The sequence below is a fragment of the Oreochromis niloticus genome, linkage group LG5 (genome assembly GCF_001858045.2).
Source record: "Oreochromis niloticus isolate F11D_XX linkage group LG5, O_niloticus_UMD_NMBU, whole genome shotgun sequence".
Classification (NCBI taxonomy): domain Eukaryota; kingdom Metazoa; phylum Chordata; class Actinopteri; order Cichliformes; family Cichlidae; genus Oreochromis; species Oreochromis niloticus.
In genome coordinates, this window is record NC_031970.2 from 29,499,778 (window position 1) to 29,643,956 (window position 144,179).

Genomic DNA, 144,179 nt, shown 5'->3' on the forward strand with positions numbered 1-144,179 from the left:
TTCCAGGCTGACGTGCACTAAACTGTCACGAGTTTACCTTTTTACAGAAAGCAATTCACTCACAACCCTGAACACAAACAAACCTTCAAGCATATTTCCCTACACAAATGCCTCATCAAATCTTCCCACAGTGAATAAACACACACACACACACACACACACACACACACACGGGCGCAAATATGCACCGATTTGATGTTCCTGTGGATTTTGACACATCCACAGAGCAAACATAAGAATAAACACAATCACACCTATTCATCTAGCACACTTACTAAACCTCATCACCTTATTTACCGTTTCTCTTCATAGCTGGATTTGTGAGAGCGGCCTTCATTTTGCTGGTACTGCTCTGCTTTATATCGTTGCCAAAATCACAGGTGACGGGCCACTTTTCTTTGGTGCCCTCCCTTCAGCGCGCGTTGTGGGCAGAATCATTTGATGGTGATAACGCTCGACACACACGCACACACACACGCACACACATTTCATATATTCAGCCTGAGCATGAGACGGCAAAGCTAACGTTATACCAATTAACCGCCAAAGTCACCTTCGCCCTGAGGGGTGCGTGCACACACACTGCAACCAGTATGATGAACGGAGACAGATCACGTCACTGGGTGAGTACTCAGTGTTCATCAGCATACACACCTTCAGCCATCTGAAGAAAGATAAGGAAAAATGCAAGGAATGCAGTAAAGAACGGCCTCAAAGCATGGCATTGTGGGAAAACGGAGCGCCTGAGAGTGTCAGGTGAGCACCTGCTGAGCGCTCCACCAGGATAACTTGGGAGCAATCTGAAACTGTATTCTGTTGCCTCTGTTTTAATTAAGCGGTGGAAGCTTTTTCAGAGGTCAACCAAATGAGCTTTTAACTACACTCACTGCAGGAGTGGATTTCTTTTCCACACTGACACACACTTATCTGATGCTGGCTTGTTGATGACAGCATCGTAGGACGTTTACCAAAAAATAAGGATGCGTTGAGGGGAAGGTTTATAAGGCAGAACAGAGATAAGAAAAAGAAAGCAAGTTTATGTAGCACCGATCCCCTGCCCCCCTTTGTCTGTTCCTCCTGTTTGGATTGCACTCTGTAATTACAGAAGCTTTGAGGATAATAGAAAGTTAGTAATGACACAGTTTTCCCTTCAAATGACCTTGTTGAGCCATCAGTCAGCACGCAGGTATGATGGTGATGTGGATTTCCTTCTAGCTTTGCCTGTGTACACATGTCACCTCAAAGTGCTACAAAATAATGTATCTGGACATCTGTTAACCCACCGTTGTTCTCCATGCTGTCCTTCATGGTACTCTGTGCGTAGCAGCATGGATTCTGCTCAGCACTATTGATTTGATCTGCTGCTCCCCTACATCAGAACTTAGGGTTCAACCACAAGCAGAATGATCACCTACAGCCAAAATCTCTTATTAACCTAACCTCAAGTATGTCTTTGGATTGGAGGGAAGCCTGGATGTTGAACCCAGGACTTTCTTACTTTCTGTGTGGGAACAGTGCCAACCACGGCCCCGCTTTGCTACCTGCAAATAATAAGGTTGATTAAAAATGGAGAAAAAGAAAAGGGAACCAAAGGAGAAAGTCAACAAAGACAGGAGCAGTAGGTTTTAAGCTAAAACTATTATAAATCAGGTTAGAGGGTCAGATGACAAAAAACTGAGGGAGCAAATTGGTGTTTGATGGATGGAAAGGAAGTTTAAAATGCTTTGGTCCAAATCAACAGGAAACGTCTCCCCAAAAATTCTCTCGCGTGTTCAAACTTTGGAAACTGAAAGAGATGCTGAAATTGTATTGATTGTGGAAGCAGCTGGGAGACAGGCTGAAAACAAGAGATTGTCATGGAAAGAGGAGTGTTGCTTATTGCAACTTTTTAAATCTGCCTCCTCTTCGCTCAATTTCTCGAGACAGCCAAGGTAATTTAAATCGATTCTAAGTCCTTACATTACAGACACACTGACAACAGTTTGGAGAGAGGGGAAATGGATTTTTCTGCTCATCTGTGAGCCAAGGCCAAATCTGAGGACTTCTACAGCGGCGCTGTAACAAAGCACGCTGCTGCCAGCCAAGGCTCCTCCTTCACTTGACGTTTTTACCTCACTGTATTGCTTTTGCTCCATAAAATCCGTCGACAGCTATTTTTTTTATGATTTCAGGGTTGTGGTAAGACAATAATGGCCGTGGAGAGGGCGAGGCCCGACCTTCCATCTCACTTGGCATTTCCGTGACCGAGAAAAGGAAAACAATGTTTGTGTGTTTGTATGATCCCACAGAGCAGAGCTACCTTTGTGGTTTTTAGAGCTTATGCATAAACATGTGTTCACGGCGCTTACAGGAACTGATATAACAATCAATTGACACACACACACACACACAGGCTCATAGTCCTCATCTGTCCACCGCTTGGTCGACAGATTCACAAGCAGAAAATTGTAAATATTGAGCAACCCCCTTGTCCCTGAAAAATGAAGTACAATAGCCGGAGGCAATTCATCCCACTATTGCTTTTTTATGAACTAATATGTTCATAGTTGCCGCTTCCAAATTACTCAATAAATATCCAATACTTCCTCAGAGACGGCCTTGACCCTGTTGTCTGAAAGAACGCTTTTCAGGAGTGGACGCTTTTTCCCCAACACGCTTAAACACTGAAAGCAGCTTCGGTAAAGTGGCAATTACCGTCCTGACATCAATTCAGAAAGCACATAACAAACCTGCCCTGTTTCGAGAAAGCAAACTGGACAATTACAGAGGCAAATAAAGCCAGTCACCGAGAGCGGGAAAATAAAACTCCCGCGGCATAATAATTCAGCTTAATTAAAGGAGCAGCCCATCCAAAGGGTCATTTACAACAACACCCCCGTGTCTCCCACCTCCGGAGGTATTAGCAGAGTTAAAAGCAGCGGGCTACACGGTAGAAGTCGTCAGACTGACCTCCAAAGCTTCTTTCCCCCCTCATCTATATTTATATGAAGGAGCGGCACTAATTTTGCCCAGTAAATCAGTGTGCACATTCCGTTGTGACCTCCAGCTTGACACTGAATTAAACAATATCAGGGCTCAAGAAGCCCGCTTTAACAAGCCTTAAATTCCTCCGTCCAATCCATCAGCGGGGATATTTCTGACACACGGAGGGAAGAGCATGAAATAAGGCAATTATTGAACCCTTCAGCCCATTTTTACGGCTTGGCTGGCTGGCACGATGCAGCACAGAGCCTCAGAGCTCTGAGTTTGTGCCGTGAGATGACTCTCAGCGATAGGGATGCTAAAAATTAATACAGTGAAAAGAAATTTCAGTAGTTAGGCAACATCTTTTTTGTTGCTAAATATAGCCTGTCAATAAACAGGATGTCACAAAGACGTGTAGCTATGGCGGCAGTTTCCAAGAGGCCCTTCTGGAGTCCTCCTGACTTTGCCCATGAAAAAAAAACAAAGTGTTGAAGAGAAAAGCTTCAGTTTGAGTCACACTTGGTGTTCTTCTCCGGTGCAGGCAGGACGAGAAAAGTGCTCTGTGCGTGCGTCTTTCGTGGAGGTGGCAGTCGATCCTGTGAGCCCTCTCAGATTGCCTGACAGATAATCCATCACACAGTCAGTGTGTCTGACAGGAAGAGGTCTCAGTCAACTTTCTGTAGCGCTCACACGGGCCCTATGAAGGACAATCACTCTTTTCAAGTCTCTCCTGGGACGACGTACACTTGAGTTTCATTAGAAGACTGCAGGTGGATGATTTGAGGAGTTTAAGTGTACGTGTACACTGATGTGCAGACGAAAAGCAAGAAAGAAGGCAGGGTTGTTCAAAAAAAACAAAAAAAGATTTAAATGAGATCATGTAGACTATATTTTTGGATACACGAGGGCGTTTTTAGTGACTTTTTAGTTTTACAGTTACCATGGAATCAACATCGTTTCTGAGCTCTGTCAAAATCCTGATTTATTGGACTACTGAAGAATGGAAAAATAATAAACATAACATTTATACATTCTAAACGTAAAATTCTAAACATTTAAGAAAGAAGACCTGAAAATTTATGGTAGAAATCTTAAGAAACTAAATATCTTTAGACAACTGACACTTCAACACAAAGATGAGCTGTGGCCTCTGGATAGCTTAACCCCTTAATCCCTACTGTGTCATATTTGATGCATGAGTTTTTGAGATGTCTACATCTGTGTCATCCTCCTGAAAAGAAAAAGGGAGATCTATTACATGAATGAAAAAAAAAAACTGCTTATATTAAAACCTTTCACTATAAATTACATCTAATTCTCTTTTTTTCCCCTGTTGGAAAAAAAAGACTTGCCCAATGAGGAAGCAGCTTGATTTACTTGGAAAAACATTTGCACATGTACTTGCAAAATATGTGCTCATGCAGTCAGTAGTGTTAAGAAAACTGTACGAACTGCTAAGGATCTGCTCTCCCCACTGACATCACATTCATTCTGCGAGTGTTTTTCCTTCAGAAATGCCTGGGAAATTCAGCAGAATTTCTGCTTCCGCCTTACTTTGCTTTACTCCGATATGGGGCGGACAAATTCAACACACTAAAGTGTAGTTTTTAAAACATTTTTTGTTTAATGTCACAAATTACACAGTTTTCTCATTGTATTTCAGACATCCTGTCAACATCCATTCATGATTATAAAAAAGTGCAATTCTTTGTTTTTAATCATTCATTTTCTCGACACCTGTGTAAGAGAGTTCCTCATTAGCCTTCATTGGACAGGCACAGATTAGAGCAGATAATGGACTGTCTCATAGTAGCACTTTATAAATAAGACATGATGCACAAATTCAGAGTGAGTACACCATCTACTTCATTTGAAACACAGACGAGGCTTGGTAACCAACGTGGACGAAGTAAAGTGTTTACTGCTTCCATTCATCTCTGTTTCAGCAAGTACCACTGAATGATATTACAGCTTATGAATGGTGTGCGATAACATGGCAACAACTCAGTGCATGCCAAGGCTGGATGTGAAGATGGAAAATGTTTCCCACTTCATATTTTGCTGAAAAAGAAAGACAAGAAAGCTAATGGAATGGACAAAGTGTTGGGTGTCCTTTCAATATGTTAGCCTGAATGTGTTAGTGGTTTTTCCTAACTAATGCACATTTTAATGATTAAAGAAACTACAGCTGATCTGATCTGCAGAGAGGAAACCGGTGCAATGGCAGAATCCTGTAAGTGCTTGTGATATGGATCTCAGTTGGCAATCAAAGTGAGAAATGCACACCAGTGTTAAATAAAAACAGAAAGGCCGACATTATGAAAGCAAAGGCTCGAGGTTTTGGAGGTCTGCATGTGGAAGAAAAGGCTGATGCTGCTGCGCTGAGGCTGGAATGAGACGTCCTGCAGGATTCTCTATTTCTTGATGGCTGCCACCGCTTTCTTGGCGGCATCATCCAGGTCATCTGCTGCCAAGATGGGCAGGCCGCTCTCGGTCAGAATCCTTTTAGCCTCGTGGACGTTGGTCCCTGAAAAAGGGCAAAAAAGGGAACAACCCCCCCCCCAAAAAACAGCGTTACAACAGGTGACAACCAACATTACAAAAATGGCTAAACAAGGATGAACCTGATCTGCCAGCTGCACCGATGTTAAAAACCACACTGTGTGAAAGGCGAAGAGCTCCTCTGGAGGAATCAATCCACACAGACAGATGGAGTCATGGGTCAATGGTGGCACATGCAACTGCTGATCCGAACGCCGCAGAGTGTGAACAACGGGCAAAAGGGCAATTTGTGTGTGTGTGTGTGTGTGTGTGTGTGTGTGTGTGTGTGTGTGTGTGTGTGTGTGTGTGCGCCTGCTCCCCTGGCTGCAGCGAGGTCAGGGGTAGCAGGTGCTGGGTGATACGGTGCTGCCCGTGCCCCCAGTAGGCCCGCAACCAACCAGAGAGAGAGAAAGAGAAAGACACCCGAAGATACTCTGTGCAACCCCGAGGCTCTACGCACTGAGCTGGCTGCCTCCCAGCACTGCACACCGCTCGGCCAAATGCAAGCCTGACAAGCCTGTCACAACACAGGGCAGGGGGCGCCTCAGCGGACGGAGGGACGCAGGAAGGGGAGTGGATGAGAGGAAGAGAGAGGGAGTGAATGAGGTGGTGGTGCTGGTGGGGCAGCAGAGCAAAAGGTCAAATGAAGCAAAATTGGCCCCTCGCAGCTAAAAACAACAAAAGCCAGCTGTTTATGTGGCATTTACTGATTCGACACATGAAGAAAAAAACTGAATCTGTCTGATGTGCCATCAAACACTCAGCACACTGGTGGAACATTTAATTATCTTTTTTTTTTTTTTTTCGAACTACTTACATTTGTTTGTTTTTCTTAATCAGATTTCAGATCTCATTTATTACATTTTGAGTGGACGCACCTCTCTGTGTCTGTGCTGAACACTTCAACTGATGATCACTCCCGTCTGATCTTTTCTTACTTCAAATTCAAACCAATGAAAAACTCAAGTTATGCTGTGTTATTTAGAGAAACACCACATTTGAAAAAGTCTCTTAAAAAGGTTCTGGAAAAACACTTTATAGTGACTTTACACGTAACGCTCTGATTTACTGTATATGGACAAAGGGTGTGTTGAGATTCTCTGTATATTAGCGTCTCCCTGTATTCGCTCGGGTGTTAAACGAGTCGATGTGCGAGTGTTTGTGCATGCTCAGACGCTTACAGGTTGACCTTCGCTCTCGTGGCTGCCGTGTAATTAAGACTGCATGATATGTGAATTCTCCGGAGGCCCGGCCACCCTGATCAATAGACCTTTCATGAGGAATTCTATTACCAGTGCCACTTAACGCCTAATATTTCATCTCTTTTGTCCAGCCGTATAATAAGTCATTCCAAACACATTTCTGCAGGCTCGCACTCCAAACAATCAATTCGGCAATGCAATTAATTAGAATAAGAGCAGGAAGAGCCCTTGCTCTGCTGCATAAACAAGGGATCGGATGTCTCAAGTCGTTTTCACATCAAACAGCAGATATTCTCCGTGCGACTGTGTGCGTCTCGATTCGGACACGCAGCGAGGAGAGTGGTGCAGTACTGTATGCTTTACATTCAACAGGCTAATCCGCAAACTTCACTGAGATTGATGGATCTATGCTTCTATACTGACAGGTTTATCTGTCACAAGATTAAAACAAAGCTGCAGCACAACAAAGTTCAAACGACACAAGATAAAACTGACAAAAGTGGAAGCAGCCATATGGGCCCACAGCAAATACATAATGCAGCAGGTATTCTGAAAAGACAAATATGCCTATGGAAAGTGTATACAGGAACAAAAAGTAAACATGCATTTTTTTCTCCCCCATACATATTCATGACCAGCAGGAGTATTCAGTATTCAGACTGTGCAGCATCTGTGTGTTACTCAGGTCATGTGTGGTGGAAGAATCACACGTCGTGTTGGAGTTGTGCATTTGTGGGAGTCTTTTTCTGCACAAGTATGGGTGAGAGCTGACTGCAGTTCCACTGTGAGCAGTAGGGAGCACTGATAGCTCACACCAGCAGCATCAGCAAGGGCTGAGCTCAGCTGGATACAGAATTACTAAGGCATGTGTGGAGTATATGTGTGTGAGTGCAGGGTATAACTGGAGAATGGGGAAATGTGTGTGTTCACCTGCAGCCACTAGGTGCTGCCAGAGACCTACTCACAGTCTGGAGAGGGCGTCAACGCACACAGTCAGCATGCACAAATAACCAAAGCAAGATGATTGTTTTAAATGAATTTCTATATGATTAAATATAATAAATGACCATCAGAGAAGGCAAAAATATAGATTTCTGCAGAAATTCATCACAACATACAGTATTCTCCAGACCTACATCATCAGTCCGACTGACCTGTTAATTTCTGAGAAATGTCACAGAACACTAACTTGCTAGTCTGAACTTTTTTCTTTATTAACAATCAACTCCTGAAAATTCAATCAAACTTTAATTCACTTTTCAAAATGCTCAATCCAATCAAACACCGACAAAACCCCCCAAATTTAATTCAGTTCAATTCAACTTCATTTATATAGCGCCAAATCATAACCACAGTGGCCTCCAGGCGCTTTATAATGTAATTTAAAGACCCTAGAGTAATACAGAGAAAACCTCAACAACCAGACAACCCCTTAGAGGAAGAAGTTTGTGACAGTGGGAAGGAAAAACTCCCTTTTAACAGGAAGAAACCTGGCAGAACGAGGCTCAGGAAGGGGCGGCCATCTGCCGTGACCAGGTGGGGGTAAGGGGAGCGGAGGAGAGCCTGAGATTAATAATAACTAATGAATAAATACAGAGTAGCTTATGAACACACGTAGTGAAAGGAGGCGAGTGAAGAAAACAAACCCACACTCATCATGGGAATCCCCCAGCAGCCTAGGCCTATTGCAGAGTAACATAAGGAGGATTCAGGGTCACCTGATCCAGCCCTCACTATATGTTTGATCAAAAGAGAAAGTTTTAAGCCCAATCTTAACACTAGAGAGGCGGTCTGTCTCCAGAATCCAAACTGGGAGCTGATTCCACAGAAGAGAGGCCTGAAAACTCTGCCTCCCATTCTGCTTGTAAATATCCTAGAAACTGCAAATAAACCTGCAGTCTGAGAGCAAAGTGCTCTAATGGGGCGAAATGGTACTATGAGGTCTATTCAAGACCTTGTATGTGAAGAGAAGGATTTTAGATTAGATTCAGCATTTAACAAAGAAAACAGCATAAGAGCATTCAGCAGGTGGCAAGCATCACCACACAATTTTTTCACATCTATGTGGCAATTAGCTAGCGTACCTGTGACTACTGTGAAAAATGTCGCTTTAACGTGTGACTTACAGGCCACTAGGCTTCAGCGGGATAATAAGGGTTGGGGCTGTGCCAAAGATTTGTGCTGGAGGAGCTTTCTTGATGCTGCAAATCCTACATTTGTGAGCAGCTTTGTCCTAACAAGCTGTGCTTAGCGTTGCTGTCATCTGAGAGAAGGACACGTTGCTGTAGAGTCAGACATACAAAGAAAGTCTGAAGCTGTAATGGTTCCTTATATGTCAAGGACACGATAAAGACCGTTTCCTTAGCAGGAGAAGATAAGGGAAACAAAAAGATGTAGCGCTTGATAAATGAACTCTTTCGCCTGCTGTTGGTAAAATCTTTGCCACAACAAAAACTGGAAACCCCTTCACCTTCTCTCACAGTCAAACCAACCGGTTAATTAATCATGTGCTGACTGAGTGATTGTCAGTGTAAAGCTGTGTGTGTCTGGATATTTCTTTTCCCTTTTAAATATCACAATTGTCATTAATACATGGCAATTAGACAGGCAGCTTCTGCAAGACTGTCCACTGACAGTTTTTCTTCACGTTTCCTGAGCTGGTGGCTTGTCTGCACTGCTGGTGAGGTATGGTTTGCTTCACACTAGAAAGTGATTAGTTCCCCACGTAATAATCTCCTGGCTGTCAATGAGGGCTTTTGATGTGTCACACTAACATAATTCCCACCATCTGTCTGCTGTCTGAAGGTACTGGGGTACGCTGTGAAAGAAGTTCTTAGAGGACTTATTTATTTGTTTATTTTTTTAAATTAGACACAAGCTCAGCACTAATAAGGCAAATAATTATGTATGTAAACTGTATGTATGTAATTGCAGTTGTCAGGAAATCTCATGGTAAACCAAAAGTTAACATTTTAGTTTCGTGCCAGTGTCCTAACGTACATTATAATCTGTATCATTATCTTTTTGTGTTGGGAATCTGCATAAATGTCACAATGCTGCAGCCCAGTAACTCACTTAGTAAAAGCAGTTTAAAACAAAGAAGGGCGCTCTGTCTCAAGACCAGCCGGATGAACCACAGGCAGCTGATATTTACAACCCCCCCCCAAAAGAAACCTATTTAACTGACTGCATGTTGTCATACTCACTCGACTCTTAACCCAACCCCAACCAGACGGTCTACATGATTTTTATATTATCTGTTATTTAAGAGCAGCTTACTGCAGCATCAGATTTCATGTTTTCATCAGTGCTAACTCTAACAGAGAGCATTACGGTATTAGTATCTTAACACTGTGTTCCCTATCTGCATACTTGTATAACGTGCATGACATTCATTCTCATGATTTAATCAATTCTTGTCAGATTCTTTGTGAGAGGCAAACAGCGAGATTTACACTATGTGAGAGTAAGTTAATCGCTATTTTTAAAAGGCACTACAAGAATGAAAAAATGTGTAATATATGTGAAATCAAAGACAGAAACCCCCCCAAATCAACCAGTGTGTGAATTTATATATCTATATTTATGTATGTGGATATGCATAAAGCTGCAGCAGCTATTTAAGCTATAATGATGCTGTCAGGACTGATGTTGAAATCTCATCCATTGATACAGGGCCTCAAATCTTGTTTCAATTATATTTGAGGAAAAGCTCAAGCAGAACATGCTCCACTCTTTGATAGACAGTTGGGGGACACCTCAGAACAGAGTTAAATGAATGTAGTCAACTTTTTCCTGGATGCCAAAGACTATTTAAGAGGCAGACGACACTACAGAGAAACACAGGATGACCATGTGCACACTGTAGCCAGAGAGGGCAGTACAGCACCTCATTAGGTATCGCTTCCTTTCTATACCTTCGATAACGACAGTGTGTCTGCGTGTTCTCTGCTCAGTTTTCACCAGATGAGTCTAAGTGCTAGTGATGATAATTACAGACTGTTCTAGATCAACTCAATCAGCCCACATCAAACACTTCATGCATACTCTATCAACTAACACAACTCTATCAGCAACTAGACCACATGGCCTCTCTTCCCCACATATGGGAGCACATAATTCTCCGCCAATGCAATCAACCCTGGCTCTTTAGGGCCTTTCCAATTAAAAGTGTGCCTGTTAATCCATTCTGATCCTGTTGAAGAACGCTGGGCCGTTTTCACTGCCCGGCAGTCAGCCTAGCAAGCTGAGCTGATTGATTCAGAGCCAATCCTCTCCACAAGACTGCAGCCCAGGATGTAATGACCCACAACTAAGGCTTGGATTAGGCCTCGGTCAGGGTGACGTGTTTGGACCATCCGGCATCCACCAGAAGTGACTTTCTGGACTGTCTGAGAGTCATGTTGAATAATGGCTACTATCAGAAATGTGTGGTGGATAATTAAGGATCCGTGCTGATTGCCAGTCTAGTTCGTTCTGTAGTTGTGTATTCTAAATAGACAAATGTGCATCTTGAACTTGGAGTGTTTGAACTCCAGTCAACAATATTATTTTTGGTTCAGATCCAAAGTTATTTCAGCCATGGGGTAGATTTACATACCTGCATGACATTTTTATTCGACTTTAGGGGAAAGTAGTGGAAATGACAGTTAAGAGTAAAATTCTCACACTACGTCGTGCTCTGAACAACCATGCCCTCACAACTGCACAGCACCTCGACACACAGTTGGCTTCTAGAAACAGCTTACACGCCCTGACCTACAAATAGCAGATTGTGTGCAGACATACAGCATGAAATGCTAAGCGCTAACACACACACACTCTCCCCTGCTCTGTGCTCTGGACACACCACTCAGCAGGATCTTGACAATTAAGCTAACCACCAACTGCTGGCCCTATGCCTCTGTGAGTCACCACTGCCATCCCCATCCCCCCCCCACACACACACACTCGGGCACACGCACACACACAGCTGAGCAGGTTTTATTAGCATATACAGGTGAAAGGTGAGCCAATCAGTGCCGTCTCTACAGTTATTCTGGCTGCTGCTAATGACAGGTGCAGCAGAATGTGACATCTAAGAGAAATGCACTGCTGTTCTTTCTGGGACACTGGGCCACAATGAAGATGGATATGCACCTGAGAGTACAGCAGCAATAATACAATGGCTCCAAAGTTTAAAACTAGGTGGGAAAAGAGTTTCTTTGTACCTTTGAAATTGAAAATATTCATAAAATGATACGGCAAGCTCTATTCTCGGTCCATATAAACTCGAACCAGCTGTACCCTGAGCAAAGGAGACTTTAGGTACAGTTCAAGAAAAATAAAACTTACTGACACATATATGTAAAAGCAAGACAAAAAGAACTTATGTTTACATGACGATGATGTTACTCATGGTCAAGGTGAACAACTCCTCAAGATACGTGACAAGGGACAGAGCTGTGAACCTAGTTTCATGTTATAGCGTATTAACCCCAATCATTAAATGCTCATTAACATGAAATTCTTTCGCTGGAGGCTAGATGTGCCTAAGAGAAATGATGCAGTCTGGTTTAACTGGGAGTGCCAACTGCCGATGGCTCACTAACAGTGTCAGAGAGGCAAAACAAAAACTTTTGTGCATGTGTTCCACTGTGGGTGAGTGTGAAGTGCTGTTTTACCTTCCAGCCTGACCACCAGTGGCACTTTGAGCTCCAGCTCTCGGCAAGCTTTGGTGATGCCATTGGCAATGATGGCACAATTAACAATGCCCCCAAAGATGTTGACCAGGATGGCTTCAACCTGTGAAACAAGACAATAAAGAAAGAAAAAAGGATTAACCTAACAATAAACAGCAAGTGAAATGAAATGATAAGATAAAGACAAGTTTCAGCTGTACCATCTTTGTGCAATAGCAAGCAACAACATTTAAACAAACAGCAGAGCATGTCTTGTTGGGAATCCTAGCTGGTAACACTAACGGCTTCATTCTGACATGTACTAAATAAGATATTCAACTGATTACGTCATATAAAGAAAATACACCCTCATTAAATTATAATGTCTTACTTATAAAGACAAAATAGAAATAATCTGGTCCTTAGCTGGTCTTAAAATTAGGTAACTCCAACCTCAGATAACAAAACATGACAAATTACTGCGTGTATTTCTTTATCAAAAACAGCCAAAATGCAAAAGCAGTACACGAAAAACCAAGAATTCCTTTATTGCTTCTATAGGAATAAAGAGAGTAAGTAGCTGCCAGGTCCTGCTAATTAAATGCACCTGATTAACTGATAATTAGTGAGTATGAGCGCCTCTGAACAAGCAGAAGCTTCGGCAGTTTGCTGGTCCAGAGCAGCAAAGGTGTGTACAATGCCGAGGACAAAAAGATGTCAGCTGTGATCTTACAGACCACTGTTGCTGTCCATCAATGGGTTATAAAGGGTTATACAGCCATTTGCGAACAATTTTTAGTCCATCATTCCACACTGAGAAAGATTATTCACAAGTGGAAAACGATCAAGACAGCAGCCAGTCTTCCCAGGAGTGGATGTCCCAGCAAATTCACTGCAAGGTCAGGCTGTGCAGCGATCAGAGAAAGTGCAACAAAACCCAAGAGCGCCATCTCAGACTCTACAAGCTGTTAAATGTTAAAGTTCACGACAGTACAATTAGAAAAAGCCTCTTCTCACAAACCACAAATTTTGGAACAATGAACCTCATTGAAACAATGTGTATGCACAAGTTTATGCACGAACTGTGCATACATACATTTCAATGATGAAGGTCTGGCTGTCTTTGAAACTCTAAACAAGCTTTTTTTAAAGCTAAATACTAATACTGCTAGTGCTGCGATTACTACTTTTACTACTACTAATTTTTATAATTTCCTTTTCTTTTTTTCTTTTTTAAAAAAACCCCACAGTAGAAACACTTTGGAAAGCTGAACCTTTGCTGACGTGTTTCAGCTTCTTTAGTGTGACTTTCTCCAGTGTCCTAGAGTTAGTGTTGCAGAACTCTCTCTTACATTGTTGTCGCAGCTTTTTCCACTTCACCTGGAGGTTAACATGTTTCCTTATATAGAGAAACGGCACGTGACAGTATGCAGATTGCATGCAGACTGCAGAAGCCTGTTGGTTTAAAAAGACTGTGATTCACTAACAGATGCACGGTGTAAAGAACACACAAGCTGGTGTGCACAATCTGAGAATAATTTAGCATATGGACTTTTTTGTGCAGGGTAAGAATGTCCATGCAAACATTATTGAAAGAGGCTGTAATGTCCTTTGGATAGATTGTTTGATGAAACCCAAACATGGCGTATAAGCACAAACACCTCATACCGACTGTCATAACAACGGTGATGCTTTGGGTTTGTTTCACAGCCACAGGGCCTGGGAACCTTGCAGCCTTTGAGTCAACCATGAACTCCTCTGTATACCAAAGTACTCGAGAGTCAAACATGAGGACAGTCTGTCTGACAACCATCATTGATCCCAACCACAGCAACGAATCTACAACAGAATAACTAAAAAAGGAAAGAATTAAGGTGGTGCACCGACTCAAAGTTCAGACCTCAACCTGACTGAAACACTGCAGTGGGACCTTAAGAGAGCTGTGCATAAACAAACACTCTGAACTGAAGCAATGTTGTAAAGAAGAGGGGATGAAATTCCTCAACAATGATGTGACAAACTGGTAAAGTCTTGCTTTTTGATTAATAAAAATGTCCTACGTGGAGTACACGGTATCGTATGCAACATGGCCAATCCTCTCAGTGTCTCAGGGATAATTTATCATGATTATTTTTCTTGCTGCTAAGTTTTCATTGGGGTGAAGACTTTACTGTAAAGTTGTAGGGCAAAGTGAAAAAGGCAAACTCACACAGAGACATACAAAGTGCATCTTTGCACTCTGCTGGCAGTGAAAGGTGGAAGAAGTGTGAAGTTCACACTTTGTCAGGTGTGCATAAAAACACATTTTGTTCCATAAAGGAGCAGCTTGGAGTCGTCTGTTCTGTCAGCACGGGCAGGCTAAGACTGCGAGACAGTGTCAAAAGTGTGTCTCATGACAAAAGGCTGTTATGTTTGGCTCTTTAGGGCACGATACAGCAGTGTGTGTTACTGAACTAGGATGCTGGAGATAATCTTGTTTGAGCCTCTGTGGAAAGTGTTATGTAAATGATATATGGATATATATGTTGTACCTTTATGGAAAAGTGTCCAGTTTGTGCATTACAACACAACAGTGACCTGTTCAGATGCTGTCAGGTTATTGGAAAGTGGCTTAACATCCCATCATCTTTACCAGAGCACAGCTGCCCTAAAATATCGATGAAGACACGCTCAACTTTCTTACAAAACAAGCACAAAAGTGATATCACCAAATAGAGAAGCATTGCAGCTTGTGTGTGTTTGCATGTGTGCGTGATTACACACTGACAATCTAGCACTTGGTAATTACCCTAGCTAGCTCAGTGGAAAAGTAGACTGAGAGCACACAGGATTAATCCTCCATGTTTGTTTATAATCACTGCTAATCTGTTAGCGGCGATTTGGATGAGCAGCTTGTGGGTGTGTGTTTGTGTGCTTGTGTGTGCATGCCTGTTGTGCATGTGTATGTTGTCAGTGTGTGGTAATGATGTTTACAGGGAGAGAAGATCAAGGACTTGGATAGCTATCAGAGTGTCGCCATGGCATTGTCCTCTATATGCTATCCAACTGAGCATCTCCGTACGAACAGCGGAGAATGACACAAGACCAGGAGAGTGCTCCCGAACAAACACAAACATAGGCAGGGCTATAAAAACTCATTCACCACGCAAAGACACAGAGTAAGAGGTTCGATTCACACCGAGAGCCATTTTGTGCTGATTAAGTGTATCACACAGGGGATTCACCCAGAAATGCAAAAACAAACAAACAGGAGGAAGATGCAGGGAATCGATCGTCTCAAACTTAAAAATGAACAGTTTGGCGTTTCAATAAAACGCAAAGGTGATCAAATGAAACATGGCCTCCTGATTACAGAGTAATGCTGTATGATGAGGAGCTGTATTTATGGAAAATTATAGACGCATGGAGGCATGGTAAATGCTAATGTCTTTATACTATAGTATGAATTATGTGTGCTGTAGTTTTTGACTTCAATGAAGTCACAATCCCAGTCTATGAGAAAGCTGACGATGCACTCAAAACAGTGATAATTGTGCCACTCAGCAGCTTTAGGTACTTCTAGTACTTCATTCATTTACTTCATCTCTCCCTGTTATAATATTCCCATCATTTAAACAGTAACAAACTATATGTGTTTTGTTAAGATAATATTTACAAGCACACAACTTGCTCATCCTTTCCCAGAATTACAACCTGCTCAAAAATGGAAAGCACATTTTCACTTTTATAGTGATTTTTTTTTCCTCTTTTACTTCTATGAGTCTAATTTCATTATTGTAAATTAATCTTACAATTCTTTTATGTTACCCATATCTGAAAAAAGGGAAAAAACTCCACTTGCGACTACCACTAACCTCTAAATGCTAAAAAAGAAAAGATTGCTGCAACAAAGGCTGCGTTTCTGCTTTAAGGTACGGCTTTGAAAGGAAAGAAATTCTGTAAAAATTAAAGCTATTATATATGATTACATATACATATCCATATTTTCCTCCTGTGAAGTTGAAAAGGAAAAGGAAGGAGAGGAGGGCATTTATTTCCGCTTTTTTCTTTTTATTTATTTTATGTTCACTTTGTACTTTGCACCATGAATAGTTTGAAAAGTCAATATAATGTTAAAAAAAATTCTACCTATTGTAAAGCATCTAAATGATGATTTGAATTATCCCTGCTGTTCATTACTGTCTATGTTTATGACTGACATCACTGCACAAGTATGAATCTGCTCTACCACACACTGTATGACCTGTGTGTTTGCAGTAATGGGTCTACAGGGGAAGGACCACATATAGGTGAACGTGGAGGTGAAATACAGGTAAATTTACATACATTTTAAAGGAAACATATGCAATATATTAGCAATAACATTTACTCACTCGTTACCATCAAAGACAAAGACTCACTGGCAGCTGATGTGATGCAGAGTTCATGAAGTCCATGCTTGTCTATATTTTTTCCTCTTTTTTGCCATATACACTGTATCCTGCCTTAGAGCACAAGTATGAAAGTGTGTATTTCTACATTACCCCGTGCAGGTGCGGGACACAACAGGCAACAACAACAACTGTATATTATCCACAGATAAAACATAATCAACCAAATTATAATGCTCGAGTCTATGCACGCACCCAATTTTTATCCTGACCGCCAGCAACTTACAATAGATGAAAAATAAATAAATAAAATGCAGAGCATAAACAGAGCTTTAAAGAAAGATCAAATGTGGAGAAAAAAAAGGAGCCGCTGAGGGAAGATAATCATTGGAGTTGTTTGTATTACCAGTGAACAAACAATGCTCGTATCATCGGCCAAGGCTTCGCGTGCACAGTGCAGTGCGTTAACAATGTATCGTATTTAATGTGACAGTTTTGTTGGAGTGCTCCTCGCGTTACACAGCTGACACTGAGCAACAGCAATATGGGGCACCGATTTACGATAACAGTGTGTTTCTTTATTTCTGGTGGCTGAAGCTGCACATATTGTATCACAGTTGTTTAGTGTCGCAAACATACACACACACACACCCTCCGTTATATGGAGTCCCACTTGGGGGCAGCAGAGATTTAGACGCCTTTTGCAGCTTCACTAGAGAAGCCTCTATTCTCACCCCATCCACAGCCCATTTTTCAACTCTGTCTCTGTGGGGATGAACCATATTTCTTCCATTCATGCATCTCCTATTGACACCCATGTATATTAATGATATATAAGGCATGATTTATGTTGCTGGCCACAGAAGTAAATGCAGTTTATAGAAATATGGATGTGGCGAGGAATAAGTTGCACTTTGCTGAAAGTTTGTTTTATTTTTTTCCCTTCTTCTCCCGTTTCGTTTTACGACAATGGGTACATCCCAAAGGAGCACCTCGTACAAAGAGACAAATAAGCAGACATTTGATATAAATGTTCTTCAGCTGCTATATGTTCCAAGCAGAGATCGCAGATATACGTTGACAGGAAACAGCATTTTTGGAGAGTTTAAATACAGAACCGTGTGCCAGGAGGGAACAAGGCAGCGACGGCGGTTCTTACTATTCATTTTTCTAAAGATATTCTGCCCTGGAATGAGTCACTCGGTTCCAAAATGTATAATATGGTGAGGTCCTTTGTGGTGGAATGAAAACGGCACATTAGGTATGAATTACTTTGCTTCTCCGCAGGTTAGTGAGCTGTGGGGTTAAAATGCAACAACAGGGGGAAGCAAAAAAAAGAATGGGAGCCAAATTTAGTGCCACACCCCTTTGTTTGATGCCCTGTGCAATCAAACGACTAACTCCCCTGTACCACGCATCCTCTCAGCATCTCAGAAATCCAGATTTCAAGGTGTGAAATAGCACTGCGCCCCTGAATCCACCCCAAACCTTCAACATCACATTTCTGTACTTCTGCAACAGACGGTAAAACGCTACAGTCTCTTTCCTTAAAGGCATTCATTTCAGGTGAGCAAAGTTGGCAGCGGGGTGGATTTCTTTCATCAGAGCTCAGCATAAAGGCATCAGGTATAATGTGCCAGCTCACTCTTTTAGAGGATCTTTGTGTGTTCTTTCAGGCAGAGTTACAGCATGAGCTGTTGCCTTCTACCTGGGTGCCGGTGAAATGATTCAAATTTTAGAAAATAGGATCATTGCTGCCGGCATTCAGATACTCTGCCAAGGTTTTTTTTGCGTCAAAGTCAAAAAAAGGGGGCCTTCACAGGAGAAACAGGCTTTTCTGCCTGCTATTATACACCCCACTAACTGCATTTAGGACAAGAAAGAACTATAACTCAGACGATTCACCATGCTCATGTGGACCTTCATTGTAGTCTTGCTGTCTGAGTTTTTTATGAAACATATGCTGAATACATGTCTGGGAAAAAACCCCACTGTGTGTAATTATTACGGGCACAGATCTCGATCAGTATATACTGAAACAGTCATCTGTATTGACTGAAAAATGAGGACAACTTTAGAAAGCACCATTCCATGTTGGGGACGTCTTGGTGCTCATTTCCATACACTGTTAAGTAGCAAACAAACATGATGTACTTTTCTCCTCCAAATTTTAGCCCAGAAGGGAATAAAGGCATTGTATTCCTTCTCATTCTGCGAGGCTCCTTGTCATGAGTTGTGCGTGCGTTGCTGAATTATCACTCAAATACACATTTTTATGCCCATACTGCTGTTAAGCACCGCTAATCTCTCAGCAGGATAGAAGAGGGAAAGAATCTTGTTCCCTTTGTTACCAGCAAGCAAGACAGGAGTATAAAAAAAAGGCAGGGATGGAGATGGGTGTGTGTCTCTCTGTGGCCTATTAAGGGCTATTGTTCTGTCTTATCTACTGAAGACAGCCTGTACTGTCACCGCCTGCTCTGGCAGGTCTTGTTTATTTGTTTTCGATCCACTGGGGGCCCAGTTCTTGGTCCTGGGGCCACAGGTTAACATGTACGGCTTCCAAATCAAGGCAGGCCTGCTGGCTCTAGTAAAACATCTTGGACTGAAAGGAAGAGGAGTTGGCGAGAAACGATTATTCTGTTTCTGCCTGTGTTTGAAGTGGAAAGCAGTAAATTGTCTTACATGGGCACTGAGTTGTTTTGGATTTCTTGGTATATCTTTAGTTTCTATACTCAAATAGCTTAAACTTTGTAAAAGAACAACTGAAAGGGAGCTGAAAACTAGATAATTTGATAGAATTATTGAAAAAAAAAAAAAAAAAAACTTACCTAACTCAGTGACACCAAGTTAAAAAAATACCAAATAAAATATTCAATTCTAATTTTGTCACAAAATGTGAATTAATTTTTACCCATATGGTCCATTTGTGCTCACTGGATTTTAGCTTCAACATGATCTGCACATTTTATTTTGCTTATTTTTTCAGTTTTGCAAAGGATTTGCCATTATGCAGTAAGACACATTGACATTTGAGCCGTTAATGAACAGTCTTCACTTCTCTGCACTGTACTCACAACCATTGCACCCAAAAGACCTTTACAGCACAATCAACAAAGTCATCATCCATTTCAAAGAATGGAATAAGATGCTTTTCACCATGCCTATAAAAAATGAAAACTTGGTTCCTGGAGCCTGGAGGTTTTCCTCACTGACCGTAAACCCAAGCAACTTCTTTGTAAAAAATTTGGATCAGCCAACTCTGGCCACGTGTATAACCGCGGGGGCAGATGAGCAGAGCATCATCAGACTCTGCTTCTCATCAGCTAAACAAGTAAAAATGGGGGCCTTATGTCATCTGAATATGGTACAAGTCTCATCACTGATGGCAGGGTGTTGTAGTTTTCACACTTGCAGTGAAATTTTAAGTCTGACTAATGCCAAGGTCTTCATTTCAACCATAATCTCTCTATGCATCTGGATTACTTTGCTCTCCCCCAAATATGCTTGCAATTGGCATTGATTGAGCCACACTGTATCAGCAAGTTCAGTTGGGAAAAACTTTAAAAGCCTGGAAAACTACTGCAGAAGAGCACTTTAAAAATGGAAAGAAAGACCGGCTACTTGGATGCAAAATATAAAGAAATGAGAAGTGACTTGAGCCTGTTCACATTATTGTAGCATGCTTTCTTTTCCTTCTTTTTAGCCTTGTTTGAGATACTGAGATGGGCAAATTGCTTATAAATTCCATATTAAAGGCTCATCTCACGAATGGCAGCAGGGTCATTTACTTTATTTTGACGTTTAAAGAAAAACATCTGAAAAGTCTAAGTTCAGCAGCTGGGTTCCAAGATGCTGATAAAAAGGTCCAAAAACTAGGAATTAATTCATTCAATACATCCGAATACTGCTATGTATTTCCCTCTTGATGCTATCAGACTGTTTCATTCATTCAGTGAGTGGTTCAGTGAACAACGCCAAGAGGAGTAATGAGCATCCAAACTCCTGACACCACCTACTGAATTAAATTCACCATTTTTAAAAATCAAGAAGTTCCATCATGTAATACTGTCATCTGTGGGAAACCCAACTCTTCTCCAAGCTTTGCATTAAATGACCACTTCACAGAATCAAACACCCCACACGGCAATTTTATGGAACATTTGCTACTATGACCACTGATTCTGTCAAACGGAGTATCTATTTTGCCATGCAAATCTATTCTTAGAGACGATACAGAACAGGAAAGAGAGAATGACATAAAGACAGACTGAGGAAAAAAGAAGGTCTTAAAGTCAGAGAGTGAGGTGAAGTGAAACAGATGGAAGAAGGGAGATGGAGAAGAAAAGAGACAGAAAGAACTGATGGGAAGTGGTGCAGGCCCTGACTTCTATTGAAGGCTAGGATTGGCCCTGGCAAGGAGGGATAAGAGGGAAATAATTATCCGGCCTGCTGAAGCATGACAGCCCCTTCTTGGGACTGCAGAGAGACAGACTGAGCATTATGTCAAAGATTGGCCATGTCACTGGCAGAGACACCTTTTGACAGACAGTGGCGTCTGAAGTTTCAGCTGATGGTAAAAGCCTACCGCAACAGGCAGCTGGATACCTGTCTGATTGATGGGGTTACATCTGGAGGACATAAGGACGTAATTACTGAACTAAGTTTACTAACTACACATACTCCTTTATGTTCCTGTTTTTGTGCCAATTTAAAAACTGTGCAATGATTACATGCTGTCAGAGTGACTGTATTTAACCCAACTTTAACCATCTACTGAACAGCAGTTCAATAGATAGTCATACAGTTTTTATTATTGGCACCAATTCTCTTTTCTGAAAACAAATCATCCTGAGAGCAACGCGACAGAGCACTATTTCAGAGCCTTAACTCGAGTATGCATCGAAATGTCTTGCACGCATTCATCCACATCTTTGAGTCTTCTCACATATGCCCTGGCCAAGAGTCTTTTATGAGCACTCAGCCACCTCCAACCTAGAGCCCCCTGGGATTCCATTTTTTTTTTCCTGCAGGCGAAAGAATAGAAACCAATCAAGGAAAAGATGGCTTTGCTTCCAGCCAAAATCAGTTTGTGTGAAGGTGTGGGTAGGTACAGAAAGGGAGAGGGAAATGAGGAAAAACCCAAACTGAGGTCTGGCGTAACCTGCGTGACCACAGAATGGATCCTGAAAACGGCCTTTAACATATCTTGTGAGTAAGCAGTGAGGTCGGTCACAGGCTGTGACAGTTTTCTCATTGCTCTTCTGATCTTATTCTCACAAACTTTTTCACTGCTTTGGAATCAGTCATTGCACTCTGTGGTTTTGTTGAAGTAATGCAATGCTTACATACACAAAAATCTCTGACTGAATAAAGAGAAAAAAAAGCAATAGGAGGTGAATATACATTACAATTTCTGGGCCACTAATAGTTATGATTTGGATGTAATGACTGATTGGACCAAGTGGGATCAAATCTGTTCCAGTGAAGGCCAGTTGGTGTCGACAGTCGGGAGATAAAATCATACAGCATGTGGAGTTTAATGATTGTAATCATTTGCCTTCTGATCCAGTCACTGCCAGGCATTCCCATTAAGATTAGTTTAAACATGTTCGACAGGTGTGAGAGGCACAAATAATGCTAATTAACCAAAACTGTCTAATATGCCAAGCAAACACAAAAACTGTGCAATGTGTCGTGACTGAGAGGATTATTTTAGAGGGGCTCCACCGCCCCACAATTAAAGATTTTCTTTGATTTTTCTTCAGCAAAGTAGAAAAAAAAAGTAAAGCATTTTTTCATTAAACTCATTTTGTGATTTGCTAACATTTTGTGACAAGTTTCTCTTCTTGTGGGACTTTTGGGGATCCCTAGTGACACGTCTTTACCACTTTTTCTACTCTGTCATTCAGCATGTGATTCTTTCCAAATGTGGAGCCTAAACAAATCTCTCTCTGCTGTTAAATATAAGAATCAAACACATTTAACTGTAGACAGACCAATGTGAACACCACAGCAGATCTTACTATTAACCATCTCATTTCTTGGGGTTAAATGTCTGGATCAATGTACAGTACTGCGCAAAGCTCTTGAGCGACACTTAATTTCTTTATATTTTCCTTCCAAGGAACCAGACGGTCTTAAACTTTTTAACAGTTCTCAAGGCTTTATGGAGGTCTCCAAAGTTTTTCTTTGGACATTGTACCTGACCATTTTCAGAGGGATATTTTTTGTTTTTCACCAATCTGTGAACCATTCAAGCATAAAAAAATGAATCTAAATCAAGGGAACCGGTGTTTTGTCTACACATACCAGACGATTTAGCAAAGAACCAATCTGAAATTGTATCTTTGGACACTTTGTTACTAAAAGGCTGTTGCAAGAACACGTAATTTGTTCCCATCTTTTTAGATGAATCTATGACAGATAGCAAAAATAACAGGCATAAAATAGTATTTTTGTACCAATAACATGCTAGCGATTAGACCTGAGAGATGCATCTGGCCCTTTTCCATGAAGCCTCATCAGAAAAGGTCTGAGTTGAACGGTGACTGTCAAGAAGCCAGGAAGAAAAGGCTGAGGTATGAGAGGTACAACAGTGAGTGTGAGGGAGTTAGCTGTAAAACACTGGTTCATGGCTGCATTTCAACCAGTGGTGTTGGTGATCCTGTCAAAATCGATGGATTTATGAACACAGAAATACACCGTCAGATTTTCATCAACCATGCAATACTATCTGGAAAGCATCCAATTGTACAATTGCTGATATATTAACTTGCTTTTGCCTTACATAATGTATTTATATGTAAGCTTACACATGTTTTAATAAATGGCTGTACCCATTTCACAGGCAAGGAATACTGTAAAACTGGAAGTGCAACAGTGTACAATCCAAGTACTTCTGGATTTACTACTTATGTTCATGTCCTTTTTTGTCTAAGAGACAGTCGGTTAATAGGTAATAGTGACCAAAGGCCAAGTGTCCACTGAGCTCCAGGAAACATCAGTTCAATAAGAAGAGATATTCTTCCATAATTTATTTCAACATCTTTGCACTTTACACGACTGAATATTTAAATATAAATGCTATACATGTAGTTGTTGTTGTTCGTGTCACGTTGCTATTGTCTGTTTGTCTATTCTGTTTCCACTGAGACCAAAGAAAAATTCAAGCCTAATTGCTTGCACATGTACACATACTTGACCAATACATTCTGATTCTGAAGACAAAAAGCAAAAAAAGGCTAGATCAAGAGTTTCCTGGATGCAGTAAGGTGATGGTTATCACCTATACCAACATTTAAGAAGCTTAAAAAAAAAAAAGACTGAAGTTTTATTCTTAGCTACTAAACCATCACAGTGATTATGTGACCCTTTCACCTCCCCTCAGATTTATGATAAGCAGAATGAATGTCTAGTACTCATGGAAATCAAATTTCAAATTTAAGAGAGACTCTCACAACTTATCAGACACAAGAAGTTATAGAAAAACCTGTATTTTCTATGAAAAACGTCCCAACAACACACTGTGAACTCATTCAGCTGTCATTTACATCATTATGATTCACATACACAAAAACAAGCTTTCATCTTGACACAGTTTGAGTTTAAGACCAAACATTTCAGTGCCTTAGGCCAAACAGAATATGTTTGTGAAGTCGTGTTTGGTAAAGTATTTAATCTCATCCACGCTGCTGTGTTACAGAGTAAACTCTAGCATTTTATTTGAGTACATGGGTATAATAGAGTGGGGAAAATTATGAATAATTGCTCCCACAACAACACCTATAACTTTGATAATGTACACATTTTATGAATAGTGTCACAGAGTTTATGTGTATTTGTCTTTGAATGCACTTGAAGCACATGAAAACCCAGAAGGTGCCTCTGAAGGTCAGCTTTACAAAATATACTTCCTCTTTGTCATGCAGATAGGAGCAGGGAGCTGATGTTGCTGGCTTAGAGGGGCAGACGGGGAAAAACTTTGTTGTTGAAAGCTATGAAGGACAGGTTAAGATACTCTGAAAGCACTGGATAGTTCTAATGAAGCAGGAGTTGAGCAATAAGCGTGTTACTTGCTGCTCATGTCCACATTCTTTTACGCTGCCAGTTAATCCTTTTAAACAACCGAGAAGGCTGAAAGTCTCACTTATAAATCTCCGGTGCAAAAACCACCACAGCAGACTTTGTAAAGAAACACTTTTTTTGTAAAAAGCCAGGATAGCATTTTGAAGAACCTTAAAAATGTGAACGAACATTAAACATAAGCAGAGTTTTAAAATGTTCAAGCATTTGGACGTGACTTTATCTGGAACAGGTTTCTGGCTAGAGGAGCTTGATCAGACTAGAAATGCATACTTACTTTCTGAGTGTGTTCCAACAAATTCATATGGCGGGCCGATGTTACATTAAAGGGACGAGTATTCAAATCGTCACAGTGAACAGATAAATCTGATCCGACTGGCACTAAGGTCATACTAGGGTCATCATGATACTAGAATTTCAAGCTCGATGATGACGACTCAATACTATTTTTGATTCCTCAGAGGCAAAACAATAATTAAAAAAAAATTGGAACAATACAAACAAAAGCATCAGTAACAACACTATGATTAAGTTGACTGATGTTGAGATCTGGAGGTCTTGGCATCTTGAGACCTGAGGCGAGGTTTGTGGTTGTTGGGCAATAGGTATTAATAGTTAGCACCTATTGAGTGGGTATCACAAATGTTAACCTGGCCAAGTTAACATTTATGATAACTATTCAATACTTCAATCTTGTTTAAACGAGAGCTTTACTGGTCTCTTCGAATAACTAAAAGTGTTATTCAGTGTTATGAATGTCAGGGGAGGGGCTGTGTGCCTGCAAGTCTGCAGGTGTTGTGTGAAGTTGTGGGTCAGCTTGAGGAGGCAAAATTGGTGTTGTTAGTACTGATACTGCTACAAACGAGTATCTCATCTGATGGTAATTTTTTGCATTGATGGGTGTCAGAGTATCGACAGATTCTGGGTCAGCTGTATAAGTATTTATTTCATTCCACAAAATTTCTCTTCTTCTTAGAGCTTGACAACCTCACACCAGCAGAGGCTGGAGCAGCACTGCATGTAGGCTGAGAGTAGAAATGATCCCATTGGCAGCAAAAGTCATTCACTACAGGCCCTAAAGCTTACTGCAGTGAGTGAAAGCAATCCAGAAGGCATTTTTAACAGCAATGTTTGGGAGACTTTTTAGAGCCATCTATGAAAATATGTCACACTCAGGGGGAGAAAAGAAATATGAATTTGGAAACGATGGTAGACACAAGATTTAATAACAGTAAAATGAAGGGATTTGATAATTAGTTATGAAGGTCAATTAATTAAAACAGCTGAAACTTCAATAGAATGCAATGGCATTTTAATTCATTTCCATTTTAAGACCATCTTCCACTATCTATACAGTCACCATACAAATTGCAAACTCTTCCAGGCTATAGGTTTCAGGACCTTTGAACAACCTTTTCATTCCAATCCTAATGTTGACATAATCAGGATTAAAATCCTTTTATATATTTGTGCACACTGAAGGTTACACGGGAAGAGAAAAAGGAAAGAACAGTTATGAGGCAACAGAGATGCCATGCATGACGCAGAGCGAGGAGACCGACCTCTGTGGTGAGCGGGAGGTTTGTCAGATGTCAGTGAGGGATGTAGAACTCATCTCCTGCTGTTCACCTCAGGGTATCAGAGAGCCCCCGAACTGACACATGCGCACGTACACACTGTAAACCTATCAGCAGGGGCACCAACATGCACACACAAACCATTTTGTTGTGAATTAGACTCAACAATTGGAGCCAGTGTAGGGCAGGCATATTATTCATCCCCGGAGGGTGTCGTGCTACTGCTGACAGGCAGACATAAATATTCCTCAACCCCTTGAACAAGGGTTAATGGCTGTCCATCACGCAGCAACGACACATACAAAGCTACACGGGCCTGGTGCACACACACACAGTGTAACCACTTTCACTGGAATAGCAAGGTCATCTGGAGATTTAAAAAAACAAAACAAAACAACAACTTGGAAGACAAGAAAGCAAATGATGAAAGCAGGAATATTATTCTTATTCTTTGCCTGAACAGACACACAGATTGGTATACATCACCGACCTTTACTCGTGAAATATGTATAGAAATTTGCACAAGTGCATAGACATATGTTAGGATGGATACTTTTTTGCAAAGTCAGGCTGAAGCTTCAAAAAGTTGAGTACTGGTGTGTGTCTGCTGTGCTCTACTCTGCTCAGAGAAAGAATTATTTTATTAAACTGAAGAAATGCATAATAGTTTGGGGAATGGCATACATAATCACCTAAGAGACTGGGTAGAACAAACCAGCAGTTGAATATAAAAGAGCCAACATTTCCCACTTTGTTCCTAATGCTGCACGGCCAATCAGAATTAATTTATTCTAATGTATGCACACAGAAGGTCAATTATCCAAATGATTCCAGTTCAGATAGCACCTGATCTTGGGAGCCAATGAGCCATCGAGAGGGCAGATGGGTGTGCTTTGCAAGGCAAATCATCGCCCAAACTCTCATCTTTAGTCACCTCCCCACCATTTACGTGTCCGACAGAGCAGGCCTGACCGCTCGCTTTCAGTGAAGTGCGTTCCACTATAAACAACTTAACAAAAAAGTAACAGAGCAGAATGACTTCCAAGTAAACATTGGCGTAAACAAATAGATTACACTAATGCTCAAAAATGCTCAACAGGTAATCCTGGTGTGGAAATTAGCCGGACAACTCGGAGGACAGTCAGTTAAACAGAACAAAGGCCTTTATTTAGCGTTAACAGAACAAGACCATACAAGCCGGGTCTCCAAGGCTCTACACCGTTCATACATACATGTGCCGTGGTTAGGCAGTCGCCGGCGCCAGCCCATTACAATGGTACGGTCTCTCTAAACAGACGAAAGGAGAGCAGCATGCTCAGCTGTAATGGCTGCCGCTGCCACTCACACTAGGAGTTTCTCCAACTACTACAATAATAGGATGACATCCCCTAGCGGTGCTATACCATAATAAGGGTTGTTACAACATGCAAGGTTATAAATCTGTATAGATTTTGTTTCTTTTGCTCAATCAATAGATTTTACATATTGAGGATATATTGTGGGGGACTTGAGGAACATGTATGGAGTGTAAAACAATTTTGAAGGGGTTGTCATATTTTGGTTATAAGTTGCTTCTGTTATTAGTGACTCCTGTAGATTAACTGCTCTACTCTGCTGTGTGTGAGACTCTTCTTTAAAAAAAAGAATTTGTAAGTCTCTCTCTCTCTCCTTTTTGTTTAAGAGCAGTGGAATAACTGCTCTTAAACAAGCTGACAGGGAAGGGAAAAAGATTTTTTACAGAACTTCTCTAGTGTTCATTCTGGACTTCACATTCCTCCCCCTCACAATTAAGTGGCACTGCAACTACAATTTTCACCTTAATGCATCTTACAAGTACTACACCAACGCAGCACAAGTTTTCTAAGAATACATAAGCACAAACCGTACCTTAGGGGCTCCATAAAGCTGTGAGAGAATGGAAGGGCAGCCAATTAAGCAAGGGGCAGGTGAATATGGTGTAGAGTGAGAATTTGCTATATGAAATCAGCTACGTGCACCAAAAGGATGGCATATTAGATCCCTAGAACATACTTAGAGGGACAAGAACAGTATAGTAGTTGCACTGACGTCAAAGTTCATATGTCCTATTATAAATGCCAAAATCGAGAGAAAAGCTTAATGAAAAGCAAGCCTCTGCATACAGTACAGAACTCCTTCCTACAAACCCACTTATTCATTTATCATTCTTGTCAATGACCAAATCACAGCAGCTAATGAATGGAGATGACGATTTCTCTACGGCACTCAGCCCCAGCTAAATGAGTAATTCAGAAATTGATAGAATAGACCCAATTTGCTCTCTATTCCAGCTTTCTCTCCTTCCCAACCCCTGTGGATGCAACAAGGTCTGGGAAAGTGGGTGCTAAATTGCCAGGAACATCCAAACCTGGTCGAAACAGATGGGCACAATCAGGGTTTAATTTACAAGAAGCCAGACACAGATACACACACTGATTGGGCATGTTAGCAACCTCAGCTCATGCCTTTTATTCTCCTGCACTGAGAGCTCTTACATAAAAATTTCCCATGTCCTCAAGTCTCATCAAATAGAGATGTGGCCTGTTCACATATGCAAATGCAAAGGATTTTTCATGTGTCTTAGAGGAAGGGAGGGGGGTGGGGGCAACCAATGGCTTTATGGCTGACATTTTGCCATGCATACTTTGATGGAGTTCAGGAGAACGGTGCAGCATATCAATTAGCCATTAATGGTTTGCTCAGGTATTAAAGGGATCAGAGAAACCAATAAAAGCCTGGGGAGAAAAGGAAGATGCAGAGTAGATTCTAGATCGATGAAAGTCTTGTCTGGGGGCCTTCTGAATAACAGGAAGGCCATATAATGTGACCTTTGAACTTCAAGTGCAAGCTAATGTGTCAGTAGTAGTCATGTCGCAGGTTTGAGAGCAAACAAGAAATTGACTACAATGATCTATTTTATTTTCACAGTCATCAACTTCATATGTTCATATTTATACAAGCAGTATTGTTATGCCTGTGTGTGTGTGTGTGTGTGTGTGTGTGTGTGGCACAGTGGTTGGGAAACACTAAACTAGAGCAATGATGCTGGAGAAGACTAGCTGTTAGCCTCCATGTATACCTGTGCTGTTAGACCAGCAGAAGGAGAATGATCTCAAGAATAAAGCTAGGTCTGATTTCAATTCAGTTTCAATGTTCACCTTATAAAGTGCTTGCAGCTGAAATGATGAGAGACAAAATCCGTGCTGCTTGTTATGTGAAAAATCTGAAAGTTATTTGAAACAAATATGTGGCTGAATGAGACAAACACAGTGAAAATGTTCTGAAGTCTCAGTGTTCCCCTGTGTGTTGACACAGACTGTGTGCACACAAAAGACTCACTGCCAGTTATCAATTTATTTATTTATTTTTGTTTTGTTTTTTGCACTGCATTAGATAACATCAAAATAGTGTTGCCATTTTTGTTATTTGTGTTTTGTAATTATTATGAAAAAACAAAAAAACAAAACAAAAAAAACCCTCCTCTTAATCTTTTGAGTTTGGTATATGGTGGGGCGGTGTGGACACCCAAGTTTGTAAATGCAATAAGTCAAGAACGAGGAAACGTAGAGTTTTCAAATCAATAACATGGCCAGGGGAGTAATTTCCAGGGGGGTTAGGGGGGTTATGACCCACCCAATAATCAGACCCAGCCAATATAACCCCCCCAATAAAATAATGAATTATCTTGCATAAATAGGCTGTTGATTTTCTTTACTCATTTCAGTTATTACCAGCAAAATAGTTGCATGTTTAATCATCTGGGAATTTACCCAGATTTATTTATTTATTTAGACAGAGACTTTGACCCCCCCTAATGTTCAGCACAAAGTTATGCCGATGAACATGGCTGCATCTCGTGAAAATCTCTGCAAGGTTTAAATCTCATTATTAATTATACTTGTGGCAAAAAACCAAACCAAACAAAAAAAACAGTTGAAAGTTGATCTCAATACTCTTTCTGCAAAGTGGTCCACTTGTAGGTTGCTTTGCTTTCATCCTTCTGTCCAGTTCACCCCAAATAAACTTGTCTGTTTAAATATGGAAACCGTGCCGCTCGTCTATCATTTCAAGACCAACATCTAGTTCTTTCATTTGAATGTTTTGGGCTATCTTGCTGACCTGATATTCTGTCTTCCCTCCTGCACTGCAGTGTTGGCCTAATAATGAAACAGAGGTTGTTCTACTATTTGATAGTTGGGTGGTTGTGTTTTAACTCTGTGGTATATTCCAACTTATCCTGAGTGTATCCTGTCCCCTCACTCAAAGCTGGGATAGGCTCCACAAGTCTGTTTAAAAGCAATGTAAGAATGACATGTTTAATGTTGTGACCTCTTACCTGGAGGCGCTAATGCTAACTGATGTGCAATAATCACAAAGCAGGGCTGTCACAGACTCAACATGCAGCTGAATCAAGGAAAGCTGCTGATAAATTATGTTTTAGATGTATTGGTTGATGGGCTGACTACTTCTAGACAAGCCATCAACAGGCATTGAAACAGAGTTTGAATATCAATATCAAACGTACAAGAGAATCTATTACAATCTAATAACTAGATTACAATATCTGTTATGTATCTTTGAGGCTTAAATGGAGAAAAACATGCGAGGACTGAAAGTTCCAGAGCACCTGCCTAAATTATTCTTGTGATAAGAATGCTTTGTTCAATACACTTTCCACTGACTCAGTGTAGCTCACTGTAATTACTCCATCTCACACTGGTGTGTTTATTTAAATATAAGCCTTAATCATTATAGCTTATAATATTCGGTAAGGATTAATTGCTGGTGTTATGAACAAACGCCAGATTAGCAAAAGTAAACCTGTACCTTTAAGAAAACACAGTTAAGGTGTGATTAGATTTTAGTTACCATCCACTACTCTTAAGCACGTTCACTGGTGTGTCACAGCTTAGTAATGATGGGTTACTCATGTCCTGCCATTCACTACAGGCTACTGCAAATACGCGGTTGTCCACTTTGACTAGCATTGCAGATCTAGTCACTCCTATAGCAAACACACTAGTAATGAAAGAGTCAAAGTGAGGTTTTTTTTTTGGTCCCACATCTCATTCGTTCTGCCACCCACCGTAGTAAAACTCCATTTAATTCATTTTTTGCCACTCCATAAATCCTACCACCGGCACCTTTAAAATCGCCAGCGCATTCCCCACTCCTGCCGTCAGCCAACCAGTGAGTGAGGCGCCACGCTCGCCTCCTGTCCCCACTGCTGCAGATAAAGTCTTTCACTTTCTTAAGAATAAACAGGAACACTCCCATCTTACCACTCTATCAACCCACTGTCCCATATACAAGTCAACCACAGATGGTTCCCACTAGCCTGTATGTGTGTGCGTGTATGTGTGGCACAAAGTGAATGGAAGTCTTCTTCGGGAAGATGAGCTCCAGTGATTACAGGCTGAGACAGTTTTCTAATTATTCTGTCAAACATCAATCCTGCGGGCTGATGCAGGCCGTCCTGTGGCCTGATGGACAATGTAATCACTGCTAGAACTCCTCTCCCAGCCCCACTCCTCCACCCATTTTACCACCCTCTGCACACTACATACACATTCCCTCCTTTTCTTCTCATCCTTTGCACTTTCTCACTTTCCATTTGGTTGGTCTTTTCTTCCAGTACTCCTCACTATGCTTGCTACAAAAAATAAACAAATAAGAATGAGTGTCATACGGCTGTTAAAATGACAATCTGCTGTAGGTAAGGAAACAAGCACACCACAAAAGCCTAATGAAAAAAAAAAAAATCAGTAGATTAATAGCGAGGGCATCCCTTTGGGATTCAGATAATTATATTTTTCAATGGCATTTGATTCAATTCATTTAAAACCAGGTATGTTAGTGCTTTGTCCCCTCTCGTGTAATGCTAACCAAAAATACACAGTACAAGGTCCATGAGTAGTATTTGGACAGTGATGCAGTTTTTGTAGTTTTCCCTCTGCACACCAGCACAGTGGATTTCAAACAGTCAAGATGTGAAATATCTGAAATATTGACTGATTCAAGGGGTTTAACTAAAGCACTGCATTAACAGTTTATGAATACAATCAGTGTGGTGTAGTGTGCCTTTCTCAGAGGCTCAAAAGTATTTAGACAGACTAACCCTTTTAAATATAGGGAGTGTTTGCAACAACAAATCATTGGCAGTTATTTTATTTTAATTTATTTTATTTTATTTTAATAACTGTACAGTACTCTTTTTGGTAGCTATTGTCCATGATGTAAATATGTAAAAAATTGTGTATGTTTCTGTTCTGTGTCCCGTTTGTTTGTATATGTGTTTTTCTTGCTGCTGTTACAACCAATTTTCCCCTTGTGGGACAATTAAAGGATTATTCTCTTCTCATCTCTTCTCTTCTATTCTATTCTATTAATGAGTACCTGTAGTCTAGAGCCCATGAACATTGCCAAATGCCATTTTTACTCCATTGAGATTTTTGTAATTCAACATCCAACTATGCTGGTATATCAATATAAACAATATATATAATATACTGCAAACTCCTGCCACTAAATTTAAATTACAAAGTGAGCTCCATCTGAGTGCAGGCCTACTCCCTGCTGTATGAGCATGCAGTGCCCTTGGTCTCAGTCCATTGCAACCCTTGCTCCTTGCATCCACTATGACAGCAATGGCAAACATGTTCAGCTTGAGGGACTTTGAAACCCAGTGAGTGAATCAGCAAAGTCGTGGAGGAAATTCTACAAAAATGTAGAATCAGCACTTAAGAATGTGTGAATGCGACATCGTATAAGAAATGAAACTGTAGCCGCCAGTAGACTTCACCAGGTGGTAATGGTAAAGTTGAACCCTGAACACAAACTACAGAAATTAAACTGAAATAATTTATTTTTATTTCAAACAATCTCAAAGAAATAAAAACATTTTTTTCCCCTGCCTTCACAGTACTTTTCCATTTTCCCTGCAAAAATCTCTTGTCCATCTGTATCTTCCTCTGGCAGTAGCAGATAGTGACTGAGATAATAATGGAGGAGAGCCGTGTTCAACACTGCCTCTGCTGCTTGGTGAACAAGGCAGACTGCCACAGCAGCAGACAGTCATGTCAGCTTGGACAGAGTACCAGGAATTGAACTGGATCATGCAATCTGATAGCAAATTCTTCCAACCAGCTGTCACTTATGGGGAACGCTGGGACAATAAAATCTGGATAAGGGAAATGTGCCGCAGTGCGTACTAGCAAAATAGCGATTAAGGGTTTAATATATGAGATTTTAAACATTAATAAAACTGCAAACAACAATTTGCTGTGTAAACATATAGAAGTGTAATGTTGTCCTCTGAAGAAAATGAAATCTGTCAGAGTTTATCTGATCGGAGTTCTGATAGGTGGTCCGGCCACAAGAATGGAGCGAAATGAAACTGTGAGTGACTTCACATACAGCACTGTGAAATCCAGATAGCAGAGTACCAGTCTGTTTTAAACAACAACAACAATAATAATGAAGTATTTTAGTTATAGAAGGGGGAGTAATAAAGTCAAAAGCAAAACAAAAAAGAAACAGCATCACCTGCTGAGCAAATACTAATAGCATCAGTTTTGGCCTGACAATCATTATCCTCATCATTTGGCGCTTACCCAGTTATTTATCTAATTCACATGCACTTGTTTAATTTCATTGGTGAGGGTGATGTGCCCTTTTGTTTAGGCCTGATGCTCTCGCTCTTATGCACCAACCAGCGCTTCTGAACAGGGATGGAAATCCAGAGCAGAGTTTAAATTATCCTTTAAAATAACATTCCTAGAAACTTTGTGTTATTTGACAGCTGCACAACGCAAAACAATGACATTAAAGTCCCATATGAGTCAAACCCAGCAAACGTGTGATAAAGAATCAGACCTATAGCAGAACTGTTTAGGTATTGGTATCAAAAACTATTATCCATGTCAATATCCTCTAATGTAACTTTACCTTAAAATTAAGACAGGAAATATAGAAAAAGACCATTTTTCTTCTCATGTGTGCAGATCCAGTATGCCTAATGCTAGTGTGTGCTAGTGTGTGCTAGTGTGTGCTAGTGTGTGCACCTCTATGGGCTTTCAGTCTTCACACAGATATAACGCCATCTATCCTGACCCGGAGCATGGAAACAAAACACGAGAGGCGATTTCTCTGGAGATATGACGAGCCAAGCGTTTTATGGGAGCCTCATCGTCTTTCCATTACGCTTGATAATAAAGAAGTGTGTGGATCAGACAAGAGGCTCGTATCAAATCAGGCCTGGAAAAGCCAATTACTGTGACAATAATCTCTCGCTGTACTGCTGCCGGCATGTCTCGCCATACAAAGCAGCAACTACCTGAAACATGACGAGCGGGGAGGAGGGGCACAGAGAAGAGACAGGACATCTAAACAGATAGTGTATTCAGGAACGGTTTATTAAGCGACAGCATCTGTAGGAAGACGCCACATTTTAAGAGCAAATGCTTTGGGATTTTCAGAATTTGGGTGGCTTTCTTTTTGAAACAGCAAGCATTAGCACAATCCTGCTCTTATTTACTTACAGTGTGGACAAAGAAGCTAAAACTGTTGTCCTTTAATGTTGCTCATTCTGAGGACATTATGGAGGTGGATGGCACAAAGGAGCTAGAGGAAAGGAGATGATGTTTTAACCCGTGACCCTGTCAAAGCTCACGAGGCATCAGCAGCAGAGAGGGCAGTGGGAGGGGAGGTATTTAGAGCCAAGTCTGACTAAAATCAGAAGGTTAATGTGAGTTGTTCAGAGCCTAGGGCCTTGTTAGAATAAACACAATCCCTAAGAATGAAATCTACATGCATACACAGAAAGTGGTGCAGATTAAATATGTTCAGATAAATATCACAACGCAAAAGAAATAACCCAACATATTCTTAAACTAATCATTGATATTTCATGCAGTTTCAGTATTTTTAGTCTGCTGTGTATGGAGGCGCTTCCTCAGCCCCACCCGCAGTGAAAATCCAGCACAGAAAGAAGCAGCGTGACCAGAAAAGACAGTTAGGTTCACATATTTCTGGAAGCTGGCACAATTTTTCGCAGTGTACCAAAACATATTCAAGTTTCAATTTCATGATGAATAAGTGCTTAAAGTGCAGAATCTCAGCTCTCATTCATGCGACTGAACAAAAATATTGTGTGATAATATTGTGTTCAGTTGCAGAATCCTATAACACAGCAGCCTGCAGGAGCTGAAAAATGTAAACTGAATGAAATTTCAGAGTTTGTTCAACAAAGCATCTGCAAATACATGCTGCTATTAAACTATTAGCCCTTTTTAAAGTACATGCATCTCCTTGAGTGATGAGTGATGCATCTTACAGTGACTCATACTGCAGTTAATGAGGTGCACTTTGGTCACCTCTAGCCAAAAAGAGCTAGCTAGCTGCCATATTTACTCGTCAAACTTTCGGCAGCTTTCACTGAAATTAACCTGCGCACCACCAACCTCCACCTTGATAGCATGAGAGCAGGAGAGGGTACAGTGTTTGTGGTGTCAATATATGGCTCACCGAGCACGATTGATCTCATCGACTGAGTGTTCGAGTGGCCACATATAATCCACCCCCTCCCGCACCCGTGTGCACACATACGCGCCAGAGGAGCATGAAATGAGGGAGTCACATTTCTGCAGCAATGTCTCTCAGAGCTGCACAGGGAAAAGTCTGTGATGGTCATACTCTCTCAAGTCTTGGAACATGGACAGATGGAAGGATGGGAACTGGAACTGGTGGCAAAGGGTGGAGTGATGACAGCAGATGGTTTGGATGGAAGAAATCTTCATTTACTCAACACTCAGAAGAGGAGAACACTGGCTAGCAACAGCACGCCACATTTAATATGAGGCATTATCGTGGGTGACTATGTTGAAACCCTGTGTGGTGTGTAAACACAACGAACTGCTGCTTTCATGCTGCGATATACAGGGCTAAAAAGCATCAGGGTTTAAACTGGCACGACAACGGCTTTAAGTTTAAAGCCTTTTAATTTATTCTCTGTGTTTTTTGTAGTGAGATGTAAAATACATGCAGATAGATGCAATGACCAATACGGAGTTCTAACAAGGATCTGCCCAATGTGATAATCACTGTTGAAATTATTAAACTTTATAAAACTAAAAATGTATTTCCACTTCCTTTATCATCAGGTGAAAAGAAGCAAATGAAAATAAATGAAGAGCGTCTTTGGTATGCCCTTCCTCTGAGTGCTTGACTTCACAAGGTTGCTCAATCACATGCGGCTCACCTCCCTGTGGCATCCAAAGGCCCTATCTGATCGCTGACTGGCTCCCCCTGGCCCCGTGGTGTGAACCAGGTGCTGTGATGACAAAATGCTCCTGGCAGCAATAAGAGAACAGAGAGAGCAGAGCTCAATTAGCTCAAGCTCCAATCCCAGATCCTCTATTGATTTCCCTCGGATGAGGAATGGCAGACAGGAGAAAGCTCAATCAGACATACCCATGGGACCTGTCTCCCTCTTTGTCTCTTCGTCTCTGTCTGCATGTGTGCACGAGTGTGTGTGTCTCAATAGGGGACAAATTGGTGCCAAGTCAAGGTGCTGGGATGAGGTGAATACATTAGCGATCCACGGTCTTCTTGCATACATGATGGTTAGGTTAATAGTGTTGTCTGCTGATGGTGCTGTGGAAAATGACATGAGTCTTTAAAAGCACGCTGTGGGTTCCAACCCAGATCAAGTGGAGAAGACGACAGCTCCCTGAAGGGCAAATCAATCTGACAACTCATCAGTTCCATTGTACATGTCTGGACAGTTGAAGCCCACAAATTAAGCACAGAAATAAGAGAGAGAGTGTACAATAGTTAGTCTAAAAGCACTGTTTGTTCTTCACTTGTGGCTTAAACGTCTCTTTTCTGGGGGGAAGCAAGCATATATTTTTGTGCTTCTTCATCATGCCACATGTCATTGACCTGTCTCAACATTCACCCATTCAATGCTGCTTTCAAGAGAGCACGCTTGTGCATGTCACAGATCTATTTCACTCTCATTCAACCTGCATTAAAGCCACTCACAGAGCAGCTGTAAATTATCCTTGCTAGGAGCGAGGTGCTTTACTTTTCACAGTTAAGGCTAAAAATGACACAGAATTACATGCAGGAAAAAGTTCGTTTCACCCCTCCCTCTCTCTTCAACACCAAGGTGTGCAAAATTTCTCTCTCTCTTTCCAGCTTTTTATTGCTTTTTCTCTCTCTGCCCTCATCCGTGCTCTCAGTCCTCCTTCAGCCAGTTGGTAAATGACACTTAAAAGTTAAGACTCTTTCCACTTCAGACAGCAAGAGAAAGTGACCAAAGCTGGGCAGCATTTGACCCACATCAAACCCAGGTGGAGAGGAGAGTCAAACCACACAGACAGACCAGCGGTGTTTGTTTAACCTGCATCAACGTGCCGACAGAGGATATGCATTTGTAACTCAGGCTCAAGTCCAAAAAGGTCAAGTACTTCTGACATGGTGTGCTTACACGATCTACTACAACAGACTTGTTTTCTGATACTTCTGTGATTCTGGTTAAGATAAGAAACTAGTACAGGGTTGTCACGATACTACATTTTTAAACTTGATACTGACCAGAAAATTATTGATAGTTGATACTCTTTCTGATACCATGAGGTGAAAAAAAAAAAGCAAAGGGAAAAGGCAGTTTTTAAAAAGAAAGATTATAACAATACAAACAATAATGTTAATAACAGTGACACAGAGTAACTGAACTCTAAGATGTCTACATATGAAGTATTTGTGCAAAAAAAAAAAAAAAAAAAAAAAAAAAAAACCCTGACAAAAGGCAACATTTTCTGTGCTTCTGGTGACTGGGCAGCATATTTTTTTGTACTGATCAAGAGTGTCAGGTTACTCAAAAAAGTATCACACTTGACTCATTAGCTTTCATAAAAGTGACACAAGATATTACTTAATCACTCACCAGAGAAAGTAATTTGTTACATTGTTTCCATGTTACTCTGAAAAATGACCTGAGACGCACTCTGTAATCTCATAAGTACAAATTAACATACATTTTTGGCTACAGTCCCACACACCATGATAAATCCTAATAGTTTTTATGTAAGCAAAACTAAAAACACCAAGTAGAGATTAGAACTAGCTGAAAGAAACTTTAAAGGCACAGTGATCCTACTGTAGAAACATGTACAGGTGGAAACTCAGGGTTGATATTCAGGGTAAGGCTGCTGGGCCCTTTAACATCATTCTGAGTTTTTGGCTAGCTTTGTGTTAGCATGCTGGCTGTGCAGTAGTTTCTGTTTCTGGATGCAGTTTGCATTTCATCATTATACTCTTGTTCTTTCATGCAATACGTATAAAAGTAAAGCACATATTGTAGTTGCTAGAAGACTTTTCTCAGTTTCGTTCTGGGAATTTAGGAAAAACATTACACTTTATACACATAAATAGTCTTCCTGTTAACTCCGTCTATTAGAGTTAAAGATGGACAGAACTGATGCTGTTTGCTTCCTAGCTTCCTCACTAATGTTATAGTTTAATAGTTAGCCACTGCCAACAACTGCTACCTAAATAATAACTTGGCATGTGGCTAATATGGCTAGTAATAATGGTTAAATGGCTAATATTAACGCATTTCCGGGCGTATTAACATTTTACTGTTAATTTCAGTGTTACGGGATCTTTAATGGGCTCTCAAAATTCCTCATATGTTCCGAGCATGAACTGCTTCAAAACCCTAATACAGAAAATTAAGAAAATATAGTTAGGCTGGTTATAAGCACTCAGTTTAATTGTAGTTATGCCTAAGTGAAGGTGGAAGTTAAATCTACTGCTTTCACCCAACACACTGCAAAGAGATATAAGACACCATCTGCAATTCTCTCATGTTACAACTGCAGCACAGATAGAGTTTACAAATGTAAAGCTAACAGCCAAAGCTACACATGCACGAGCTGAAAACAGAAACAGAGCTCTGCCAACACTGGTATTGATTCACACACACACACAAAATGTATATATCTGTATAAACCGAAACAAACATCCATATGCCATCTCGCGTCTCTACCAATCAACACTTCAACACACCAGCTGCTGTGTGTAACATGTATTCACTTGGTTTCATGGGTGCACTCATTAAAACTATTGGGGAAAAAATGTGAAAACCCCCCCAGAAATAATAGAAGAACATCTGCTTCTTCCTGACTTCTCTTGTTAGAAGAAGTCATGTTAAAAATTGCGAAACACCAAAAGTTCATTCGGAAGCTGAACTTAAAATACTGCCATGAGGTAAGGTCTCATCAAGCATGTTCACCCATGCTGCCTCGGCCTGTACATGTGTATTTTATAAAGCTGCACAAAGGGGTTTTGAACTTTTGCCCTCAATCTTGGGAGCTCAGAATGGAAAGCATTGAAATTTATATGCACACGCATTCAAAAACTATATGTTCAAATAGAAAAAAAAAAAAAAGGTGAATACATTTCAAGGACTATCGCCAGGGTCAGTGTACTCTAAGGTTAGCCTATAATAGAAGCTTCTTATATTGCTGCACTGATTTTAAATGAGCTGGAGACGAAAAGGTCCTCAAAGACGCACACAGAACCTAACCCTATATCCATCACTACGGGACTTAAATGCACTATAAGCAAATCTGCAGGAAAAAATAATATGAGATGGAGGCTTTCTCAAATGATGGCAAGCCAACACAATGACCTACGCAACCAGTGACTGGAAAACAGAGAGCCACCGCTCCCTCGGAGCGCACAAACTGTCTGCCTGTCTCGAGCAGTGCTCACTCTTCCTACGGCTTGGCCTCAATATAGCTGCCCCAGTGCGTTGACTGGACTAAGCATGCGTCCCTTTATGTCTGGCCCCCTGTTTACTACTTGTGTAATACTCTGCACACTGGGAATGAACCCCATTACTGAGGTAGCTTGTTTTCTTCTTTCTCTCCTTTTCTCACCAGCTCACATTGCTCGTGTTTATAACACAGGGGACCAGAATCTCCCAAAGGCCTTCGGCTCCAGGCGGAAAGGTGATTTCTTTCCTACTAAAATAACGCAGCATGGGACTCTAATATTGCAGGTGACTGTTGTGATTAAAAGTTGTTTGGCTCCCATGAGGTCTACGTGTGTGTGCGTCTGTATGATGTGGCTGTGCCACGACACAAGCATTTATTTGCACCTATTTGCATTTCTTAACAGTGACAGGAAGAGCTGTGCGGTTTTCATTGCAAACGAGTGTTGTAACACCCTAAGGAAACAGCCCTGTAACACAGCTCTTTTCCTTCTTTTCAGTGAGGAAAGGATGATGGGCTTTTCACGACACATTTCTCTGGCTCACCTGGCTTGGACCTGAGCCCTCTTCCCTTTTCTCTGTCTGCATACACTGGAGCACACTGGACACGGGTACAGACATCTCCATACAGGGATGAGAAACAGTGCCTGGGCACCTGCAGGATTTAACTAGCAGGCATGAAACTGAAGGAAGCTCTTCACATTGACTTTAACAGGATTTAGTGAGATGAAAGTCTGCTGGGAAGAAAGAAGAAGCACAAAGAAGGAGAGATAAAAGGTGGAGAAAGAGAAGCAGAAAACACAAGAAGAACTAGTGAAATGACAGACTAGCAGGAGCAGACAGGAAATGCCTGGGTATACATCAGCACATAAGTAGTGGTGTATAACACCAGTAAAGACTGTTTCACAGATAACATAAGACAGTATTGGAGAGGTAGTAATAGTGGTGTGTTCCCTGTAGAGGGTGAGATGGGGCTTAGAGCCGGCAGGGCTCGGGAGTGTCACTGCAACAACGAGGAAAGTGGTTAAAGGGGAACCACAGGTGAGTTAAAGCAGAGTCACTGAGCTGGAAAGAGGTAAAATTGTGTGTAGTTTTCTTTGAGGGCAATGGGGGGGCTGGAGCGACACGCATAATAATCCCACACAAAGAGAGCGAGAGGGAGGGAGAGAGCAAGTGAGAATGGAGGGAGAGCTCTCGGAGGGAGAAACTCGAAATTACATACACACAGGTGAGACTCAGCATTTCAAACTGTCACACACACACACACACACACACACACACACACACACACCAGTGCGAGCTAAAAGACGTTTCACGATCAGCAGCGTGATTATGCAACGCCAAAAAATGAATATGTACACGACTCTGTTTTTGCCTGAGAGGCGGGTCCCCCGGCTGACTAATGCTAATGTGCCCGTCTGTGCCTCTTTCACCTCATAGCGTGCCTGCTTCACCTTAAACAACGCAGAGACGTGACAAACTACTGCAGTACGCAACAAGCCTAAAGGTAACAATGTACAAAGAAGAAAAAAGAGAATATCTGTCATAAGACGCAGAAACAAACACTGCCTGTATGTTTAAGGTCGCAATATAGGAATAGCTGTTTTCATTATTATCATATCTGATACATAAATGTGTAATTTCCTCGCTTTAATGAAATATTTCCCAGTTTTTATATTATTTACAACTTTCAGCACATTATACTTTTGTTCTTTCTTCATCGCCATCTCTTTGAACACACGCAGAAACAACTGAGTGGGAGGCAGAACACTGACAGCTCGCTCACTTCGGAAATTTAACTCTCCTTCGAGCAACACCGCAACACAACCTTATTCTGGAAGGGGAAGACGTTATCTACACCGAAAGCCAGTTAATTTTTAAAGTCGGACTGCTTTGGATTCTGTAGTTTTCATAAATTGTAAAATGGAAATGGGGAACTGTTGGTCAAGAAACAGAAAGAACCTCAGTATTCATCCCCAGGATCGCCGCGCTGCCTCTCTGCTGCAGACTCTGGTTTGCATTACAGTAAATTTGGAATGAAAGGCTGATCTGTGAACACATGAGATGCACAAACTCAATGTAATGTTAACCAAGCTTCCCACACAAACTCATGAGTCAGCACGACATGTTCATTTACCGACAGGCTGCCGTACGTGCTCATTTTCTCATTCATTTGAAAACATCGAGTTTGCCGTAGTCGCAGATAAGATCAGGGCTTTAGATGTTTCGCATTGTAATAAACCTTTGAAAAGGGCTCCTTTATGCATTCGCAGCGAGACGCATGAATATGGGAATGAAAGGTTAAAGTATTACGAAAACGCTCGGCATACTTGAATAGAATATTAATTACGTAACGGCGACAAAATAAATCACAAAACAAGCCGCCTTGGCAATTAGTAGGTTGATATAATGGCGGCCCTGATACAGGCATCTAGCCACAACAAGAGTGTGTTTTAGAAAAATGTCATCATTTACTCTAGCCTATAAAAATTATAGAAAACAGCCTTAAGCCCCGAGAACAAAATGGATGTCGAGTTGGACAAAACATCCATCTGCCACCTTCTTTACGGCACAGGCGCAAGGCAATAACGAGGTTATTTGGCTGTTGGTATTTGCTGCCTGCTCCTGTGCCTACAGGTGATGTGAGGGAAACCTCAATAAATTCAGCCATTCTGTCATCAAACTGTTCCACGCGTGGATGTGAAGAAAGTGGAGCTATTTATTTTAGCATGGAAGATAAATATGTTCCTGTTAAAAAAGCCGGGGGCCTAAATTCAAACAAACCTTATTGGTCTAGTAGACCCAGCTGAGCTACATAACATCTCACATAGTTAACGCGCACACGCACACACTTGGGTAGGGTGGGGTGGGGGGGTGACATACAGCTCTATGATTCGCTTATTTATCTCACATTCATTTCATTCCGATTTTCTTTCCCGTCTTGTTCCCACTTCTCATGCGGTATCCCTCCATTTTATCTGTTTTCTCTTCCCCTTTCATTCACAACATAATAATTAGAAGGTAATGAATGCTTTAAGGGTAGATACTGGGGAAGTGAGCAAACAAGAAAAGGAAGCCTTTGTCATCTCATGCTCCATCTCTGCTATTCAGTGCCAGCGGTACACTCGCGTCGCATCCACTCCTCTCAGCACAATGAGCCTGAGACATCAAAGCGGAGATTGAGAAGGAGAGAGCGCAAGAAAGACAGAGGGGAGGGAGGGAGACAAAAGCGGAAAAAGCAACCGAGGAAGAAAGCCAGAAAGAAGAGACGGACCCCAAAAATACCTGTTTTTCCCCCTCTTTTCTTTTTTTGGAGGAAGCATAAGGTGTCATTACGGTGGAATATTTCCTGCTGAATGGACTTCTATCATTTTTTCTTCGCAGGACATAAACCATTTTAATCTTGGCACTCAAAAGTTGCAGTGGTTCTTAATAAAAAGCACATTTTCACATATGCAACAGAACATTTCTGGCCTTCCTCACAGCAGCTACCAAACTCATTTTATTCAGTGCCAGTGGAAGTAAGCATCTTATAAGGCACTCTATCAACCCTATTATGCGAAAGCAGCGAAAGTTTTGTTTTTTTAAATCAGTAGAAAAATAATGATGTGAAATGCAAGTAGACCAGGCTGTCTGAGACTCTAAACTTTGAATAAATACTAAACAAAGGGCTGCACATTTGAAGGAAATAAGCACTGAAGCCTTGATGTTTAAAGCAAATAAGTAAAAACAGAATTTACTGACGCTCTGAGTCGATCAATTTTGCCTCGGCACCTCATCCCATCCACGTTTACCCAGGGTGTGATTTTACTGTTACTTACTGCTCATACATCTTTTAAAGATTTGGGAGTAGTAATTTGTGGGGAGGAAAAAAAAGAAACCAAATGCAAATGAGCAGCATGCTCTTATTGTGAAATGATTAACATTCCCTCCACAGATCAGAGCGGGTTTCTCAGCTCCCCTGGTTGAAATGCTAATGGTGCTTCCAACCCAGTTTAATGTCAATCCTCCTCTATTTTTTTCCTGTTAGGGAGGAGCTTCCTGTCTCTGTTTCCATACACAGCAGCAGGAGGGACAGGCAGCAGGCCTACTCCCCCATCTGGATTTGGGGAATCAACCCAAGGCAAAAAAAAAGAGAAAGAGGAACAGGAGGAGTGTTTGATGGTGAGGGGGCCAGTGGATACAGACTGTAAAACCTGATCTCGCCTTTGAAGATATCCAACTTGTTTTAAAAGGGTATAATAATAATAAAAATGTGGCTCCCTCAGGGGAAGAGAGCAGCAAATCTCCCCTGTTGATTGCATTTCTTTTTTAACCACCATATTCATTTTTATTTTTCTCCACAGTCTGCCGGGCTGATTTTGTGAGACCAAAATCGATCACACAGTGGATTTTTCGAGTCAGGCAATGTATCACCTGCTGGAGTGTTAAGGTTAGCAAGTTTTTAACATTCATCAACAAAAGGTGTGCAACACTGCTACCATGAAAAATCCTACTTCAGTGTTTCGAATGAGCTTTAGATGAAATAAAGCTTTCTGGTATGTGTAATATATACAGAATATCTATTTTAAGACTAGACTATGTATCACATGCCATACAGCGTGCTGTAGCTGTATTGTTTAGTAACCTGTCCTGGAAAGCCATTTGAGGAAATTCCAGTTGGCAAGATAGCTTTTTAAACTAGATGCGAAACTAATTCTTCAAAAATATTTACTGCCAAGTGAAGTCAGCATGTGTTTTTTTTAAAGAAAGATTAAAAAAAAAAAAGTGAGCTGAGGACTGAATTTCAATCTAATTCTACTCTGTATTCAACACAACCAAGTAGAGACGCTCCAGAGAGCGAACCCGTGATCATTCCTGGGATACAGGAGTGACAGCAGTGAGGGATTTAGCAATGTGATAACTGTCAACACACAATCAGCACTGCGGTATCGTTACAAGGCTTACGTTGTTTAGCTTGGAATTATTAGCTTTCCGAACATGGAGCAGAATCACTTGTAAAACACCCCGAGCTGCCACTCATTCACAGCCGCGAGAATTTCTGTCGCATGCTTTTCATTTAAAGTTTTATATGTGCATTAAATCTGAGCGGCATATGAGCCCGTTATTGCGTGTTCACAGCGCACGCGGTTGCACGTCTTAGCCTTTCTTTACAAGCGCAGTTACTGCAGAATACAGAGCGCCAATTTATCATGCCACAGTAACTGAAATGATGGCATATAATCACACAGCCTCCCAGAGTCTGTTTTCCTAAGTTAAACATGGGCATATGCCAAGGTCCCCAGACTAATGAGTTGCACTGACAAAGCTCTAACCAGACAGATAGAGCTTTATGAATGTACTGTGACAAAATACATGACTGCAATATCAAACGCAATTCAACAGGTGGTAAAATTGCTTTTTCTTTCAAGCTGTGCTTTAAAATCAGTAACCAATTTAGCCTATGTACTCAACTGTTACAGTCAAGCTGTTCAAGAAGCAGGCAAGCGACCTCTTTGTTAACAGTTTGTTCCTACCTTTGGGTCAGCAGTGAGCAGCTTAAAAGCCTCGTACACCTGTTTCTCTTTGACTCCACCACCCAGGTCCAGGAAGTTTGCTGGCTTTCCTCCATGCAGGTCAATGATGTCACACGTGGCCATGGCCAAACCAGCTCCATTCACTGTTACGATAATGTAATGTAATAATTAGGCCCTCATTTTTATGCACTTTCACACGTTTGTGTTAACGATAATTTAGACTAAAGCATAACAAAGCTAAATTTGAACATTAAGTAAAGGCTAATATTCGGATATTGAAACAGACGTGCCCGAGAACAAAGTGCGATACATGCCGACACGAGTTAATTAAAGTAACATTACTGACACTGAAGGAAAGATGGCATGAACTATAATAACCCGCAAAGGAATTCAGTGCTAAGTCATCCACTAAATACGAGCAAATAGCTGGAAAAAAATGCCACACTTAAAAAGTGAATCTGCTGGAAATCTTCTAATCAGAAACATTCAAGTCAAGCAACACAGAGAAAATTTGATTACAACTCAGCTCCCGACTTCAGAGAAGAGAGTGTTGATTAGAAGAGGTTGTGCTATGCTTTTGGACTGTGGACTATGTCATCATTTAGCCAACTGCCAGTGCCTCTGCCCCGCTGAGTTGTGCAGGAGCCAAGTGCACAAAAATGTCCTACATAATTTGGTTTAGCCAAGCTGAACTTGTGTCCTGGCAAGCTCCCCAACAGAGGTCTCAATAAAAGGGAAATTCGCTTTAACAGCTGTCACTTTGGTGGCTTACGGAGCTCTCAAGGAAGCTGCGGGGCCTTAAAAGCTGTTGTTACTTTAAGAGAGCCTGGGAGCTGGGGATGCAGAATGGGGTTTGTGTGCAGAATGGAGAAGAAGTGCTAACAGACAACTAATGTGTTTATGAGGCTACGGGGTAAGACGTGAGAGCACCTGTTAGTGCTGTTGTACACTGTAAAAGCTTTGATTTATGACAAGAGAGGGGGCCTTTAATGAGAATGCTAACAATCTGGCTCACAGGAGACTTTCTGGGCGGATTATAGCTAATTAGAACGCATTGGTTACGGCAGCAATCCTTCTGGAGTCTTCAGAAAGCTGCTTGTAATGTGGACTGGAGGAGAGCACAGCCTGCCGTTAGTTTGACTAAGTTTTAACTGTGTTCGAGCTTTTCGCTTACTCGACTTAAGAGACACGTTAAAGCCACATGGCAGGAGGGGTAGGCTTTTGGGAGGACTCCTTTATTGGGTGGTGTATGTGTGGGCAGGTGTGTCGGGTCTGATGGAGAGATTCGCTTCCTTACCAAAGCAGGCAATGTTCCCATCCAGTCCGATATATTTAAGGTCCCACTTTGCTGCCGCCATCTCCGTGGGGTCGGCCTCCGTCATGTCGTCCATGGCAAACACGCTTTTCTGACGGAACTCAGCATTGTCATCAAAGTTGATCTTAGCATCAAAGCAAACCACTACGGTAAGGGGGGGAAAGACAGCAGTGGGGGGAAAATAGAACAAGTGAGAAAGAGGAAACCGAATCCAGACATAAAAAAAAACCAACCTAATTACCATTTCTAAAACCTGAAAGTAATGAACTCCAGAGTGTCCCCTCAGTCTGCTGGTCTTAATTATTTCAGGCTCACTAAGGTATGTGGTTTTGACACTGCCTCTAAGGAAAAGACTATTATAGCAAATGGACATTTCCTTTATACATCAAAGAGTGTGTATTTCAAAGACTCTAGGCTCTTAAAGCCACCTGAAAATACCGCACACTAATAATGTAACAAATTAGTAGAAGCGCTTACACTTAAATAGTGACTCTAACTGAAAGGGATAACTGGACATTCAAAAGAAATACACTTATTCGCCGTCTTGGTGAGAATTTGAAAAGTCACGTCTATTTGCTAAATTTGTAGCTGGAGCCAGAAGTCAGTTAGCTCAGCTTATTATTAAAACCAGGAACGTAGGAGGAAAGGTAACAAATTCAGCCCTATTTTGAAGCTCAATAACAATTCATACAAAACCTAAAGTATAAAAAATGACATCCAAATGGAGGACCACGTCCCCCTAGTTCCAGTTTTTGCTTTGCTAACCAGCTGCTTGTGCAGACTTTATATTCTCCAGTCCAGCTTTCAGTCTAAGGCCTCACAGTATTTTCCACACTTGGCTTTAAAATGAACTATGGTAATGTGACAAATTACATTTAAACATTCAGGCAATCCTGATGCGAAACTGAGGAAAGGAAGAAAAATATTGAAATGTGCAAATATGCTTTATCAGTGCAACATGAACAACATACATACATGGACACAAGACACATAGAGCAGGCAGACTCTCCTGGGACTGGGGAGTCGGCATGCTGCGTCCTCCAGGTGAAGTGTTTTCCTCACTACACAATTCCTTTTTGTTCTGTTTTGACACATCCATTATTGCAGTCTATCTACAAAATGTATTCAGCTATTACCAAACGAGACAAAAAAAATACAAATTTTCCACCCTTGAGAAATTTTCCTTCTCCAAACACGTCTGTCGAAAGCCTGCAAGAAAATAGCTGTGCTCCCTTGCGACGTGTGAACAAATCGAAGCAAAGAATGAGCTGATGTTAATGTGAAGCCCTTCTACAAAGCCTGCTTCAATCACAACACCTGCTTCTTCCTACTTGTAAAAAAAGAAAAATCATACCCCCTCGTATAACTTAAGTTTTTTAAGGACTCATTTTCTGCATTAATATTCATAAGGAATCACACAAAAAACATTGTCAGTGTTTGATAACTTTGAGCAAGTATCTTTTTTTTTTGAGGAAACTAAGGATCAAAGAAGTGATGCATCTTCAGCACGCTGTAATAGTGTATGACACATCACACTCAATCTGTGTTCAGCTCCAAAGACAAGACAATCACTCTTATTTCTTTGAGAGAAAAAAACAAAAAGCAAAAACCAAAGTTTGGCAGCGTCACACGAGCTGGAATAATGCTTTGTGACTACCTATAACAGCCTTCTCATCTGAATGACGAGCACTTGAATTGTTTTCCTGCTAACCTCCATTTTTGTCACTAGGGGAAATCAAGGTGACTGAAATTTACCCATATCTCTGTTCTTCTGTGTGATTTGAAGTGCCTGCTTCCAACAGGGATTACTTCATACGGGAAAAATGCATCGAGAAATTATAGAAGCAGAAACTATATTACTCTTACTGGACACAACAGTTTGCTAGTGCCTGCTACAAATGGGAGGAGGACAGAAATGTGAACTGCTCTTGGTGACTTTCAAATAAAGTAAGGGGCCTTGAAATGGTATTTTACTTTAAAATTGAACGATCCTGGTAGATATTAGCTCCAATTGTATTTTACTGTGCAAAAATCTTGATTCATGTCTTTATCTTTTTCCTCCAAGAAGACAGATTTTCTTGTAATTTTTTAAAATTTGTTTTGATCAATAGTTCTCCAGGCTTTCTGACGGCTTTTTAAAGTTTTTCATTAAACCATTAAAAGCCGCTTTTTCTCTCGTTTTCTGTCCAGTCCTTGTACCTGACCATTTTCAGAGGAATTTTTGTTTTGTTAAGCCCCTTAACACTGACCTATGATACATTCAAGTATATGGAAAAAAGTTACTCGACTCAAGGAAGAACTAGTGTTGTGGCTTCACATAACTTGTATGCGAATATCTTGGCATTATTAAGGAAACTGGATAAATGGAGGACAAAAAGCAGCAAGCCTAAAAAAAAAAAAACTCTTCTACTCTTCATTGAATCAAAAATTCTTAATGAAGGGAAACGGGGGAGGCCAAATACCACTGGGCTGAAAATGAGCGGCCGCAGGGCTGACAGAGTGATGAAAGCATATTTGAAATTTTTGGTTCAACCCATTTGGAGGAAGTCAGGAAAAAAATACAACAGTGAGTGTCTGGAGCCATCTGTAAAACACAGTGGAGGCTGTGTCATGTTTTGGCTGTATTTCATTCATTTCAAATTTTGATCCATCAAGCAATACCATCAGCAAACTATCCGACTGGCAGCACTATCATTTTTTTTAACATTACGATCCAGAACAAACCATCAATGCAGTAAAAATATACCTGGATAGAGAGAAAACACAGTGGAACACCATCACTCAGACATACCAGTCACTGTCCCCAGAGTCCGAACAGCAACATTACTGAACTGAACAGGCAGCCAACATCCAAAGAAGCGCTTTGAATGTCCTTCAAGAAGCTTTGAGATCTACTTCAGCAAATGCCAAGAAAGGTTTGCTTAGAGAGTTCAGGCTGTGCTCAAGAATAAAGTTGGTCTTCCCAAATGTTGAGTTTTAAGCTCATTAGAATTTTATTAACTCTCTCTTTGCCTTATATATTGTATTTCCATGGATGTTTGCATGTTTCAGTAAATCACTGCACCCCCTTTTCCATTGTCCTAGCAAAACAAAGACATAAGGGGAGATTTAAGACTGTACTTCTAAACTACTAATCTAAGACCCTTTTCAATGATTGAAATATCCCATCTTTTTATTAACTACTTTTAATCTGCTGCAGCACAAAGTCAGACATGTTGATCAAGGCCAACACCTTAATCCTTGCTTATTTCTTAGAAAATTAGCATTACTATTTTATAGTTCTCTCATTTGGCTCATGTGTCTCGTCTGATCATTTATACATGAAATACAAAGAGTTAAGAGACAATATTTATTGCTTGACGACACAATAAATTTATCTTGAATATAATTACTGAAAGTTAATTTCAATAGACTGAGCGTGTAATAGGCTAAGCTTCACTCCAATAAACATTGTCAAGTGAAGATGATAATTGCTCAACCTTTTAATAATCTCCCTTTCATCCATTCAGAGACACTTACAGACATATTCCAAGTTAAGTACTTTTGGCTGAGCACATGCATTTGGAATAAGGCCAGTTTACAACGACACGATTATAGAAAATAATTCCTTTGAGAATAGAACAAGTGAACAGTATGATAAATTAAATAATTGTTGATTGTTTTTTTGTTTTTTAAAGTGCTTTAGGGGCATTCCCCAATGCAACGTGGGAACTACTATTTCTTCCTATTATTTTGGACAACTTAACATTTATAGTTGATATATTTATAAATATAAAGGCTGCCATTTAGAGAAAGCAAGAGAAAGAAATTTATAGTAAAATTACATTTCCTGACATTTTCTGGTTAGTGACTTTTCTTAAATTACCGATATAGACACAAAGCTTTATTCTGAGTGGCTCCCTGTTGTCTTGTTCTTGTAAATTGTTGGTAATGTGTTTTCGAGCAGTGATTCACTTTTGTAAAATCAGTAATCAGATCAGTAAGACTGCTTTTTTTAATCTGCAAAAATAAATGTTAACAACAAGAGGCCTACTCTGAACACATCTGTTTGTGTTAACAGGGCTATTGCCATCAACCCAGTATAGACATTTTATTTTTCAAATCTAACAAACATAAAAGAACAATTGTAGTGTTGTGTATTTATCTGAGTCTGTGCTCAGTAATATTCTGGCTGCCTAAAAGTAAAATTCATAGTAAGGAAAACATTCTGCCTCCTGCGACACCTTCAACTTTACACTTAAATTGAAATTGAGTAACTAACAACCCCATTATCTGTTGTGAGCTTTCCTAAAAAGATTTGCTGGGATTACATAGAACATCTTGTGCGCATGCAAAATATGAAATAAATATGAAAATAATAAAATATGAAATAAATGCTGATCAATTCAAAAACTACAAATGGTCATGCAAAGTTACCTATGTCAATATATTTTTTAATTATGATACTTTATTTCACTAATACTCCACTCAGAGCCCATAAGATTTTCACAGAGCATCTCAAAGTGGTTAATCTTCGCCGACCATAAATTAAAAGGCTGCGTCTGAAGCTGCCGCTGCTGCTATTTGTAGTCCCTCATTACTTGCTGATGATAGATTATATGCCTTTAGTTAATCATCAGCAACTAGGAAACATCAACAAACATGAACATGCTGTGAATATGGAAAGCTCTGCTCCCTGAAGCCATTTGGATTTTGATCCAGACAAAGTCATGCTGACAAGAAGCTGATGTCAGTGTGTTGCAATTACAGTACACTTCACATTCTGAAATGCATTTAGACCAGAGGAGCGAAGTGCTGCCTCTGTCTCGCAGTCGGTGATTAATATGTGGCAGCATCGTGATGCTGAAATGCTGAGTTCTGCGTTTAAAATGTTTAATAGAAATTACAGACAGCAGGACGGCACACATCCAAAGACACACATGAAACACACAAACATACGGACAAGTATTTTTTTAAAAAAATGATACAAGGTACCTTGTCCTTCGGGAGTCTCTCCGAGAGGATTGACTTCAACTTGAGTGGCGTCGACTTTCAGGAACAGATCATAGAGCCTCTTAATCTGATCTGCTGCCTGTGAGGTCCACAGAGGACAGTAATTACCTGATGGTTCGGCTCTGAGTAGTCAGCCCTGACAAGGCTGCTCAGCCTCCCACACAGGCTACATAAAACATGGCAAACCACCTTCAACATCACGGTGCCTTTTTACGGCATTAATATGTAAGGAAGGCAAAGTTAAATTACCTGGTGTTAGCACACCTTTCACTTGAATGCACATACATGTAGTATCCATGCATACCTGTTTTTCTAATGTGCCTTTTGCATTTAAAACAACTGATATTTACAATGTGGAAAACAAATGTTGTCAGTGAGAATACGGGATATTAAAAACTACTGCACTTAAACATTATCAATGAAATCCTCCTTTTAAAAGGAACCTCTTTTTATTTCTCTATAGCTTTGTGACAAAGGCAGTCTGACAGTGCAGACAGACGCGCACAAAATTGTATCTGCACAAAGCTCCCGTCGCCACACAGCTCCTTCAAAACAGTAAAGGTATTTTAGAAATGCTGTAATTATCTCTGAATTAAACAGCTTGGCAACTGACAAACAGCAACCAAGGAGAAGCGCACTAACAATGCACACAATTAACCAATAATTTTCTATTTCTCCCATTGCCTGTTTAAAATCAATTTCCTTTCAGTATCCAGCAAAAATAGGCCTCAAAAAAAAAAAGGATGCAATAAAAATGTCATCAAATCAAGTTTGTTTCACAAAGGCAGATTTGATTTTTTTGTAATTTATGTATTTCATTATTCTATGTGCTAGGATTTGAGCTTATCTGATTTCTCATGCCAGTCAGAGCTTGTGCAAAAGAAAACATATTAAGCCCTTTTTATACTGGACAAACATCTGACTTTTCTCTACAGTGGGAAAGGGTACAGTTGCATTTATTATTGGTCAAATGACTGTAGTCTGCTTGACGGCGTTTCTGGGTATTTATCGGCTCAGCCTTCAATCTGCAGTGATGGAAACACGACTTGCAGATTTTCTGTCCTTTTCCAGCACAAAGCTGTGACGTCGGCTTACATTCTTGACATGGCATGCAAGGCTGAAAGTCTGTCTGCTGTGTGGCTTTAGGACCGCACTGTGAAGCCTTTCATAGCTCACAGACACTGTAAACACACCTGTCACCTCCCCGGCAAGGTGCCGTTAACCCACAAACACAATTCAGACTATTTTTATACTGTATAATGTCAACCGCCTGCATGGATTTGCTAACAATAGCAATCACACAAATCAGAAGTTAACTGTTTTTTTTTCCAGTGCTCGTGACGGCAAATGTGAAACAACACATAGAAAATCATAATAAAAATCAAAACTTGTGGCTTTGTGTAAATTTGCCCAGAAATAAATACTTGAAATTTTGCCATAAAAATAGGGATTTAATACTAAGAGGCAAAAAAAGATCTAAAGTAATCTTAACCGAGCACACATTTTATTCAGACTGTGAGCTTGGCCTACTGCTGTGCTGTTCTTCCTCAGCTTTATTTTCAGAGCAAATGCCTGAACATGACTCAAAACTTTGGGGAGAGGAGAGAAAATGTTTGTTTCGCTGTCCTCAAAATCATAACTGGCCCACTGAGATGAGTTTTACTGGCTAACGCATGATTCACTCACAAAATCAGTGTGTGCCATGTTCTACCAAATAATGATATCGTTAGTACTGTAAGCTCCCTAAGCCTGGCACAGTGCTGTGCCTCACTGCCAAGTATGACAACAGACCACCTGGCAAGTCAGCATAGTGTAATGACACTTCACAACTTGCCTCTGGAAAACTAATAATAGCCAAAGTATGGCCTATTTATGAATGGGCAAGCATCTGTCTGCCTACATATATATGAATGTCAGAATCACTGATCCTTCTTTGTGACTTTAAAGCCTTCCATGGGCCCATTACCTGTCTCTGCAGAGCTCCTTTGAAACCCAAATTAGCTGCCATGCGAAGTGCCTGGTCGTCTCGCACACCTTCAAAGATATCTATGGCTTCCTGGTAGATTTGTAGAGAATATGCAAGAGAGAGGAAGACAAACAAATGAAGACAAGAAGTAAACATTAGGCTATATCCTAATTAAACTATGCAATATATTTCTGATAATCATACACTGAATGGACCAACTCTCTAACAGCAATAAGCTGTCTATAAAGATGATCACAGTAGCTCCCAAAAATATATCTAAAAGTGCTCATCACACTCATCAAACATCACGCTAATGTTTGTTGGCTCAACTTCTTATAAATGCTTATTATTATCTTATTAATGAGTGCTTATTTGTAGTAGTTGAAGCAGTCCCTGAGGTACTAGTGGAGCATCTGCACATGTACCAACTGTTCCTTTCCTAAACCATGTCATTCATTTTCCTTTGTAGACCACAAAACACGTAAACTGTACAAAGCCAGAATCAGAGACCAGAGTTATAGCTTGCACAAAGCAGGAGTATAGTAACATGGTGTAACATAATAAAATTTCAGGAAGCATATCCATCACCAAGACCAACGCCAGTTTGCAAAATTAAAGAAAGTGATCCAGATCTATCCTTTTAGATCCTTTACCCACATTCCACCGGGTTTTTAGAACATGCAGGTAATTTATGCATAATGCATCGACTGATCTTTGGGAAGTTCTGGGCATGTGTGTTTATTAGGATTGGGCAATTGGCTCCATATTCAAATCGTTCTATCCTCTCCCTTTAGCACTGCTGATGGCTGATAGCATCATTGCTGGCAGAGGAGGTTATCCACCCTCCATAAAGCACAGTGTGTGGCCCAAAAAAAGCACATGGTTCAGAGAGAAACGGTGGCTGATTAGAAGCTGAACATATATAAATAAGACTTGTTGGCTCTTTACTTATTTACCTCAGACCTACAGTTTTTTCCATTTAAAATATCTCACCTGTTTCTTCTGCACTCCTCACCAACCATTCCTATGCACGTTCCTCACTGACAGAAACCCCCACGGGGAAACAAAAAGTTAAGGAGACCATATATAAAGAAACTGCAGTCAAATTAAGCTCCAGGATAAAGGAGGACAAAAAGTCAGTCTGGCAGTCTAATATATCCTCCTGTTTTCGCTCTTTTGATGATGATGGATCAGTGTCACTGCTCCGCAGACACATCCATTTCAAAGCAGCGCAAAAGTCCGGGCATGAACCTGTGTGCACCCGCCCGTGGAGACACGTCTGTGTTCCAAGTGCTGGTTAGATGTGGAAGCGCAAAATCAAACTGTAGTGAAGCAGATTCAGTTTATTATGAATCTCACAGTAATGATAATTTCATGTATCAATGTGAAAATTGATTATTTTTTTTCAAACAAATGAACTTGAATGGTGAGATATCACTGCTCACTTTGACACCATCGTCCTTCAGCAAAACCCAAGTGTTTGTATTTCATCTGGTAGGAAACATGACTTCAGCAGCCTAATCTTCACTGAACAGCTCCTAGTTACAACGTCATTACTGCTTCACCTATTGGTGACATCTCATCCATCTATACAGAGAGTCTGTAGCACCAAACGGGGCTGGACAATACCTATCTTAATCATTTTGTTTGATAGTAAAACCACGCATTTCTCATTTATAGAAACTAAAGTGTTTAGTGGAGTTGATGTAACGTAATCATCTCAGCTTGATCTTTCACAATGCACATTAGCAAAATAAGATACACGTATATAACCTTTGGAGGTAGCCATGTGTAAACGCTTAAAGTTTACATCTGTTAACGACGATGAGGCCGTGTTGTCAAGAAGCTGTAGATAAAATCTCATTAATGGCAAAAGAAAACATCGAAGGCTGTGTGTGTTGGCACACGTTAAACTCCAGTGTGTTCCTGTATGCGTGCGCCGTGTTCAGCTTCTGCTGTGTGTGTGCGAACAGATCTCAGCTTCCATCTGGAAACCCGGCATGATTTCAACACCCCCCCAAAAAACCTTTATCAGTTTTAAAGTAAGATGGTGAGGGGTTTATAAAGAGCTTCACTGTGCCAGTAAAGAACAAGCATCATGGTAAGATGTCTAATTCAAGGAAGTTAAAGTTTGGACTGCTCTCAAGTTTTTTTCCCCCTCTTTCTTATTCTTGTTGCTGGTAATCACTGACAACTTATAAATGACTGAAAAGTAGAAATGTTATACCTTAAAGATGAGTTCTGGGGTGCTGGCAGCCACCTCCTCGATATCCATACCTCCCTGGGGGCTTCCTACCATGACAGGACCATTGCAGGAGCGGTCCATTAGGATAGCAAAATATGTCTCCCTGGTAATATCCAGGGCCTCAGCAACCATCACCTGCACATTGCAAAGCAAAAACAGAGGGGCTGGATGGAAGAACGTAGCTATGTTACTGATCTGACATCACTAAGAAAACATCATCATTAACGAAAAAAAAAGGGAAAAAGTCATTTGTGTTTCCCTTCATTCAGACCAGTATTTACAAAAACTTAGAAAATGTTTTACGTTTAAATTTATCTTTTAAAAGTAACACATTTACAACTAGCTGTACAAAACAAGAAAATAAGCAGGGTGCAGAGATTGGCACAATCTACGTGCAACAGCTCTGAGGAAATGTCATCTGTTATGAATAAAAGAAACAGAGGCAAATAGAGAGGAATTGTGTGTTCATTCAGAAAGAGAGGCAGGAGGAAGCAAGCAAGAAGCCCATTTGAAAAGGAAAGAAAAAAACTTGACAGGAAACTATCAGTTCTGTGGTGGTTAATGGGGTGCAGGTTTGGTAGAAGGGGTGTTTGTTTGAACATGCGCAGCCCTTATGTTCTGCTTCCACCTTATCGCCCAGTGAATGAGGATGGATCGGCTTTTCTGCGCTCCGTGTTAACAGACAGCGCTCCTATCTTCTTGTCCGAAAGTTGTTTTCCCCACTCACTCAAACAACCTTTTAAGTTGCCTGTCGTTTGACTTATACCAGTTCCTTCTCTCAAACTAAACATATTCTTTTCTCCACAGTCTATTTCTATCTTTCTCTGCCTCGCTCATCTGTCCCACCTCGTTTCCTCATCTCTCATTCAGTGCTATGAGAGTGGAAATCCACACAGATATACGAGTGCTGCCCCTTATCTGTGTTGTAGAACGGGTTGAGCGTTGGTGTGTGCTCCCATTGGCAGGTTGACAGCTGAGCTCTGGCTGTCATCGGAAACGCCGGGTTCTGACTACACCGTTACTGTACTCGAGCTGTTAGGCAGCTCTTTGCCACGTCAGATTTCTGTGCCGTGTGCGATTTTCTTGGTAAGACAATGATTGTAGATGTCCAAATGGTTTTCACGTCTCTCCTCACTCAGATCTAATCCAGGTTTTGGCCATATGTTTGTGTCTTTTATCCGCCTTTGCCTTTTGCCTCAGACAGCGAGTTAACTCTGAGCTTGTTGAATTTTCTGTAGGCGCCGTCAATAAAAATGATGTGTGACGCTCATTTGATTCAACGTAAACTTTGCAGGGGAAACAGAAGCAGTAGCTGGATGGAAGTGGGGAGGGGTAAACAGAGATGAGGAGAGACAAAGAGGAAGGCAGCAGGACACACAAACAAGCCACAGACTGAGAAGGCTTCGTCACCTGGAAAACGTCTGTTTTCAGGGGGTACGACATGCAGCATGCGAGCAGAGAAAATAGTATTCCTGCTTGTTAGTGGCGCACAGAAACAGTTGTTTACCAAACACTTTAAATTCACAGTGGGCTCTGTTCAATTTATGCAATGAGCCATAACACCAGCTAGTGCAACCCAACAGTAAACATCAGGGGCTAGCTACTATTAAAACTGAGCACAAAACAACAACAACAACAAGAAAACTGACATTCATTTGACAGAAATTAATTACTGGACTCAAAATGACTTGAAATTAGGTCAAAAAAAGGGAAAAAAATATAGTGAGGGTAGAGATCTTTTCCTTCCCTCTGTCTCTGCAATGGCTCACCGTTTTCACTTTCACTCCCTCTTTTGGTGTCTGCTTAGTAGTCAGGTTGAAACCCAGCATCTTATTGGCCAGCTCACCAACGACAGCAGGGCTAAAGGACAGAGGTTGTAGGTCAAACAATATCACTTCTTTGAAATGAATCTTTATCATGAAGAATAGACTTTCTACAGATGAAAGCGCAATTCTTCCTCTCTCAATAACTTTGTTCGGTTGAAAAGAAATATGTCTCAGCACTTTCTCAGTATTAGTCCAAAATATTCTGATGAAGGACAGCTTCTGGGTACACGTGCACATTGCTGTGAATCAACCTCCGCATATTCTCTCCATTTAAAAGCAGCCCGCATGCTGAGGCTGCTTCTGTTAGCCTGCTCTGCTTTTGTAAGTGAATACAAATGAAGCTCGGGGTTGTACTCATCCTTTGATAGATGAGAGGAAGGTGAACTGTGCACTCATGTCACTGTCTGGGGACGATGAACTTCACTGTATCTCACTTTGAAAAAGTTTCCGGCCTTTCCGAACCCCGAAGTAGGGTGATGATGATACATGCTTGGGACAATTGTCATAAATCACCTTTCTGCCTTTGCGGTGGCAGCAAGTTGTAGCTACCTTTACTAAGAAGACAGCATTTTTTTATTTATTTTTTTATTTTATACGGGGGAAACTTGGTGGAGGGAAATGCAGTTCCTGAGCAAAGTAAAGCTCTTTTAAGATTTGTTTAGCCTTTTGAAAAATGCATAAGATTTCAGAGTGAGCCCTCATTGAAGAAATACATCCATCACACTTCGCAACTCTGAGCAGGAACAAAATAGTGGCACAAAACCCAATAAACCCGAGCGGGGAAACTGAAAATGGGGTGGGTAATGCTTCAGTCGACCTTAAAGCCCCTTTTTCAACATTTAATTGAGGGTAGTTGTTCGAAAACGAGACAGTGGAAGAAAGAAAAATGTTTATTTGCAGCCCGAGTAATCCTGACTGTGTCTTTGTGCCTAGGGAGCATCTTCAGAAAGCTCTTTGAGCCTCCTCGCTGTAAAAGCCGCTGTTGTTGGAGAAAATAACATCAATCTATTTCCTACAGTAACTCACAGTGTGAAATGCACGTAGGGGCATACTTACTCCTTCGTTAAGTGCACTCCACCTTTAAGGCCGCTGTCGAACACACCCTTGCCTCTGCCCCCGGCCAGAATCTGAGCTTTCAGCACGATCTCTTTGGCATCTGAACAACAGAGTGAGACAGACAGAGAGATAGAGAGGGAGAGAGAACGAGACAAAAGGAGGAGAAGAGAAAGTCAGACAGAGCACTTAAGATATAAGCTCATGCCCTTGAACGCACCCTTGAGCCTGTCAATTATTTGTCCATATGATTGAAGGAAGGAAGGAGGGAGGAAGAAAACAGAAGGCTGGCTCACATTCCTTAGCAGAGTGATCATCTGCAAGACTTTGACTTTAGTTTATACTAAGGTCCTGTTATAATGCATCACAAAGTTAACTGTATTAAGAAAGCCGGATGGTGGAAAATAAAGATCTTCTATAACCTAATGTTATTCAACGTGGCTCAGACAGTGACATGTCTTAACCTTCCCACCAACCCCACAGGACTCATGGACAACATCATTTCATATACATTTCAGATAAGACTTCCTTAAACACCAATTATAGTGCATTCCAGATCTGAGGGCTTCCAATGAGACATTCATCTGTTTATAGTCCAGTAAAGAACATACCAGTTTTGTCAATGGACACTTATTAAGTCTAATTAATTTTTTTTTTTTTTTAAAGAAAAAGTACAGGTGGTATAACTTGTCAACAGCATAAATGCATCTTTTAAAGATTATTTTTTGGGCATTTTAACATTTATTTGATAGTACAGCAGTGAAGACAGACAGAAAAGTGGGGAGACAGAGGAGAGAGAAGGAGACACAGGTCAGCTTGAACCTGGGCTGCTGCACTATAGCCTTGTGGCATATGATCACATGTTCACTCACTGAGGTAAACTGGACCTCTTAAATGCATTTTTTAAATAAATAAAAAGCAAAGGAAAATAAAAATCTTTGACCCGATGCCGGTGTTAGCTCAAAGGTCAAAGAAATACTAAACTAAAACTAAAAAAAAAAAAAAAAAAAAAAAAAAAAAATCTGTCTCAGCTGCTGAAAATGGTAAATACGAACAATATGAAGGGACATTAGCAGGAACACAACATGGATGAGAAAGCAGTGTTATCCTTACAAAGCATTTTTGTCACTAAGCTCCATGCTTAATCATAATGTCAATAAAGCTACTTTCAGCTGCTCTCTTATTAAAGGGGGTCGCCACAGCTGGTAGCTCCATATTTGATTTGGCAGATATTTATTTATTTAACATTAGACGCCCTTCCTGATAAAACCTCCCTGGAATTTGTTTCTCCTGCTGGGATTTTAACCAGGGAGCTTCTGCTGTTGGGCGGAAGTATAAAGCACTACACAATGTAGAGCCACTAACTGCGATCTCAGTACTGATCAAAATAACTGTGATGATCATTTTGGAGTTATTAGAGTATTAGTAGATCCACATAAGGAAGAAGGAAAATAAAAACTTGGTAAAGGAAGTCTTGGAAGTTTGGAAACATGACCTTGCCCTAATTACTTAACCACCCAGCATCCCCTTCGCTGTCACTGGCACCTTCCAAGCAGTCGCATCAGGAGGTCTCTGAGCTCTCTCTTCCGCATCTTACCCACAATCCCGCACTATTCAAATGGATCAGAGGACACTTGATGAAAGATGGTCTACAGTTAGGTTATTATTATCTAGGTGGGGAGAGTTCAACCATTGACAGGTGGCTGCCAGCACGTTGGGAAGTGGGTGGAGGGGGCGTAGAAACGTGGTTAAGAAGACACCTTGACCTTGGCTCCTCCCTTGATGGCATTTAAAAAAAATAAAAAATCTTGACGTCTAAGGGAAGGGTGGAATAGATCGAGGACCTGGTGAAGCTGGAGGGGCTAAAAATGTTTTTTGTGTTCACTGTTGCTGTAGTTTAAAAAAAAAGGAGAAAAAAAAAAGGGGGGGAAAAAGAAAAAAGGACCAAGGGAATACAGGCTTGGACAGGGTGACAGGGATTAAACTAACACTGTGAGGCCCGTTCTGTGAGGAGAGTTAAAGGCTGAGGGGAGAGGGGAAGCGAAAGCATGAAGAGATGGAGAGAGAATGAAAGGTGAGCTCGTATGCAAAAGGCTTTGAGAGCAGTTATAAATGAATAAATATGTTAATAAAAAACTGCTACTGCACAAAATTAAAAAGAGTTCAAAGCAAGATGAGAAAGCATGTCCTGCGGGCATGTGCAGCGGAGAGGGACAGCACAGAGGAAATGACTTTTGCTTTAAAAAGAAGAAATAATATATAGAAAAAAGAAGCAAGTTAAAGAACAAGGATGTGGCCCAGCAGGGAGGTTGCATCATTGAGGTGTGAAGAAAGGTAAAGAACTAAGATAAGACGTCATAGCAAGTACACTAAAATATGAAGAAGAAGAAGAAAAGGCTATGTGACGTGTTAAGGAAGGTAATGGTGTGAGAACAAGGCAGGTGTTCATTCTTGCTGCACTAGTAAGTGATAGCCAGTCTGCACACAATAAGATATATAAGCAATTTCAGCATTTATGAATAGGCACAGAAGCTGTAATGTGCTGACAATAAGAGAAAACTTTAGAGGAAAAACAAAAGAAGCAGCTATAAGGTGATAAACTGTGAGTACTACCAATCACAAAGACAGCACGATTAAAAAGGACGCACTTGCCTCTTCCCATCTCTCTCAGTCTCTCACACACACCATGTAGAATCTTACAAATATTGCTGTTTAACACTAAAACATCAATCTCAGTTGAAATGCATGGAAATTATAACAATGTCCTTAAAGATCAGAGTGAACATGGAGCATGGTAAAGAGCAGTGTGTCCATTAGCTGGTAGTATGGCAGACAAGAGATGGCTTCTAACACTGAGAGAAAGAGGTTGGTCCATAACGAGAGCAGTGTGAGGACAGGATGGAAAAGGAGTAGTAAAAAAATCTGAAACAAGTCAAGCTTCTCTTGTGTCAAACTGTAAAGAAAAAGCGGAAAGAAGGGCACGTGTCTGAAGTTAATCACTAAAGACACCAGCAAGCGCTGCTGATGAGTCACAGCTCAAGGTGTTCACACAGTGGGGAAAAAATGCAATATTTATCTCTAAACATCTGAAAGGTGACACAGGTGGGTGTTTTATCACAGGTGGCAACATTTTCTATGTTCTGATTACGTTGCTTTGTTGTACGTTTTCATTACAGTACTGGCTAAGTGAATAATCTCTTTCTGTTATCCAGCCACAATAATTAAAAAATACCTCCTCAGACTGATATTAGTTTGCTTATCAGCTGAACGAGAATCCTTTTCTTAGTCGGAGGGAGACAGTGTTTCATAATCAGCTAACTGCCTCCATTTGTATCATGCATGGCCCACTGTGAAGAAATGGAGCTATTTTCATCTTCATTTATTTTCCATTTCTTGGGGACACACGGAAGGAGATTAACATTGCACAACATCTCTGATCTCATCGTATGCAATTTGAGTAATGCGGTCATCATCCTCGGGCTTTACTTATTTCCCAGTAATGAGAGCAAATCAACTCCCAGTCTGCTTGCCAGTGACGGCAGCTGGCAAAGAGGAGGTTACTTCTGCAGTCGGTGTCTCTTTCACCCCGTTCTTTCTGTGCACTTTGAAAGGCTATTCTCTTCCCGCACCCTCCTCCCTTTGCGTGTAGCTCATGAGCGGCCAACAGCACAGTTAGCTTTGGTCTGATATTTAATTAAGCCTTCGAGGCTGCGCCATGAGGGGGAATGCTGCCTGGTAAGGGACAGATGCGGGCTGTGCGCCAATCCGGAGAGAGTAAGATGAGGCTACCATCTGCAAGGAGAGAGAAAAAGATCAGGGTGGCCCTCCCCGACACTCGTGTGCTGTAATGAAAGTAATGCGGCGGCTAAATGGGGAAGACTAATCAAACTCTTGGGAGCAAGGAGAAAACAAACACAAGCCACGAACAGCTACAATCAAACACAGCGAGTCTGAGTCTCAGCCTTCCTATGGATAAATACCATTAACACCAGAGGAAAGACAGTAAATAAAAAATATAAAAAATAAAAAGAAACGCAGTCAAACCCTCAACATCTGTGCTCTATTATGATGCCAGACAGTGCTGATTGCTGTCGAACAGGTGGAATCTGTTCTTTAGAAGAAGAAAAAAAAAAAAAGAGGCCGGAAATGTCAGTCTACAAGATCATTAAAACGAGTAGTGTAGGCACAATTATACTTCCCCAGTATAGAGCTATTTTACGATAAGTAGAGGAGAAAAAAACAAAACAATCTGCACTTCCATTTGCTTCCATCTAGAAGCACATAGTGTACCTTTAAATAACTTCAATTATGCTGTCAGCTGCATATTGATGTCAAGAAAGCTAGTGACTCTGTCGACTCTAGTTTATGAGTCACTTTGCCACAGTGATTTTTGGCTGTGTCACAAGTATGTATCAGTAATATTGTGAAAATGTACTCATAATCTACTACAGCGCCAAAGGCAACGCAGGAAACTAATGATCCAAAACAAAGAAACCATCTGATAAGCTTTACTAATTGTTTAAGCACAAAAGTGAATATGTGTGCCGGGTTTTTTCCCTTTCATGTGTATTAAAAGGCAAATTTAGGGCCAGCACTTAGTTCTGTAAAATGCTTAGTGTAATAGCCTTATCAACACATTTTATTTTAATTACACTTAGGCACCATTAGGGCAAGTGCACAGAGCGGGTCATGTTTAATGACTGCTCGTATAATGATTTCATTTACAACTCCCATTTCCAGAAATGCTGGAATGTGATGTAAAATGTAAATCAAAACAAAAAGAAATCATTTGCGAATCATTTAAAGCCTAAATTTAATTAAAAAACAACAACACAGAGACAAATCATCACACTTTTTTTTGTTTTTTTTAAGCTGTGCTCATGAATAACTTGTTAACGGCAAAAGATTTTTATAAACTGGTTGGCATGCATGCATGCATCCCTGCCTATCCCATTCAGGGTTGGGATACACCTGGAACAGCCTGTCTCTTACGCTAGTCAAATAACAATGAAATTTCCCAGTTTCAATATTGCACAATTTTTCTTTGTGCCATCAAACTTCTAATCAAATACAGTAAAATCATTGTTTCTAACAAAGGAATACAGATTTTTAGAAGATGGGGTTGTAAGCGCAGCAGATAAAAATGACATTATCTTGGAAAAAGTTCAGCTTTCTCTAAACTTTTACCTTTTTTCCCCCCAATTCTACCAGACTGTGAAAAGGTCAGACATTAAATGGTTTTCTATTCATGCAGCGATGGCAAGTGAACCAAAAGGAGAGACAGGAAAATAAAATCCCTCTGTTTTGCATCTACCTTGACATATAATGGTGTTGAAATTCTTTAAGCAAAATATGTTGCCTGTTCAGTTGAGGTTGAAAAGTCAACCAACATTTATAAATCATAAGCGCGCTTGGCAAAAGCCCTCTTGCTACTGGCACGTCAGTTCAACCAGATATATGGGCCTAACAAAACTCTAACAAACAGATTTGAACACCAAAATAACCAAAGACTGCAACAATTTATCCTCTTTGTTTGCTACAACTAAATAAATAATTACCATGTCACTGTCTTGTCTGGTTAAGCCCAGTGTCCATGTGTCTCTGCATCTAATGATGCATCTCGGTGCTACTCAGTGGAAAAAGAATATCAGTTTCCCTGACCAACAATGGCACCTCTTTGTGACACTCCTCCAGTCACGGCTTGCATGACAGCTGAGTCCTCATTAGAGGACAAGTCCACCTGAATTTCAGACACAGGACAGCACCTCTAATGACAACTTGAGATGCCCCTGGTCTCCTCTCAGTCTTTTTTTCCTTTTTCTTTTTTTTTTATTGCCATGCAAGCAGAAGGGTGACCATAACGATAATGGTGTTGTGGAGCAATGGGTGCTAAATGACCACGGAGATATCTGCAGGGCGAATCATTCGTCTCGGAGCGAAAGCCAGTGTGAGGACATTTACTTGTATCGAGGCTCATCGGGAAACAGTTAACTAGAAGAAAAAAAAAAATCAACTGGTTAAAGACGAGATCGCCAGAAAAAAAAGAAAAAGAAAAACAGTAAAAAAAAAAAAAAAAAGTTTAACTAGCTGAGAGGCCCTTTTATTGACTGATACAGTTTCCTCACTTCAGCTTTAACAAGTGTAGAGAAAAACTCTAAAATCTACAGACATCTGCTGCTGCATTAGTGGGCAGGAGGAACGCAATGCCAATTCCACTGATGACTAATGAAGTGTACCTAATGGCTAGAGCTCACTACGACAAAGCACAGCGGAGTTTGCACATTTTACTCCACAATTTCTGTATCTGCTCGAACTACTTTCAACTCCGGCACGATGAGGTGCCCCATGTTTACCCGATGTGCCCTGACAACAAACAATAGGCGGCACACTCACTTCTACTGGCACATTAGTATCATCCTAATACGATAGAGAAGACGTGTGAAAAATAATTCCACATCTCACCCACAACATGAAAAGGTTGTGGTGCGTAATGAGGAGGTGGAAACACTAAGCTGCTTACAGAAATCAGCTCTTTGAGAGACAGGCTGCTTTACCCTGCAAAGCCTATTTACAGCTGTTAAGACAATTTCAGATGCATTGCTTTTTTTTCCCTTTTTAAAACCAACGAAAGACCTAAGAGCCAGCTAATGTAATGGATAACAACAGGTCCTTGGAGAGGGCAGTGTAATGTGCATCTGCTTGTTAGGGCCCGAGCACAAAAGTGCGAAGGCCCTATTGTATCTGCTCTGTTTCTTATTAGGGCCCGAGCGCTTCGAGTGCGAAGGCCCTATTGTATCTGCTCTGTTTCTTATTATTATTATTATTATTATTATTATTATTATTATTATTATTAGGGCCCGAGCACAAAAGTGCGAAGGCCCTATTGTATCTGCTCTGTTTCTTATTATTATTATTATTATTATCATTATTATTATTATTATTATTATTATTATTATTATTATTATTTCGGCAAATGAATCGGCTTTTTGAGGGCCTAAACATGCTCAAAAACTCATGAAATTTTGCACACGCGTCAGGTCTGGTGAAAATTTACGTATTTTAATGTCCGTAGACATGTCCAGGGAAAATTGGCTCAGTAGCGCCACCTAGAAAAATGAGAAACGCGAGCCCCCGAGATGGGTATGACCTACATGTATAAAACTCGGAACACATATCTAACGTTCGGAGACGCACATAAAAGTCTATTATGGCCATGTCCTAAACCCAACAGGAAGTCCGCCATTTGGAAGTGAAGGTGACATTTTGGCTCTAATTTTGCCATTTCCATGCCTCGAACTTTTTCGAACTCCTCATTGGAATTTCATCGTACAAGCTTCATATTTGGTCAGTGTCAACTACACACCTGGGCCATGTTAAATTGCGGAGCTTTTGAGTTTTCGGGATACGGTGACGCCGTGGCGCCGTGGCGAATTTCGATGACTCGCCATGAAAATCTTATTGCCTCTCGTTCTGTCATACATTGTCCGACCTTGACCAAAGTGGACACATATGATAAGGCTCCAGCCCTGAACATATTTCAACTGCCATATTTGACATCAGGGACAGCGCCACCTAGTGGGAACAGGAAATGTCATGTTTTACACTTTGGGGTACAGTATTGTAATGGGTGACATCTGCAGCCTCAAATTTCTCCAGGAAAGCCTTAAGGAGTTGGTCTTGGGTTACAGAGAAAACTGTGAGTTTTCGCTGAAGGGTGTGACCCCAGCAGCATGGCGAACATTGAGGTCTCGCCATGAAGAAACAAATTAGTGTAACTCAATGAAATCCAATGTGATCAGTACCAGATTTTACAGGGATGATGTCAGACCCGCCCTGAACAGATTGATATGCCCATTGTCAGGAATACGTAGAGCGCCACCTAGTGGCACCAGGAAATGTCATGTCTTTCATTTTGTTGTACTGATTTTCACAGGTTCATCGTGGCCACCTCAAAAGCGGTGAATATCACCATCAGTCCCTCTTGATGCTTCAGTGAGAAAATTGTGACTATAAACTGAACGGCGCACCCTGGTGGCAACGCAGTTCACCATGAAAGATGAAGTGGCTTTTGAGGGGCTTGAAAAGTTTAAAAAGTCTTGAAATTTGGCGCACACCTCTAATGTGATGAGGGATTTCTTTTTATATGTTCATTTTCCTTGAACAGCGCAAAATGGCTCCACAGCGCCCCCTACAAAATTTCAAAACAACAGCCCCTGCTCTGTGTTTTATGTATGAGTTTGAAACCTGGCAAGCTTATTGGAGATATCAAGATGTACAAAAAAGTCTCTTGGAGCAATATCCCAAATCCAACAGGAAGTCAGCCATTTTAAAATTAATGTGTAAATTTGGCGACATTTTCCCCTCTTTTCAGGCCTCATACTTTGACGAACTCCTCCCAGGGATTTCATTAGATTTACGCGATCTCCTGTGTGTGGAATCTAAAGACCTTTGTGATGTTAAATTGCGAAGCTTTTTACGTTCAGGGAAACGGGGTGGTCATGGCGGCACGTGGAGTTTCAATTACTCGCCAAAAAGCAGTAACCTGCTGTCGCTCAAAAACACAATGTCCAATCTCTCCCAAAGGTCGCAGGCGTGATGAGACTCGAGCTCGGAAATGTTTGTTATGCCATTTGTCAGTAATGGTTAGAGCGCCACCTAGTGGGACGACTATAATAATGGTTGAATGAGATGAAATTTTAGCTGGTGGTTAAATGCATGAATTCCATCAATGTGACATCAGATCGGAAGCGCTGGTTTTAGGTGTTGGGCTTGGCTCGACGCGCCGGGGGTGCGAGGGCCCTCATATCGCTGCTTGCAGCTTTAATTATTATTATTATTATTATTATTATTATTATTATTATTATTATTATTATTTCGGCAAATGAATCGGCCTTTTGAGGGCCTAAACATGCTCGAAAACTCATGAAATTTTGCAGACGCGTTAGGTCTGGTGAAAATTTACGTATTTTAATGTCCGTAGACATGTCCAGGGAAAATTGGCTCAGTAGCGCCACCTAGAAAAATGAGAAACGCGAGCCCCCGAGATGGGTATGACCTACATGTATAAAACTCGGAACACATATCTAACGTGCGGAGACGCACATAAAAGTCTATTATGGCCATGTCCTAAACCCAACAGGAAGTCCGCCATTTGGAAGTGAAGGTGACATTTTGGCTCTAATTTTGCCATTTCCATGCCTCGAACTTTTGCGAACTCCTCATTGGAATTTCATCGTGCAAGCTTCATATTTGGTCAGTGTCAACTACACACCTGGGCCATGTTAAATTGCGGAGCTTTTGAGTTTTCGGGTTACGGTGAGGCCGTGGCGCCACGGCGAATTTCGATGACTCGCCATGAAAATCTTATTGCCTCTCGTTCTGTCATACATTGTCCGACCTTGACCAAAGTGGACACATATGATAAGGCTCCACCCCTGAACATATTTCAACTGCCATATTTGACATCAGGGACAGCGCCACCTAGTGGGAACAGGAAATGTCATGTTTTACACTTTGGGGTACAGTATTGTAATGGGTAACAATTGCAGCCTCAAATTTCTCCAGGAAAGCCTTAAGGAGTTGGTCTTGGGTTACAGAGAAAACTGTGAGTTTTCGCTGAAGGGTGTGACCCCAGCAGCATGGCGAACATTGAGGTCTCGCCATGAAGAAACAAATTAGTGTAACTCAATGAAATCCAATCTGATCAGTACCAGATTTTACAGGGATGATGTCAGACCCGCCCTGAACAGATTGATATGCCCATTGTCAGGAATACGTAGAGCGCCACCTAGTGGCACCAGGAAATGTCATGTCTTTCATTTTGTTGTACTGATTTTCACAGGTTCATCGTGGCCACCTCAAAAGCGGTGAATATCACCATCAGTCCCTCTTGATGCTTCAGTGAGAAAATTGTGACTATAAACTGAACGGCGCACCCTGGTGGCAACGCAGTTCACCATGAAAGATGAAGTGGCTTTTGAGGGACTTGAAAAGTTTAAAAAGTCTTGAAATTTGGCGCACACCTCTAATGTGATGAGGGATTTCTTTTTATATGTTCATTTTCCTTGAACAGCGCAAAATGGCTCCACAGCGCCCCCTACAAAATTTCAAAACAACAGCCCCTGCTCTGTGTTTTATGTATGAGTTTGAAACCTGGCGAGCTTCTTGGAGATATCAAGATGTACAAAAAAGTCTCTTGGAGCAATATCCCAAATCCAACAGGAAGTCAGCCATTTTAAATTAATGTGTAAATTTGGCGACATTTTCCCCTCTTTTCAGGCCTCATACTTTGACGAACTCCTCCAAGGGATTTCATTAGATTTACGCGATCTCCTGTGTGTGGAATCTAAAGACCTTTGTGATGTTAAATTGCGAAGCTTTTTACGTTCAGGGAAACGGGGTGGTCATGGCAGCACGTGAAGTTTCAATCACTCGCCAAAAAGCAGTAACCTGCTGTCGCTCAAAAACACAATGTCCAATCTCTCCCAAAGGTCGCAGGCGTGATGAGACTCGAGCTCGGAAATGTTTGTTATGCCATTTGTCAGTAATGGTTAGAGCGCCACCTAGTGGGACGACTATAATAATGGTTGAATGAGATGAAATTTTAGCTGGTGGTTAAATGCATGAATTCCATCACTGTGACATCAGATCGGAAGCGCTGGTTTTAGGTGTTGGGCTTGGCTCGACGTGCCGGGGGTGCGAGGGCCCTCATATCGCTGCTTGCAGCTTTAATTATTATTATTATTATTATTATTATTATTATTTCGGCAAATGAATCGGCTTTTTGAGGGCCTAAACATGCTCAAAAACTCATGAAATTTTGCACACTCGTCAGGTCTGGTGAAAATTTACGTATTTTAATGTCTGTAGACCTGTCCAGGGAAAATTGGCTCAGTAGCGCCACCTAGAAAAATGAGAAACGCGAGCCCCGAGATGGGTATGACCTACATGTATAAAACTCGGAACACATATCTAACGTTCGGAGACGCACAAAAAGTCTATTATGGCCATGTCCTAAACCCAACAGGAAGTCCGCCATTTGGAAGTGAAGGTGACATTTTGGCTCTAATTTGCCATTTCCATGCCTCGAACTTTTGCGAACTCCTCATTGGAATTTCATCGTACAAGCTTCATATTTGGTCAGTGTCAACTACACACCTGGGCCATGTTAAATTGCGGAGCTTTTGAGTTTTCGGGTTACTGTGAGGCCGTGGCGCCACGGCGAATTTCGATGACTCGCCATGAAAATCTTATTGCCTCTCGTTCTGTCATACATTGTCCGACCTTGACCAAAGTGGACACATATGATAAGGCTCCACCCCTGAACATATTTCAACTGCCATATTTGACATCAGGGACAGCGCCACCTAGTGGGAACAGGAAATGTCATGTTTTACACTTTGGGGTACAGTATTGTAATGGGTGACATCTGCAGCCTCAATTTCTCCAGGAAAGCCTTAAGGAGTTGGTCTTGGGTTACAGAGAAAACTGTGAGTTTTCACTGAAGGGTGTGACCCCAGCAGCATGGCGAACATTGAGGTCTCGCCATGAAGAAACAAATTAGTGTAACTCAATGAAATCCAATCTGATCAGTACCAGATTTTACAGGGATGATGTCAGACCCGCCCTGAACAGATTGATATGCCCATTGTCAGGAATACGTAGAGCGCCACCTAGTGGCACCAGGAAATGTCATGTCTTTCATTTTGTTGTACTGATTTCACAGGTTCATCGTGGCCACCTCAAAAGCGGTGAATATTACCATCAGTCCCTGTTGATGCTTCAGTGAGAAAATTGTGACTATAAACTGAACGGCGCACCCTGGTGGCAACGCAGTTCACCATGAAAGATGAAGTGGCTTTTGAGGGGCTTGAAAAGTTTAAAAAGTCTTGAAATTTGGCGCACACCTCTAATGTGATGAGGGATTTCTTTTTATATGTTCATTTTCCTTGAACAGCGCAAAATGGCTCCACAGCGCCCCCTACAAAATTTCAAAACAACAGCCCCTGCTCTGTGTTTTATGTATGAGTTTGAAACCTGGCAAGCTTATTGGAGATATCAAGATGTACAAAAAAGTCTCTTGGAGCAATATCCCAAATCCAACAGGAAGTCAGCCATTTTAAAATTAATGTGTAAATTTGGTGACATTTTCCCCTCTTTTCAGGCCTCATACTTTGACGAACTCCTCCAAGGGATTTCATTCGATTTACGCGATCTCCTGTGTGTGGAATCTAAAGACCTTTGTGATGTTAAATTGCGAAGCTTTTTACGTTCAGGGAAACGGGGTGGTCATGGCGGCACGTGGAGTTTCAATCCTCGCCAAAAAGCAGTAACCTGCTGTCGCTCAAAAACACAATGTCCAATCTCTCCCAAAGGTCGCAGGCGTGATGAGACTCGATGAAAATTTACGTATTTTAATGTCCGTAGACATGTCCAGGGAAAATTGGCTCAGTAGCGCCACCTAGAAAAATGAGAAACGCGAGCCCCCGAGATGGGTATGACCTACATGTATAAAACTCGGAACACATATCTAACGTTTGGAGACGCACAAAAAAGTCTATTATGGCCATGTCCTAAACCCAACAGGAAGTCCGCCATTTGGAAGTGAAGGTGACATTTTGGCTCTAATTTTGCCATTTCCATGCCTCGAACTTTTGCGAACTCCTCATTGGAATTTCATCGTACAAGCTTCATATTTGGTCAGTGTCAACTACACACCTGGCCCATGTTAAATTGCGGAGCTTTTGAGTTTTCGGGATACGGTGAGGCCGTGGCGCCACGGCGAATTTCGATGACTCGCCATGAAAATCTTATTGCCTCTCGTTCTGTCATACATTGTCCAACCTTGACCAAAGTGGACACATATGATAAGGCTCCACCCCTGAACATATTTCAACTGCCATATTTGACATCAGGGACAGCGCCACCTAGTGGGAACAGGAAATGTCATGTTTTACACTTTGGGGTACAGTATTGTAATGGGTGACATCTGCAGCCTCAAATTTCTCCAGGAAAGCCTTAAGGAGTTGGTCTTGGGTTACAGAGAAAACTGTGAGTTTTCGCTGAAGGGTGTGACCCCAGCAGCATGGCGAACATTGAGGTCTCGCCATGAAGAAACAAATTAGTGTAACTCAATGAAATCCAATCTGATCAGTACCAGATTTTACAGGGATGATGTCAGACCCGCCCTGAACAGATTGATATGCCCATTGTCAGGAATACGTAGAGCGCCACCTAGTGGCACCAGGAAATGTCATGTCTTTCATTTTGTTGTACTGATTTTCACAGGTTCATCGTGGCCACCTCAAAAGTGGTGAATATCACCATCAGTCCCTCTTGATGCTTCAGTGAGAAAATTGTGACTATAAACTGAACGGCGCACCCTGGTGGCAACGCAGTTCACCATGAAAGATGAAGTGGCTTTTGAGGGGCTTGAAAAGTTTAAAAAGTCTTGAAATTTGGCGCACACCTCTAATGTGATGAGGGATTTCTTTTTATATGTTCATTTTCCTTGAACAGCGCAAAATGGCTCCACAGCGCCCCCTACAAAATTTCAAAACAACAGCCCCTGCTCTGTGTTTCATCTATGAGTCTGAAACCTGGCAAGCTTATGTAAGATATCAAGATGTACAAAAAAGTCTCTTGGAGCAATATCCTAAATCCAACAGGAAGTCAGCTATTTTAAAATTAATGTGTAATTCTGGCGACATTTTCCCCTCTTTTCAGGCCTCATACTTTGACGAACTCCTCCAAGGGATTTCATTAGATTTACGCGATCTCCTGTGTGTGGAATCTAAAGACCTTTGTGATGTTAAATTGCGAAGCTTTTTACGTTCAGGGAAACGGGGTGGTCATGGCGGCACGTGGAGTTTCAATCACTCGCCAAAAAGCAGTAACCTGCTGTCGCTCAAAAACACAATGTCCAATCTCTCCCAAAGGTCGCAGGCGTGATGAGACTCGAGCTCGGAAATGTTTGTTATGCCATTTGTCAGTAATGGTTAGAGCGCCACCTAGTGGGACGACTATAATAATGGTTGAATGAGATGAAATTTTAGCTGGTGGTTAAATGCATGAATTCCATCAATGTGACATCAGATCGGAAGCGCTGGTTTTAGGTGTTGGGCTTGGCTCGACGCGCCGGGGGTGCGAGGGCCCTCATATCGCTGCTTGCAGCTTTAATTATTATTATATTATTATTATTATTATTATTTCGGCAAATGAATCGGCCTTTTGAGGGCCTAAACATGCTCGAAAACTCATGAAATTTTGCAGACGCGTCAGGTCTGGTGAAAATTTACGTATTTTAATGTCCCTAGACATGTCCAGGGAAAATTGGCTCAGTAGCGCCACCTAGAAAAATGAGAAACGCGAGCCCCCGAGATGGGTATGACCTACATGTATAAAACTCGGAACACATATCTAACGTTCGGAGACGCACATAAAAGTCTATTATGGCCATGTCCTAAACCCAACAGGAAGTCCGCCATTTGGAAGTGAAGGTGACATTTTGGCTCTAATTTTGCCATTTCCATGCCTCGAACTTTTGCGAACTCCTCATTGGAATTTCATCGTACAAGCTTCATATTTGGTCAGTGTCAACTACACACCTGGGCCATGTTAAATTGCGGAGCTTTTGAGTTTTCGGGTTACTGTGAGGCCGTGGCGCCACGGCGAATTTCGATGACTCGCCATGAAAATCTTATTGCCTCTCGTTCTGTCATACATTGTCCGACCTTGACCAAAATGGACACATATGATAAGGCTCCACCCCTGAACATATTTCAACTGCCATATTTGACACCAGGGACAGCGCCACCTAGTGGGAACAGGAAATGTCATGTTTTACACTTTGGGGTACAGTATTGTAATGGGTGACATCTGCAGCCTCAAATTTCTCCAGGAAAGCCTTAAGGAGTTGGTCTTGGGTTACAGAGAAAACTGTGAGTTTTCGCTGAAGGGTGTGACCCCAGCAGCATGGCGAACATTGAGGTCTCGCCATGAAGAAACAAATGAGTGTAACTCAATGAAATCCAATCTGATCAGTACCAGATTTTACAGGGATGATGTCAGACCCGCCCTGAACAGATTGATATGCCCATTGTCAGGAATACGTAGAGCGCCACCTAGTGGCAACAGGAAATGTCATGTCTTTCATTTTGTTGTACTGATTTTCACAGGTTCATCGTGGCCACCTCAAAAGCGGTGAATGTTAACATCAGTCCCTCGTGATGCTTCAGTGAGAAAATTGTGACTTTAAACTGAACGGCGCACCCTGGTGGCAGCGCAGTTCACCATGACCAATGAAGTGGCTTTTGAGGGGCTTGGAAAGTTTAAAAAGTCTTGAAAATTGGCGCACACCTCTAATGTGATGAGGGATTTCTTTTTATATGTTCATTTTCCTTGAACAGCGCAAAATGGCTCCACAGCGCCCCCTACAAAATTTCAAAACAACAGCCCCTGCTCTGTGTTTTATGTATGAGTTTGAAACCTGGCAAGCTTATTGGAGATATCAAGATGTACAAAAAAGTCTCTTGGAGCAATATCCCAAATCCAACAGGAAGTCAGCCATTTTAAAATCAATGTGTAAATTTGGCGACATTTTCCCCTCTTTTCAGGCCTCATACTTTGACGAACTCCTCCAAGGGATTTCATTAGATTTACGCGATCTCCTGTGTGTGGAATCTAAAGACCTTGGTGATGTTAAATTGCGAAGCTTTTTACGTTCAGGGAAATGGGGTGGTCATGGCGGCACGTGGAGTTTCAATCACTCGCCAAAAAGCAGTAACCTGCTGTCGCTCAAAAACACAATGTCCAATCTCTCCCAAAGGTCGCAGGCGTGATGAGACTCGAGCTCGGAAATGTTTGTTATGCCATTTGTCAGTAATGGTTAGAGCGCCACCTAGTGGGACGACTATAATAATGGTTGAATGAGATGAAATTTTAGCTGGTGGTTAAATGCATGAATTCCATCAATGTGACATGAGATCGGAAGCGCTGGTTTTAGGTGTTGGGCTTGGCTCGACGCGCCGGGGGTGCGAGGGCCCTCATATCGCTGCTTGCAGCTTTAATTTATTTTGGAACTCTCATATTGTGCTTGAAAATTCTTGACATTTTTATGCGCATGTGTCTTCACAGCTATCATGCTGCCTACGGGTGGTTTTCTGCTTTGTCTCCAAGTCGGCGGGTTGCTGTGTCTGTGTTAATAACCTTTTGTTTCACACCTGCCCCCGCCCCCCTGCACCCCTCCCCAACCCCACCTTCTCCCCTCATTGCGTGCTATGTGTGTTATCTTGGCAGGTATTGAAAAACTGCAGGCTAACATCTGTCTTCCTGTGTGACAGAGCAGCACTATGGAGGGACAAGAGCTGTTCAGTCCATCAGCGGGAGCCCTGCAGTGAGTGAGACGGTGAGACGGTGATATCTGCAGTTCGCTCCAGCTAACAACCTGCTTTTGTTTACTTATCCCCTCCGATGTGATTAAACTGGCAAATGAGTACCATCTATGATGATTTTACAGAAGGTCTGGGCACATTTTGAGGGGGTGTTTAGGAAATACTAAAAATAGGGGGAGCTGCGAGTAGGAGTGAGCAACAACAGCCTGAAGTAAGGGACGAATGAAAAAGAAAACTCATATGGGAAAGAAAAATAAACAAATGTACAGTAAAAAAAAAAGAAAAAAAAAGGTTGCTTTATTTGCACTGTACGTCTCAAAACACTTGTCTCGTACTATAATACACTTATAACTTAAACATGAATAAAAACCAAGACGCATTATAGAAGAAAAGAAAAAAAAGACACTTTCTCACATATATAATATATAACATATATAATTGGATAGTTCTGTGATTTCTCTATTTAGAAAGAAATAAGGAGAGACAACAAAAAGAAGCAAAGACATTACGAGGCTGAAAAGAGTGACTAAAGAAAGAAGGCAACAGCGCACTGTGTGGGTTCAATACATAAGAAAAAGCAATGCTGTTTTGACTTCACAATCACAGTCGCGCCACAAAGCTGATTCTGTATATTTCGCTTCTAAGCAGTCAGACTTTTGTAATTTTTAAAGTGGTCTTGAGCAGACTCCAAAGCTTTTCTTTGGACAGTGGCTGATTTTTTCCCCTCACTCATTTTCAGTCCACTGATTGTACAAAACCAATGACCTGAGGATTTTTTTATTATTAAGCTCCTTCACATTGACCTATGACTCATTCAAGACCCAACTCAAGGGATGAACCAGTATTGTCTCTACACATAACAGACAATTTAGCAAAGAACCCATTTTAAATTGTATCTTTAGGCACTTAAGCCTCTTGCCAAAACACAATTTGTTCCCATTTTATTACTTGAATCTAGGAAAAATGCCAAAGATAACAGTCTGACAGGCATAAAATATTTTGGGAGCAGCACGGTGATTTCCAAAGTGCTATTAGCCAAACATGTGGCACATCTCGGGATGGTGTGCAGTGCATTCTGAAAAAATATTGAGGAAACTGGACAAGTGGAAGACAAAGGATGAATTGTATCTGAAAGACTTGCCCTTAACCCTCATCAGAAATGGTCTCAGTGGAAGGATGGCTATCAAGAAGTCATTCTTAAGGGAAATTGAAGAAAAGGCTGAGGTGTGCCAAATTACAGCTAACAGATACAAATTAGTCATTTTCTTATCATTTGGGCACACATATTTAATATCAGTCTCTTAGCAGCTGCAGCCAATGACCTGATGGATTCCCCAATCATGTATTTACTGTAAACTATACACTGCACTGTGCAGTCAACACAGAGACTGAGTACTACTAATTATGCACTGTTGGTCAGCAAACATAAAATATCCAAAAGATAGTGGTGTGTTCAAAAAAAGTGTCTATCTGGAAGCCATAGACTCAAGACATGAACCACTTAAACAACTCTTTCATATATAGGCTTATATGTCAAAAAAGAGGTAGTGAGCTAGCGAATACATCTTCCCCTGTGTGTTTGTTCTCCGCACAGTGATTCACAAGCTCACCCATCTGAATGGTCGACACCAAACAGACCTAATCTCAGCACAGCTCCACTCACTACATAATGTTTACACTGGAAACAATAGAGGTGGAAATGACAAAGACTCTGATGGAAATTGCTGGCAGCAAGAGCACAAAGATGGCAGCGACACAAGTGCAAAATTCAGAGGCTCAGGCTGCATATTCTCTTCAAGTGCGAGAACCCGTTGTAACATCAAGTGGCTTGATAGATGAGCAGCTGCTTCAGTGTCCTCTGTCCAGCAGACCAACGAGGAGAGGACGCAATGAGGGCTCCAGCTGGTCTACACAGTCACACAAAGCAACTTCTGAGAGGGTCGTCTCATCTCTCAATACTTCAGACAAAGACAGAAGAAAAAGGGCTGTGGTTGAGCCAACACTACTCAACGCTAACTGCTACTGTCAGCGCTTTTCACCAGAGACTCTGCCTCATTTTCTGAAGGGGGAAGATGAAAGTGGTCTTAAAAGGCGCTTGAAATGTTGAAGTGCATGAAGCAGCTCCAGTGGGGACAGCGTGAATGAGAAGGGAGGAGGTGCACAGCGAGGAGAGGTCTGGCCATTTTCCGTGTTTTAACCATGTTTGACAGTAAAATATTTGTTTGTCCCTCGCTGAAAAGGAAGAAGGCCCCATGTGCACACGATGTGTACAGTACTTTCCCCCCCCATTTTCAACCCTCTATTGAAGTGCAAGATATGTCCCAACATTTGTCATTGATAGAACGGGAGAGTTATCACACACAGAGCTGAGTATAATAGAATTTGATGACAAAAGACCCAGGTCTTACACAACACTGCTATCCAAATCAAGGTAGGCAAAAATTGGATCTGAACTGGAGAGAACACACACACACACACACACACTCAAAAAGGGAAAGCAACAGAGAGAAAATATCACTGCGTTGCTTCTTACAAATTCACTGCTCAATGAATCATGGAATAGCCTTAATAAAACATGCAATTTAGGCTGAGTATTATTCAGATAATGGCTCTATAACTGCACAAGTTTTGGAACACAAAGGCATAAAAGAGCTCAAGTGAACTGAAGCATGAGTAACGCTAATGTGCCATATAAATACTCAAAGCCCACGACAAGGTTTCAATATATTTTTGATTGTCAAGCCCTACAATACATATATGATACCAAGTCAATCAAAGCTCACGTCTGTACAGTGGGTTAGATTCAATTACATGCTTAGCACAGTTTGTTCATCAATTCATTTTTCACCATTTTTGCTTTACTGTTAGTTCACATTCTGGTTCATGCAGGTCAGGTGTAGTAGCTGCCAAGCACAAGCTTCCAGGAAGTCAGCAATATGAGCAGATTTCAACCAGGGAAATAAATAGAAATCCAAAAAAGAAAGAAAGAAAAAAAAAAACAACACACAGTTGGACTGGCACTCGTATTCATTTTTCATTCAAGTTTGAATTAAAGAAAAGATAATGAAATGTATTTTACTTCATTTGAATGCATCCCATGTAACTTAATTTTAAACTACTTAAGATGTAGAATTCATTTCATTTAGTATAATTTCCACTAATTCAATTCAATGGCAAGCTAAGATGCAGTGTTGGATATATTATTGTGGTTGTGTCAATGCAAGGCAGTTGCCTTTATAACAAACTGTCTTTCCTCCATCCACACCCTTTCGATCTGTGGTGCTGAATCCAAAATGTTTTGACTCATAACTTCTCAGGATGATTCTCCATTCAGGCCTTTACTTCATCCTCTGACTGCATGACATTTGCATCCAGTATTTACTGCTCTTTAAACAAATGCTGCCTTCACCTCTATCCGTGCAATGTTTCCTCTGCCACTATAGTAGCTGCCTTAGAGGCTTAAAGTCAAGAATTTTCACTTCAATTCTTAAAGCTTTTCTTTTCATAAAATTGTAAGCCATCTTTACTCTAATCATACCTTTGGTGATTATGGCCAAAGTACTCAATTTTGACTCGTCCAGAACTTGCTTACAAATATTGCTTCATATAGTGCCATTTACAGCAGATGTTCACTTCTGAGACGAGGTGGCAGGTTGGGTTTCCCTCTGATGACTGTTAAATGTACCTATTTGTGCAAGAAACACTGCTACTTAAGTAAATAACATACTGAAAAAGAAAGAGCTCATTTCCAACCCACCGGGCTTTGCTGACTAAAGCAGTGATTTTGTAACGCTAAGAAAAGTCGGTGCTCCATTTTCTGACTTTTGCAAACAAAAATACCGACTTTCATCAGTGGAGTCTGCTATAATGTAACGTTTACTACCTCATTGGGGGAAAAAAAAGCTGCGTGATGGCACTAGTTTGACAGACTAGTATTTCTAGCCAAAAGCTACCTAGTTTAACCATTGAATCAAGTAATTAGTCATATCCCCAACTACAGTATAAAGTACCACAGCGGAGCATTAAGCCTGGTGAAATGTCAGGAAGGTGTGAAGGTTTGGAAAAAATAGAAACCACCCGAGCCTGATCTGTTTGCTTCATTTTTAGATCCTCAGTGTGAACAGCACATGGCTGCTGAGTGTTACCACCAAGTCTGAAGAGTCATACAATTTATCAGCTATGAAGGTGTGATCAGCTGAATAAGAAATCTTGACCTTCACAACAAAGTTCTAGCCAGTCAGTTTAGCCCCAATTACTTTATGCAGTTCTGGCACTTTATAATTGAACAGTAACTGAACTTTTACACATACAATAATTGCTGTTAAATTATTTTTCTCTAAGATTTAACCAGCACACATTTTTACTTGCATCTTTTCATTAGGGAAAAAAAAAAATCTGATGTAATAGTGAATTTTAAGAATGCCTCATGCTCACCCTTTTGTAGTAATCCAATGCAACTATGGTCCATGATCATTAAGAAATAAAGCTACAATAAAACAAGATGTTCAAGCAGCTATAATGATCGACAAACACCCCAATTATCTAATATTAAATAAAAATAAGAACAAAAAAATAAACAGAGAAAGCACAACACAGAATTTCTGGTGGCAAACAGGCCAGTCTAGACAGATCGGAGGGGAGCGTGAGGGAGGACTCAGGTGAGGTGCGTCATGGTTGGATAAGGAACTCCTCAAAACGACTTGTGGTGATGCCCATGGTGGGGAAGTGCATTTTCATGACAGATGGCACTGGCTAGGCTGTGTGTGGGGTTGGTGTAGAGGCATATGGTACCCTCTAGATGATCTCATACAGCAGCGCCAGGCTCAGTCGGAGGTGTAAATGTTTCTCTGCACCCTGCCAGAGGAAGTGGAACCATTCGCATCACCAGCAAAAGTGTATGTGTGTGTTATGTCATACCTTGTAAGACTGGCAGTTTAGTTAAGACTAATGAACTATTGTGATGTATCAACACGTCTGACCACATAAAACCTTCTACAGTAAGTGGCCTCGCTTTAAGAACAAATTCTTTGATTGGTAAACAAATAATGAATCAAAATGTCAGCAGTAACTGTTTCAGCATCTATTGAAATACCAAGCCTTTCCCACATACATTTTGGCATCTACACAAATGCGGTGCTTTACCTAAAGTCTGTCAAATATACTCTTGTAGAATTTCCACATTTTGCTGAATTATGAAGAAAGACAAATACAAATCATACACCTGGAAGCAACAATTACAGGGACCAAGTAGCTCTGAAATGGAAAGGACAGGACTAATTTATTTTTTTGTTCCAATTTTTTAAAGAAAATTTGAAAAAAAATGCTAAACTTGCTGTGCAGGAAATCACCTAAGCACTCACAAAGTAATCAATCGACCCTGAAAATCCAGATTCCAAGAAAAATGGATGAAAATTAAAACGCTCATTCATGCTGTTATTCAACGGATGGAGCATGTACTAAAAATCAAACACATATCTGATACAAAAAAAAGACTGTTCAAAACCAGTCACACAAAACTAGGATGGTTGCAGTGATTATATCAGAAACTGGCTGCTGGAGCAACATTATACATACAAACACCAATCATCTAAACGAGCATATAACCTACATTTAATTCATGTACTGCATCTGACAGAAGCACAGTTTCTGAATTCACTACACTAAGCATATTTCATATGAAGAGACAGAAAGTGTTGGTTCAACATACCATAAATATAGGTTGAGCTTTGATGAGGTTACGCTGCGTATGGAAACTTGAGATATGGAGATGTGGTGGTTAAGGTCTGGTTAGAGCATGACAGTCTGATGAAAGCTGTAAGGTTTAAAGATCATTCAAGTAAGGAGTGAACTGGAAATACAGCGGGACACTTTTTTTTTTTCTACGACCAAATCATGATCATGTTGTCATGCATGTGATAAAAATATAGTATTTTATATATACTACTGTGTAAAAGTCTTGAGTCACAGCTCATTTCTTTATATTTCACTTGTAAGGAACCAACATATTGGCTCCTTTTTCACAAATTATCAGTCCAGTTGTTGTATCTGACTATTTCAGAGAGATGCTTTTCTCTGTTTGTTAAGCCATCAACACTGGTTTATCAGCATAAAATTAACCAGTGTTACATCTACATATAACTGAAAACCAAGGAGGGAACCAATTACAAATGGTAGCTTTAGGCATTTTGTTACTAGCAGCCTATCACAAAAACAAATTTGTTCCCATTTTGTTCCCAATGTTTGCAATGAATCTAGAAAAAATGCCAAAGACAGCACAGTTTGACAAGCATAAAATACAGCACCAACCAGGTGATTCCCAAAGAACAATTAAAAAAAACCCAAAAAACATAAAAAATCTTCCTAACAAAATACTTTTTAAAAATGAGGGGTGGCTCAAGACTTTTGCACATTTCCACATCTGACAGAATTTTTGGCTTTTATAGCCCCTGTAACTATTGTATGCAGCTGTAATTAGGTTGTTATTTAGCTGTTATTTATATTGGGTTTTTTGTTCACTTCAACAAAATGTATGGAAGCTACTTTTATTGATACAATACGTACAAAAAACAATATGAGCTTCTTTCCCTTGAGTACAATAGATCCTGACCAACAAAAGAGCCTCTTTCACTTCTAAGAACATGAACCACTATATATAGAATATACCCCCTCCCACACACACACACACCCACAACCATGTTATGTTTTTGATTCTGAGATTGACGTCTATGTCATCTGACAATCTGAGTGCTTTTAAAGTACCTCAACTTCAGAGGGAAAAAAAGTGGAAACCAATGTAAATGTATTTGTGAGCTGGGAACATCCCATAGAGCTCTCGTTCCCTCTCCTATCCAGCAACATCACAAAATATACAAGAATAACCAAATTTGCAAAACTGCATAAACACACACATAAACCTGCCTCATCAAAGGGTTGGCTAATATCAAGGTAGCTTGCTATTATTCAGTAAGCCAACATATCAAACCAACCATCCTTTTAATAAGCACACATGAGATTTGACAGCCATGCATAAAAACTGTTTACACTGAATATTCATAGCAGTGGGAAAAAAAATAAATTAAAATATTTCCTTCCTCTGTTAATTGTCATTCTGGCAGTGAGGCTGTGCTAAGCACAAAGAGCGGAAAAGAGCAACAGAGGGAGACTGAGGTGAGCGAGGAGTACGAAAAAATTAAAGTATAAAAACTGAAAACAAGAAAGGGAAAAATGAAGGATGCAGAGAATATGACTGCAGCACAATTTCTCAAAGGAAAGTCAGGAAGATGACAATGCTAAAAGAGAACACTTTGCCATCTGATATAAGCTGTACATATACACAAGTATATGTTGCTCCCATTCATCACACAGGCTCAACATGCGGTTAAGATAAGAATCCAGACCGATGTTTTTTCCCATCACTGCTCTGTCAATGAATGAGTTCTGTGGGAGGCAGAGGAAATGGCAGACATGAAGGGCTCTCGTACCAAGAAAAGAGAGGGAAAATGTGGTTTTGATTTAGAATTCAGACTGAAAATCCATCAAGATTTGCTCTGCAGATGCATCTGTCAGGCGGGTGGCGACACACAAAGTGGACTGCATAATCATATTCTCTTTGGCAGTAGCAGGGCACAGGTATGTGTGTTTGTATATTTGTGTGCATGGCCGTGCAAATCTGCTTCGAAGGCAAACACAAAATCTATATTCATTACTGCAGTTACTGTGACATCTCAAACAAAGCATTTGTGAAAAATCTGTGCCTATGAAAGTTTTAGGCCTCAGCAGATAAGAAACAGCGCTTTCAAAAATGCATTAAAAAGTTATTTCTTTAAACTGTCTTTATAAAGTGCAGTATGCAGAACAAAAAAATAGCAATGGTGTCTATATTAAGTATGATTGCTTGCTTTTAACACAGCACTGGTCCTTCTAGTTAGGTTTTAATTTCACTAAAACCACTTTGCCCTGTTTGGCATGGACACAGGATATCTGGGGTGTGCTGTTTCTGGCATAGGATGTTGCCTAAAGATCTTTTAGGTCCAGTGAGCTGCTGGGTTGTGGCTCCGAGATAGGAATCATCTCTGGCCTGCATGTAAATTTTGGATTGTAGGTGGCTCTGATGAGTTTGGAAGCTGGGTCAACACCTTGGGCTTTGTACACAATTGTGAGCCTGTGATACTCTGTGGCAGGCCACACTGTCCTACTTGGGGTCCCTATGGAAAGTGTCATTGCTATAGTGTGCTGTGTTTGGTCTGCACAAATGCTTAGGTAAGCAGTATGTGTCAAACTAACATCCACATGAATGCCAGGGCCCAAAGTTTCCCAGGAGAACATTGCATTGTAACAAGATCGTGTTATGCACTTTATCTGAATAAACTCGAGGAGATATAAAATAAAACTGGTCTGCAGCTGATCGGTTATATAGCAAGGATAGTGTACAAAAAGATATCTGTCCAATATAGGCAAGATGTACCAAAATCCACATGGAACATACAAGCAAAACTGCTTGAGAACAGCAGAGCTAAGATCCTGCAGGAATTCAACTTTAAGCAGTTCCACGGTGACATGGTGGTGGCTGACAAGCAAAAAACGGTAGCTGTGATAGATGTGGAAATCCCAAGAAGGAGCATGAGAACGTCGAGAAGTACCAGGAGTTGAAGGAACACAAAGAACAGATGTGGAAGGTGGAAGTTCAAAGTGATCCCTGTGGGAATACGAGCATCAGGTTGCTGTAAACCCAAGCAGGGGGGGTCGCTCCAGGCACAGCATCTGAGACGATGCAGTCTTCAAATGACAGGGTTGATTTCCTACTTGAATATTAAAATTTTTGGGTCATGGTGATGAAAATCTACCTAAAGAAAACAATCTGTTCCAAATCCATTGGCATCACCAGCAAGTTTGTTTTTGGGGGGAGTGTTTTATAATATTAGCAAGTACTAGTGAGCTACTAGGGGAAAAAAACCCAACTATATATATCTAATCAAATGTTACTGCCACAGAAACGTGAAGTTTGATTTTTGTTTTGGGTCATATTTTAGGAAGAATCAAAATGAAAAAGCTGCTGGGACGTAACTCCATCGTTGTATCAGATTGCAAATATTATTCATTTTACCATTCAATTTCATGGATATTTACTTGTATTTATTGCTAGAGCAAAACTCCCTTTTGAGTCCGATCATAAAATAAAATGGGCAAAAGTATTAATGCCTACATTATCAGGCAATATGGCACAAACTCTAACTTTCATTTAAAGTATTTATATATTAAGGTTAGATTAAGAAATGCTTAGATGGAAAAGTGTAATTTGTAGTCGTAAGCTGTAATCTGTACATGCATAGACACACACAAAATACAAAAATTAGCAGCTTGTGAATGTGAATAGTGGATGTGGGTCACTGGATTTGGACCGACAGCAGCAGTTAGTGGGGTAACCTTTTCAGTGTCCCAATGGACCAGCCATCACAAAAGCTCCCTGCAGGACTCAACCAGTACAGCACTAAAGAAATCAAACCCTACTTTCTATGAGCCATTACCTGGTAGTGAATCACCCATCTGACACAATGCAAACTCTCCCCTAAGAGTGTCATTCAAGTTAAAGCGAATTAATAGTCTGCTCCAGATACATGTTTTTAATGTTTTGATAGAGAAGGATAAAATCTGTCTGTCCTCAGCAGCAATAGAACAAATCAGTCTGTGCCCACCTTACCAGAGCTGGACCACTCCACAGTCCATGAGAGGAATGAGAGTTTTTTTTCCTATATAACCATTGCTGTGACTGAACTGCCAATTTAACCACTTCATGGTTAAGAGAGGAGCACAGAGAGGAGTGTACTAGTTGATGTGAATGTTTGAGTGTTTGTGTGCTCATAGAAGCAAGCATACTTCGTGAATGTCATTCATCTGTGCCCGTGCTTCAATGTTTGATGAGTTCATTCAATTGTGTGTTCACCAGGGGTTCACAGCAGGACATCGCCTCAATACCGAAATCCATGTGAGTCGCTCTGATCAGCTCAGATACCCCAAACATCCATATCTTTTGTAGAGAGCCATACCATGTGTCCTCTACAGTGGAAAGCCATGAAATAGATCTTCATCCTAGGCTGGCTCCATTCCCTGCCTTCCCATCACACCCTCAGACACAAAGCTTGGCACAGCCTCGGTTTGTATATCAGCACCACAAATCTCAACTAAAGACATTAATAATCTCTGTCTTTTTTACTTTCTAACACATTTATGTATGACCTAAAATGGCCCAGACAAAGTCAGTCAGTGTGTGTCTGAAGAAATGAACCATATGTGGATGCTCACTTGCATGCTTTATTAGCGAGCCAGCAGTAGTCATAGGGCACAAAAAGTGCAAGACACACACAGATAAGGGCCAACCAAAACCCAGTGCATGAATGGAGATATTAGGGCAAAGCTGCTCTGAGGGACTATGGGAAGCAAGGGATTGGTTAACCAAGCTGACTTGAAATTACTGCAAAAACTTGGATTAACATATTTGTTGTCAGGGACACTGGAAATGCATTAGTAACATAAAAAAGGTCCCAGTCAGCTGCGGGACCTCTAATTTGAATGTGTTCCTACCAATTTTCAGCTTGTAATTTTGTGACTGTTCATGCGATTTGTCTATGATATGATAAGAAATAAGATCAATAAAACTACATGAAATACTAAGAGACCAAGAGTGCACCAAGATAATTTCCCAAACCCATTGCCCCACTATTAGCACTTTAACTGATGATGGCAGGATGGAAGTTGTTCATGCCATATGACCACAATCCAAATGTAATTCGTAAATGGACTGATTCTTATACAGCGCTTTTCTACTCTCCTGGAGCGCTCAAAGCACTTTATACAACATGCCACATTCACCTACTCACACCAGCACTTTCTTCTATGCTTTAAGTCAGGGGTGGGAGAACTCACGGGCACAAGGGTCGGTGTCCTGCAGGTTTTAGATGTGTCCTTGATCCAACACAGCTGTTTTAAATGGCTACAGAGGCTGGTAATGAACTAATCATTTGATTCAGGTGTGTTAACCCAGGGTGAGATCTAAAACCTGCAGGACATCAGCCCTTGAGGCCCGGAGTTCTCTACCCCTGATTTAAGTGCTCTCTAACTAACATTGGCACACATTCATATTCCAATAGATGTGTCAGAGAGCAACTTGGGGTTAGCATCTTGCCCAAGGATGTTTGGCATCAAACCACCAACCTTCAAATCAGTAGATGACCTGCTCTACCTCCTGAGCTACTGCCACCCCCAACTTTGATGAGTCAGTGCAGGTCAGCTTCATGTTCTTAGCTGACAAGAGTGCCACCCGGTGTGGTCTTCTGCTGCTGTAGCCCAACTTCTTCAAGGTTCTATAATGTTGTTCTTTCAGAGACGGTCTTCTGCATACCTTTGTTCTAACAAGTGATTGTTTGTTTCCTTCCTGTCAGCTCGAAGCACTCTGGTCATTCTCCTCTGACTGCTGACATGAACAAGTCTTTTTTTTTTTTCCAGAGAAATGCTGCTCACTGGATATTTCTTCTTTTTAAGACCATTCTCTATGAAATCCAAAAGATGGTTGTGCGGGAAAATCCCAGTAGTTCAGCAGTTCCTGAAATACGCGGACCAGCCCATTAACTAATGTGGCACTAACAACCATGCCACATTCAAAGTCACTTAAATCACCTTTCAGTATTTGCATGACAAAGAAAACCTGAATATGTGAATGGTTGGTGAGTGCATGTACTGTCAATGGACAAATGCTGTCTGAATTGAGCGCACACAAACCTTTAAGGTTGTCTGACGGTTTCATTAGGCTACGTTCACACTGCAGGTCTTAATGCTCAATTCCGATTTTTTGATCAAATCTGATTTTTTTTGTCTGCTTGTTCACACTACAAATAACATGCGACAGCAAACACGCTCTAGTGTGAACGCTCAAAGTGGCCCGCATGCGCAAAAGAAGATGTCACACACAACGCGCTCTGTTTAGACCCAGAGCAAACAATATTGTTTGACTGATGGCCCTTAATATAAAGACTTCGGACTTTACGTTTCCCAATTTTTGCTTTGAGTTATTTTGTTATTTACATAATAATGTAAATAACCTAATAATTACCCTTATTGCTGTTTTAGAGGAGCGGTGCTTCAAAGGATAGCTGCAGATTTCTGTCAGAATCTGCAGATTATACAGTACAAATAAAATGTTCACGTTGTCTTCCCAACAGTTTCACTGACATCTACACTGGATGGCCAGGAAGCGTTTGCGATGTCTTCTCCGGCGCTGATAATCGGCGTCTGTCTTGTGTCAGTGACATAAAAGACGGATTTTATGCGACATGACCGTTCAAACAGCAGTCGCTTTCTAAAACATCGGATATGTATCGGATTCAGTACCACATACGAAAGTGACCCAGATCGGATTTGAAAATATCGGATTTGTGCCGTTCACACAGTCATACCATGATCGGATATGGGTCGCATTGGGTCAAAAAAATCGGATTTGATGCGCTTTTGCCTGCAGTGTGAACGTAGCCTTAGGCTGTCCATTCCACTGTTGTGCTGTAATTTAGGTGGTAGTGTGGAATGTAAACTAATGGCAGAACTAGCAACAGAGTGAACCCCAAGTTGTTCCTGATGGCAGGTGAACACTGCCATTTGTGTTTTAATGTGTTTGTTTATGAGTGAACAAGAAAAACAGCCTTAAAATTCAGGTATGTTTAAAATAAGTTATGTAAGTGCAGACAAATTACATTTTACCCTTCGAGCTTCTCTGTCCAAGTTTTCTGACTCTCCATTTCATCCCCTACCAAGCAATATATTCTAGATACTGTCATGAAAATATATATTCTCTTCCCCCTATTCAGTTTATCTTTGCCAGCATCTTAACCAGGGCCACTGAAAGCAGCGCCCCAGGCGCTTGAGCCCAAAGGCAGCAGTAAGAGTGGCACCTCACTGGCTGACAACCAACCTGGAGGCACTATCAGAAAGCTGCTGCTGTAGCTAGAGAGGACACTGAATAAAATATAAAGCTGGGGGTGGAAATACACACTATACGTGTTGGACAATTTGGTGTGTGAAAGGAAAGTAGAACAGGGAAGGGAGAGGACAGGTGTAGGTTCACACACATATGTATGTGTGCTTAACACTGTGCTTACAATGCATCTGTGAAAATTTGTACCACAAGTACAAAAAAAGAAAAAGAAAAATCACAATTTTGGTCACTACCTTACGTAGCATTGTATGACTGTGTGAGGCAGCAACTTGAATTTTATACAACACACACACACCAACATAAAAGCTTGAGAAACTTAATATGAGAGGTTGCGAAACAAATTAGTATGGATGAATGCCATGATGAAAAACTGAGTAGGCACTACCACTAAACTGAAAAAAAAAACAAAAACACAAGCTCCCACACGTACGCAAACAGCAAAGATGCAATTTAACATGATAAAACTTCGACCCTTGTTAAATTGCAAACACAGCCATTTGCACATTCTGTAGCAGGGCCAAAGAGCCATGCGACACAAATAGGACCGTTAAGGTTTTACTGGGTACAGCAATACAATTACCGTTTACCATTATACTAACTCATTAAAACTACAGTAAGAGAATAATTAGGAATTAGCTTATGTCTCAGTACATCTGTGTTTAAAAGAGAGCTACAAATGCAATACAGTCAAATGCAGTTGCTGAATCTATACTGCATGAAAATAATTTGAAATAACACAATTCTGACCACTATAACACAGACTCATCAGTTTATTTGAGACTGACCTTAAACCTGCTTTTCATTAAATGTGAAAAACTGTGACAGATCTCAGATAATCATTGAACATATAGCTTTAACTAACGTATCAGTGAAATCCACGAATGAGCACTGGTACAAACCAATATTAAACAACAACGTATTGCAGCTGCTGACATAAGTGAATCACATGTCTCTGCGTATGTGTGTCCTCTACTTACTGAGTCTCTTTGCAGCCTCCAGTGCCTCAGAAGCTGTGTCAGCCACATAGAAGCGCTGGACAGCCACGCCACTCTCTTGCATCAGCTTCTTGCTCTGGTACTCCTGTAGATTCAGCCATCTCCTCGGACTCAACCAGGTGCACTAGATGAAAGATCGAGGTAGAAAGAGTAAAAGCGTAAATGAAACAAAGTTAATAGTGCAAATAGGTATCCATTTCAAAGGCTTCCGCCACATCTAACAATGGCAATTTTTTCCCTCACCTTAACATCACCAAGCCTGTCTACTCTGCTGCGTTTTTTTTACATTAAACAATACCAAAACATGTCTAACAACACTCTTGGCATGTATAGGATATATCTTCTACTCCTCTCCTCACACCCCTCCTCCCCTCCAACTATCTTACGCTCTCTTTTCCTGTAATGAGGCAGGCATTTGGGCTTAAACTGCAGGACAGCTAAGGAGCTGTTTGCTCCATCAGCAAGACACTGGTCCTGTCAGCTCCAGCTGTTGTTGCTATTAGAAAGAAATTGGCTTTTTAATGCGACAGTGAGACATGGACTGTGTTAGAGTTAGAATCCCTCTGCACTAGCAGGCTTGTATGTGAGCCTGGATGCAAATGTTTTCACAGCAAAGGTCTTTGGGGAGTCATTAAGAAGAGAAACTCCATTAAAGTAAAGGAAAAACAAGAACTATGAACTAAATCACGGCCGGCACAGAAAGTATGCTTCAGTATTTCTATTTGTTTACCCGGTAAAGATTAAACTTACATCAGGATAACATTAGGACTCCAACACAATATGTTATGCTGACTCAGTCGAGTTAAACTGAGATGGGATGCTGTTAGACAATACATTAGTTATTCAGGGACACCTGCATGAGCATAAGGGCCACATAAGTGATCTAAAATGTAGAAGACAATGATCACTTGTGACACTATAAAACAGTTATGTATAGAGTATTCTATAATCCACAGCTTTTGTTTGTACTATTGGAACTCTGTTAGTAACAGACTGTCAAAAGATCAATGCAACAACGTCAAATGCTACAAACCAGGAACTGTGCTTAAGGAAGCATTGTCGATTTCTCTACGGCTTATGGCAAGAAAAGAAAAAAACAAAAAAAACAACGCCATTTTGTCTAAAGTTTATGACATAAATCTGATCTAACAAATTATTTATAGACTTCTTTATAAACAGACCAAAGATTTTTGTTGTGGTAAAACAAAAAAAGAAAAAAGAAATCATGACAGAATCGTATTCTTCTGCGTACTAAGTCATGTTTAACTATTTGGACCTCTTTAGATTATGGTAAAAATGTTTGCAAGCAAGCAAACATGTTTATATGTTTCTTGCTCACACTTGCAAACAGCGTGAAACCCCTGCGCAGTGAATGAATAATGTAGTTTGAATTCAAGAGGAATAAAGACAGAGGAGCAGAAACTACATTTTTGAAAGCTTCTTACAGTAGGGACCAAACAGGCAACAATAGCAGCCATTTTTTTGTTCACTTGAGTGCACGCACATGGACTGTGTCCGCATTTTTAGGCTGCAATTTGATTCAGTGGTTCATGGGGCGTGAAAAGGCCACTCTGTGTTTTTTAAAGTCATCAGTCACTCCATCATTCACGAAGGGGGAACACACAAGAGTGAGGGAATTGAAATAGAGAGATGTTCTTTCAACCATTTACTGATAGAATGAGTAAAATGTAACCCTGACTAACACTTAATGGTTATTAGTGATTAAAGGATAATGATCTTGACATGGTCTCTTAAATAGGCAACAGCCAAGTTAAACCTTTTCAATCCAGAACCAAGCACAATCATCGGTGGACCTCGACTGAAAACAAAACTGCAAGACCAGTAATCCACAATTCGTGCCAAAACCAATCCTTTCTGTGCCACAGCACACTATTAGCATGCTTTCTCCATTCCAGCTCTTGTAAGAGCCTGTCGAGAGACTTCATTACAGCCAAAATAGGTTGTTTTCTTGGAGAGCAGCGCACGCTGATATATACTGGCCTACACTAAACAGGGGCATGTGCAGGTCACCTCTGCGGTATTGTTTGTAATACTATACTATTTATATGTTTTAGCTATTACAGCTTGTACTGTACACACATATGCTTCCAAGTCTATTACCCATATCCCTCTAATGCAGCACATTCTGATAATGTCATTCTTTCACAGTGCGTCGATGGGGTTCAAAGGAAGGGCAGGAAATTAACCGTACTGTGTGGTATTGGCCAAAAACTTGGCTGATGTGTATGACTTTAAAACTTTACTCTTTTTTTCTGCCTGTCGCTCACTCCTTTATGTCCACTTTAGCGGAAAATCTCACACAGCCTTAACAAACCGAGCTGCAAAACACGTTTCCTCTGTTTTGCCGACTCACTTGACTGCTGTCAGGTACCTGCAGGGCCCTCTCTCTTAAAACATCCACTTCCGTTGCCACCCAACTGTTTGCCCCAGGAGGATCAGCTCTGCTGCCTAAATGAATATCTCCATCTGTCAATCTTTTACTCTATAATGGGCTTAAAAGAAAGTGGCAAACGGGACCCTTCCCAGGGCCAGGTTAAACACCTTAATAGGAAATATCATCAGATCACACCAACACATATTAACCAGACAGCTAAATGCTTTGATCCGAGTGACCTAAGACGCATCACAGTATGGTCAGATGGTATGTATACAGATACTTGCAAAGTATGCAAGCTCTTATGCTCATCAGTAATGCCAGTGTGTAGTCAATCTCAACTACACAAGTGCAAGTTTGTGCAAGAAACGATTTCATTTATTAGTCTGCATGGTATTATTGTAACTTGAGGTTTCATTTTTACAGAGGTTAAGAGTCATCCACAAATACATCAGCATCATAAAACAGCATACTAATTGTTTGAGTTGTACCAGTGACTATTTTCATTAACAGTTACCATGTCAATTACTTTTTGTCCACTTAATCTGAAAAAAGAAAAGAAAAAAACCCAGAGTGTCATTGTCCTTTATTCTCCTCCACAGGAGGCATCTTCAACTATCTTTGACTTATGCATATATTATTAGAAACACTGTTGTGGTCTAGAAAAACTACTTACGAAAGTTAAATAAATTCAAACTAATAAGGCTTCACTGTCACCCAAAGAAAGGGTGAGCGAGGGTGAAAAAGATATCTAGACTTCCTAAAATAACAACCCCTGCATACTGAGAAAGTCAGGTAGGGATTGAGGTGGCCCTCCAGGCACTGACAGTTACCTTGGGCAAAACACCAGAGAATGGAAAGAAACCTGAGGCACATTTTTACTGTGCCACAGATCCACAGACAAATAGTCTGTATCAAAGATGTGCTCTTACTACTGCTGATAACAATATAAAAATGGGTGACAAATTAATGTAAAAATCCACATAGTCAAGTGACGTAGGATGGTGTTGAGCAAACATGCACCCCCATAATGAGGTCACTGTGCCTTGGCATAAAATGCTCAAGTAAGGGCTGCTGATTAATGCTGAAATCTTATTTAAAATTTTGCAGGTCAATATTTAAATCATGTTTATTTGATGCTTATTTAGTTGCCGAATCTGGAAACTTAAGGCCATCAATATAACCCTGGTTCTCTGAGTAACATGGGTGAGACACAAAAGAAATGCTATGAAAGTGAAAAAAAGTAATTCATGGAAATGTGTTTTTGCACTGGATTTTCTTGAACTTTAAATATAACACCAAGTTCAGATTTTGGGGAGTAACAAATGTACCACTGTAAAAGAAGTGTGATGGATTTACAACACAAGGAAACACAAGAGCATGACTGCAAAGGAAACGCTGCACAATAATCTTTATCATAGTGTTGCAATTACCGTTTCTTAATTAATGCTTTCATTTCATTTTCAATTTACTTTGTTTTAATTAAAAAAGAAACGTCAATTAACTGCCCGGCCTACGCTACTTCCTCTTCTTTTTTCTTTTTTTTGTAATATTTAAACAGAGTGGACGCTACGTTCGATCACTGTCAGATCTTAAAATACAGGAACATTTTAGTTAACTGTCATTCTGTAAGGCTAATATTTATGCAAGGCTATTGCATAAACTCTGGTATTTCAAAGTTGAGTAACAGGAAAACAGTAAGGCTTAAACAAAAGTTTCAAATGGGAATTACAGTATTACGAAACCTTTTATACTAGCCAATTCCTCAGATGCCGCAACGCAGAATACGGATATATTTGCCACCTTAACAATAAATACTGTGAACCATATAAAGATATCACTACTTTAAAATCCCCTTCAGACTAATCATTGACACAGTTATGGTTTTAGCCATTTCTAGTCCTGCACTGTGCTATCAGACAAGAAAGTCATGATAGTGCTGACATCTTGACAGGAAGAGAAATAATCTGAGTACTGCATGGCTGCCCTGGAAAAAAAACAAAAAACAAAAAAGCTGCAAGTGGTGGATGACAGTATGGCAGTAAGGCAGGGAGGCAAGCAGGCAGCTGGCCTGCAGTCCCTCGAGACACACTCTCTACAGTAATTATCATCAGCAGCACTCTAGAGACAATCCTACACAGTCCTTCAGCCTAACTACTGCTCTACTTATTCTTAATGCACACACAAAGATGACAAGAATAGACACAAGGTTTGCTGTGCACAATGGTGACTAGACTAGACACTGGCACAAACAAAGTTGTATGCAATGGGCCCAAGATGGGATAAAGTATTCAGCGCAAACCTCTCTACAGACAAAAGCACTCAAGATCCCTCTCATGGATGCATCTAAGTGAAGGAAGTGGGGCACACTGGAGAAAGAGAGGTGGAGTGGTGACAATGATAAATAATGATCTCTATATTAATATATGAAGGTAAGGTAAGAGGAGGCAGAAAAAAAAAAAAGCTGAAGGAACAATTTCCTCTGTAAATCAAAAAGTAAAAACGTCCCCTTTCTCATTCCAGCCATACTTTCAAAGAACTTGGCCCACTGACAAACCATCACAGGCCCACACAAATTGTCTCCGGTTTTCCCTTCAGGACAGGAACACGCAAATGACCAGGAGGTAGGAATAACCCCAAACTAACCACAAAGTCATACAGTATTAATGCCATACCACTCTATTATTAGCTCAACCTTGTCTTCTTTATACCTGCGCAACTGCATTTTAGATTTGATGCAAAAACACGGAAACTTTACTATTAAATTTAAATTAGGAAGAGGAAAGGGAAGCTGAAGTTAAACTGAGTAAGCACTTATTCTGAGAAAGATTTTGCTTTTGGCATGCTTGCAGCAAGAGTCTTGGCATTCAGCGAGTGATCAGAAAATGTCACAGCAATACACTGTAGAAAAGATGGATCCTAACAGGGCTTTTTATTTAATGCTAAAAGCAAACATCAAACATTTAGCCATATCTTGATGGGTTGTCTGCTTATTTACTTGATCAATATTTCAATTTTCTTCCCTTTAACACAGTAAAGTAAAACTCCAACAAAGTATTGGTGCACAAGGTTATTGCTGTAAACTGCAAATAAAATTTGTCTAGAAAAGTACAGTAAAATAGAGGCGCTTTTGCACATTACTTTGCAAAAATAGAAAAATCTCCAAATCAAAAAGTATGCCTTAACTGAGTCAGAGTCATGTATTATGGCTATATTAGATTTGAAAGACAAGATGAAGTGTAATTAAACGAATAGATGATACACATTCATGTGTATGTGCCAAAGACCCTTGAGAACTACAAAAAGAAAACAAAAAACCTTACATGGTCCTTTGTTCCATGAGTATCTGCAAAAATTATTCACATCAAAAGCACCTTATTAGATAGTTAACATAAATGGAAGAATTGCAAATAGGTAAACAAATCTAAAGACCACAGTTCATACATATATTTCCCTGCACTAAATTATGATGAGATTTACACGCAAAAAACAAACAAGCAAACAAGCAAACAAGAGTAGTTGCAACACTGAAATGAGCAGAATAGACATGCAGGCACTCTCTTTCCAGAACACTCACTGGTTGTGCCCTCGCACAAAGAGGCACAGGGAGGACAGATAGTGCTATGGCAGCAGATGCATCAGATTGCCAAGTCCTTGTCGCAGCTGTACCGATCCACCAGTGGTGTTGAAGGACAAAATCTTGGTATGTACAACACTAGTCCCAAAACACCTCTTTGGCTGGACCATATGGTTATCAGCGCGGCATCGTGCAACATCAGGACTTCTCTTCCTCCTAAGAGGCACAGAATTGTGCAGTCTCATGCTTAGTTGAGAGCAGGATGCACAATGTCAAACAACACTTGTTGTGAGAAGTGTCATCACAGTTAGGGTATGTCTGATCTTGGCACTTTGCAAAGTCATTTCAAGACATGCCACTACTTTGTCATTTGCCCTTCTGTTAAACTTAAGGAGTCAATATCCTAGGGCTAATTTAGAGCAGTTGTCTTTATCACTATGAGAGTAGAACAATGTCAAAAAGTCACCATCTGACAGAGCAGTTCCAGCTCCCTTGAAAATTTATTGGAGCCATAAGCCTTAATTTACAGGGGAAGGTTACAAAGCAGGCAATCACCTCTGATCAGGCCCATAAACAGCCGAGAGTCAATGCTGCACTGCTCGTCAATCTGTTACTCAAAAATTCAAAGGGTTGACATGGCGGGTCAAACAACACATTTGTTTCTTGGAAGTAAGTCTAGACAGGATCCAGCGAATAGTGAGTGAAGATGTGATTCTGCCTTGGCAGTTGTTAACAGTACGGGAACATTATCTCTCAACACAAGCTATTTATCTTACAAGAGACTTCAGCACCGTGGCTGTAAAAGAAAGACCCCACCCTACGATATCTTTCGGCAATGTAATGAAATTCACATATCCTCGTAGTAATTACATATTACATATGTACTCACAAAATATTAAATAGCATATTTAAAACGATTCATTTGATTACTGAAAAATCAAATTAAGAGTGGTTCTGACTCCTTTGTTTATAATACTCCCCACACTGCTGCACATGTAGCAGTGGTGCACAGTTAAGCAGTGTCTTCACCTTATGTTAATATTTTTTCAAAGACGTTGCTGGAAAGTTCATAAAAATGACTAGTTACCCTTATCTATATAACTAAGATGTTATATGCAAAGTATAATTTTGTTAGGTACATCTTTTCAACTGCTCATTAACACAAATTAGCTTATCCCATGGAACCAATTCAATGCATTTAGGCACCTAGACATGGTCAAGAACCTGCTTTGGTTCAGTCTGAGCATCAGTATACGGAAAAAGCTGATTTAAGTGACTTCGAATGTGTCACGGTTGTTGGTGCTAGACAGGCTGGTGTAACCATTTCAGAATCTGCTGATCTACTGGGGTATTTCCTCACAACCATCACTAGTGTTTACAGAGGTCTGAATGGCCTGTAAAAGAAAATGTTGATGCCCGAGATCACAGGAGAACTAAGCCTTCAAGTTGATAGGAAGGCTCAAATAACCACTTGTTGCAACTGTGGTGTGCAGAAGAGCATCCCTGAATGCTTAACACATCAAACTTGAGGCACAGGGCTATAAAGGCGGAAGACCACACACACCAAGTGCAAGCTAAAAACATAATACTGAGGTACAGTTCACAAGGGACCGTGTGAACTGTACTTGGTTTGTGCAGCCGATCTGAGTATTGCTGCTGGATTGATGCCGCGAAAGATTAAGGCAGCTGTGAGTCCAAAACGGGGTCCAAACCCAGTACTAACAGGGTGTAACTAACAAAGTGTCCAGTGACGCATAAAGAAAATCATCTGATAAATCAATTTCACTGTTTCCCCCCCAAAAAACTCTAGTTTCCAGCTAGTCCTATTATAACATTTATTCAAACAAGTTCAGCAGCTTTCCTAAAATATTACCTTTGTAACAGTTATATTAAAACCATTCTTAAAAACAGACAAACAAAGCGGTAATAAAACTCAGTACTTTATGGAAACTGTTATATAGAAATGTGAGCAATATGAAAACCTAATGGTATCTATTGTTACACTAGTGATGAAGTGACTTTGTGAAGAGGCTGCACTGAAGCAGGAGACGTACTTTAACAGGAGCCACTGTCAGTCATCACCTTTCAGAACTCAATAAAAATAAATAAATAAAAACAAATAACCTTACATTATCTCACTGAATTGTTTATTTAGTAAGTTTATACATTATATATACACAGATAAATCTCTTACATACACTGTGAAGAGCTACATTAAGGCAGTAAACAGCTGCACTGAGTCAGAAATGCACCTTGAACAAGACACCATCCCACTTACAAAAAGCCTATCATCAATCAAAAGCCCTGATGGCAGGACAAAGTGAGTTCCATTACAGGAAATTTTCAATAAGTCAACCCTGGATTGATCCTTACTAGTTTCTATGCAAAAATAAAGAAAGGCTATTGACAACATTAGAGAGACTAAGGCAATTTTAAGCAGGCATATTCATGAGGACACTGCAAATCTGTATCGATGCAACCTGCATGACACTCCTTCAAGAGCTCAAAGTTTGCAATAGTCCAATCAGGACGTTTCAAAGGGGCTTTTAAAATATTTAAGCATTATGAAAGTCCTCTTTGTTAGGAGAGGAAGTTAGGAATTCTGAGCAGTGAATTCCTAACTTGCCAAATTCTGAAATGGCCTGCGGTGTTTATTTTATTCTCCATTTTCTGAAAAAAAGCAGACTTTTTTTTTTTTATTAGAGATGCACCGATCAATCTGTGATTTAAATCAACCGATTTCCAGCATTCTCAGTACAGACCAATGACCAGCCAAACAGCCTCCCAGATGTTTGATTACAAGCTGGTCTATAGTTGCACGCAGATCTAAATCCGCATGCTAACATGTCTTCACCATGGAAACTCTTCAGTGTGAGTGAGGACATAAATTCAAGTACAGAGGGACCAGTCTGAAAAACATTTATAAAGACCAATGTAATCCGATGCTTAACTCATCTGCATCACCTGAACGTGGACATTTTAAAGAAGCTAACAAAGGAAAAGTAGCTAAAGCTAAACCAATCCAAACCTCACAAGTCAGAAGCCTCGGCATGAGCAAAAGACCAAAGCAGTTATGAGGAAAATTATGGAGAAAGATTTATAGAGTTAAAAAGAAAACGTGGTCGATATCTTACCTATGAAAAAATGATGTAAGAAACTGACATTGGTTTTGTTATATAAATCTGTTGCATCTGATTTAGTCTTGTAAAGTCAAATATGTCAGGTGAAGATGAATGTACAGCAGCTCACTTTCAGTTGAGTATTTATGCCGGTTCCTAATATCAGAGCACTTTATTTTCAGGTAAGTGAGAAAAGATCCTTAAACTTATTGTAGTTTGGGAAAAGTTGTGAAGTTTAATAATGTCGTACAATTATTAAAATGAAGTTATGCAAAAGTTAATTTTTGTTTGTATATGCTGTCAGTTGCAGTAAACTGCCATAGGTGCATTGCTACACCTAGAATCTATTACAGTGAAAACAAAGAACTATGTTTTTATTTCCAGTAGGAAGAAGGCTCTGCAGCTGGAAACGTAAATCTGCTGGTCCCCCTCCTTATTACATGAAAGTATGTCTGCAATGAACTGCCACAATATCCAGTGGATTTTAACTACACATATACAATGTTTTACCTCTACCTCCTGACTTTTCATATAAAGCACCATTATGAGATTTACATTTGACAGCTATTGAATTCACGCTCCCTGAAGGATGAGCTGTGATATCTCAGGAGAGCCACTGATAAGTTGGACATTTATGAACATATACATCACCATTACCAATGTGCCAATCACCCCCAGCTGTACTTTGATATTCAGAAATAATTAACAGATGTTAGCATGCTAATGTGCTTGAATAAGAAGACAGAAAAACATAACTGGATGCTGCTACGGTAAAACCATAATTACCAACAGGGCAATGTAAATGAAAGACAGGAGTCTAACACCAGCATGTCCTGTACATCAAACACAAACCAAGCAGCAGATCTATTTCTCCCACACTGTCACCATGAATCATGGGGAAAAGAAAGACAGACACAATGACATTCAGAGTTGTAATTATAAGCTATAATTTAAAGAACCAATTAAAGATAGGACAAAGGACAGTTTGTATCCATTAGTGCTACCTATTGGGAAAACTAAACTTCCATCCTTGATGGCATCTGGAACTCAACATTTAAAGAATAATGAGCATCAAAAACAATGGTCTGTGCCTTTAACATCATTCTTATTAATTCAAGTGCAGAAGCACATCTTCATCCAGCTCCCCAGACATGTATTAAGCCCAGTACTGGATTAAATTTTTAAAAATATCGACTGAAGAAAAGACCTTGAACTAGGCTTAATACATGTCTGGGAAACAGGTCCTCAGAGCAAGACCAGCAGTTTTATGGCACAGCATGACATATTCTAAAGTTTTTCCTAGTTTGTACGGCTGTCAAACCAGCAAACACTAGAAAATGAAAGGTCAGCATCAATAAAATAAAGATAAAATACATTCCTCAGTGCCAAGTCCACGTGCAAGCTCTGTAAAAAGAACAACAGATCGTTTTATCAAACACCATCTGTAATTGCAAAAAGGATTCAGTTTCATCTAGTGCATGAATGCACTGCTGCCGCATGCTCAAACCTAAGCACATATAATACACAGGCAGAAAAAAGGGGAGCTCTGATGAAGATCTAATAACATTTTTCTCATCAAAAACATTTCTTTGGTTTTAGCTACACCAGGTCACAGTCATCAGGGACTGGGCAACAATCCTTCAGAACATTTACAATTAGTCTTCAGCACATTTAACAACGAAACCAAAAATCCTGTTCAGATTGTATTATTGGGCAAGTTGGCAAGCAGGTTAGCATTAAGCTTCAGTTGTGTCTATAAGACGTGCGGAATATATTGTCTTTGCTAAGATGCTAAACTTAAAATGGGTGAATCTCCAATTCGGGTCTTAAGGGGGTTTTCAACTGTTGATTTTTTTAGACTTTTTTTTTTTTGCTGGATCTGGTTTTGTCTTCTAAATAGAAACTAATCAGTGTTTTTTGTTTGTTTATTTTTACAAATTCCATGCTACAGCTTCAGAGTGAAAACTTTGTTTTTCTTTAAGGAACACTATAAAAGCACAGTAGAGCTTGAAAGTAGAATAAATGCCCAATTTGCATATATGCCTGGGAAATAACGAAATACCAATATATTCTATTCTACTTTACATAAAATATAAGAAATAAGCATATTGATATCGGATATTCTTTGTATATCTGTTAAACCTAGTTTCAGGCTTATCTAGACACTTTACAGACAATATCACTAACTTGAGGACTGGAGCTGCATGCACTTCACAGCGGCTGCAGCTTATCACACACTCAGTGAAAAGTGGCACCTACTTCTCACAACAAGAGCTGACAAGGCCAGATTTTTAAATGAGCTTTGGTTGGCACACCGCTCTCACCACTCATGCCCTCCCATGCACATCTTTTTTGTTATTATGTACAGAAACAATTACTTTTCAGGACAACAGTGTGTTTCAATACTGATGCATTAGACCGTATACAAGGACATTCTTCTTTAATGTATCACAATAGAGTTAAGCATTTTTAAGCAATTTTAGCAACACACTGATGTTTTATTATTGGCTGTTAAGTCCCATTTTTTCTGCACAAAAATGAGTCCTTACTCTCACCTATTACAAACCTACGCACTTGTTCCAAACTGCGAATCACAGTCACTGAATATCACATATTATTAAACGGTATTCCCAGATGTCTGGTGAGGTTAAAATCCTCATTATTTGTCATGGCCAGTCCCTAACCCTTTGAAATGACACTGCCTAATTAGTTAAGACAAATGACTGCAGACTTAATTAACCAGAATGCTCCTTAAGGGGCATTATCAAATGTTTAAGAAATTAACAGATTGCCAGTTCATCAATTCTATGTAATTGATTTGTTCCCATTCAGGTTATGAACTCATCTCTTTTCCCCATCCATTTAGCAAACCATCCAAGGAAAAATTAAAAGGGGAAATTTATAGTGTCCACTCGCACGAGCACATGCTGAATCACATTGAGCAGTCCTCTGTGTGACTATCAGAGTCACTGCTATACTGATCGCACAGTGTTACTCTGTTAATGAGGTGGCACTTGGCTACTTGGTTGCATCTCATAAATACAAACTGTCTTGCGATTAGACAAGCGCTGCGTAGTAAGCTGTGCTAGAGGTGACATAAAATAAGAGAGATGGACGACGCGAAGAAGCTGTGTTCACAAACATGCCAGTATGAATCACAGCCATGCTTTCCATTTAAAGCAGCACGAGTATGCCTCATGAAGCTTTAGTGGACTAATTCAAAGAGCCTTATCTGCTCTAATTAATATAGTACTTGAGTGTTCGTGGCACAAGTGCCTCTCTTTACTCCTCAACTGTGGCAGTGCCTCTATAGATTTGGATGAAAAGCACGAATAGGTTATTTAGTTTATCCAAAAGAAAATTAATAAATAAATAAAATTGCAGGTTACATAACTCCCTTTAAAAAGTTATGTTAAAGCGTTTCAAATGATTGGCCTGTTCATTCTGTTGTAGCTACCAGAGAAAGGCTCTTTACACTATAGGACTTTACTTTTTCTGAATTTACCTTTCTGATCACATGGACAAAACAAATAAATTTAAAAAAAGTGGTGAATTAAATTTTGTTCTGGTTATGGCACAAAAGATGTGCTCTTGCTCTTATTACTGCTACCAGCCACTTGTAGCTTTTTTTGCCCTTGCCTTTTAAAAAGCTAAGGTCACGCTCAGACCATTCCAGTTAGGAGAGAGAAATGACATCTGCCTGTTACAGAGCCGGGGATAGAACAGCGGAGCAGAGATAGAGACGGGAGCAGTAGAGCATGGCTCCAGGATTTAGATCAGTGAGATTTGCATCATTGGCAGGTCTTTAGGCAGGGCAGGTCTAATCTCCTGCAGACAGGCTTAAGAAAGGAAAACCTGACTGTTGTGTCTCTACAGATAGGGATTTCAGTAATTAGCATAGTTAATATGAGGAGGGAGTCAAATTCAAAGGTGTCAGGTCTAAAGGGAAGATAATGCAGTAAATAAGGAGAAGTTAATACAAGCATGCGCAACTGTGGCAAAGTTCAGTCCCATATATCTGTGAACTTTGCCACAGGCACAAACCTTCAGTCACAGCTCATGAATTGCAAAAGCCTTCCCCTTGTGCTTTAATAGCCACGCACTGCTTTTAGCTGATGGCTTAATTATCTTGTTCATCAATAAGTTCAGATTAATATGCCGTCACCACTTTAAAAATGATCATGGCATGCATGCCAAGGTTAAGCAGGCAAGATGGTCGATATCTAGGCAAAACTGTGCAAAGAGTACTACAGCGTACTTATTACAAGTGGCAGCAGCCATTGTGCTCTGTAACACATTCTCTTCACTCACGCAGTGCTAGTGGAATCACCGCCTTTATGGCACAGAGAGATCAGCCAGCCAGCCGGACCCCGTCAGAATTTTCAATGAATCGGATCCCTATGACTTGCACAAAGGGTAGTTCCAGGAAAACTCAATCTTTGAAGGTCTCATTTCACAGATGATAGAGAAGCTGAACATGATCTTCAATATACTGCACTTTTAATGAATTACGCCTGTCAGCCATCACTGACATTGTTTTCTCAAGTAATTTTCAGCATTACTCCCACTTCTCCCTCATTATCTACACTGGAACAACAGCATAAGTTAAGCTGATAGGAGCGCATTTACTCATTGCAGAGGCTGGCAACATTTCCTAATGACTGCAGCCGCTCTAAATTATTGAAAAAGACTAAGCACCTCACCAGCTACAGAAATGGCTATTAACCTTGGCGAACGATATTCAAATCCAGTTAGAGCCAACTTCGTCCTCCAGTATCCCTTGCGGGGAGGAAATGTAAATGTGTTCTTGCTGAGACAGATGGGGGAGCCTCCCGTCGTTTGAAGTTCCAGCAAAAGAAGTCGTTGCAAGCAGAGGGCTCTCCACCCTGTTCTGTAAAATATTCAGGACTGAGTCTCATTGAGACACCTTTCTTCCCAGTGTACCCCTTCAAACCACGCTGGGCTTCAACACAGTTGGGGTATTACCAAGCACGCACGCCATACAAAAAAAAAAACTTAGCAAAGGTTTACAAATTCATCCCTGTGCAGCGACAGTGAAAAACAGCCCGAGGATTATCTCGGTGTGCAGACAAGAATTCAGGAGATTTGATTTATGAGAGAGAGAGAGTGTGAGAGAGAAAAAAAAAATAACAACAACATCTCACTCCTCCTTTAAGGAGTATCTTGGAGCCTAACCATCTGAATATTGCAATGTCCTGTGCATTGTTGTTGACAAATCATTGCAAATTGAATTCCACAGCTTAGTTGACATACTGTCAAAGCTGATTTGATTCTATTGTAGCGATACCTGACTGTCAATCTGTTCAGGCCCTGATACTGTGCTACACACCAGAGAAAATCCCCGATCATTACTCTTATCACCTGGCCCGAACGAGAGAGAGACAGAAGCGAAAGAAGTGAAAGAAGCAGAAGACGAGCAGGTAAAGAGCCAGTAAACATGAGATAAAAACTTTTGTTAGAGTTTACTTTTTAAAGGAACAGTTCAGGCCAGGTCTCTGGCCTCCACTGACATATCTAAATTTTACCTTATGCAGATATGTTGGTTATTGATGCAGGTTCAACAATTTCAGAGATATTTCATATAGTTGTTGCTGTAAGTGCTAAAAAAGAAATACATTTCTTTTTTCACCCCCGGCTAGCAAGATAGCCAGTTGAAAAAACAGAAGTTGGAAAGGCCAGATTTTAAGCACCAAATGACCTTTCAAAATAAGAGTGAAGGAGTTGTCCACTAGCAAACTTAGTCGTTTTCTTAGATGGATAAAAAATAATTTTTTTAAATATATAAATAAAAAACACATATATTTGACATATAATAATAGCAGACTTAGTAATCCTATAGTACAAATTTAAAAAAAAAAAAATTAATGAACTAATGCTAGAGGAAAAAAATATAACAATAGCAGCCTTTACAGGGACTCCCATTCCCTGCTCTAAGGAATGTGTAGGTGGAAAATGAGAAAAAAAATAATGGAAATGTTTCATGCAATTTGTTGCCTTGGTTGGGACATTTTTTTTGATTTAGGTAATAATATTAACCAAAGGTTTTCAATTATGAAAAAACAAAACAAAATTAAATTAAATTAAAAAAAAAAACCAAAAAAAAACAGACATGTGGCTAAATAGAAGGCACCGTGTGAGCAGCAAATTATCAAAGCAGCATCCAATCCAAGATGTTCTGGCAAGGTACGCTGTAGGTTGCCCACATTTTGGAAGGACTCAGAAAATAATGCACAGCTACTGTAGCTATGTGCAGCAGCCACATGGGGGAAAAAAAAAAGGCCTGATGCATAGATATACGTTTATAAAATGTGTAGTAAAATGTGGGCCTCTCTATACTTTTGGAATGGTTGCAGAGAAAGAAGCAACTAGATTAACACATGACATAAAAAAACAAAACAAAACATGTATTTCTGACAATAGTTTGTAATAACTGATAATATTAAAGCTAAAAAGCAATAATAATGAGTCCTGATACTGAGATGTAGCATGTAATTATCTCTAATAGCTTTAGCATTAGGAATTTACCAAGCTAATGTGGACAAATTTGGATAAAAGAAAAAGTTCAATTTACATATTTTCTTTTCGATCTGCATGAAGCACAATTATTTTTCAGTCAATCACCTTTCCTCCAGGTATAATACCTATAAAAAATACTCTACCACACTGCACATAAAATCTGTTTGACTTGTAAAAACAATACGTTTCCATCAATATGAATCCATCTGGGAGTAAATATGAAAGGTAAACACAGCATGAGAAGTCCCATTTGTACTAATGTTCCAAATACCTATGCAGGCACCTCAACCTGAAAGACCAGTTCTCAGATACCGACTGCGCAGAAAAGCATCAAACTGACAGTACAGCATAACATGGTAATTTATTCATCTGTTTGTCCTGGAGCTTTGAAATTTATTATGAAAGCACAGCTCTGTGTGACTGGGTTTGTTTGTTAGTCAATACAGTGCAGGGGGTGTGGGGATTTATGTTTTGTAGCTCTGGCAGCATGTTTAAGACTCTTTGCAATTACCAGACCAAATGCTTTGTTTGCTAAATGAGAAACTGTGCAACTGTAAGCATTTGCCACTGTGTACTTAGACAACTCTAATCAGGCGAATTCTGCTGGCTGCTGTTTCCAGCTCACACACACATGCTGGAAGCTCAAAGTGCAAGGGTTAACCTTTTTTTACTCGGGTCTTATCTGAAATGGAGCCAGGCTGGAGGAATTGTTCACTATGACTTTTACTCATCAGAGGTCACACAGCCCACTGTAGAAGTGCTGAACCTAAGCATGCAAAATAACTTACTGACGAGAAGACCCTTGCAGTTCAATTATACGCAATAAAGAGAAATTAAAAATATCTTAAACGCACAAACTTACAGACTCACAGTTATAGTGACAGGTAGTGTACACGAGTAACATTCACATGCAGAACTGCATTAGAAAAGCTTTCCTCACACAAGCTCTTGCCGATTAACTATCATTTGTAGAGCAGCGCGTATATATAACAGCCTCCATGATTAGACCTACTGCAGGACTTGAAGACGGCATTGTTACGTCACCTGTGAACTGTCAGACTGTTTAACTTTGATCTGTCAAACCTCTGTCCGCTCACACATGCTAACCTGCTAACGCTAACCCTAGCCGTGAGACGCTGACAGCGACGAAGCCACCCCGCCCGAGCAGCAGACCGTAACATCAGCAAGAGAAGCTGTAACGCTACCTTCGCTTTGTCGAGAAGTATGTGCTTTGAAGTAGCTATCCTGAGTCCTTTCGCTACAGCCTGGGATGCCATGGAAGCCGCCATGTTGACACGCAAGTCCAAAGGGAGATGACGCTAGAAGCGCGTGAGCGATCATAGGTCAAGAATCAGAGGTGGGCGGTGCTTCTAAAAGACGCATACACACCGTGGAGTCAGGTGTGCATGTTTAGCAGGCATGGACATTGTTGGCGCTTAGTCTAAACTACAGGGACAGAGGTGAGAACAGAGCAGACTAAAAATCTAACAACGTAGCAGTTTTTATCAGTCTAAAGTCAAATCCTGCCTGCACTGCATACTGATCTATCCCCCTGACATACATTTTAATTCTAAAATTAATTTGTGATAACATCCAGAAAAGGGTAAAGAATAAAACGTTAAAGCTAAAATGTATTAGACTAGTTTTCTACTTTCAGTTCAATTCAGTTTTATTTACATCATCATCATATTTACATCACAACAACAGTTGCTTCAAGGTGCTTTATATTGTAAAGTTAGGACCCAATTATAACACAGAGAAAACCCCAACAATCAGATGACCCTCTATGAGCAAGCACTTGGTGACAGTGGGAAGGAAAAACTCCCTTCTAACAGGAAGACGTGTCCAGCCTGGTATGCATCCTGTCCTTCAATGGACACTGCACAAGATGGGGAACTCTGTTTTGTGCACACTAGATCTTACTGAGGTCTTAATGCTCATCTGAGCATTAGACCAAATACTGTAACTGAGCAGTATGTGGGGTAAAACCAAAAATGGTAAAAGTTGTTGTTATTAGGCTTTAATCATCATTTTCTCCCTTACACGTTACAGAAGTAATAAATGTTAGAGTGTGAGTTTCTGTCCTCAGAATATCTCTTGGAATTTGTGGGTTTTAACCAACTGAAGAGGAGTTTAGATTCTACTATTAAACTCATGTTACACATGCAGGTTTTTTTCATTTTTTTCTAATATAATGAGTTTTGAATCTTAGACTGACTTTTAAGATCTGGTCTAATTTACCACTTTTATTATGATTTAAAATAGTTATGTTACTAATGTGTAACAAACAACCACAACTGAAAACCATTATAAACCATATTATTAAAAACAGCTATACAAGTTAATTTTTCCACTAATGTTAAGAATCAAAGGACATAAGAAAAGGGCACAAACAAACTATACATCTTTACTGCATATGTGTAACTTGGATTTATAATGTGCTGACTTGGATAAGGTAGTGCATACAGTCTTTGTTGTTCTTTTGAGGTTGAGTGCTTGGATTGTTGAGGAGGATGTGTGTGTGTATTAGTTTCAGTCTCATTGCTGGAAATGCATCCATTCATTTTCTTAACTGGGGATCAACACAATTAATGTAACATGCTTGGCTTTGCACTGTGAGAGGAAACCCACACAAGCAGACTGGACATGAATTGCAGGAAGAATTTGTACACGTTCATCTATAAGCACTCATAGACATAATTTGTTTATCTAGTGGGTGGGGAAGGTTGCAGAGTAAGTTTCAAGTTTTTTTTGGCCTTAACAGAAATAATATTATTTGCTGCTTATTAATGTGTCTGCAAACAGCATGTACAAGCAGTACTTGAAAATCAAGGTTAATGAGTTCTGGCAGTATTGCAAAAAAAAAAAAAAAAAAGCTGCTGCTGGTGTAAAATATGATGGATTCATACGCTGTGCACAGATTTTGGTGGGAGGAAATATGTCTTTTATGTTATAATTATTATTTTAATTTGAGAAAACTGACCCTTTATGTTGCCTTTGCAGCTATTAAGCTCTACAAAATAATTTGACAGTAGTGTTGAATTGAATATTTAAATCGCCCATTTTAATCATTCAATTTCCATGTGGTGAGCAAACACTAAAAGGCCCGTCATGGATGTTGAATGCAGGAGCTGCTCCGGCTCCATCCACAGTGTGACCTTGCGAGCAGGACAAACAATCACTGCACTCAGCTGAAAGGTATTGGTAGGGAGTCGAGCGAGAGAGAGCGTGGGATGTGTGAGCTGATCTTGTCTGAATAGCTAAATAGCCCACTCACATAGTTCTCCAGAGCCCTCATTACACGCCGCATCTTGAAAGGGCAGAGAGGGCAAACCGATCATAAAGAGCAGTGATTATGACAGGAGGAGAGAGAGAGAGAGGGAGAGTTGGATGAGATACTCACTTAGAAACCATCAGTGTCAGCAGGCTAGAGAGGACATGACAGAGGGGAGGAGATGATGATGAACAGCTACAACCAAAGGATCTTTTTTTTTTTTTTTCTGGAGACCTTTAATGGTCAATATGTAAGATGAAATGATAAACCCCTGAAAAACTTTGAAAGAAGAAAAATTTGCAAACGTGAGCCACTTTAATGTCAACGGGGAGAGAATTTGCCTCATGTTTATTTGATTTTTTTTTTTTGCTCTTAACCTCCCCCAGCTTGTGGGTGAGAGCTTTCTGGAAGTCAGTGATCCATATTTCACACACTGAAAATATTCTGTGGTTGCTGGCTTTTTTAAAAAAAAAAAAAAACCTTAGCACAGTAAGTGCACAAATGAAGTGAAAATTGCTGCACCAGCATAATATCTGGGTGTGTCAACAAATCCTACCGAATGTATAAAAAGTCCACCCAGTGTCTTTGTGTCAGTGAAGAGTGGCATGTGTAACTTCAGTATTAAAAAAAACAAAATCACTGAGAGTGGGAGCCAAGCAGAATGACTAAAAGATGATTCGCTTGAGCATTTTAAAGCATTTTGTTTCTTTTTTTCGCTCTCTCTCACCAGGGACATTTTCTTCTCTCCAAGGAACTGATATTCCGACAGGACTGTCAGAATATCAATGGCCCTAACTAATACAATTCAACTTTTTTTTTTTCATTTCAGATGTTGTCCTGTCGCTCAGAACAAAAACTGTGTTTTTGTCTGCACTCGGAGCAATCATGTCATTTTAATCCCAGAATACAAAGCAGCTATTGTTGCTTTGTATTCTTTTCAAAACTACCTAAACTTTCTAACACAAATTGAATTTGTCTTCAATGGGCAGTTCACAAAGTTCAACGATATCTTCATATATGAATACACAACCAGAAGTACGTGCTGATTTTTAAGTCGGTGATACTTTTTACTTGCACTAGAAGAGAAGGGTATTTGCTGTTTGTGCCTCCTTTCTTTGACTAAAACAAAAGTTAATAAAAAAAAAAACATTTTAATCACACATAAAATTCTTAAAATGTTTCACTAGGATTCAGGTGAATCGTGAGGTAGGATGTGTGTTGCACTGTTACCTCACAGCAAGAAGGTCTGGGGCCCTTCGGTGTGGAGCTTGCATGTTCTCCCCCGTGTCTGTGTGGGTTCTCTCTGAGTACTCTAGCTTTCTCCCACAGTCCAAAGACATGCAATTAGTGGCTTTAGGATAACTAGTCACTCTAAATTAACACTAGGTATTAGCCCTGTGAAAGATTAGCCCACCGTGTACCTCATCTTTTTCCCTTCCACTTACTCTGATTTGGATAAATGGAAGAAAATGGCTGAATGTTTTATAGCACAAAACACTCTGACTAAAGCAGCTTGTGTTCATTTCAGATACATAACATATGTGATCTTATCTTATCTTTCTTTTCCCCCCCCTCCCTTTTTATTCTCCCCGGAGCAACATGAGTAAGTGTGCAGGCAGGGCAACTAATTTGTGGTTTCACTCAATTATCCATTGTCAGTTTCCACTCAATAAGTTGAAAGCCATGAAAATACCAGGGATGAAGACTCACAGTTCCCAACAGGCTGTGCGGTTAGCCCATATGCTTCAGTCACCAAAATAGCAGAGGGGTGGTTGGCTAACAACCTGCAGTGATCAGGCGAGGAGCTGACACACTGAGCATGCCCAGAGTCTGGACCACACTGTCAATCTCTGCTCCTCTGCCATCTTTTTCTTTTTAATTCGTGTCTCAGGTGCCTCTCTCTCTTTCTCTGTTTGCACTGACCGTGCTACTTTGAGTCCTTTCTTGCCCTTTGTTGTTCTTCCAGTGTCTCCTTGTTTCGGCTTTCTCTGCCCCCTCCTCTCTGTGTGTCGCTGCTTTTCTCTGACCTGTCTGTTAACCACACTTCCCGCATGTGAGCTCAAAAGAGAATTCTCCACAGTGATTCTGACTACAGGACCCTCTTCAAACGTCAATGAGGCCATGACAGCAACACTTTGCCCCTCTCATTAACGTGACTGGTTGGACAGCATAGCAGATCACACAGAAGAGAAAGATGAAACTAAAAGCATCCAGAAGGTTTGCTTGGCTGTCTGTCAGTGTCACGCTGACATAGAACCTGGACACTTCAATGACCCTTTATTTTTTGGACTGAATGCAGATCAGTGTGTTCATTTTATTCAGTCTCCATTCACACAAAGTAGAAATGGACAAGCACCAACTTACTAAGTGTGACCTCGCTGAATAAATGTATATATGTATGCAGTGAGGCCAAAAGTCCAGGCGGTGCATTTAAGAGTAAGGGTGTATCTATGCATACAAGTTCCAAAAGTAGGCTTGTAACAGAGCGGTGATCTCAGTAAAAACTAGTGTTTTAAAGGCTGTTTTATACTATGTTTATGTATAGAATCATGTGGCTTTGACTAGCCAGAGGAGAGTTTTGTTTTCTACCCGACAGAATGCCAAAGTAGTGAGAGAAATGGGGAATTAATGCACTTAACTGCTGAGTCAACAAGCAAGGAATCTTGTAGCTTAGCCAAACAGACAGAAAGCAGACTGCCTGACAGGGAAATTAAAATAGGCAAGGAAGATGCTACGGAGAGCTGAGAATGACAGAGATCGGACAAGAGAGAAAGTGAAAGGGTGGGATTGGGTCATTGCCACCCTGTGCTCAGCACATCTTTTGATATGACAGACGGCAAACATAATTACTCATCATTTTCTGTGCTAACCCTTAGAGTTCACAATGTCACGGCAATGCATATGCATGAGTCCAAGACCTTCCTTTTATCCTCATTTCTCCCAGAGAGTTTGGAAAGATTATGACACAGCAAACATATTTTACTCCGGAAGAAAAGCGGGGTAGACTTTTCCCCAGGGTCGACTGACATACCTCAGCATTACCCTCCATAACTTTCACTTTTCTACCGTAAAATCCATAACAGCCCAAGAACATAAGACTGCCAAAGCTTGGCTTGTGTCTGCTCTGAATGTCAGTGCTGGAGAGGGAATCAATACAGCAACAGGAGCTGCCACATCTTAGCTATCTCTCTCCCCCAGATGTCTGTCAGCCATACTCAGCTGGAGGCCCTCCATTAATGTGTTGTGGAATAACATAGTCAGTCCCATGCTTCGAGACAGATGCATCAAACAAAGCTTGTGAAGTGTTGGGCCTGTGAGCGCGTGATGCTCCTGCAGGTTTTGCATTTGCTTCCTGGATGGAAATAACCATCTTTGATCAAAGCTGGAGCGAGATAATATTGCGATATCGCAGAAAGTCCGAGCATTCGTGGAGGTGATTGATCTGCTAATCATAGATGCATGGGAGTAAATGCATGTAGCAACGGCGGCGATACTAAGTAGATCCTTTGCATTAAGGGGTTTTGCTGCAGTGCAGAAGGAGCGGGGGGTTAGAGAGGCTTACTTGGATTCCCACAAAGGAAAGCAAATGTTGACAAACTCTCAACTTCAACAGCACGAGGAGGGGTGACATCTAAAAAAGCTGGCTTCAATAGATGGCCCTGTTTTATTTCAGGCTTCAGTATCACACACAGCATGGCTCAGTGCACTGGGGAGCATGGAATTCATAATCCAAACAAAACCAAGCACACAAACATGCATGGACACAGAAAAAAACAAAAAACTGCACATCCTCCCCACACAAACACCAACACTCAGAGCTCAGTGGTGACAAGGCCAGCAGAGGCAGAGAGAGTGCTTAGATGTGCATATGAGTGTAAGAGGAGCCAGATCCCTTCACAAGCCTCACCACATGCTGTGCCACCTTCGTCACCAAAGGAGGACTGGGTCATGCTTTAAAACTTTTACCTGCTCCTCTGCTGCCTTTCATTCCCCTTACAGACCTCCAGCATATCAACACCCTCCTCGCCTGTGACCTCAAAGAAGCAGCAAGGCGCTTGCCGTCGTTTTCCCTCTGAAGGTGCTATCTCAACTTGGACAACAAGATGTGCAGGCGGACACACACAAATCTACGTTGGCCTGCTCTCCTAGCATGCGGTATGTAAAGTAAACACGTTAATAGCACATGAGTTATCACGTCCAAGTGCGAGTCGCTGCGATTACCATCTGCAGTTGCATGCCTGCCATCCCAGGACAGACGTTCAGATATGTGTGCCGGTAGGAAATATCGATAAAGACATGAAAGCAGTCAGAATGGTGCTGATGAAGGAATTGGTGTGATGAGTCATGTTCTTCCTGATGAAGGTCACAGATGTGGTAGGACGAAGTTGGGACATGGAAGGTGGGAAGAGGGGCATGCGTGTCAAAGTGCTGTGTGCTCAGCCGTACACCTCAGGGAATGACTTAAAGACACACTTTATTCAGGGGTGCGATTCGGAGTGGGTTCACATTTACTCTGGATGCAAAGGTTTTTTTTGTGACATAGTGACCTTCGAAGGGCCTCCTCCACTCTTGCGTTATTTCTTTGATTTAAGCCTTGTGTTACCGCCTCTGTCTCTCGGGAAATGATGACATATACACCCGTGGGCTTGGGATTAGCTCAATAGAACATTATTGCCTACATCACAAATGCTGCTACGCTGCGAGATCATTGATGGATGATGGTTCCCAAAATGGTTTTCCGGGTAAAAATGATATCCAAATGCATTTTTCTGCCCCGAAAATGTTCTCCCGTTGCTGCTCTTTCTGCACGCTGACACACGATGATTTAACTTCTTATTGCTGGAAACAGCAGTTGGCTGTTTACCATACTGCCATTTCGCATTGCCAGCTGAAACATTACTAAAATAAGCAATGACCACAAGCAGATGCAAATGTCATTTCAATGGCTAATACCTTATACTTCAGACTTCCCAGGCAAACAGCCCTTCCACCTCAAAGGCAGATGAATAAATAAAGCACAGTAACACTCTCCATGTGGATGCATGTGGATGAGGGAAAAAGAAGGAGGGAGTTATCTGAGGCTCCATTAACCTTGTTTGTGTAGAGGCACCTCCACTATCCTAAGCCCACATCGCGTGGGGAACCTCAGGGGACCCTCCACTAATTAACCTTGTGAAGACACCCTCAGTAGAGGGAGGCTGGGACTAGAATAATAAGGAGGCCTTTGCTAGGCCATTAGCAGGAAGATTAACACATCCAACTTTCAAGTAGCTTTTTGACACAAAACCAATATTTGCCTGCACTGGCTCGGGCTGTGGTGTGACACAGAAGAATTCTAAGTGACATGTGTGTTTCAAGCTCGTGCAAAGCGGAGCCATCACACGTCTGGTGTTTTTTTATCAGCCTTTTTAGAAGACAATACGATGCATTTGTGAACATCTGTAAGTATGCACGTTATCTGCAATGGAGGGTGCAGTAACATGTTACTGTCACTATATTACATTTTTCAGTTCATAGCAATGACTACCATAATTTAATAATCATGTCATAGTTATGCCGTTGCTTAGTTTCAACTTCTTTGAACATCTGCATGATGAATGGATGGATAGAATAAAATCATAAATATTTTCTTGCGCACTGGCACTACAGTCTGTTCTCTTCGCATGCTGTGGAGGGAAGATAAAATAGTAAAGGGGTCTACAACTTTTTTCTTTCTTACTTTACTTTCAGGGCCATGAACAACGGTCTACTACCGGTTTCACAAAATGAGCCACTGTAAACATTGTCAGGACAACACAGAGCCTCTAGCAACCAACACCAGATTTTTCTTTTAGAATGATTTTAAAGCCAAGTGTATGATGAGCCCAGTCAAGCAGACAAAGGACTGATTCTCAGAAGGTAACAAAAGCAGTTACCTGTGAAGCAGCGCAGCCTGGAGTTTATATTATTAGCTGGTAATTATGTGTAATTACCAGCTAACAACAGTGCATCTCAGGCCAATTTTAAGCGTAATGCAGAAGTCATATAAGAGCAGTGGAACAAACTGCTTTCTATGTAGAGTAAAGAAAAAAAAGATATACAAGCCCAAAATTTGTTGGGTAAAGATGCTTTGTCCAACAAATTATGCAATTTTGTAATTTTTGTAATTTTGCCTCTCAACACCATAACAGTGGAGTTTAAAACAAGCAATCAAGATGCTACCGAAGTGCAGACTTTCAGCTTTAATTCAAATAGTCTTACAGAAGCCAGTTTACATTAACCATTTAAAAATTTCAGCTGTGTCAATACATACGCTCCTATTTTTAGAGGCTCAAATGGACAATCTAACAAAATATCAAAAAATCCTCTGCAGTGAACATAAGCCTGAAGTCTACAGCCCATGGACATCACTAGTGTGTTTGTGCTTCCTCCCTTGAGAGGCTTTGCCAGACCTTTACTGCAGCTTGCTTCAGTTGTGGGTCTTTCAGTTTTGTATTTAATAATGAAAGCATGAAAGCATGCTCTATTAGGTGGAACAGGTGTCTGACCTTCCATTGAAAAATATCCAATTTCTTTACTATGAGAAACTGAGGTTGGGTTGCTTTTGCAGTTTGCTTTGGATCATTATCCATGTACCCTGTAAAGTGCTGTCTGATCAGTTTTGCAGCATTTGTGTGAACCTAAGCAGAGAGTATAGCCCTGTACACTTCACTTCCGTTTTCTTCTACGTACTTCTATCAGCAGTCAGGTATACACTAGTGGCTCAGGTCCACTGGCAGCCATAAACACCCATGCTATAATACTGCCTCCACCGTGTTTGACAGTCAACATGCTACTTTTTGGATCATAACTTTTCTCTCCTTCTCCATACTTTTCTCATCCTGTCATTCAGGTACAAGATAATAATGGTTTACTTTGTCAAAATATTACTCTTGTAAACTGTCCAGGCTCTTTCATATGTTTTCAAACTCACGTTCTTCTTCTTGAGTGCATCCAGTGGTTTGTATTTACACCGTAGAGCTTCACAGTGATACAGCTACCTCACTAAGAATATTCATAACTTGCTTAGATGTTGTGAAGTTGTTTTTTTTGCAGAAATAATTCTCTCATCATGCACTTTAGTTGTCTTCTGTCATCTTTCAATCATGTCGGTCTTGCTGAGTGAATTTTTTTTTTCTAACAATGCACCAGACCTTTGACCTTTTTGTCTCTGAGAGGGTTAGGTTTATTTGTTTTGTTTTGTTTAGCTTGATGATGCCCTCTTTCACTTGCACTTCAAATTTACAATTATAGTGAAAAGCTAAAAAGCAGAAATTCAACACTTCAGTCACTTCTGATATTATGTCTGCTTCATCTGTCACAAAATAACAAGGGAACAGGCATCACCTGGCCGTAAAACCGCCCGTCAGTCAGTCGTCCAATTAATCTTGGGCCTCTGAAAATGGTGTAAGCTGTATAAAAACGGCTGCAATTCCTAAAAAGAATGAAAAGTAAAAACTCCTTGAATCAAAGCTCAAATTCTGCATTTCAGTTTGGAAGAATAACAACATAATAATAATAATAAAAAAAGAAATATTCACTTTCACATCTAAAAGGCAATTTAGATTCATTAGTTCTCCTGACCTACATGCCTGGACTGTAGGAGGAAACTAGTGTAAACAGAGGAAGAGCATGTTTTCACAAACTGGGAGGCAAATCTCTAGCAGCAAGATGAGAGTGATAACTACTAAAGCGCCATAAAGAGTAGGGATGGGTCCTACAATTAAAGCCAAAACCAAATGAATGCCTCATTCAGCAGTTTAACTGGCACATGTCACTGGAGTTCACCCGGAAAAGTAAGCCCTTTAATCTAAATCTTTGTTTTGTGGTCGATGAATGATGTCCCCTAAAATCCAGTAGCCTAAATGCAGCCCATGTGCACTTTGTTTCCTGTGTGGACGATGTGTTCAGCTAAGGAGCCAAAATGTGGACTTTATGGAGTGGAAAAGGCTTTATAACCTGATATCTGGATATTCTGAAGTGTGTAGAAGACATGAATCTATTCACAGAGGGAAAAAATAAGGTTAAAATCATTAAAATGTTACAAAGTTGAAAACAAAGAATAGGTATACTATAAATCTGAAAAACTCAGGAGGTGATTATGGTATTCTGGAGCCATACTCAGATTAAAGAGATGGACTGACCTCATGTTGATTTTCATAATAATACAAATTTGCATATAAAGCTCTTCTTTTTATATATTAGTCAATTAATTATTGTATGGTAAAATTGTTTGCACATGCTTACACAATAGTGAGTGACAGTTGCATGTGTTGCATGCTCTTTTTGTTTGCCTAATCAGTACAACATCTCATTCCTCATCATTACTAAGCCATCGTAAGTCTTTCAGGTGTTATAAAATGGGTAGCTTTTTCAGAAGCTGATTCACAAAACATTACATGGATGTTAAGCACTGAGATGACTATGGGAAAAAGCAGTCAAAAAGTAGGAAATGTTACCATCAGCATGGACGTCTGGAACGTTAGGATCTACGACTGATTCAGTCCCAGATTGCCTAACATGCTGGCATTTCAGCTAGTAGTTTTATATATGTGTATATATATATATATATTTACACACACACACACACACACACACACACACACACACACACACACACACACACACACACAGAGAAAGGTGAATGCAGCTCTTCTTTGTTTCATCGTCTTATCGGGGCATGCCATCATATAGCTTGTTCTGCATGTGATCTGATTCAGCCTTTATCTTTTTTTTATTTACCCTCCCTTCTGTGGATTTTACTCTAACTTTATCTGTAAAAGGTACCTGCACAATGTTTGGGTGGTTGCCACATCCCTATCTTGTATCTCTTCGCTAAACTTTAGAGCAGAATAAGGAAGTTTTGCACTTGCACACGAGAGAAAACCCACAGAAATCTGAAAAACCCAAGACAGCACTTTGAGACTTCAAAAGAAAAGGACAATGCATTTAAATATCTTTCATATCTTTCTCCCCCATGCTATTTTTTATTCAAACTCTACCCACAGGGAAAGAGATGTCATATCTGAAAGGTGACTGGCTGTTAGTCACACTTCAATAGGAGCGCTGAGGAGGTGGTCAAGGCTGAAAGCTGTAAGAATTATCACCTCTTAACCCCTCATTGATTTGGATGTATTTCATTGTGTTATGCAGCATTGTGAATTCCTGGAGAAATGGTGTCAGAGTGACTTTGTATGGTGGAGCTGGGCGACAGCATGGTGCGTGCTCGGAGACCTTCTGGGCTTCATGCATAATGCTCTTTGTGTTTCCTGGGAAGGATGGACGAGTGACAGGGAGGACTGAGTCCTTTCCAGAATCTCAAATGGATTACACTCTCTTTCTCCCTCCTCTCGCCTGGCTCTCAGACCCCCCCAACCCCCTCCCTTTTATGCTATTTGAGGGAAACAGCCAACATCACTGATGTAGCCTTTTTCCCTGCGTGTGGCGTTAGAACAAAGAAGTCGTGCTTCCTTAGCATGCTTGTGCTTGTGTTGTGCTGTGTTTTTTTGGTCCACTCTTCCTCTGCTTATCTGCTCCTCTACCTTTCTTTTATCTCCCAATTTTAATGACTTATTTTTCAAGAATGTCTGACCTGCGCTGGAACCGAGTCTTAAGCATCACTTCAAAAGAGTGTCAATTATTTCCATTGTAGCCACTGACAGTGACAAGAGAACACTGGATATTTCAGAAAGGAGTTAGGCTGTTTTGTTTATAATACCACTGATTTCTTTTCAGGCTGCCAGGTAGATATAAATTCTTAAAGAGCACCTTACTTTGAACACAGTGGTGGTTGTCTGTATTCTAATTTCATTTCTAGTAAAGCGAAACAAACTCGACACGCATAGCTTAACTCCCAAATTTATTGAAAAATTCGGGTTGCCATTTAAAGGGTCATACAATATTCCGAAATTTCATTATGCTGCGTTTCATTACATAACAGCGCATATCCCATTAGCCTGTTGCACAGTCATTTACAACTTCATGAATTATAAATCAGTTTCCTTTCATCACAGCTGGAACATTCTCCCTGATGTGCAAATTACACTCCGGAAAACAACCACAAGTAAGTCTGCTTTAACACAGCAGCCGAACCTCCCTCAGATGGACTGTGGAAAGATGAGAAAACAAGCAAACAAAAAACCCCCAAAACTTTAATGTGACATGGTTAACCAAGAGCATTGCATTCACTGCACTAGACAAAATCCCCCATCAACCTCAGGTGGCTCCCTGTGTATATCCAATGCATGGAAGATGGAGAAATCACCACTGCGCCTGGTTTCAGTATCCACGGTTTGCTCTTTTACTGACAATAAGTCGAGGCTAATAGATTACTGAAGCCCCTAACGTGGCCCTGAAGGAGGCCCTTAGGGCTGAGGGCCTATTAACAATAGATGTATACTCACAGCACTGCCCCATCCACACAATTTCTCAAACCCCGAGACTCCCTGTAGTACTTTATAACGCTCGGAGATATCCAGGTCAGACACACCGTATGAGAGCCCACAAGCAGAGATCACTAAAACATAAATCAGACGCGCGTGAGAGAGAAATAGCCCCTGGCGTAATGCAGAGGCGATTATGAACTCAAATGGGTACTCTTTTCAATAAAAACATGAAATATGATCTGGGCTTCAGGAGAGTTGAAAGACACATACAAGAACATCAACAGAGGTTAGGGCACACTTACAAGAACGGCTCTGATTTCACCTATAGTCAAGTTCACATTTATATGAGCGCAATAAAAGTGCCAGGACAAAATCCTGCATTATTTTCTTCCCTCGATCCTATGGCAACAATAAAAATGAATGAAAATGAATATATGAAAAGTATATTTAGCTACATGTTAGCATTTCAAATATTGTGAAATGATTTCATGTATCACGAAGTCACTCTTTGTGTTTTCTACACAAGCACACAGGTCACAAAATAAAAAACTAGCATGCAAAAACATAGAGAGACAGGATTGCAACTGTATTCTGAAAAGTACATCTGTCACAGATGTATTGTAACATGCCCATAATGGGGTCCTTCAAGCTTAAATAAATACATTATATACATACAGATGCAAAGGACCTCATGAAACATCTGCTTACATCTTGTGTAAGCCACAAAAGCAGCAAACCTCAGAGCAGCAGTAGCACAGGTCAGCGGATCATAGCTTGTACACTAATAAATATGCTGGAGCTCTAAATAGAAATTATTGTGATTTGAGATTCTTTTCCCCACGCTGAGCCCCTACAACTGACTTTACGGATCCCCCACTGGTAGAAAAATCCTAATTTACTTTCTTACTTCAAGTACATTTCGGAACCTGTACTTTTTCACTTTTACTTGAGTAAAGAAGTTGAATCAGCACTTTTTGTATTTATGTATTTTTTAACACTATTATCTGTACTTCTACTAACATACAGAATGTCTGTAGCCACCCCCGGCGATTACCATAAACTGCATCTAAAGCACCCAAAATACAAACCTAGAGCAGAATAGTAAAAGCTTTTAGAGGACATAACAGGTCCTGCAGGGGAGTATCAAATTAAAAGCAACACATAACTGCCTTTATTTTTATAATAGCACCTTAGGCCAGTAGTCTCATATGTACAACTAATGCATTACTTTTATGGTATCTGGGAATTCATAATTTAATACAGTATAGTGCTTCAGTGATTCCATCTCAGCTCCATCACATTGAGCTTTGGATGAAGAAATATATGGTGCACTGTAGCTGCAGCCCTCTTTTCATTTCTCCGACTTTCTGAAGCCTTCGTTCTCTGTTATTGACTTCACAGCTTTACTGGCATGTGTAAAGAAAACAACAAAACAAACTACAAATCTTTGAATACACAAATGTGTCATGGCAAATGGATTCATGGATCACTCTTTAAAGTAAAACATGTACACTAATCTATCTCCCAACTCAGTTTCACAAGTCTGCCTTAAGGCTTGTTATCCAGTGTGCCTGTTGCAGTGGAAACCAAAGCTCCAGTTGAGTGGTCAAAAGTTTATCAAGAAACAAAACTGATCAGAATTATACTAAAGGTCCAGTTCTGGTCAATGAGCTTTGATTTATTGAATTATTTCTGTTAGCAGCCAACATTAGCTTCTAATGCTTTTACTACTAAAGGAATATTCATTTCATTGACATTGTTATTGAATAAATGCTTCATTTATTCAATAAAATAAACAAAACACAAAGTAATTTTCTTCTGAAGGGTTCTTCCTGTTAAAAGGGAGTTTCTCATTCCCACTCTCATCAAGTGCTTGCTCCTGGGGAGTGGTCTGATTGTTGGGGTTTTCTCTGTATTATTGTGTTTACCTTACAATATAACCTGCCTTAAGGCAACTGTTGTTGTGGTTTTGTGCGATATATAAATTAAACTGACTTGAATTGAAACTAGAAGTTATTTTAATAGAAAAAAAAAAGAAAATATTGAGTGTCTCACAAAGCATCAATGTCTGCCTGTCTAAATATTTTAGAGAAGCCAACAATATCCTCTGGATATTATTATCATTATTTTTTTTTTTTTAACTTGCCCTGTGTAAACAAAGACCAAATGAATGCCCAAATAAATTACTTTTAGAGAATGCATTGGCTTTATACTACAAAAGAGACACTTCTGCTATATTTTTCTCTGACAGTGTATAATCCAATGCTTGAGTCATATCAATGAATCTTTTGTATTAACAATTTGCTACCATTCAGAGGTTTTCTGAGTGGTGTATGCTCACAGAATCTCATCAGATACGCCTTTCCAACTCGGCGCCGTTTGTCTCTCTCATTTAGCATCGCCTTGAGTGGGCCTCTAAACTGAAGTTCAGTCCTATCATTTCTCTGTTTTGTTTGCGACCCGCACCCCCCCTACACACACACAAACACACACACACACAGACACACACCCCTAACACTCTCACTCACGCTTCACCTTACAATTTATCTGCCTGAAATTTCCAGCTTTTTGTATTCATGCAAACTCAGCTTTTGTTACACTGAAAGATATCACAAAAACTGTGCTATTCTAAGGCTGTGACAGTTTGGTACAGGTTGTGTGACGATGAAAAGCAAGATGAAACAGAGCTGAATTTTTTCTTTTATCACTTATTGTCATAATTTCAAAGTCTGTATCCTACCACATACATGATTATGGCGTTATGGAGTTTGTAACACACTTACTATACAATACCAAACATATCTCACCATTTAATCTGTAAGATAATGTGTGATTACCATAAGCTGCACCCAAGGCAACAAAGGTACGACCCTACAGTGGAGCAGTAAATGCTTTTAGAGCACATAACAGGTCCTGCAGGGAAGTATCAAATTAAAGGCAGCACATAAGTGCCTTTATTTTTATATTAGTACCTTACACCAGTAGTCTCATAAGTGCAACTAATGGATTACTTTTATGTTATCTGGGAATTTATAATTGAATACAGTATAATGCTTCAATGATTCTATTCAGATAAAATTGGAACAAATAAACCATAGAAAACACATCAAACTCAGTTAAAACATCACTGTAAACACTAGCCAAACAGGCATTTTTTTTAAAGTTTTCTCTGTCCTTTTTTAAAAAAACATATATAAGGTAAAGAATGACAAAATAGTATAATCTCCTGTTAAATTACAACGGAGGCATGGCTGAAACAATCCCTATCATGTACAAACCCCCACACCAAAACAAAGCTTGCACAAATTTGATTGTTCAACGCCTTTGATGGTGCTGAATCTAGAATTCTTTTGGCTATATACACCAAGTCTCCCACATACAGATACTTTAATAAACTTGAATTTTTGGGCGGCTTCCAATCCACACAGCCCACTGCTTGGACGGGCACAGTAAATATTCTATTGTTTTTTGAAGAGGGAGAGCCTGGAGGTAGGTGATGAGTGGGGTCACCAGCTGAACAAGCCAAGCGTGCTGTCATGTTGCCCTTGCCTCCACCACTCTGCTTCCAATGCACGTTTCTCTGTCTTCAGTATCGAGTGCACACTTATAAGTGCACAATAATTCTTGAGCATACGAAACCACATAAGGAACACAAACAGAAATGTACTCACTGTGCACATGTGCATCTCCGAGCACATGTGTAAGTCCATGCACGTGCACATGCCCTTTAATCAAAAAAAGTGCTAAATTATGTAAATAGTTCTCTGTGTATATTTCACAAAACAAACTTTTAGTGTAATTACATTGCACTTTGCTTTGGATCAGGACATTATGTGAGAGAGAAATCATACAAAGCTTTCTAAACTAAGGTGGTAGCACGAGGCAAATACTACATATTTTGGCAGGACATGAACGAGCTACTGTAACTTTAGCAACAAAGTGCTAGATTTACTTTGACACAGCAGAATTTCTGATAACTTCTTTCCACATGAGCTGCTGGTGCAAAAGATCTTTATGAAGGTTTACAGTGTGAGCTTTTTATATTCATTTGATTGGAGAAAAAACTCTTCCATCTACAGGCGACATAGATAGGAGCAAGGCTCATCAGGTTTTTTATTTGGACCAATATCCTCACAGAAAACCTCAGTTTAAAAAAATACAACACTTGGTGAAAATTATATAAATAAAATCTTCATCCTTGCTAGGGTAGTGTGTTTATGCTTGTAGCCCTATTAGCAGCAGGTTTAGGACTTCAAAATTAAACTATTCTACTCATGGAATATTTTGACCCGTAACATCAGTCAGACAATAGATTTTATCCAGGCCTGGACCAGTGTCCAAGACAGCGAGAGATTCTGCTGACATCTCCCACTGACTCACTGCCCTGTTTGGATTAGTTTTTATTGATGCCACTCAGCTTCTCAAGTGTACAGAGGACAGATTGTGCTCTGATTCATTCAAAACATTCTGTTACCGCTGACTCACTCTAAAAATCTCTGTCCCCTCAGCAGGTGACTGTGTGTCTCAGCATCCGGTGGCAATGAGGTGGTGCTTCCAGAGCAGGTATACATGCATGTGAATCATCTCTCTATTCTGCTGCACCACCAAAGCCTACTCACTACTGAAATTCTGACTTTCTTGTAATCTCTCCAGCCTACAAAAGAAGAACCAGTGCGATGGATATTGTGAAACCTGTATTAGAAAAGCACTGACAAGTTGCTGATAGCTCGAGCAATCTGCCTCGTTTGGAGGATCTTAAGGAGCCTCATAGCTGGACTGTAAATAATTTGTTCCTAACATCCTTGTCTGCCATTCAAAATGATTTATCAAATCAGTTATTTAATGGTCTTGCTTCTACAACATCAGTTTTGCTCGAGGACCATGACTGAAACTGACCGATAACACTTTTGACAAAGGTTTGTAACCTGGAGTAAGAGACTGCCCGTGGGGGTTTGTCTTTATGCCTTCCACCAGAATGACAATTATTTTTAATAAATGGTTTACATAAAAAAGTCTCACATCACCTTTTTCTAAACCCAACTTATTTTATTTTATTTAGTCTTATTTAGTTTTGTTGTACTGTGTTGTATTTTAATTTCTTTTACCTAAACTTAACCAAATTCTGACTCTCAACCGAATCCTTTTTAAAATATTACATCCACTGAGCACAAATGAATAATTCCACATTTTCTTTTGGTCTGAGGACAAAAAACCCCCACAGGACACAGACGCCAGTGTCGGGGGTTAATGTTCTGTGTTTTAACCACCCCCGTTTACTGTTTGTACTACAGAGTTGCATTTTATATTTTTCCGAGCTCTAACATCCCAACACTGCGGTTGGTTGGTTGCAGTGATAGTTCAGGAGCAACATTAATATAATATTATAGGAATAACCCCAACATTATGGTATCAGATATGTGGTATATCCCTGCAATGACATGTGTGTATGCTCTCTTTCTTTTCTACATTTAATAAATATGGGTAAACTGTCTAACTTGTTTATTTTCTTCTAACTTCATACAGATCATAAATGATGGGCATCTTGCTCCAAAGGTACATCTTGAACAGAAGTTGAGATGCGAAGCTTGGAAACAAAATCAAACTGTTATAATGATGGAAACATTCCCCCATATCAGACCTCAATCAATACATTTAAATCAATCTGGAAAACAAACACAAAGAAACAAAAACACAGCTGAAATTCCGACCACGTTCTACTTAATGGTTTTAATCATGTTTACGTATTGCTGGTGCAGAATTTTCCAGGCGTAAACTGTAAATCTATTTTTGCTCTTGTATATCCTGAAGGAGAAACTGTTCTGTGAACAGAATCTAATTCATGTCGAATAAATACCTGCTGCAAGATTTGATAAAATCCCCCCCGCCCCCCACCCTCAGCTTTCTAGTTAAGAGGGATTGCCTTTTACTTTTCTCTTTCGTGCATCCGTTCATTTCTTCACAGCTCTCTGTGTCAGATATTGGCCATCAGTTGTGGACACTTTGCCTTTGTCCTCCTGGAGCACATTTCCTGCCTGTGACAGCTCCTCTCAGAGGAGTGACACTCATTCCACTCTGGTGAAGTGAGAGCACAGCCCAGAATACACTTCTCACACAGTAGTGAAGTAGAATATACGCTGGGGCCAGACGGCCAAGCGCCTCACCTTTACTTGACCTTGCACGGACCAAGTTTCTCTCTATGGGCAGTGGCTGTTTCTCAGAAGAAGAAAAAAATGCTGCCACAATAAAGCAACGGCAGCCCCATAACAGCACAATCAACACTGAGCAGCTCTGATAACAACACACACATCTTTTTGGGTTGGCTGGAAGTTATTTTAAGCTGGATTTAGACACAGCTAATAAATAAGGTTATAAATAAATGATCATAATACAGCGATTGTGCAAGCACAGAGATGTGAATAAATGTGACATCATGAAAGTAAAGCAATTAAGCAGGGTATTAATCACAGCCAGATAGGCTACGTAAAAACCAGCAAAATAAATTATAAATTAATTGCCCAGAGAGCAAACCATTATACTATATCTCATAAGAGAAATCTAATGCTACTGAAGAGTTTCTGTATACATCATGAATGCCCCTTTTTGACTTTCAAAACAGAGAACTCCGGGCAAAGGTAATTCATGCCAGAGTTGAAGCTTTTGTGGAGGCAGAAGTATTCTGTGAGTCACCGGTTACTATTCCAGCTTGTCATACACACATGATTTTTTTTTTAAAAACTTATCACTCACTTGAATCACTCATGCACAGCTCCATATCCCATATGTTATGTGTGAGCCACACATTATTACTGAATGCGTAAAACGATAATCATCAAATATTCATTCCATCAGTCTGTTGTTTTTTTTTTTGTCTTTTCACCTATATATGCTCATTAGATGCACTTTACAAAAGGCATTTTGGGAGTTTGACTATTTATCCATATATTGCATTCAGTAACATTCAAGGCCTCCTGTCTATATTGAAATGCACATGGCATGAGCATTCTTGCAATGTGGAGGCGATGCCGCCCACTCATCCTCTGCTCAGCTTTACCTGGTCTCATAAAAATATATACATTAAGTTGGCAGTGCACAGATGTGTTCATGTTTGATTCCATCTGTCGATAGATGTGAATTAATGTGTAAAATGATCTGAAATCTTTATTGACAATGATGTGACATAGCAGTAAACAGCTGTCTCCCACCAGGTGACCTATGCAATCATCTTGCAATTGAAACTAGTTACTACGGTAACCAAAGGTGATAAAATTCAATGTGATAATTGGACAATCAGTGATTTTTCCTTGCTGCAAGGAGGTTGCTGTCCCATTTTTCTCAAGTGTGACTGAGCCATTAGCAGAAAGTCCAGGGTCTCAATCCCACCCTTCACCCCCAACACCCCCACAACCCCAAGGAAATGGATGGACCGATGTAAGGTGGTGTATTCGCCACATTAATTCCTTTTTTACATTTTTGTTGGGCTGTGAAGTTTTCTGCCATCCTTCCAGTTAAAGGAAGCTTCTCTCACTCGTGGCCTTTGTAGGTGAAAATCTCCTCTACTTGTGCCTGAGGTGTGGAACAGAGAATTAAAATGTTCAGCGAAAAAGGATACAAAGGTGGAACATTGCACAAGGTTGTAGAAAAGAGCCAGGATCCTCCAGGCGCTTGGTAATGTTCTGACCCCAATGTAAATCCATCAGTGCCATTTTGTTAATGAACTGATCTATGATTTACACTGTCAGTGAAACTCGTTTCCTGCTGCCGCCTCTTGCAAAGTGCTGACAGAGCCTCTCTGTATTCAGCGGACCTTTGTGTTATTGTGAGTAAGCTGATTTGTGTTATTCATTTTAAATCCCCAATCCAGTCAGTTTGTCAGTTGGTAACACTGGGTCGCTGCAAACATGCAAAGAAAGTTTGATTACATGAAATCAATTAATGAGCAACTCCGGGGTGTGGAGTTTGCAGACAGATCTAGCGCTTACATACATTATTCATCATCCATAATTGATACGCCTTACTGGCACATATTTACAAAAATAAGAAAATGTACAGATTGCCATTTCAGACTTTACTTTCAATTGTTGCTATGGTTAATTAATCAGAAAACTTCCTAAAAAAATCAAAATATTCAATAAGAATCTTTTTTCCCACCATATCTTTATTTCAGAAAACAAAACAAATCCCAGTGAGCTCCTTTGTTTGCGTGGTGACAAGGTTTGATGTATAAAACAAGGGCTGCGAAACAACTACAGCATAGAGCGAACACCCAGAGGTTTAATGAGGCTTAATGGTGCAGATGTATGTCACCTGCTTCCCTGCCTACATCGTGCAACCTCACCTGTTTTTGTAAAATAGGATTAACATGCGGGGGACAAAAACTGAATGGAAATGGAACACTGAGAAATCTTACAATGCGCAGCAATACCAGTAAATAAATAAAACGAGTGCAACATCCACAAAATTATATCAGGCAAACACACATAGGTGGTGCTGACATTGCTTTATTTATGTATATATACCCACACAAACAATATGTAGCCAGCAGCCTCTTTTCTGTCTGAAACTAGTCCCACAGGATCTTGGCTCTGTTCTTTTCAACCACTTTCCGAGGTGAGTTTCACTGGGACTTGGGGACTTGTAATCCATATGTGGCACAGATGTTTCTGTACACTATCCCAGCCACTTGGTTATGCCTCTGAGTTTATGCTGTCTCAGGTTATATCTTACAGCCTGTTACTATGTAGCCTGTGATTCTTGCTTCATCCTGGAGTGTGACTCTGACACTCACTAATCCTCTCCCGCCCTATTTTACTTGCTCACGAACCCTCCCTGCATGATGAGGAGGGTTTTTTTGCTTTGACATGTAGTTGCTTTTGTCTCCTCCTGTGGCCATTTAAGTACTGCAGTTGGTCATCTGATGACTGGCAAGAAAAACACATTCATAGCTTAGGTTTTTTTCATAGCTTCTTAGCAAACTTGTAGTAGTCCTGTAAGTTTATTATCCTTCCCTTTGGTAACGTTAACTATAAGCTGAGTCCTGATCACATTCACCCTCTTTGTGAGTTCAGTAGATTCTGGTAAAATGGGTCAGGACTTAAGCATGATGTCATCTGTGTACAGGAGCTAACTGCACTTGGAGATGACTAGTATATTGACCTTGGCTTCCAGCGTTATTTTCCATTGCCACATTAAGTTCTTGATGGAGGTTATCAGTACCCTTGTATAGTGCCAAGCACTTGAATGTGTATTTGGGGCTTTCTTATAATCTATCCAGGTGATGCTCAGCTTGTTCTACCTACTTTTAGAGTCTTAGCCAACTGCATCAATCGGTAATTTGTGCAATGATCTGCTGATGTTGCTTCCTTCTAAACTTTGTTCATAGGGTGACTAATATTCCTACTTAGCTTTGCTGCAATGAGAAGAGACAGGAGGGAAGTAGTTCAAAGGTGTTGTACCTTCATCAGGATCCTTCTTCATCAAAATTGCCCCGGCCGTGTTAGCCAGTTTTAGTGTCTGCATGGCATTGTGGTTCAGTCATTTTCGCTGACAGGTAAAATTTATTTTATTTTTTTTTACCTATTTTGTCCATTTAATTGAAGATCTACATTTACTTTATATATAAAACCAACTTTGCAGTCTGAAAAATTTGGATGTTCATCATGAAAGGTTTGACATGGTTGTTATACTGGAGCTTAAATCCAGTCTGATCCTCACACTAATGTTTCCTGCCTTGCCTTTTAAGCAAAATACTGCATCAGCGCATAACTTGACGAGTAGCCTAATGAGAAGGCAAAATGCTTCAAAAGTTTTCAGACAAAAGCAAAGACCATAAGATATTATTTTCTAAAAAGAGGTTTTTGTGGATTTGTTTTAGAATATAGAAAGTAAATTCCAGGAATATCAACTAGACAAGATTCCAGTTATAATATAATGAAAATTACCTTTAAACTTTAAATATGAATGCACAGAATTTGAATGGGCTCTGTTATTTATTTATTCGTTTTTAAATTATACATTTAAATTGCAAATTGCTGTTTTTTAACACTGTTTTTTAATGGAGCAATCAAACTCAAAGGGAAAATCAAAAATAATTTGAATTTCCTACACTCCAAAAAGCAGAGCAATATTTATGTCTTTCTGTACATTCCCCTTAGGTCTGTTCAGTTTAGTATTCACCCACAGAAACACTGTGATATAAAAGTTAATGATATATGCCTGGTCTTCCTATAACACTATCAATTATTTTTTGACCGCTGGGGTGGTGAAGTAATGGTGTGAAATGGCACATTCAGTTCATTTGAATGAGTTTTGTTTGATAATTTCATAGACAGACAGACAGACAGACAGATAGATAGATAGATAGATAGATAGATAGATAGATAGATAGATAGATAGATAGATAGGTAGATAGATAGATAGATAGATAGATAGATAGATAGATAGATAGATAGATAGATAGAATAAAAATAAAATAAAAAAAAGAATCCCAGGAAGATGGAAAAGGGTGTGGTTAGTTGTTCAAACATGGTATCCTGTTGTCATGTTGTGTTGCTGTTCCAGCTACCTATTTACACCTTCACAGAGGCCTGCTGTCTTGTCCCTTCCAAAAGTCCGTGCACCTCCAGCCACATCACTCTTATGTCTACCCTTGCACACACAGCCAGACATAGTCAGGCACTACTCCATATTGTTTGCCAGAAAGCCTCAGAGGTAAATGGTCCTGAGTGTTGACAATAGGTGTAATTTTATGAAGAAGGAGAGGTGTAGTGTGTCTTTATCCAGCTAACCTGATTACAGGCCTCCTCTTCCCCTTTGTGAGCATACAGTGTAATCTAAAAGCAACACCTGGGCCACTAGGCGACGCAAAAAAAGACGACATGCCAAAGTAGCCTATGCTGGCACACCCCCAAAATGAATTAAGGTGGGCTATTCAGGTCTGTCCTGACCTTGGGGAGAGGTACATACTGCTTTCTGCTCTCGGAGTGACAAGCTGAATGCAGTCTTTTATTACACAGCACCCTGTGAAATGTGTAATGTATGTTAATCCATATGGGATTGAAGGCAGAGACCGATTCTGAGGGGACAAAATGATGGTGTCAGAAGAGAAGGAATAAGGAAAGAAGAAAGGTAGAGACAGCATAGAGGGAAAGCAGAAGTAGTTTAAATGGGGCAGTCAAGGAGACCAGACGAGGGAGAAAGAGACACTGAGAAAATGATAGAAAGGTGACAGAATCAGGCAGACAGACACAACCAACAGGGTACACAGAGAGAGAGAGCCAGGGTAGACAGATGGAAAGACAAGGGCACAGTCACACTACAGCTGAAAAGCTCCACATTTGGATTTCTGTCACACGTCATGGGTGACACAGATCTGATATTTTCTACTAAATGTGATACATGGAGCATGACTTCTCATACAGACCACAGAAAATGCAGGTTAGGGAAATCAGGTTCTGATACAATGTGCAAATTGACAGGGCCAACATAACAATAGGTGAGCAATACAATTCACCAGTAGGCAGCTGACATAATACTTTGTAAGTGTCTGCAAAGTTATAGCTTTAAATCAGGAATTGCTGAATGACTCAGTAGGACATTCAGACTTTAAAATGAAAAGTTTAAATTGCACTGCCAAATGAGATGTTTCAGAACTGTGACAATGTGGCAGGTTGATATAATGACACCATGTATCACACTGTAAAAGGAAGAATCACTGGTCACATGGGACTGCTTCTATTTCTTTGACAAGTTACTGACGCCAGTCAAAATTTTTTGAACAGAATGATAGAATAGACACAGTATGTTACCTTTGTGTTATATGGTAGCCCTGTATAAAGCTATGTGAGAAAGTAAAGTAAAGAAATAAAGTGTCAGGGTCATTTTGAGTTTATTTTGTATGTTTGATTTCTTATGTTATATTGGAAATATGTTAAGTTCTTGTGTTGTTATTATTAGTTAGGATTTAGTTGAGTTTTAGTCTAGTTTGTCTACTTGTTTATGTCACCTATGTTTCCCCTTGTGTCTGTTTCCTCTGTCTCTCTCTCCCTCTCTCGCTCCCTCTCTGCCTCTTGTGTCAAGCTTGTGTGTCCCAGTTCATATTTTCCATGTTTCCTGTTTTATTTTGAAAGGTCTGGTGTTTCCATGTTCAGTGTGTTTAGTTTTCCTTTTTCCAGTTGTTTCCACTTCCCTCATTACCCTTCTGTGTATTTAAGTCCTCTGTCTTCCTCTGTTTAGTGTTGGGTTGTCTGTTTGTCTCCATGTCAGGTCAGGTCAGGTCAGGTCAGTGTTTGCTTTCACTTGTTCAGGTTCATGCTCATGTCATGTTTAGGTTCCTTCAAGTTCAAGGTTTTACATGCTCATGTTCAGGTTTCATGTTATGTCTCAGGTCAGTTTAGTTTCAACCTTGTTTTGCCTCTCCTTATTTTTCTGTTTTTTTGTATCAGCCATAATACAGGCTTGCTTTTTGTTTGATCATCAGTTAATTTCTCCCGTGTCTGCTTTTGGGTCCACTCCACAAACACACCGGCTGCTCAGCCATGACATAAAATAAACTTTAGTAAATCTGTTCCCTAATGTAAGACATGTTAATCATTTGATGAAAGTTACTATATAAACTGCCTAGTGTAGCAGGATCATCTCATCTATGTAGCTTTTGGTAATTATTATTATAACACTAATATCCTTACAAATAATATAATAATATGTACTAGCTGATCTTCTAAAAGACATTGAAAACAAATAAGTAAGACAGCAAATGCCATCATGCTAAACAATCTATTGTTTATATACTGTCTATAGTTTAGTTAAGTTAAAAATTCTCTGCTACTTTTATTCCACATATTATTTTCTAAAGCATTTACCTTTACAGTAAGCACCAGGATTAGGGTAGCCTTAAGAGGATTTCCACTGGGGCCTCAGCAGTTTAGCCTGCTGCTCAAAGCAAACAGTATCTGTTTGTGGGGGAATGCAGGATTAGTCTGACAGCTGTGATGATGTTTGACAGTGATGCCACATATCCTAGGACAGATATGACTGGCTAGTCCAGAAACCAGATGTGAGCAGCCAGCAGTGTGAATGTAGACACAAAGAGCTGATCTTAACACAGCCAAGGCTCCAGTCACATCACTCAGCTCGTACCAGCCCTTCCTGTCTCCACCTATTGAGTGCGAGGCGCCTGGGCTGCACCAGCAGCTGTGGGATCAGGTGGCTTTCTTCCCAAGGCCCAAGCTACATGATTCTGTCCTGCCATCCTTCCTCCCTCATCTTTCCCACAACTGATCAGCATGCACGCTGCTGCACGCTGTCCGCCTGCCAGGGAGAGTGAGGGAGAGGATACTAGGTAATCTACAGTCGGCATGATGACTTTGAGGAGCCAAGTTGTTACCTCCCATTCCCTCTCACCTCACCCTCTTCCCCACAGTCATAATCCCGGAGCTGTCAGTGAGCGGAGAGTTATTCTCTGAGCGGGGAGAGGGCATTTTGTCACAGAGATGAAAAGTGGGGGAAAAGAATGTGGGCAGCTGAGACCTATAAACTTGCTTTATTGCATTGCAGAGAGGCGCTTCTGTGGAGCACATGCTTTTAATTAATGATGCCCCCACCTGACCCTGTGCTACTTTGAGTTGTACATCCAACAACAAGAGAGGTGTGAGCCTCAAGCAGAGATCTGCCTGGGATTGCTCCATCCTGGAGCTGAATAAAGACAATGAAATTCATAGCTGCAATATTGGCCTATAATGTTTAGCACTCTTTTAGCTGTCATAAGGTATGAAAACTTTCAAAGTTAGATGCATATCCATGCTGTAAAAAGTGGATGGCAGCATTCTCTTTAAGTCTACCATTTGATTATCACAAACTAATGCTTTTTACAAGTCAGTGTAGAATGCATCGTAAATGCTTAACCGCTTGTCAGAGAGCATGAAAAATACATAGGTGGAAAAAGTGCAGGCTAACATCAAAAGCCATCACACAAAAGACAGGAAGACCAGCTGTGTAAAAAATTGATCAGGCACTTAAAGCTAAGATTAAAAGAAGTATAGAAGAAAACAAAAAAGGAATCCGTTATAACTCATCATAAAGAACAGAGGGGGCAGCTTCGCTTTCACAAGATAACTCCTGAAATATAGATTACTGGATTTGAGACCTGGAATGACCGTTGTTCTGTACCAAGTCTGTCCCTCTTAGCTGTGATGGTCCTTCATATTGGGTCATGTATTATAGATGCGACAGCACAAGGAAGCGAGACGAGTTCCCTGTCCTCCGCTGTATTATTAATCGTTCAACACTTGATCTCAGACCTTTGACCTAGGAGCTTTTTTTGTGTGAGGTATCTCGGACAGGCAGTATAAACAACCCCAAAAGATCACGACGAATAAAGGAACAGGTCATTACTTCAAATCGATGGTAGAAGCAAAGGTTCTGTCCTTTGCGGTGGTGTGGCAAAAGCCTTTCAAACGACTAGTCACTGATAGGTCGTGTATGTGTCTCTGCTGGCATAAGATGGACAATTTATTGCTGCAAGGGGCTTCTTTTAAAGTGTTCAGACAGTTTGGTGCCTGGTGTGTGAAATCTGCGATATCAATACTGAAATTGGACTCTCTCGCTCCCTCTCTCGCTCTCTCATTGTGTCTCACACACACACACACACACACACACACACACACACACACACACACACACACAGACAGTTCAGGAGACAAGTACAATGAGCTTGAACTGTTTGCTCAGGCTTAATGTTCCAGGTTTATTTTATTGAAACTATGGCTACTGAGGCTACAACTGTAAAATTCATAAAAAACAATAAAAAACAAACAAACAATCCCTTTAGCTAAAGTTCTCGAAGGATAGCGGTAACTGTGTGTGTTAATCAGTCTAAAGGATGATCCACATTATAATATGCAGATGGATTGCTGTAGATTCTTGCACGGATGTTTTTTGTCTGTATTGATGTCAACTTTTTTTAAACTCATACCTTTTCATCGGCTGCCACCACCAGGTTAGCATTTTATATATATATTCATATAAGCATGTTTTAGCAAACTGCTAGCATTGCTGCACCTTCTTAATCTCATTTATTGCTGATGCAATGACCTTCCTCTCAGCTTGCCTTTAGCATCTTATCTAAAGGATCCAACTTTTTAAAGCTTTACTTTTTCTTGTGAGTGTTCCTTAACTGTTCACCTATCCATTTTCCTTGTTTAAATGTATTTAATTTATCTTTGAAGATCACAAATTGTTGAATTTAAAGGTGCAAAAAAAAAGAAAGAAATCAAGATCCTGGAATGTTTAAATCAGCTTTATAAAATTATCAGCAGCAAAGAATTTAGCCTGAGGACCAAAAAGCAAATCTATACTAACTGTTTGTATGTATAATGTTAACAAAGTTGCAGTTTTAAATGTCTGATTTAACTTCACGGCACATTTCACAGACATTACGAGGCTGGAAATAGATCACTGCACATACTGTATACAGTGGTCACTAATCAGTGTGTCCTGACAAGTTGCTATCATACAGTGTGCATGTAAATCCCCCTGAGGATGGAATTAGTCGTGTTAATACCGACTTTTTAATTCCATCAGATGTTGGCGAGGGGGAACTAAAAGCAGTTATCCAAGTGCCAAAGCTGGAATGCTGATCATGTATTTTTAATGAGCTCATGGTAAGATCAGACGTCGAAACGGACTAAAACGTCTCTGGGATATTTAGTTCCTACAAAAGCCGCAAATGAAATGAACAAATGTTTTTGGTTATGAAGTCAATAGCAGGGGTGGGAGTGAGGGAGTTTGGTTTGGGAGGGAGGTTGAGCTGACTGTGACCTTTAGATGGTTGTTATATCAAACAGTGGGGGGACTTCAGCTCATGTGAGGCTATTTCCAGAGGCTGAGTTTTACAACACAAAGTGTTTGAAAGCACAAGAGAACACAAGATGTTATGTTACTGCTTAGTTAATTTCATGTTTCAGATGTTAGTAAAATGTGCCACTCTGTGGCCCCTTTAAGTCGATATTTTATGACAGTAGAAGAAGAGTTAGACAGGAAGTGGATGTTTTCTTGCTATGCTGTTTCAAGATGGCCGCTCCACTTTCATCTCCTTCTTTTGGGTGTTTGTTAAAGCATAGTCTGTAAGTATTTAATGGTAAAAAGCAATGAGACACTCCAAGTGTTGTCTTTATGTGTGATGGATCTCAGTTAACAAGTTTTCAATGCGCTATTCATATGTAAATGAGATCGCCAGTTCATATGCTAATTAGCGGTGCTAATCGTCATGCTAGCTTCTCAGATGCATTGTTAGGTCATTGGTTTAAGGCACATGTTGTTGTTAACAGTACAGATGAGTAATGCACATTTCCACATATGCTTTATTGTTACAGTTTCACAAAATGAAAGAACCAGTAAACTTCATAAGATCTCATCTATTGTCTGGAGTTCCTGGGTTCATGTTTAGCTGTTTGGATAGCTAGTCAGACTTCTAGCGAGGCCATTTATACAAGACATACATATATATTTCTAACCACACTCTTTCCAGGAGCATGCACATTATGTCCTGAGGTTATTTAATGGATATTGAATCTTCTTTCAGAATGCATATATGTTTTGAACTAGTGCTATGCAGGAAACCTGCTAATGTAAAGGAATGTGTGGATGTTGTACAAACCTTTTTCTTCTAGTGTTCTGCAGTTCTGTATCTTGAAGAACGTGTGTACAGAGAGATGCCTCCGAGCGATAAGCAATTCTGAATTGAACTGTACAACAATTTCCTTTCACTCATGTTCTTTGAAATGTCAGGTGTGTGTGAGTGTATTTGTGTGACTGGGTGTAAAACTATAGAACAATATTGTCAGGATTAAAAATAAAATGTGGCTTTGTTTGAGTATGAAAAATTGTTTGCTTAATAGGATAATAAATATATGTTTTATGTAAAAAGCTACAGTCTAAACATTTTCCTTTGAATTGCAGTGGCTCTATAGATGTGGAACTTTCCATTTCATATAAGTTAAGGCTGTAACTTATCTGCTCCATTATATTTGCTCTGCAGGGAGCATATTGAAATTATGAAAATTGGGGACTACAGTATATTTTAGTAGTTTAGCTGTAAACTCACACTTTTTAAGTTGCATTTTATCATGGTGGAGAGGTTTGAGTGCTGCTTGACTGATCCCAGGAGCTATCCTCTCAGAGGCATTCTGTCCATGATGCGTTTCCCAAAATTAATGCGGTCGCTGGTGAGAGACCACACATGCCTACAAGATGAACAATGGAGAACCTTCTCATGAGGCCTAGCCAGCTCAGCTGTCAAAAAAACCACATGGGGCTGCTTTCCTTTGGGTTCACCACCTGCAGGATGAACTGTTCGGGTCTGGTGAGTTTTGGACTGGCAGAAGACAGAAGCTTGGCGATCCAGTTCCCAGCTACCAAAACTTGCTTTAGTGACTTAGCGGGAGGGAAAAGAAAGCAGGAACCTGAAGTTAAGGCAGTTAGTTTATTGGTCAGTCTTCGTTTCCTGTCTATACCAAAAGCATCTGCACAGACAGCATGCTAACACAAAGCTAGCAAAGAAACCAGAGTAAAGCCAACAGTTAGTGAATGCGAGAAAAGAAGCTGAATTTCAACAGGTAAAAAAGACAAGAGGAGCAGTCAGTGGCCTTCATTCCTCCCTGTAAGGAAAATCACTTTGCTTTGTGTTGTCGGCTTTGTGTTCACATGTAAACACTAAAGGAAAGATCGTATGTGTGTCAGGATAGCGATTTGTGTTGGTGTGTGGACAAGTAATTACAAGACAATGTGTTTCACATAATTCATGGAATAGTGCAAAAGTATTGTAAAAAATTATGCTGAGTAATTAGGTAACATACTGCATCAATTTTAAGAAAAGTAATGAGTAATGTGTAATACTTTAATCTTTGTGAGTAACGACCCCAACACTAGCCATGAGCTGTGGTAGTGACATAACTCTTCCTCCACAGGATGGCTGGGTTCCCACTTAGAGAAAGGGTGCTTGATTATTCAGCAGGGGCTCACAGTCGAGCTGCTGCACTTCTGCACTGCGAAGAGCCCGCTGAAGTGTTTCAGGTATTGTTAGGATGCTTCCTAGGTGAGGTGTTTTGGGCAGGTTCTTCCATTAGGAGGCAGTAAGGCAGACCCAGGACACAGATTTGTCTCAGATGGCCTGGGAATGCCACGGTATCCCAACACAACAGCCTGTGGTAGTGGTGGGGAGCGAGGGGGGGTTCTGGGCAGCTCTGCTGAGATTGATAAATACTGGATAAATGGATTAACAATAACAATACCAAAATTACTTTGTGCTGCTTATAATGTTTATTTAGAGCAAATGATATTGATTGCTTTTGATGTTGTGTAGACAGATGCATGCCCACATGTGTAGGAATATGTTTATTTATAGTTAGAGACGTACATATAGTTAGAAATAAACAAGTTAGACTTTTCACTGAAAACAATTGCATCTATGGCAACAAAGTTTTTCCATAGCTGAAGACTGAACTTTTGCTGCACCATATAATTTCGGTGCACATATGTGATTATTTTGTCCTAGATGAAACAGTTGCTAAGCCAGTGGGCTTGCAAGTTCTCTATCAGCATGAGCACAAATGTATAACCTTTTAAACAAAGGCTCTGTTGCTCTGCCTCGGGCTACACTTGCCAGTTTGCTTTCTTGTCAAGGCAGAAAGGAAATGTACATAAGAGAGAACTGCGCATAGATGAAGAAGAAGAACATTGGTGACAAGTCAAAACTCTGACAGACAGATGTTGAGTAGCTGATAGCATTCTATTTACATGCCTGGAATACAAATTTACACATCAAACACTTGCTCAGTTTATTAAAAAGGCATGTGTTTTCATAAGATGTCTTCTGTTGCCAACAGAAAGGGAAATAAAAACAGTAATCCAACCTTTTTAGCATATTTCCACACAGAACGTACACACAACAACAAACGAACACCGTGGAGAATCCACATGAGCAGGAACAAAATATGCCCCGTATGTGCACAGAATCAACATACAAGTAAATATTTAGAACTGATACCAGTTCTTGTAGAGATTATTTCTTTTTGATTGGGATCTATTTTATTGTGTTCTGTAAAGCACTTTGTAAATATCTTTTCAAAAGTTCTATGCATTAAAAGGATTATTATTATTATTAGTGTTATTATTATAACCGACTTCTTTAGTTCTCTCTGTGCACTCAGGTGCCTCAAACATGATGCTTGCACTGACATCAGTTGGTTTGTGCAAATGTCTTAAACCAGCCACTTATCTTAACAACAGCTTAAAAGCTGTATGTGTGAATAACCACTGGTGGGATTTATTGAATAGTGCATTCACTGTGTGTTCTTTACCTGAGAATGGTTGTCCTGATTTAAAAATCAGATGTCTGATTGGGATAAAATAAAGAAATTTTACTCCTGGTTAACTTTAGGCTGATTTGTGTTTGCATCCTTTCTTATGTCTCTTTCTTGTTTCCAAAGTTGCACATACTTGATTCCTCTCCTTCACTCCTCCATTTGTGTCTTAGTCACTCCTAGAGATGTGAGCAGAGGAGGTGAGGAAGAGACACAAGGAGCAAAGAGTTGAGGCGACAAACGTTCAACAAAATGAGACAGCCTTACCCTGGAGCCATCATTTTAAAGTCATTTTATATTAAACATGACATTTGACACAAGTGCATCATGAATTGCTTAGCTATAGCCCAGCTACAACTCTATATTATGACTGGTAACAGTGCTTATGCTTATATTTAATTTTAATTGAATTCACAACATAGGACAGTGTGAAAAGATATCTGCGCAGCTTTTTTCAATCACACAATAAGACAAAGTCATTCTAAATGACTTAAAGAACACACAGATGAAAAGGACTAGTTGTTTAAAGAGTCCTCATCTCACACTGGTTCGTATTGCACCTGTGTACCACACCTCTTTTAAACACTCAAGGTTTCCAAAAAGATATACCTGTGCATCCTCGATTATCTGGTAAGCTTCGTCTGTCCTGGAAATAAAGGTTTTCTAAGGTCTCTGTGCAAGTGCTGGGAAAAACTAGGTGCACCCTTACTGTTTCCATAAGAAGGGTAACAGCCAGCTACTGCTCATCAGATGCACTAGATTAAGACTAAAAGCAGAAGTATTGGCATTGCTGGTCTGGACAATTAAAGTGTGTGTTCACACTCCACTACAGTGTTACCAGGGATTGAAATTCCAGCAAACTCATCCCAAGGTCAGATCATGCAATGCTCACACAAATTAGAAAAAAACCCAAGAGCTACATCTCAGAGTCTACAGGCCTCAGTTAGCATGTCAAATGTTAAAGCTGCAAATTGCAGTCATTGAGTCGACTGTATACTCCACTGTATACCAAAGTATTCCAGAGTCAAATGCGAGGACATCTGCCTGACAGTTAAAGCCTGGACGAAAATGGGTCATTCAACAGGACAATGATCCCAAGCAGAGCTGCAAAACTATAACAGTCTGGGCCAAAGATTGCTCCACAACCACGTGATGAACTGAGAAAGTCATACAGAAAAACGATTACTTCAGGTTACTGCAGCTAAAGGTGCTTCTACAAGCTACTGAATTACGAGGTGTACTTAGATTTTTGATAGACCTTAATTGATTTTTGGCATCTCAGGCAGGAGCAAGGACGAAAAAGGAGCAAAGCTCATATTAATGACATAAGAAGAGCTCCAAGTGACACCTGTTTCTCTGCTTTGCTACACTCTGTTTAATGTATTCGTTTCCTTGTATTGTTGGTTCTTACTTCCCATTTTATATTTCACATCTCCAGGTTTTTTTTGCTTGTTTTCCCCTTCTTTATGATTGTCTGCGCCACCTAGTCTAACATGTCTGTGTTCACTTGTATCCTGTCTGGCCTGTGCATGTATATACTTTAGTCATGTTGTTTCTCCCCTTGTCAGCTGTTAGTCTGTTTACTCACCCTCTGACCTTCTTCTATCCCCTTTCGGATTCCTGTTTTGTTCTAACTGCTTGTTGAAGTGTGTTTACCTTTAGTTTTGGCATTAAAAGCTTGTATTGTGCTTATTTAACCTTCCTCAGTGTTTTGCATTCGGGCTCTCTTTTCAGCAATCTGTTACCTGTTAAATGTTAAATTTATTCCAGCTAATGCTACAGTGTCAGCAAATACTTTAGATATATATATATATATATATATGTATATATAAAACCCCGGGTGCCTTATCTGTGAACTGTCCAAATTAGAGCACATCTCATCTTGTCTTATACATTTTTCAGAGGAGCACACTTGAAACGTTAAGCCACAGAGGACAGTGAAACCTGGTTAAGCACATTAACACAAGCACTTACTATTAGTTAGCCAAGATGAGATGTGTGTATTCATGCCACATTTGTTTAATAAATAATGCATTATGTCATGTTATTAAATGCAGCCATGCAACTGTTACTAATGAAGTTTAGCAAATTAAAAGAACTGCGCAGTGGAACAGATTATTACGGATGAACTTATTTGGTGGTTTCGCTTGGTTTTTACAGCATTCTGTGGGACCGGAGAATGTTCAACTGCAATGCATCATTACCACTGCTGTGTAAAAATACATGGATTTGCTCAACTGGTCAAATTGCATTTTTTTCTCTCCTAAAATAATGATTATGATTTGTAAAACCACATCATTTCATCGTACAGTGCATTTCAATAGCTTTGGAGCCTGCATGTATCTTTCACCCATGCGGGTCTGCCGTCCTTTAAGATATCGATTCCTTCCTCTGGCAACTTTTTGCATAACATTTTTCAGCCTTGGTGAGCTTGTTTTGTTGCCTGATGTGTTGTTTAAAAAATGAATAGAACTGTAGTTAATAATTGGCAATAAATGTAATGTAGTCAGAGACTGGCAAAGTATTAAAACGTCATCAAGGGCATGACCTGTACTCTGAGTTCTTTCAAAGCTGCAATAAGCAACCTTGTTTACAAACCTTGCTCTCACTGAGTCTCAGCGTACGTTTGTTGTGTTATAGAACGCTCACTCATTTCTTCTGAGGTTATCAGAGCAAACAGAAATAATCAGACACATGGCATCACAGTAAAGAATCTGTTCTCTGACATGTTGAAGATACCCTCATGTTCCAGTCATATCAGAAAGACAAATCGAGCTCGGTGAGGTAATGCTCTCCTCGTGGATGACTGCTCTCTTGTGTCATGGCAGACAAAAAAAAATATTTGTGACAAACGAAAGATCCATCATCTGATGTTATTCGTGCATGTTAGTTACAGTAAAACACGCCTGGCAGCCATCGATCCTGAGCCAGTGGACCCGGAGGTAGAAATGTCTTTATTGTATTTCACCTAAACAGCCCTTTCATCTTACTTACAGTATTGACAGCACAGAGGGAGAGAGAAGGAGACACAGAGGGAGAAAGCCAGTGAGCCACTTACTCGAGCCTAATTTTTTCCCGATCATTTTATCTGCATTCTTCTAAAGCAGAACTGCTTTCAAGAGGATATTATTTGTGACTGCCCCTAAGAAGTTGTTGCACCAGAATTCATTTGCACAAAGATAAAACATTTTAGTTGTGACAGTCTTATATAAAACACAGAGAAAGAGTGGGAGAGAGAGCAAACAGAGGTTTTATTGCAACACATCCAAATATACCCAGGCGATGTGTTACCAAATATGCAGGACCTATTTATGTCAGTGAGCATCAGTACATCCCACTTACAGACAAAAAGTGCTGCTTCGACTCCTCGGCACAGCCAGCACGTCACATACTAGTACATCTCAAAAGATTAGATTGAAAAAGTTCCCTTTTTGATCTTTATTTCAAATATTCTTGCTATCAGCTACTCAACATCTTTCAGATATTCTGCATTCATTGCATGTAAAGTGAAATATTTTGAGTTCATGAAAATCAAAAAACTAATATCTCAAATTGTGAGTAAATGATTATAGCAACAGTATATTGTGTATCTCTGGGTCTAGTTCAGTATATTTAACCAGAGACGTGGGTAAGACTGCTGACCTGATAGCGCTGAGATGATAAAATGAGGGTAAAGCAAACAAGGTTACTGCTGAAAAGAGTATCAGAGAGTATCAGTGGAAAGTTGACTGGGAAGGAAATGTGTGGCAAGATGTGCACGAGCAGTGAGAATGGGAGCAGCCTTGAGAGGATTGCCAACAAAAGTCAATTCAAGAACTTTGGAGAACTTCACAAGGAGTGGATTGATGCTGGTGTGAGTGCATCAAGAGCCAGGTAAAGGCTCTTAAACAGGGGCTGCAACTCTTACATTACATTCAGGAGTGGCCTGATCCAATCAGCTGCTCCTGAACCAGAGGCAGTGTCAGGAGGGAGAAAAAGAAAAACCTTCTGCATTTCATTTTGAAAGTCTGGAGGAAGAGTGTAGAGTCATAGAATCCAAGCTGTTAGAAGTCCAGTACGAAGCTTCCACATTCTCTGCTAATCTGGGGTACCGTGTCACCTTCTGATGTTGATGGTGGTTGGTTCAGGCAGCAGGATGGCTTCCAGGAGATTTTAGAGCACTTCATGCTTCCATCTGCTGACAAGCTTTATGCAGATGCTGATTTTATTTTTCCAACAAGTCTTAGCACCTGCCACAGGACCAAAACTACTCCTAAATATTTGCTGAACATCTTAGCACTATCCTTGATTGGCCAGCCAACTCGCCGATAGAGAAGCAGTCAGTCAGCTGTGGGGTATTGTAAATAGGAAGATGAGAAACACTGGGCTGCTCACGGCAATCTGAGCTTCTCTGATCCACACTGCCACACTGATGCAGTAGTTCATGCCAAAGGAGTCACAATTAACTATATAGTTAATAAATTAACATACTCCTGAGAAGGCAGACATTTCTGTTTTTTAAATCTCTATTTGATTGATCTCAGAAAATGTTCAGATATTTGAGTTACTGGATTTCCACAAGCTAGAAGCTCTAATTAAGACAAAAAAAGCTTGAAATATTTCACTTCATTTACCATGAATAAAGAATACATGAAAGTTTAGGTTTTTGAATAAAATAAAATAGAACTTTTCACATATTCAGATGTTGTTTTGAGAGCTGCACTCACATTTCAACCGAGATTGTATTAAAAAATTAAACCCCTAAATTGGATCTTCATTTCCACAATGAAAGGATGCAGCGTCCAATGAGACACTCAGATGATCCACTTCTGTCCACTCCTGAGTTTCTTCCAAACTCAGGACTTGAGGTGGACAAAAGTTTGCTGATTTGATGCACTCAATTATTTTTCTCTTTTTATAGCATCTATAAGAAAGTGAAAGTAAAGTTTAGAAAGACTGCCAACTTCTTTGTGGAGCATGGTAGAAAGGTTTGGTGTTATCACATTGTGCTTAAAGATAGCGGGGTGTTTGCAAAGGGAGACGGCAGAGGGAGCGATAGTGAGACTGCGAAGTGGAGGATGGAGCCCGTGCTGCATGCAAACTCTTCACAGGTGCGATAGAGGTGTACAAAGCAGAAGCATCAGGCTGTGCTGCTCGATGCTAAGCGCCACTGGCAAAGAGGGGGCTTGACTCCTCCCATTCAGGCTCTGGGGCTGGGGGCCTCTCTGGAGGCAGCCCATGATTGAAATGGAAATTCTGCAAGTAACGCTTCAGAAGGAGGAAGTGTCTTCCTCTGCCTGCCAGTCAGTCTCCCTGTTCATCCTGTGGTGCTTTATTACTGCCACTTTCTGTTCACATTAGCCCATAATCATTCATGGCACATAATCACTTTCGCAGGCTCGGCTCTAAAATCCATGAGCTTCAAAAGTTTGAGGATTTCACAGACTTTTTCAGTCATTATGGAAGCTTTATGTTGAGGAAAGTCTTTGTTTCCTTTAACAATGCTTAAAAACTAATGAATATGGCTGCTCAGTGTCATTTGAACACACTTTAATGAGAATGCTGTTTGAGTGACGTTCGGTTGATCCAAAGCAGCAATTCTAATTATCCTCATAGCCAGCCTCATAGAACGCCTATAAACATTTACAACGTACCGTTAAGTCATTTAGTGCAAACTGTAAAATTGCAAATACATTGTTGAATGCAGCTGCTAATAAATAATGACTCATCTTCTCTCAAGCTGGCCTCCTTTATATTTAGGATAATGTTTTCTTTATGGCTACAGGCAAATTACACATGCTAATCACAGAAAAGCTACAGCGGCTCTCTTTCTATTTATGCCTGCTCCCATCATTGCTGTGCTGTTGTTAAAAGGAACTACATCAAAATATTTGAATCTGTGATTTATGCGGGCCCAACTCTTCACAGAACAAAGCAGCCCTGGGATAGCGTGAGGTTTAACAGTGTAGACTCGATAAAATGTATTCAGTCTGCGTGTTTGAAAAGGTCATTAATGATGGGCACGGACCCCTTCGGTCAAAACGCCAATATCTCTTCACAGAGCG

At 40.4% G+C, this 144,179-nt stretch overlaps 1 protein-coding gene and 3 long non-coding RNA genes across 5 annotated transcripts; 3 read left to right on the top strand and 1 right to left on the bottom strand.

Moving 5' to 3' along the window:
* Window positions 1–4,565: 4,565 nt before the first annotated feature.
* On the bottom strand, window positions 4,566–106,465 carry suclg2 (succinate-CoA ligase GDP-forming subunit beta). The gene is made up of 11 exons (XM_003442757.5): window positions 106,309–106,465; window positions 89,458–89,599; window positions 59,114–59,213; window positions 58,001–58,091; window positions 56,214–56,366; window positions 53,987–54,076; window positions 52,003–52,099; window positions 47,011–47,172; window positions 45,714–45,856; window positions 12,371–12,491; window positions 4,566–5,491 (listed from the first exon to the last, which is right to left on the bottom strand). Exons 1-11 carry the CDS (start codon window positions 106,390–106,392, stop codon window positions 5,379–5,381), a joined length of 1,296 nt encoding a protein of 431 aa, XP_003442805.1. The 5' UTR covers window positions 106,393–106,465; the 3' UTR covers window positions 4,566–5,378.
* On the top strand, window positions 40,082–85,467 carry LOC112846962 (uncharacterized). Of its 2 annotated transcripts, XR_003220195.1 has the most exons (4): window positions 40,082–44,433; window positions 44,544–44,629; window positions 75,451–75,515; window positions 85,445–85,467. It is a non-coding gene; the product is annotated as an uncharacterized LOC112846962 (long non-coding RNA). The 2 variants fall into 2 exon arrangements; XR_003220194.1 differs by lacking the exon at window positions 85,445–85,467 and having other exon boundaries at window positions 75,451–75,845.
* Window positions 106,466–112,225: 5,760 nt separating the features above from the next.
* LOC112846824 (uncharacterized) lies at window positions 112,226–124,250 on the top strand. Its single transcript, XR_003220001.1, has 3 exons — window positions 112,226–112,532; window positions 123,289–123,343; window positions 123,434–124,250. It is a non-coding gene; the product is annotated as an uncharacterized LOC112846824 (long non-coding RNA).
* A 10,462-nt stretch (window positions 124,251–134,712) lies between these two features.
* On the top strand, window positions 134,713–135,358 carry LOC112846840 (uncharacterized). The gene is made up of 2 exons (XR_003220022.1): window positions 134,713–134,898; window positions 135,148–135,358. It is a non-coding gene; the product is annotated as an uncharacterized LOC112846840 (long non-coding RNA).
* Window positions 135,359–144,179: the final 8,821 nt, after the last annotated feature.

Excerpts from the sequence above, each read along its gene's own strand:
- suclg2 (XM_003442757.5), bottom strand. The coding sequence starts at position 106,392 with ATGGCGGCTTCCATGGCATCCCAGGCTGTAGCGAAAGGACTCAGGATA. Across the intron at positions 56,367-58,000 it reads AGGGAGTGAAAGTGAAAACG|GTGATGGTTGCTGAGGCCCT; the intron begins GTGAGCCATTGC and ends TGCAATGTGCAG. Across the intron at positions 52,100-53,986 it reads AAGGAGCTCTGCAGAGACAG|GCAGCAGATCAGATTAAGAG; the intron begins GTAATGGGCCCA and ends TGGACCTCACAG.